The sequence below is a fragment of the Lutjanus erythropterus genome, chromosome 18, assembly GCF_056507025.1.
Source record: "Lutjanus erythropterus isolate fLutEry1 chromosome 18, fLutEry1.hap2, whole genome shotgun sequence".
Lineage (NCBI taxonomy): Eukaryota > Metazoa > Chordata > Actinopteri > Lutjaniformes > Lutjanidae > Lutjanus > Lutjanus erythropterus.
In genome coordinates this window covers 35211973-35356151 of record NC_139334.1, presented here as the reverse complement: position 1 = coordinate 35356151, position 144179 = coordinate 35211973, and the positions used below count along the sequence as shown (strand labels likewise).

Below are 144179 nucleotides of genomic sequence, written 5' to 3'. Positions count from 1 at the left end.
CAAGGTTCACTCACTGTGCAAACACAGTTACACACACACACACACACACACACACACACACACACACACACAGAGAATCAAATCCTCCAGTGTCAGTGCCAATCCCTCTCTGCTGCGCTGCTTCATGAGCTGCAGTGTAAACATGATACTCAGACAGAGGAGCTCGTCGTGATCACTGTCTAATTTGAACCGACACGCCAATTGCTGTGGTCTAACGCTCAAAGCACACAACAATCATTCGACTTAGTTTCTCTTCTAATAATGCATGTCTGCTGCTCGCGTGATATGCCTTCAGAGCACCAGGCACAATCAAGCTAATGTTTTCGTCTTGAGTTACTAATGACTAATAATCATAGGCTAACATAGTGGAAATATTAAGCTCAGCTCCACTCAGCTGGGCCGGGCTGTACGTGCTCCTCTACACACGTCATAAAGATGGTTAATGTAACAAAGTGCAGTTTCAGTGAAAACGTCAAAAGCCTCTGTAGGCTGACACTAGACCAGCTGCTCATTATAGTGGAGCGTTGACCAGTTTAAGAGCCCAGCCCATCCCTTCATCCAAGCAAGCAGCTTATCATGACCCATATTTACATTTATTGTTTGGTGGTGACCTCTAGTGGTCGGAATAATTATGCCGGGAGAAAGGGAGGAAGTAAGGTGACGTAGTATAAAGAGCAAAAGTGTTCGTGGGACAGAGGTCAGCGTGGTTGGGTTAAATACACACAGACTTTGACCCATCAGACCACTGTACATAACCTGTGTGAAACCAAAAGTACGTACGTAAGTTCATTTACGCAACATACTTAACTTACATCACATACTTAAAATATGTACATATGTCCTTCATTGGTTCTCTCCATTGGTCAAATATGTTGCTTTGGGGACAGTCATATACTGATGTCATTTTAGGAGTCACTGTCACATGACTTGTTATGTCATTTAGTTATGAGGACATGTTAAAAGAGCCATATATTTTTCTTAGGAGCTGGTGGAGACCAAAACCAGAGGTTAAAGAGAGTGGATATTACTGACTTGGTCCATAAAACGCTGCTTTTAGAATGGTGTTTGGTTTAACAGTCTGCCCACTGGGAAGACAACTGGGAGCAGAGGATATTTTAACTTAATAATTCACAAAAATTGAGCTTAACTGCCTTCTAATAATGAGCCATGTAAGAGGCACAAAATAACATGTAACAAAGCCAACACCACCCTGTTTTCTACTCGTACGAAGAAGTCGTGCACACTTGGCTTTCAAAATAGACAGTGGTTTCACTTCACCACTATGTAAGTGCTGCCATGTAGTTAAAGTAGGTGTGGGGATAAAAAGAGGCCTTGACTTGAGTCTCAAACATTTGGTAGTGGTAGTCATGTCCCATGAAACAGCTAGAAACAGCTGGAGTGTTTATTGCTTCCGTCATGGACATTGATTAGTCTAGTACCGAAACGTTGCAAATAAATTGTATATTGCAAGTTAGACAGTGTGTGGGAGTATTTTTGCAACTTTTTGGTCTACTTGCCTCTCTCCTCCTTTGTTCTGCATTACATCCCCCTGCCATGCAGCCAGTAGCCCATGAATGTTAGAGAACATGGCCATATCAGGACTGAAGACAGCCTCGGAGACCAAGTCTAACAACAGGGAACAGGCTACAGTACCGTGGTGGTTTTCTTGCCATGTCTGGCTCCAGGTATCCTGTGGCTCAGTCACAGCAAACTGAGCTAACGGCAGCTAGCTATGTTTTTTTTTAATAGTAAGTAAAGCTATCTCTCCATCAGGAGACCCCGCTAACAATCTTGGTACAATATTCCCTGTCAGTTTCAGAGACTGTTTGGTTCCAGTCTGGAATTGTTTACTGAAGCTGAGCAGCCAGAGGAGTTCAGAGGGGAAACCAGAAAATATTTTCTCCATAAAAAAACGATTTAGTTTCACCCAAATCAGTGAATTAAGTTATAGAAACAAGCCGCTCCACTGCATGGATATATTCTCCTTCATATCCATGCTCTCACACAAGCAAGAAAGCGTTTCATTGGACAGAAAATTATTGCAAGATGACATTTTTCATGTTTTTTTCAGGTAATAACAAACTCTAAAATACCACTGATACCCAAGAATACTTATAAAATTAGTTTTTTGTCATTGTCAGGCCAGATCCTGGCATACAGGTATACCACGGGTGCCTAGTTATAGTTAAAAGTGGGATTGCAAGATTAATGCCAGGAAGGAGAGGTATGGCCATGGCCATTTTTTGTCTATAAATCATGACAAAATGTAAAAAAAAATACATATTACTAGTTTGAATTAAACTAAAGCTACCTGTGCTCTCCACACATAAACAATTTCTTAAAACACAAAACTCTAGAAACACAAGATTAAAGGCGTCAAAGGTTGAGAATCTTCTTGTTAATTCGGCATCAATATAATCCATAGAAATAAAGTGTATTTCTATACAAACTTTACATTTGGATCTTGTCAACTAAACTTGTTACCAGCCTCCGTTTGTTAGCTGAGCTATTTTAGTGGGAGAAGACAGTGGGACTGAAACTGTTTCAAAATTAAGATTTTTCTCTAAAATAAGTGCTGTGTAGTGGAAGAGATACACTCCAAATTAAACACAGACTCATAACACTGTTGATTCACTGTTAACCGTGTGTGTGATGGTATTTGGGGAGTTTTTTCAGCTGTTACCAAACTAACTACGTGGTTTGCTGATTCCTGTTTGGTCCTGGTGAACTATTTTTGATTCAAATTAGCTCAAATGTTTAAAAATAGCAAAGTTTTATGATCAAAAAGTGGGAATGCAAAAGCTCCTCTGAGTCTAATAGTGGAGACGCTATGACGTATAAATACGTATGTGATAAAAACACTAAAACAACCACTCTGACTTCATTGGAACTTAAACACCCTTAAAGCAATGTGCATCTCCACTGTGTCCTCCACTGGTGATGGGAAATACAGAAACATGGTCTCATTTTAAGCAGGAACATTCAGGAATATTCTTCCACGAGGCAAAAACTTAAAAGCAGAAGTGTAATTTATTTAAAATTCTACTCACTATTAAAGGATTGCTGCTTTGAGCTCTTTAACAAAAAGCAAAAAGTGTTCTTGGAACAAAAAAACTTTGGATCTCTTTTGATGAAATCTTTTGATATTATTGATGGATTTCTGCTTATAATGGAGGTTTGACATCCGAGAGTCCTTCTCAGATGAACACACTTCATGTGGGAGGAGATCAAATCTCATTTTTCCTCGTCTTTGAATGAAGTGCACAATTAGTCGAAACGCAATGAGGGCGAGATGAAGTGACAGCTTGCAGTCCGCCAAAACGAGGACGGAGCCAACGCCAAAGCTGATATGTTTTTGATATATTATTATCTGTATAATAAGGTTTTTTTTTCTCCAGGACGGTTGACTGATGACTCAAGCGATAACACACACACACTCGCACACACACACCTCTGATGGTGTGAGTATCCCTTTCCATCAGCCAACCTAATATCATACTTTTACACTGTGATTCACCCCCTCTAGTTCAGCTGGGCTCATATCATATTTAAAGTCGCTATGATTGAGTCCCCCCTGTTGATGGCATATTTCTCATTTAGGTTAAATCAAAGAGACGTGGTGTCAGACCTAACCACCGCTCATTACCATCATCGCAGGAGTACAGGGAGCAATTTACCTGTGGAGACGTGGTAATGCTGAATGGAAATAGGCCAAGCAGGAGCTGAAATGATATTTTTAATTATGTAGCACCTCTCACACCGTTCCCATGCTGTTCCCCGAGCCTCCGACGCCCAAACCTCATTTCAATATTTGCGTCTCATCAGATGGAGGGGAAGGGGAAGAGTGTCCGACAGGTGCGGGGGGATCTGTGGCTGAACGTGAAACGCAGCAACCTCCACACAAACAAAACAGCAGCAGTTGCGGAAAGTTGATATTGCGTTGATTATCTGCCTAAGCAGGCGCCGTCTGGTCATTTTCCTATTCGCTAACACTCTCTAAGGCTTCAATCAACAGCTTGATTCTCATTTACTTCTGGTTTGCACTGGTTTTCATTACGGAGGCTGCGGCTGCTGTGAGATCAGGGGCTACCGGCAGCAACAACACAAAATACAATCTCAGGCTTCACAAAGAATAAGAAATGTGAGAAAAAGTTAGTTAAGTTCAGGGTTTGAATTACACAGTGGCTTCTGGGGGAGCCCTGTTTTTGTGCATTGTTTACGTGCATGTGCAAATGTAAGTGCATGATAGCAAAGTCAATTTCAGTGTTACTGTGAAAAACATTCTACTATTACTACCACAGACAGGTAATACTGTCAATATTACTGTCAATGCATAGCCACTGCAGGGGGCTTTTAACTTTTATTTCACAACATTTCAACTGTTGAATCCTTAACCTGTTTCATCACCAGTTATTGTTAATGACTGATAAAAAATTGTGCGGTGGGGTTGTGCACACTTGACCACTGCTAACATAAAGTATCATAAGATCATAGAAACAGCTGTTTTGCCACTTGCATCTCTCTTACACACACTCTCTCTCCTCATTGACTGTCCCTTTACTTCCTGGTCATTTTCCTTCTGTTTGAGAATTGTTATAATCTGCGAGAAATGGGTTTGAGGCCAAATTATATTTACCACAAAAGCATACAGGAACCAAAGATCAGAGAGGAGGTGTCATTTAACTGGAGGAGCTTCAACATTACTTGGCACTGGGTTATTTGAATCAACACCTTAAAGCAGTCATTCCCAGAGATTCAAAGAAAAGGTTGTCATGGTTGACAAACTTTTATAGATTTTTTTTTTTTAATACGATAACCTGGATGACTAGAATCTTCACAAACACATTCCCAGAGATCTCCTTTTATTTGGGTTCTTACAAATCTGCAGTACAGATTTTACAAAGCATTTAAAATATGTATATAATTATACTCATGAGAGTCTGTTAATTCCAAATTACTGCACTTATTTAATCTCATTTAGATTAAAATATCCTATTTTCTTTTCCTGATGAGAGGAAATAAGAACAATAAAAGGCCTGTGAACTACATGCATTTAACATGTGTATGTATTCAATAACACATGTAAAAATGGGCAGACATATTCATTTATGCTCAAATTAAGTGCAGGATGCATTATTACAGGTGACAGAATACAGTGTAACACTGGTGTTAGGCTGAGGGTGAGCACTTGTTCTTCTCAAGTTATTAAAGATACCTCAAATTCTTGAAATGTATATTGCATGTGCACAGTGCACATCAGCTAAATGATGCAGAAATAGGGGAAACTCCTGCAGCAGCTCACATGTTTCATGTGCAAAAAGATGATGACGATCACATCTGGATGTGGTTAGGACTGAGGAAGGCCACCAGTAACTGTCAGCACTAACAGTCCATCAGTATCCAGAACATGGCTGATCTATTTACAGTAGGCACGAAAAAGTGACATTTATTTAGATTCTGGTCTGTGCTCATTTGAAAATCTCCCAGAATGCAACAGAGCTGGAGAACAACAGGACATTGTGAGGTTGAGGGGTGAGGCTGTGTGCTGAGTGACAGACAGTTTAGCACTAACTGGGGACATCAGCTCTGCAGGTCACAGTACAAGAGTTTGTGTTTCAGAGGGGAACAATGCAGGCAGACCCTGACCCCCCCCTCCCATCCTTCAACTCACATATTTATTCACAGTCTCTTTTGTTTTTACAGCGCAGAATAAATGGCTCGTGTGACACAGCGCTAGTCTGCACATTATCAACACAGGCAATAAGTCATCATTAAGCCTGCTCATTCCCACAGAGCAAACCCTCTCAAAGCCCTGCCCTGACCCTCCACCGCTCACAGGCAGCTGACCTGATCTGCAGTCAGCCTACAGGCAGTCACATGATCAGAATCAATACACTGCTCAACTATGTTCAAATGAAAGATAATGCATCTTTATTTTGGTTCTTTTAGAAGTTGACTGAAACAAAATTGTGTCAAAATTCATGGTGTTAACTGAAGTTAGGAGTGTTTTTATAAATATGTCAGTACATAGTTCTGAGTAGGGGTGACATTGCAACATTTTTTTTTACATTTGCCTTAACGAATTAACACTAGAACAGCCAAGGCTGTCATTTTGACTGTTTTCAAATTTATTTGTGTAATAACTTCGTTGAATTAAAAAAGTACAATGCTGCTGGGACCTGACTTTTTCTCAAAGTGTCTGTTTTTCCATTCAAAATGTTTTACAGACAAAGAAAATGTGATCATGTAGTAGATGTGTCATTGAGATTGTGTCTGTGTGTTCACATGCAAGCACTATCACACACGTGTATGTATGCGAGTGTGTGTCTATGTATGTGCACGTGCTAAAAAACTAAAATCTTGTTTTACTTCTATAGAGATATCAGTGCCAGCAGCCAATTTCAAAAGGTCATGCCAGGATAAGGCTGTTTTTAGCGGGGTAACATGAATGCTAACTGCCCAGTCATCTTGCCAGCTATGCTGGCCATCCCGTTAGCAGGACGACACATCTCCGAAAACTTTGGAGCAAATTTTAAACTACGCGCTATCGTGATGAATCGACCACAGATTCTAAGTTTTAATGTCTACATTCTCACATAAAATAATCTTAAAATTACATTCCGTGATACTAAAACAGTTGTATTTTGACACTTGTAACTTAAAGTTGTGGGTCTTCTCCTCTGCCATTGTTGCTATGAAATGCATTCTGGGATATGTGGCTGCCCCAAGTCCACACAAGTCACCACCCGATGCATCCTTGATAAAACGGGCGGGGCAAGAACACATCTGGGTATTTGAATGTACTTGGCGAGATGCGGACTTTTGAATTGGAACAGTTCTTGGACTGAGACTGATGACGTTTCTCAAGTACACAAGAACACAAGTACAGAGAAGAACGCAGATTGAGAAAGGGCTCTAGACATTCAATTAAGCCAATCACAATCAGCCTTGTCAATTTCTACCCAGCAACTGTGAGTGAACATGTATCCACTGTGTGGATGGGCATTTAATGAATGAATGAATGAATTTAACATTAACCAGCTCAAACTTTGATTTTATCAACAGTTAAAAAAGACCACAGTCTAAAATGTCCAAGTTGGACACAGAAAGACACAGACAGAGACAGACAGACAGACAGACTGTTTTTGAACTGTTAATAACTTCACAGTTAGAGCTGCTTCACATGTACTTTTCTCCTAACAGCTTTAGGTCAATCCACCAATCAGACAACAGGACCAGCCTCAGGTTGGTGAAACTGGCCAATCACCTGTATGTTACAGCACAGAGAAATATGAATATTGAAAAGAGCAAAAGAAAGAACGAAAGAAAGAATTTAACCTGAAGCAGCCAAGGTTTGAATTTATGAACAGCTGAAATAGACCACAGTCTAAAATATCAAAATTGGACACAGAAAGACAAGACAGACAGAAGCAGACAGAGTGACAGAGAGAGACAGACAGGCAGGCAGACAGTCATTTTAAACTGTTAATAATTTCAAACCTTGAGCTGCTTCAGGTGTAATTGTCTCTGTATGAAGTTTTAACTGCTAAGAACTCAGGTTGGTGAAATTGGCCAATCACCTGTGAGCAACGGGACAGTCAATTTTAAATACTCCAAAAAGAGGCAAAAGTTAAGACAACGTACCTCTCCAACTCCAGCTGTTTAATGAAACAACGTAATTGCTACAGCTAATAACCGCATGCAGTGAGTGAGAGGACAGGTTGCTGAACATGATGATGCAAATTTTATTTCTGTGGTGTAAAAAATGAAAAGTGTCATCAATGGAATTTTAAATAAAGATTGTCATCAAAAGTTTTTTTAAAAAAAACATCATCAAAGGAATTCCATTCTGTGATGTCATAGTGACATCATTACCAGGGTAAACACAGCCACATCCCGTCTGTAGTGTGTAGTGTGTAGTGTGTGTAATATTTGAAGCAACAGGAGATACCTTTGAACAGGACATATATCACTGTGAGATAAACAACAACTTCAGTACACTAAGTATTTGAAACTAAAGCTAAAAGATGAGTTCCATGGAGGCCCTTATCAAACAGGTGAACATGCTGCAAGCTCAGCTCAAAGCAGAAAGGAACCAGATTGAGTATCTGACCGGACAGGTCGAAAAAGGAAGGAGATGGAGAGAGAAGCACAAATCTCAGCTGCAGAAAGAATTGGTCAAAAGTCAAGAGCTGTACACTCAAAAGGTCCATCTTCAACAACAACTGGAAGAACAGGAGCGCAGGGAGAAGCATTTGATGATTAAGTACCAAGAAAGTCAGACAGAGCTTAAGAAAGTCTATTTAGTCAATAAGGACCTTGTTGACAAACTGGACGAGATGAACACTCAGCGCCAAAAAGCAGAGGATAATTATAAAGAACAGTGTGACCAGACTGACTATCTGACCGGACAGGTCGAAAATGAAGGGAAATGGAGAAAGAAGCACAAATCTCAGGTGCAGAGAGCATTGGTCAAAATTATAAAGCTGTACGGTGAAAAGGTTCATCTTCACCAACAACTGGAAGAACTGCAGATACAGTTGTCTGAACAGCAGCGCAGGGAGGAGGATTTGGTGTGTAAGGACCAAGAAAATCAGACAGAGCTTGAGAATCTCTCTCTTGCCAATGAGGCCCTTGTTAAAAAACTGGACGAGATGAACACTCAGCGCCAAAAAGCAGAGGATAAGTATAAAGATCAGTGTGACCAGACTGACTATCTGATCGGACAGCTCAATGTTGAAAGGAAATGTAGACAGAAGCATAAAGCTCGGTTGCAGAAAGAATTAGACAAAAGTCAAGAGCTGTATGGTGAAAAGGTTCATCTTCAACAACAACTGGAAGAACTGCAGATACAGTTGTCTGAACAGCAGCGCAGGGAGGAGGATTTGATGTGTGAGGACCAGAAAAATAAGATAGAGCTTGAAAATCTCTCTCTTGCCAATGAGGCCCTTGTTAAAAAACTGGAAGAGATGAACACTCAGCACCAAAAAGCAGAGGAGAGGAATGCTGAGCTCTCCACCAACCTGGAAAAACAGAACTATGACTATGGACAACTGCAGTACCAGATGGAGTGTTTGACTAAAGACCTCCACATGGAAAGGGATTGTAGAGAGAAGCAGGAAGCTCTGTTGCAGAAAGAATATGTCAAAAGTCAAGAGCTGTGTACTCTAAAGGTTCATCTTCAACAACAACTGGAAGAAATGCAGACACAGTTGTCTGAACAGAAGAGCCGTGAGGAGTACATGGTGCACAAGCAGCAAGAAAATCAGGAAGAGCTCGAGGACCTGAAGCAACAGATATGCCAACTCCAGGCTACGCAAGAAGACAATCAGACCCTCCGCACAGAATCGGATCAGCTCATCAAAGACCTTAAGCTACAGATATGCCAACTCCAGGCTACGCAAGAAGACAATCAGACCCTCCGCACAGAATCGGATCAGCTCATCAAAGACCTTAAGCTACAGATATGCCAGCTCCAGGCTACAGAAAAAGACAGTCAAACCTTCCACACAGAATCTGAGCAGCTCACTGAAGAGCTGAACGAGCAGGTTTGTCAGCATGAGAAGGACGAGTCCTCTGCTGTGTCACAGGATCCAGAACTCATTCAAGGGGAGTCGTCCTGTATTTCACAAGAACCAGGACTTGTGGAAGAGACTGAAGTCAGTCAGGAGCAGGCTGCAGAGAAGAAGAAAAGTCCATCCTTCTGGAAAAGAACTCGCCACTTCCTCGGATTAAGAAAAAGAAACAAGGATAGAAACAAGTCCACATCCAAATTATGTACCAAATAAACATCCCCATAATATGACCCCCCACCCCCCCCCCCACCCCCTCTCCAAACAACAACTTTAATTCAAAAGGTATGCAGGCACCAGGTAGGAGAGTTTGCAGACCACCAGCCCTCTGCAGTAGAAGGCTGGGGGTTTGCATGTTCTCCTCGTGTCTGTGTGGGTTCTCTCCGGGTGCTCCGGCTTCCTCCCACAGTCCATCACCATCATTCTCTCATATTGCCATTGACAGTTTATTCGTTCTTTTCATTGACAGTGTTTTTGTTTTGTCTTGTCTATTTTGGTTTGCTAAAAATGTTGAAAAAAAAATAAATAAATAAAAAAAACCAAGTAACTCTGCCAAAGTGTCTCTTTTGGGTCACTTTGCCGGTCCCAAGCCCGGATAAAGGAGGAGGGCTGGTTAGAGCGAGCAATTCCACCCCACATAACAGTCTTTTTTATTAAACTTCATATTCTAATATTTAACATTACAGGACAAAAGAGACTTACATGGGTCTCCCTGTAGCTCAGTTGGTAGAGCGTGTGCACTACTGAGGCTGTCAGTCCTCTGCAGCGGCTGCTGGTTCGACTCCTGCCTGCAGCCCATTGGCTGTGTGTCATCCTCTCTCTAATCCCTTTCCTGTCATGTCTTCAGCTGTCCTATCACAATAAAGACAAAAAATAATCTCTGATTTATGTAATGTGGGTCTAGACAAAGCATTTAATTCATTTATTAGTTATATATTTCAGTTATTTTGAGGAGTGATGGCCTATTTCAGTAGCAAAGTTAAAAAACAAACCAAGAATAAACAGAAGAAAGTTCATTTGTAGTTCTAAACATATATAAGGTGTTTTTACTCACTTTTTGTCTCTCCCACAACATTATTCCTTCTCCTACAGCATCAATTACAATTACATGCAAAATGTCAATTATGCAAATTAGACCATGACATCATTTAGCGACTTTTAGGACATCTAATGGCTACTTTCCTTACTGAGGAGTTGGCAACACTGCTCTTAAGTTAATTATTGGCCTAGCAAGGTTGTTTATGAGCGATATAGATTATAAACTGAGGGAAGACGTTAAAAATGAAAAGTAACTGAGCTGTATGTTCATAAAATCACCAGATGAATCTGTATAATGCATAAATCTAACATAGTGTCACAGCGGCACAAACTGTGCGTCACACTGTCATGTTAACTGCTGTTTGTGGAAGCAGATTCATTTTTCCTGTTTGCTGCAGGTCCACTTTGAATTGACATGGTATATAATCCACTCACTAAAATAAAGATGAAGAAACTACAACTCAGAACACTGATTAGAAAATTCATCATCATATATCACAGAAAATCTTAAATCAGTTACACTCATTTTACGTTGGTTTGACCAAAAACGTATGTGATCTCCACGTCTCTGTCATAGGAGACAGTGTCAGACTGACAGCGCCATGTTTAAATCTGCTGTATGTATATTGAAATAGTTGTTTTCTTCTTTTTTTCAGTCAAATGCAGATTTTAAAGCAGTGCTGACTGAGGGGTCAAAGGTCACAGACATTGAATGTCACCTCTTACATGCAGTGATTTCTCTGAATTCTCTAAATCTCTTAATGATATTATAGATTCGACATGGTGAGATCTCTAACTTCCTGTCCCGTTTTAAATATAAAATAAAAACATGTAAATAAATGTGTCATTACAATAACTATTACCTTCATAGTTATCAATAATTTATTCACTTCAACCTGTTATGTATTGGTTTAAGTTCTATCTGAAATATTTGACCTGGTCTCACAACCTGACTGTGATCAGTTGTACCACCTGACAGTAATGACAGGAAATATGATGAATTATTGCATTTTTATTTCAAACACATAAAAGTGTTGTTGTTTTTAAGTCAACAATCTCTAATGAAGTAAGTTTACTAGGAAGTTCATACATTTATGATCAAATAACATTTCAGTGTTTTTACATCAGCTGTACCACCTGACATCACAAGAGTTTCAGTCGCCTACAAGAGCTGCATGATGTGGCACAAAAGTCACAATACAATTATTTTGACTGAATTAGTGGAAATGATGAGTTTTCATGTTCACTGAAAAAAAAGTGATGATGTGATATTTATTGAGGTGTGAACCAAACAAACATGTTTTCTTTGACCTGGAGAAGATTTTTAGCTCAGATCATCTCTGCAGCTCTACACTACCTCATTATAACACTGATTTTTCACACATTTTTACTTTTTCAAAAATTGTGATTTGGTTCTGGTTCTGCAATTTGGATTTTGCACTTGACCATATTGTGATTTTATTGTGATTGTGATTAATTGTGCAGCTCTACTACTCTGCGACCGGCACGACTTTTCCTACAATCTGATGTACAATTTGTGTATGTAGAGTGAACACTGTGGCCGTGGGCGTGGGTTTAAGAGAAAATTTCTAGATGATTTTACAGCTCCTCTCCACTCTAGCTCTAACGACCGCACGCAATACACACCCATTATAAAGTCTGAAACAGACTGAAAATCTCCCACAACGAAAAATGTGATTTCATTAAAACTGTTGTAGTTATGAAAATGTTGTTTACTGTGAATAAAGGTCACAGTCTGGTGACTTTTCTACGTTAAAGTATGGTGAAGCCACATGGTGTCAAACATTTTTTGTAATTTTTTAAAGATTTTCTTGGAAACAGTTTAGCGAATTGTTTACAAAAGTCATAGCACACTTGTCCTGAATTTTCCACACGTTTTGATGTGCTTTTTGTGTACGTGCTCCCAACGGTATAATACGAGGAGTCAGAGGTGTTTAGTTGCACAGTTGAGAAGAGGAATCCTTCCTCTGAACCTTGAAGTTGGTGGATTTAAAAACATCCAGGAGGATGACGGGTTATGTGACACGTGTGATTTAGGAGAAGTTGAGAATGAATTGCATTTTCTTTTGTATTGTCCTTTTTATGATGAGTTAAGAAAACCTATATTCCATGAAATGTCTATTCAAAATCCAGAAATGTTCTGGTGCTCTGATGATGTCACAATGGAATGGTTGTTTAATTTTACTGCGTATAAGTTGGCCAGTTTTGTTTCTAAAGCTTGGACAAAATGTCAGGAAAGGTTATTTAATTAACATTAATTGTGAGCTATGTTGTGTTTTTGATTTGTTTTGTTTTTTGTTTGTTTTTTCTGGTTTCTGGTATGTTTGTCTAAATAATGGTGTCTTGTAAGCCTGTTTGGGCTGGGCACTTGCTGGTGCATGACACAATAATAAAAATTCATTCATTCACACACACACACACTCAACTTCAACACACAAAAGTGTAATGCTCACTATTTTCTGCTATTTATTTTATGAAGTGTACCTTTTTGTTTTTGGTTGTAATCATTACAAGATACTTTGACAATAATGTCTTGTACATTCATGCCAATAAAGCTTTTTGAATTGAATAGAATTTAAGAAAAAAGTGTCATCAATGGAATTTTAAATAAAGATTGTCATCAAAAGATTTAAAAAAAAAAAAAAAACATCATCAAAGGAATTCCATTCTGTGATGTCATAGTGACATCATTACCAGGGTAAATACAGCCACATCCCTTCTGTAGTGTGTAGTGTGTAGTGTGTGTAGTATTTGAAGCAACAGGAGATACCTTTGAACAGGACATATATCACTGTGAGATAAACAACAACTTCAGTACACTAAGTATTTGAAACTAAAGCTAAAAGATGAGTTCCATGGAGGCCCTTATCAAACAGGTGAACATGCTGCAAGCTCAGCTCGAAGCACAAGACAATCATCATGAACAAATGTGGGACCAGATTGAGTATCTGACCGGACAGCTCGAAAATGAAAGGCAACGGAGAGAGAGGCAGAAATCTCAGCTGCAGAGAGCATTGGTCAGAATTCGAAAGCTTTACACTCGAAAGGTCCATCTTCAACAACAACTGGAAGAACTGCAGTTCTGGCAGGAGTATTTGGTGATTAAGCACCAAGAAAATCTGGACGAGATGAACGGACAGCTCAATGTTGAAAGGAAACGTAAGAAGAAGCATAAAGCTCGGTTGCAGAAAGAATTGGTCAAAAGTCAAGAGCTGTATGGTGAAAAGGTTCATCTTCAACAACAACTGGAAGAAATGCAGATAAAATTGTCTGAACAGCAGCGCAGGGAGAAGTATTTGGTGTGTAAGGACCAGAAAAATAAGATAGAGCTTGAGAACGTGTATTTTGCCAATCGGATCCTTGTTAAAAAACTGGAAGAGATGAACCCTCAGCACCAAAAAGCAGAGGAGAGGAATGCTGAGCTCTCCACCAACCTGGAAAAACAGAACTATGACTATGGACAACTGCAGTACCAGATGGAGTGTTTGACTAAAGACCTCCACATGGAAAGGGATTGTAGAGAGAAGCAGGAAGCTCTGTTGCAGAAAGAATATGTCAAAAGTCAAGAGCTGTGTACTCTAAAGGTTCATCTTCAACAACAACTGGAAGAAATGCAGACACAGTTGTCTGAACAGAAGAGCCGTGAGGAGTACATGGTGCACAAGCAGCAAGAAAATCAGGAAGAGCTCGAGGACCTGAAGCAACAGATATGCCAACTCCAGGCTACGCAAGAAGACAATCAGACCCTCCGCACAGAATCGGATCAGCTCATCAAAGACCTTAAGCTACAGATATGCCAGCTCCAGGCTACAGAAAAAGACAGTCAAACCTTCCACACAGAATCTGAGCAGCTCACTGAAGAGCTGAACGAGCAGGTTTGTCAGCATGAGAAGGACGAGTCCTCTGCTGTGTCACAGGATCCAGAACTCATTCAAGGGGAGTCGTCCTGTATTTCACAAGAACCAGGACTTGTGGAAGAGACTGAAGTCAGTCAGGAGCAGGCTGCAGAGAAGAAGAAAAGTCCATCCTTCTGGAAAAGAACTCGCCACTTCCTCGGATTAAGAAAAAGAAACAAGGATAGGAACAAGTCCACATCCAAATTATGTCCCAAATAAACATCCCCATAATATGACCCCCCCCCCCCACCCCCCCCCACCCCAAACAACAAATTTAATTCAAAAGGTATGCAGGCACCAGGTAGGAGAGTTTGCAGACCACCAGCCCTCTGCAGTAGAAGGCTGGGGGTTTGCATGTTCTCCTCGTGTCTGTGTGGGTTCTCTCCGGGTGCTCCGGCTTCCTCCCACAGTCCATCACCATCATTTTCTCATATTGCCATTGACAGTTTATTCGTTCTTTTCATTGACAGTTCTTTTTTGTTTTGTCGTGTCTATTTTGGTTTGCTGAAAATGTTGAAAAAAAAAATAAAATAAAAAAAACCAAGTAACTCTGCCAAAGTGTCTCTTTTGGGTCACTTTGCCGGTCCCAAGCCCGGATAAAGGAGGAGGGCTGGTTAGAGCGAGCAATTCCACCCCACATAACAGTCTTTTTTAATAAACTTGATATTCTAATATTTAACATTACAGGACAAAAGAGACTTACATGGGTCTCCCTGTAGCTCAGTTGGTAGAGCGTGTGCACTACTGAGGCTGTCAGTCCTCTGCAGCGGCTGCTGGTTCGACTCCTGCCTGCAGCCCATTGGCTGTGTGTCATCCTCTCTCTAATCCCTTTCCTGTCATGTCTTCAGCTGTCCTATCACAATAAAGACAAAAAATAATCTTTGATTTATGTAATGTGGGTCTAGACAAAGCATTTAATTCATTTATTAGTTATATATTTCAGTTATTTTGAGGAGTGATGGCCTATTTCAGTAGCAAAGTTAAAAAACAAACCAAGAATCAACAGAAGAAAGTTCATTTGTAGTTCTAAACATATATAAGGTGTTTTTACTCACTTTTTGTCTCTCCCACGATATTATTCCTTCTCCTACAGCATCAATTACAATTACATGCAAAATGTCAATTATGCAAATTAGGCCATGACATCATTTAGCGACTTCTAGCGACTTTTAGGACATCTAATGGCTACTTTCCTTACTGAGGAGTTGGCAACACTGCTCTTAAGTTAATTATTGCCCTAGCAAGGTTGTTTATGAGCAATATATATTATAAACTGAGGGAAGACGTTAAAAATGAAAAGTAACTGAGCTGCATGTTCGTAAAATCACCAGATGAATCCGTATAATGCATAAATCTAACATAGTGTCACAGCGGCACAAACTGCGCGTCACACTGTCATGTTAACTGCTGTTTGGGGAAGCAGATTCATTTTTCCTGTTTGCTGCAGGTCCACTTTGAATTTACATGGTATATAATCCACTCACTAAAATAAAGATGAAGAAACTACAACTCAGAACACTGATTAGAAAATTCATCATCATTTATCACAGAAAATCTTAAATCAGTTACACTCATTTTACGTTGGTTTGGCCAAAAACATATGTGATCTCCACGTCTCTGTCATAGGAGACAGTGTCAGACTGACAGCGTCATGTTTAAATCTGCTGTATGTATATTGAAATAGTTGTTTTCTTCTTTTTTTCAGTCAAATGCAGATTTTAAAGCAGTGCTGACTGAGGGGTCAAAGGTCACAGACATTGAATGTCACCTCTTACATGCAGTGATTTCTCTGAATTCTCTAAATCTCTTAATGATATTATAGATTTGACATGGTGAGATCTCTAACTTCCTGTCCTGTTTTAAATATAAAATAAAACATGTAAATAAATGTGTCATTACAATAACTATTAACATCATAGTTATCAATAATTTATTCACTTCAACCTGTTATGTATTGGTTTAAGTTCTATCTGAAATATTTGACCTGGTCTCACAACCTGACTGTGATCAGTTGAACCACCTGACAGTAATGACAGGAAATATGATGAATTATTGCATTTTTATTTCAAACACATAAAAGTGTTGTTGTTTTTAAGTCAACAATCTCTGATGAAGTAAGTTTACTAGGAAGTTCATACATTTATGATCAAATAACATTTCAGTGTTTTTACATCAGCTGTACCACCTGACATCACAAGAGTTTCAGTCGCCTACAAGAGCTGCATGATGTGGCACAAAAGTCACAATACAATTATTTTGACTGAATTAGTGGAAATGATGAGTTTTCATGTTCACTGAAAAAAAGTGATGATGTGATATTTATTGAGATGTGAACCAAACAAACATGTTTTCTTTGACCTGGAGAAGATTTTTAGCTCAGATCATCTCTGCAGCTCTACACTACCTCATTATAACACTGATTTATCACACATTTTTACTTTTTCAAAAAACTGTGATTTGGTTCTGGTTCTGCAATTTGGATTTTGCACTTGACCATATTGTGATTTTATTTTGATTTTATTGTGATTGTGATTAATTGTGCAGCTCTACTACCTACCAGTTGAAAGTAAGTATTTGGAGCAGCAGTCTTCTGTTTCCTGTTCAACCTCTTTTCCTCACTATTAAAATATGACTGTTACAGTTATGACACCCCGACATTTGACAACATACAAATTACTGGATACATTTTTTTCAATCATCTCCACAGATTTACCACTATGAGTCTTGTATTTTTTATTTTTTTTTAAAGGTTTCAAACATAAAATCATGTCACAGTATTTTATTTTAACTAACTATCATTAAAATATCATTTGTAATAGTTTTCTCTTACGGTTGCACCACCTGACATTTTGGGGGTTTGAGATGTTAAAACATAAAATATATTATTTGAATATTCTGATTTTTTTTTAACTTAGCACTTGGACACAAAAGTCTGTCTGCTGTGTCTGCTGTGTCACTGACCCTGATTTAAATGCAGGGGTGGAAGTAACTAATTACAAATACTCAAATTTGGAAAATTAAACTAAGACTTAAAATGAGAAAAAAAAGACAAGAAACAGAGAGGAAAACTGTGCTTTGTATCATATCAATTATAAGTGATTAATAATCATTTTCAACTATGATTTAAGGAAAATGCACAAAATTTGTAACTTTTTCTAGAGGTGACTGACATCAACATTTAGAAATAACTAACACTCTGAGTAGTTTTTGTGACAAATACTTTGTACTTTCACTGTACTTAAATATGTATGTAACACCTGTACTTTTGCTTGTAATTGAGTGATATTTTAGCAGTGTAACAGTACTTGTACTTGAGTACAGACTGTCAGTACTCTCTCCACCTCTGTATAATTGAAATAAGTGATCAAGACAGCAGTAGAGCAGAAACTCCTCTGTTCTGTGAGCTAAAATGATGTTTCTGACAGTTGACTGTGGGACTTGGAGAGATATTTGACTTCTGTAACGGTAGTTTCCTAAAAGAACAGGCTGCCTCACAGCGAGGTAAAGTGCTGAAGATATTATAATAATAAATAACATTTTTTTCAGGTGGCTAAAATCTGTTTTATTGCTGACTCTGTCCACATCAGGACTCTGTTTAGCCTCTGTGCTGGTGTCCCTCACTGCTTCTACGAAGTGTGGTGTACTGAACACCATCTACTGTAGGAAACACACTGACTGTGGATCAGTCGCTCAGACAACCACACAAGGGCACAAAACCACACAACGCACCAAAAAATACATTTAAAAATTTCAAAAGCAAAATAATAATCCACAGACCTTGTTGTAGGCAGTTTCATGTAAGACCTACTCATTCCTAGTATTAACTGGGTCCTGATTTTTGGAGAGACACACTGGTTTTTAATTTTTCTAATCTACTTTTTGGTGCTTTAAGGACCACAATCCGAGTGCCATTCAGTCCCATTATGTTGGAGAGAAGGCAGACATCTCTACAGCTGATATCTCTCACAAAAAATATTTGGATGGATAAACAGCACTACGGACCAGAGGGAAGAAAAGTATTTTTGACTGTGGATGAACTGTCCCTTTAAGAGTTGCTATTCACTTGGGTTTTGAATTTTACAGGCAGATGTCCCCCCAGTGGTCCACTGTCAGAGAACACGTTGGTGCAGCAGCTTCTTACATCTTCTTAGTGACGGGGGGACTCTGTCTTCTGTTGTCGTCTCCCGTCTGGCTGTAATGCACCCCTTGGGTGACAAGAATCCCTTTCCCGGGCACTTTTAACTCTTCACTTTGGGTGTTGGACTTCAAAATTCAGTGAGGCTGATAAGGATCGAACACACTACCTCCAGCTCCCAAACAGTCTTCTTACAACCTGAGCTGTTGTATCAGGTAAAGAACCTCTCGTTCTCAGAGGTTTTCACTTTTTTCTTTGGACTTTGGCCTTCAAAAGTCATTGAGTCTTGTGTGGATCGAACCCACAACCTTCAACTCCCAGACCATCCTCTTAAAACATAAGCTATCTGATTGCACAGAGCAACTCTGGTTCTCATGGGTCTTCACTCTTTTCTATGGACTGCATCCTTCCAAAGTCATTGTGGGCAATAAGAATCAAACCCACGATCTTAAATTCTTAAGCCATCCTTTTACTACCTGAGCTACTGGAAAAGATGCTCATACCTTTGTTGGTGTCTAATAGGAGTCTGGACGACCACATTGCTTTGCTTGTAACAATTGTGTTTTCTTTTCCAACAGACACTTTCAGACTGAGCTTACACCTTGAGTTTCAATTGTAGTTGTATTTCTTGGCCAAAATACTCAAAAGAAAACTTCAGAAAAAAGAAAAAGAAAATCTCAGGGCAGGTGATCTTAGATTTGATCCTCCAACCTCAAGTATCTGATGCCGCTTATCTTGTTGAACTATTCCTGCTGACAATTCTTTTTCTCAATATGCCAACAGTGGTGTTCATACCTGTGGTCATGAGTTTGAGCTATTTGGAAACCAAGTGTTGGTGTCTCTACAGACAAAGCTGTATTGAATCATTTGAATGAACAACCACACTGATAGGAGATGATACTGATGCTCTGCAAGATCATGTTGAAGCTTTCAGGTCCTCCACCCCTCAACAGGAAGTGTTTTAGCATGAGGCAGAATGAGGAATTGAACCATCAACCTTAGGACAACAGACAATGGAAACTAACCCCTAGACTAATGCAATCATACCACCCACCCCCCTCGACCAGAATTGACTTAACTGTGGTAGACTTGGTAGACTGAGTATACTTGATATGGCTGATGTTCATAAATGAGCAGGTGCTCCTACCCAGTATACTCAGTCTACCAAGTCTACCACAGTCATGTCAATTTCATGTCAGCAGAAGTCTGCAGAGTCTCCACTAGTAGCACCAAGTCTACCACAGTTAAGTCAGTTCTGTCTGAAGGAGGTGGGTGGAGTGGTTGGATTAGCTTGGAGGCTAGTCTCCAGGGTTTTGGTGTCCCAACGTTGATGGTTCAATAACCCCATTCTGACCCATAGTTCTATAGTCCTAATATATTAGGACTATTCCCACATATGCTCTATAAACAAGCCATTAAGAGTGTAGGCATAGTATATTTTTGAGATATGAATGTGATACACTGACAGGCTGAACAGCAGCAGTTCATAAACAACCTGTAAGATGCTCAAAAATGACTTTAAAGAACTTTGTTGGTTTAAATATGTAAAGTGAAACAATCCTGTTGTTAACTGGTTGATCATCATTCAGGTAAGTGGTTGCAGATGAATGTTGATCTTCTTGGTTTAAGAACAATCATCTCCACATACACTGTGAATCAGAGCAGCCTGTAGGGGGCGTTGCTCTGCTGGTGTCTTTCAAGACAATAACACATGTCCTCAAGCAGGATTCAAACCAACACTGATCACACAACTTCAGTCTTAGCCTCTTAGCCTCCTGAGCTGATCTCTGTGCAGCAAGTTCAGCTTGTTTGGGATTCTTTTAGAGTTGTTGAAGAAAGTTCTGGTTTCAAAAGTTTCTGTCAGGATTCAGGTTTGAACTCTGAACCTTGACATCCTGCATCCAATACAGAACTGAGTGAGCTAATGACTTTGTCATGAATCAACCCAGCATGTCAACAAGTCCACTTTGCACTAAGATGTCCTGTCTGAATGCTTTTCTGTCTTCACTTTGGGTGCTGGACTTCAAAATTCACTGAGCCTCATAAGAATGAAACCTAAGACAGTCCACTGTGATTCTGAACAGGCAGTTGACCTCTGTTTCTTAGAGCTTTTCACTCTTTCCATTGAACACAGGCCTAAAAAAAACAAGGATTGAATCTGGTTCCTCAGAACTTAAAGCAGTGATCTAACTTCCTGAGCCAATGAATCAGAGACATGAAATCTCTTTATTAGAGCTTTTCACTCTTTCCTGTTGCACCAGGATTCAACAGTAAGTCAAAGAGTGAACCAGGGTCCTCAGACTTGAAAGTAGTGATCTATCTAGCTGGATAGATGAACCAATTAATCACAGATACCCCGAGCCTCTTTCTGAGACCCTTTCAGTCTTGCTGTTGAGGCCTGAAAAATAACCCGAGGATCAAACCTGGGTCTTCATAAATTCCAAGCACTGATCTAACTTGAGAAGCCAATGAATCAGAGAATCCTACAAAAGAAGCTACAGCCTCCCAAAATATAGACATCCAATAGATTTTTATAACTTTTATTAAATGTTTGATCTGTGAATAAATTGATAGCCTTAAAAATAAAGTGTAACAGCATGAAATGAAAGGACATGATGCACCCAACAAAGAAAAATACTTTAGTTTTCTACATTTTTGTGTCCTGCATTCAATCAAATGGAAATATTCTATTTTTCTGCAGATGTGGTCTCACATATTTAGTATCTCTGCAAACCTTTGATCAGCAGTATAATTGATGATCAAATTCAGTGGGTTTGATCAAAGTTTGTCTGCACAGGATGAGTTAGAAACAGCTGATCTATCAGTGGGACAGTGGCTTCATTTGATTTTCTATTGTTGAGTGCACACTGAGATTCCTCTGACAGAGTTTCAGACTGCTGAGCTCTGGTGTACAGAAACCTGTTTACGTCCAGGAGATGGGAAAAAAAATCCAGATTATTTTCCATGTTTCTCATGGATTGAATTGTGGGTGCAGGTGTACGTCTGTATCTATGTTCATACAATATTATGTTAAAGTATACATGGATATGCAATAATACTGTGTCATGATGAAACTGGTGATTTACACTCCTACTCTTTATACCTCATTAAATCATGACAGAAATCTGAAATCTGACAGAAATCTAGGAACATTTTTACAAAAAATATATATATTTTCATTCAATCATTTTTTTGTCTTGCTGATTTTTATTTCACATATAATCATCAGCTTCTTCCAAAAATAAACAATTGCTTTAGCTGTCCCATTGTAACATCACGTGTGAAAAGCAAGCAAGCTTTTTTTCTTTTAGTGTAGCAAAAAATAGTTTTGGAAAAAACTTCAAAATGGCAGAAAAAAGGTCAAGACACAAACGGATGTGACTTCTTTGGATAGATGAGGCTCCTAGACATTTTTCCATTGCAGAAATCTCTTCTCACACTTACCAAAGAGGAGCTAAATTAACTTTAGCATATTCAATCAATGACATTATATTCTGTTCACCCTGATATTTTTTAACTTCTTTTATGAGTAAGAAGTGAAAATGAGTTGAAAAAAGTTGTCCATTGACTGTGTCCATAGAAACACTGATGAATGCAGCCATGAAGGTTTGGTTTTCTTTGATTTGGAAGAGAAAGATCACGCACCCTGGTGAAGAAGTTTGGCTGTAAAAGCCAGAATTTGTTGGACTGTGGCACATTCTGCTGCGGACGACTCGACAAGACAGAAACGAAGCAAAAGACATAACATGAAACAGCATTAAAGACGAAAAGATATGACAAAAATGTTGTAACAAGACAAAAACAATGTAAAAGACAACTGTCTGACAACTGACATAAAAGGTGTATCAAAACAAAAATGATGTTAAACAGAAAACAAGATGAAAATGACTTAAAAGACAAAAGTAAAAAACAAGGTAACATGACACATTAAGCCGAAAAGGACATAACTTGACAAGAAAAAAACACAATGTACTAGATGTAACAAGACAAAAATGTCAAAGACATCAGATGGAAACAACATAAAAGGTGAGGTTCAGTTTGCTTTGCACAGGAACAGTCAGTAAAAATGTCCAGTTGAATCAGGACTTGTACTTTTCCCAGTCTTGTTTTATACCAGTACAGAACGCGTGGACTTTTACCAACTCTGAATATCTTTGACACTGTTGTGGTTCCAGCTAACAGAAGCTATTTAAAATGACTGATTTAGCAAGTTGAAAGTTGAAATATGTCCACTTCCACTACATGTCTTCATGAAATATGGACACATCGTCAGTGAAATGAACAGCTGGATATTCAAACATGGAAATAATAATAGTAGATAGCTGTGGATAAATGCCAAATGAGCATTACTGGCTGCTTTGAGGAGTCTGATTGAAAAATGAGTTGACTGTAAGCCTTTAGTTTCATCCAGACCGAAACCCGATCGTCTCGGTGAAGCTGCTCCCCGACTGATCCTGCTGTTCGGGTCCCCGGGGCCCACTAAAGCTGCTGTCCCGCTTACACCGCTGCGGCGCGCAGTCAGCAGGCGCCTCGGACAGAGCCAATATAGTGGGTGCTGCTGACGAAGCTCAGAGGCAGCAGCCTGCAGGAGCTGAGCGCTTGATGGGCAGGCTGGACTCATACGGAGCTGAAGGAGTGAAAACAGCTCTCTGTGAGCACTACAGCATGTCAGGAGGACAGGGATTAAAGTGTCACCGGGAAGACAACGTACGTCTAATACAGCTCGACCGTCATCTGGCCGTTTTCTGACAGTTTCAGTTCACTGGAAAGTACGACTGTTTCATTAAATGTTGTCCAGGTTTGATGTTAAAAGATAATACTGCTTTATTACAGCTGGGCTCTGGAGCTTCAAAGTGTATTTTTGACCCTGGAGAGACTTCAACAGAACTATCTTAACTCATGGTTCACTTATTTTCATGTTCAGGAGTATTTAACTTAATTTCAACTTCTGGTGGCCTGACAGATAAGTTAGTAGAGCGCTGCTTCATGTACTGAGGTTGTGGGTCCTCTGCAGTGGTCCTGGGTTCAGCTCCCAAGACCACTGCACTTCCCCATCATATCTTCAGCTGTCCTGTCACAAGGGCATAAGCCCTAGGAAGCCAGTTTTTACCAATGTGATTTTAAAAAACATAATGCAAGTCCTTATAATGATTCTTGAAATAATGACTTAGTATTGCAAAATCATTAGAAACTTTCTCAAAATAATGACAAAGCATCCCCCAAAAAACAACTGGGTTTCACAAAACAATGAGAAATCTCACAATAATGTCATAGTATAGTAAAATTTAAACTGGATTTTGCAAAATAATGAAATATCTCAAAATAATTACAATGACGAGTATTTCAATATAAAAATATGGGTTTCATAAAGGGAGAAATTATCTCATAATAATCTCATAAAATAATTACTTTGTATTGCAAAATTTGAAACTTTGTCAAAATAACTTAATTCTCAGAATGACAAGAATATAATGACCTAGTATTGCAAAAATTATGCAAATACAAAATAATTTAAAACTGTCAAAATGGAACGATAAGGTTAAAGGCTTCAGAACAAGCTAATAAGAGGACCTTGACCTTACCTTCATACGTTCAACCGTACTGACACTAAACTCATCAAGTTCACACAGGTCAGAAACAAAGCCAGGCTGCTCTGACTTATTCAGACAAGAAAACGAAGGACGACTATGACATAATTACTGCTGAGGAACCCTGGCAGCCTGGGGGCTTCGCTGCAGACCATCAACTGCAGTGTCCCCTGTCCACTGCAAGTCTCATCTCCCTACACATAAAAATAATTCTTTTCGAAACTGTCCGTTGTAAACATCCGTCAGTTTACAGACCCACTTGCTTCAGACTTGACTGTACTCACCACAGTCAGTCTTCACAGGTGAAACCTGATTTGTCTCAGTGACACAATCAGGACATACACAGTATTAAACAGGTGGTTTTAATGTTGTGTCTGATTGGTGTCGACGTTACAGACCTGACACTCTCAGTGTCGCTACAAATTTCTCACATCAATGTTATGTTCATGTTACGTGTATAACATTGTTACATTTGACATTTGTAACACTGATGTGAAAAATCAGCAGAGACGGGAAGTAACAGATATATTGTTACTTTAGTAAGTATTTGTTACTTGAGTATTTATTTTTCTGACAACTTTTTACTTTTACTCTACATTTAAACCCAAATATCTGTACACTCCACTCCTTACATTTTCAAAACAGGCTCGTTTCTTTAGTTTGAATGCATTTGAGGGGAAGTAAGATGATGTAAGAAGGTGACAACTACGTGACAACATAACAATTCACAGGACAAAAATTACATAAAAGAGAGGATGAAGATGATATGACAATAAATACAAGTTAATACATAACAAGACAAAAATAATGTAAGACGCAACAACACGAAAACGGTGTAATAAGACAAAAACAACGTAAATAATGTAGTAAGACAAAAAAGACATTAAAGACATAAGATGAAAACGACAATAAAGGCATAACAAGACAAAAACGACATTAAAGATGAAACAAGACGAAAATGACAAACACAGAACAAAACAAAAACAACATTAAAGACAGAATTAGACAAAAATGATATTAATGACTGAACTAGACAAAACATTAAGAACATACAACGAAAATGACATTAAAGACGTATCAAGACAAAAACGACAACAAAGACAGAGCAAGACGTAAACAACATAAAGGATGTAGAAAGATGAAAACGATATTAAAGATGAATCTAGATGAAAAACGACAGCGATAAAAGACGCCATAGGCAAAACAAGATGAAAATGACCTAAAAGACATAACAAACCAGAGAGGGAGGCTGGACCACTGAGAAAAGGTGAGTTTTGTTTACCTTTGTACCAAAACAGTGGGTAGAAATGGCTTCTGAGGACAACTTTTTAGTTTTATACTATTTCACTTTACTGCGGTCAAGTTGAATCAGTACTTCTACCAGTCTTTTTTTTGTTTTACACAAATATTCGTACTTAACGTATATAATGTGTGTACTTTTGCCACCTCTGGAAATGAGTAACCTTGGTAAAACACAGCTAACATTAGCATTAGCTCACCTACCAACATCAGTGAACATCTGGCTTGACAAGAAGCTAACACTGTATGAAGTGTGGTGGACAGGTGTGTGTTTGTAAGGCAGAAACAGATCTCACACACACACAGGCCTCTGTCATCATCACACATCAACCAAACATTCAAAGAAGCCCACAGGACTAAAGGTAAATGACCATACCATTACTTTTATTGTAGATATACTGGGCTACAATTATAAAAAAAAAAAGAAAAAAAAACTCAAACAAAAAGAAATTAAAGGTATTTGTGATCCAATAAGGTGCAGACCGCAAACCACTGCAGCACGGTATTACAGTATGAGTGAGGAGTTCAATTTCTATTCCAATGTCCCTTAAACATTTGCTGCAGTTGTGATGGCCCATAATTCCCCATACTGATAACAGTTCATCGTTCGATCCGTTTAGCTCCACTCTGCTGGTGTTCTGCTGCTCTGAGACCTGTGTGACCCCACCCACCCCCCCTCCTACCCACAAATAAAAACAGTCACCGTCGGTGCTCTGCTGGCTTTATGAGACCAAGATCTTGCTGCCAAGAGTTCTCTCCCTGCCCCGCGTTCACCGTTAGTCGAAGGCATTTCACTTCTCTGTTATCACATTTGTCCGTGGACCTTAAAGGAAAAATCCACACGAAACGCTAATACTGTAGGAAAACATACTGGCTATCTGGTTTTCTTTCTTGGTGGTGGATTTTTTTTTCCAGTTCCTGTGAACACCTGGCTGTCACATCCAGATCCAGTTCTGATAAAAATGTAAAGGCACTCCAAGGACTTTTGAATCACTGTGAATGTAATCAGGATCAAAGCCCGCACCGTCTGCTTCCTACAATTTGCTTTTATTAACAAAAGAGAAATCTCCTTGTCTGTATTAGCCTGACGTCAGTTTTTTCCATATCTTCATAAGTAGCTAAGGCCCCCTACCATCTAGTAGTGGTGGAAAGTAACCAAGCACAAATTTACAAGTCAAATTTAGAGGTAGTTGTACTTGACGTAAGTATTTCCATTTTATGACATCAGGGAGATTTTGTACATTTGACACCACTACATTCATCTGACAAGTGTAGTTACTTTTCAGGTTAAGATCTGACAGAAAAAAAACATTTGACAAACTTATAAAATACACCACAATGTTTAAGACTGCTTATTAATGTTTTTTGCTTGTGACCCATTGTAAGTGTCTGATCATGGTTCACATGTCTATGAGTGGTTAGAATTCACCCTCAAAACTGATCCAATATTTGACAAAAGCACCACAGATTAGAAATAAAATTAATTATCAGTATCCTTGTCCCTTTAATTATCTGATAACCCCAAATTTATCCTGTGACCCTTTGGAGGGGCCGACCCTTAATTTGGGAACCAGTGGACTAAGTATATACAGTAGAATAATATATGAGACAAGGAGAAACAAGTTACCACTAATCAAGTTCTGATAGTTGAAGAACTTTCCTGGTAATACTTTTCTTCTTGTACTAAAGCAGGGTTTTGACTGTTGGATTTTTATTTGTACTGGAGTTCTCTTCTGCTGGTATGACGTTAGTTTTAGTACTTAGATGTAATCTGGTGAGTTTGCTCTGTGACCGAGAGTTTTGGGAGACGGTGATGCAGGATACAAGAACGTGTTGAATGTTGAAAATAAATGGAGAATAAAGTTGAAATACCATTTCAAAAATTAATTAAGTCCAGATCGTATTTCAACTTATGAAAAAGAAGAAAATAAGTACATTTCCTTATATCTGGTACTAATATTGAAAATGTGCCCCTATTTGCAGAATTTTGACTTTGACTTTTTGCAAAACAAAACAAAATTAAAAAAAAGAGCTCCTCCCAAAAGATGTGTACCTGGACAGTCTGCAGTCTGAAGTTCTCACCGTCACAACAAAATGGAGGTACACAGATGTCCAAACAGAGCCTATGGCTCCACCCTCTGATGACCAAATGTACATCACATGCAACCTTTCATTTTGTGCACAATGCAGCTTCAATTAAATTTGAGTGGAGTACAAGGCTGTCCTGTTGCACAGATTTTAATCTAAACCCATTGTTAATGAATTGAATTTTAAATAGGAACAATTTAGAAAAAAAAAGTGACAGCCCCAGTTCACAGGAATTCACAGACTGGTGTAAAAGCAGGCATGTTAAAGACAAGTGTGAACACCGTTATTGTTGTTGTGTTCTCTGGAACAAGTTTGAGTGGGTTTTTCCTTTAAGTTCCCTAATAAAGGGCTGGGGGAGGTTTGTCTTGTATTCCAAACTAACACACCGCAGGAGTAGAAAAGAGGCTGGGAGCACGTGTCCGTATCAAAGTAGTCAGAAGAGAATTAAACCAAGTGTCAGTTCATCATTCCAGTCATGATTGGACGTGGTAGTTTGACTTACAATTCGCTTCCAAACGTGTTTAAGGCAGGACGTCGGCGGACACGACGTCCAGACATTTTTAGGCCCAAATTGCAGAGAATCTTTTTTTTTCTTACAGTGTATTTGTCAAGATGATGACTTGCAGGCACATTTTGTCTCCCCTCCCGTAGCCCCTTATTCATTTTTTTTAAATAGGTTTGTATAATACCAGCAATTGAAACAGCAGCAAAGCCTGAACCACAAGTTAGTCCTCTTTAACATTACGGCATCATATATACACTTCTTTTTTTTTTTTCCTCCATCTTTCACTCCCTTTCACACTCTGACATGAGGTAAAGTATGGCGCCCAAGTGCAATGCTCAATTGTGCTACATGTACAAAAAAGAAACGAAAAAAAATAAAATAAAATAAGAGAGTACAAGAAAACATAGTCCGCTCTGAACAACACAGGACTAGCTCAACTTCAGCACTCCCACACACACCTCCCTCCTCAATTAAACAAAAAAAAGAAAGAAAGAAAAACATACAAGGTTGTTGGATATTGATGCCATGTGCGGCTGATGAGATTATTTGTGATCCTTGTTTTTATCAGTCACAGACAAAAATAGAGTGGGCATGGCACCGTATGAGTCAGTTCACATTCTTTTTTAGTAATCTCCCCCTCTCACCTCACGGAGACTTACAGATAATTAGTGTGTTGAGCCAAAGGAGAAGTTTAAATGGCTGTGTGTGTGTGTGTGTGTGTGTGTACTACAGACTGAGGTGTTGGAAGTAGGGTTGTTCCGACACCGGTGAATCTAAACACCGATCCGATATCGCTGAAAACGGGACAGTGCTACTTCACAGCAGCGTCCCATACACCAATTTTTTTTTTCTTAACCTGAGCCAGACCATACAGGCTTAGTAGTATACAGCTGTTAAAAATAATAATGCTAATATTATTTTTAATGCACTGGTATCGGATCGGCACTTGGTATCCGCCAATATGAAGTTCAGATATCAGAATCGGTAAGAAACAAAATGGTATCGGAACACGTGTGTGACCAGAGAGCCAGATACACTAAATCCTAAATCTGACAACAACATCTCTCTAAGAGGGAAATGAAAAAACACAGCCCAGATTGAAGGGTTTACGTAGGTAGAGTCGGGGGGTCAGACGCCTGCTCGAGAGGTAATGACAGGTTGCACTCTTTTTAAACAGTGGCGGATCGTACAGAGATGTACTTAAGTTTCATGGTGTAACTGAATTCACATTGGTTGACAGGAGAACCGAAGGATTTCACAAATTCACACTGTGTTCACAAAGTATTCACAAGGTTGTCTGCGGGATGTGAGAAGTATGGCACCCAACGACAGGTCTGAGACAGGTTTAGCTGTTGGTAGACGACAGAAGTAAAGATCAGTCCCAGCAAACAGCGGATTTAAATCTGCTCTGTTCCTGAATTTGAATCTACTCAACAGAATTAAAATCAGCATCTTGTACTTGAATGGAGAGCTTGAGTTTCACATGTAGGCTGGCCAAAAACTGAACTACTATGCGCACTTTTAACTTCAAGTCTCAAGTTAAGTCGAGTCATAATTCTTGTTTCAGCTTGTTCATACTATCTATTACCGTAACAATTCATTTTCAGGACGGGATTTGGAACAACTCAAAACTCGAGACTGTCCAGAATTATTCAGGACGTCTGGTCACTCTAATGTGCAGCCTTCAAGCACAATGTAAACTGAAATATATTCAAGGCCTGAGAATTCAATTTAGCTCTACAAGTAAATAATGCAGGTGTCGCCTTAAGGCCCCAGCATATCCACTTTATATTGTGCTTTAAAGGATAACTTTGGTAATTCTCCAACCTGAACCCTATTTTTCTATTTTTATTTCAGTGAGACGATTTTTGAGACTGGTCCAGTGTTGAGGGAGACCACTGCAGCCAGCAGAAGCAAAACTAAGCTGCAGTGTAATCCCCGCGGGCAGCTGTGTACCATCAAAGTACGTCCAATGAAAGTGCTCGTTTTTGCCACAGACGGGCTCAGATTGTTATTCTGTCTGACAACATTGTGGGGAGGATTTATTATTTCCACCAAAACCAGAGTTCGTGATTGTTGGAAGAGTGGAAAGACGAGCCGAGATGGTTGTTGGTGAGTTTCTTTTTGAGTGCGAATGGTGCAAGTGTTACAAGAAAACTGCAGTTTCTGCAGATGGAGTCTGGTGGCTTTGAGGGCAGCAATAAAACAGCAGTTTCTGGTTAAAAGAAACGTGTCCAACTCTGCAGGGATCCTTTCCATAATGTTGTCAGACACTTGGAATAATGATCTGAGCCTGTCAGTGGCACAAACAAGCACTTTGGAGGACATACATCAACAGTTTGCAGTTGTTTGTAAGGATTACACTGCAGCCTGTTTTGCAGCTGAGGGCTGCAGCTTTGAAAATGTTGTTCCATTAGTCACTTAGACACAAAAACGTGGGAAAAGAAGGTCCAGGTTGAAAAATACCAAAGTTACTCTCAAGTTTTACAAAACAAATGTACAAATGATCGACTACTACACAGTGAACCCCGGACTCTGGATGTTCAGAGGTTCTGAGGGCCATGGTTGATGATCCAGCTTTCAACAAAGCAGCAGTTTTTGGGGCCTATTGGGAGTTCAGCTGCTGCTGGGTCAGTTCAGTTTAATTTTTTTTTTTTCATGGGTCCTAACATGCCTGGGTGGGTTTAACAGGTTACTTGAGTACATTAATATTTATATACATTGTAGAGTAGATTTACTTTAGCAGTTCATTGCTGCAACGCCAGCAAAAGAAAAAGGGATCAGTAACACGTTATAAGTTTACTGTTGTAACAAGATGTTTTTAACAGGATTATAACACACTAATGAACCATGTTATAGTGAAAGTTTTCTTGTAATAAGAATATACTGTTCATATTGTTAGAACATGAAATATGTTGTATGTACAAGTCACGTTATAACGGGAAATGTTTTATGTCATAACAAGACAAACAATATAGTTTTAACAGGAAAAGTTTCTTTTTATAACATGGTTCATTTGTATGTTATAACAATCTCAAAATACTTTGTTACATCAACATGTTTTTTTGGGTTATAACGTGATAGTGATCCTTTTTGTTGTTCTGGAGTGGCAGCAGCTCTCTGGTTTACAATCTGTAGCTGAAAACACATTTTTTTACTCATTAACATTTGCTTGTAGCTTTACTTCCACTTTCTAAGTAAACAAAAAATCACAAAAAATCAATTACAATTTTATATACAAACTCAAATGTGGATTAATTCTCCTTTTTGATTGAATTTAAATCCAGTCTCTGCTGATGCTGATCTCCCACAGAGAAGGCACTGAGTTTTGATTTGTTTTCAGGACATGAGACACAAAATACTGTGAGGGAATGTCGACTCAGTGAAACAGATATCTGTGTGTTGTATACTGCATATGTGACTGTTCTCACAGTAAAAAGACAACAGTATGCGTTATTGTCAGAGAGTTGCTGAATTGAAATGCAGTTTTTGTCCAGAACTGAGCACTGAGTGCACCGTTCTTGAGGTAGAAGCACCTGTGGGTGGGATTGATTTCAGATACTAACGCAGTTTAGGAACCACACGGGTATATGTCTCTTCCAACCCCTATTCATCGAGATAGTTTTGAAGAAGTTAGTCAAGTATTCCCCCTCTGCCTTTGCTTTGAAGTAAATGTCAGAGAAATCCAAAGTTTAAGAGTGCAATCTGATTACCTCTACAAGCATTCACCCATCTCATCAATCAATCAATCAATCCTCTGTTTGTTTTTACCCAGAATTCAAAAACAGATTCTCAACTGATGAAATTAATAGCTAACGAAAGAGGGGAAAAAAAAGTTAGGCTTATGTGCAGAGAATACACTTCCTGCCTGCCCGCCCCCTCCAAAATAAATCATCAAGTGTCAACCTCAAGTAAGGGAGGGGGAGAAGACGACAACGCAGCTCTCCTCTACAGCTTGATGGCTGACGAACGGGACAACCAAATCAAACAGATTTCCAATAATTAAAAATAAAAAGGTCAAATAAAGAGGTATTATAGTTACAGTGCAAAAAAGATGAGAAATTCAAGCTTAATACAAAAAACATAGCACCAAACAAAAAAGAAAAAAAGAAAAGAAAATGCATGCAATTAACTGAGGTATTCAAGTGAAAAAGGGCTTATTGATGAGAAAAAAAAAAAAAAAAAAGACATTTAGCGAGAAGCAAAATTTGTCGGAACAGAAAACACGAAAAAAAAAAAAGGCTGGTATCCTTATCCCTAGGAATTGACTTCAACCTCATAGTGTCACATCTGTTATAGCTTTGGTAGGTACGGGATGTGAGGAACACTAGTGTGTTGAAATGAATTGGCCTTTTTCACAAAGACTGTATTTGAAAAGATTCTGTGTGTCTTAACACGAGTATCCAATTTGTAGAAAAGTCTGCAGCATACTGAATGTGTGATATGTCTTTCTCTTCTTATTTATATCAAAACTGGATGATTCGCTCTGCGGAAAGACATTATAGTGCGCAAGAATGACTCATTAAATTCCATCCATTCTTGGTATCAAAACATGTTAAACCAAATCATCAAGATAATGCCATAAACATCTAATCTCGCTCTCACACACTCTAGATATATCCATAGATTTAGAACATTTATAGAAGCCATCCAGTTGTCATGGTTTATACATAAGCTACAAGAACATGCAACCTCAAGTGCGGTTAAAAACTAGTTTAAATTACAGTAACTGGGAATGTTGAAATTCCTATCCGTTTCGCAGGATATGAGGGTGAGCCTTAGGATCTAAGGCCAAGAATATCATTCATGTATTTTATTATTTTTATATATATTTATATTTTTTGCTACGTATATGATTTTGGTGTCAATGTGACCACACAATTCTCAAAGTAACAGACCCTAATGGAATAAGTGCAAAAATGATTAAGAATACCATTTCAAGACAGATTTCAGACAGAAGTGCCACCAGGTTTTTGCTCCAGTGGTATCTGTTAGCCATGTCTGCCGTTAGCGTTTTAAAAACCGCTTTAAAACTGACTGGCACTAGTGCACAGGCTGAGGAGTTTAGCGTTTTTTTTTTTTTTTGTTTTTTTTAACTTCCTACTACATACTTTGATTTACACCTTTGATTGAACTATGTACAGTCTAATACTACACAATAAGCATAAGCCTCATCTCACTGACGTGGAGGTTAACCAAAACAACAAAAATCAAAAACAGTGAGGAATAGACATTGCGACCTGACCTTTTTTTTTTTAAACACTTTGCTAAACGTTAATAAAGCACTCATGTGATTACACAAAGCAGAGAGGGAAAGTAAAGATTGTGTTTGCGCAAAAAAAAGGGAAAAAAAAAAAGGTACAAGATCCGTTGTGAAATCTGTTGTGAGATCAGTCTGCTTCTTTTGTTGCGTCTCCACACAGTGTTCCCTGGCTGCCTTGGTTGTGCCATCGCAGGCTGAAAATACAGGGCTAGCGTCACGCTGTGTTGGGAAGCTGACGCTGCTGCTTTTTCTCCGTTAGCGTCAATAGCTTAGGTGCTAATGCTGAGCTCAGTTGTTTTGGACCTGAGGTTGATTGGCTTTGAGGCTGCGCAGAGCTCGTCGCGCTGCCGCCGACTTGGCGATCCGGTAGCTGCGGCCAACTCCTTTAAACTTGCCCTTACCGACGACCTCCACCGTCACCCGGACCTTCCCGTCGTAGGTTCTCTCTGCAGGGCTGCACACAGAAGAAAAGGAACAGGGTTTCAGATTGGACATAGCCTTCACTCTCTTATAGCAGCCTTTATTTACATCTTCAGCAGAGAGGCCAGGCCTTTATTTGAAACAGGCTAATATTTGAGACACACCTTCAGTCCTAATTTCCTCTTTTCCCCATATTATCAGTCACTCCAGGAAAAAGTTAAGGTTTTTCAACCCAGATGTATTCTTAATGACAGTTTTCTGAAAATGATATTGCCAAAATAGCAAATTCAGACCTCCTATATCATGATACATATTGTCCTGCCTGATTCCTTCCAGTACAAGTTACAAAACTGAACACCTGCCTATTCCATATGAGAAATGTAATGTAGGTGCTGATGTTGTACCTGAACTTGGCAGTTTCTGGTTCCATCTCGAGCAGCTCCCTCACAGGAGAGCGTGGCACATTGGCAGAGAATTTCTCTGTAAGTGATGAGGGGGATGGAGGGTTACGAGGTAAAAAAAAAAAAAAGTGGCATTATAAACATCCTCACACCTTCAATTCTTCAACATGTCAACACAAGTGGCAAAATTTCTGTCTGTTTGGGATCACTCAAGTTCCCTGCATGAACTGCTCAACAATCATGGCTGAAAAGAAATCAGAAATGTGCTTCCACTCTTCCTCACCTATAAGTGGCCTCATCATTGGATAATACACTTGCCACACCGTCTCCAATGACATCCTGCTGTCCATGTAAATTGCTCCAGCTAGCGACTCGAAGATGTCCCCCATGGCCTTAGGGACCTCGATGTCCTCCTCCTTCTCCTCGTCTTCTTCAGAGCGTCGCAGCTGGAAACAAAAACACATCCAACTGTCAGTTGACGCCATCAGAGTGCATGCTTTGGGCTGGGCGATATGGACAAAAACAAACAGCTCATTTTGAGTAAAATAATCAGGTTCTGGTTATATCAAGTAGCCACACAGAACGGTTACATGCTGACAGGTACTACTGTTACACAAGGTGTCCCAAGCCCAGGGACAGGGTCAATCGGGTACAAGGCGAGGTCAAGTTTACTCCCAGCTAGACAGTGAAAATAGTCCCCCCTTTTCTATTCATTCAATCAATAAGCAATTCAGAGTCAAACTGGACACCAAAGAATCAGAATCGAATCAGGATTCCCAACGATTTCCACCCCTACACTGTGGTAGCCACCATCACTGTGGGCACTGTTGCAAATTAAAGGTAATTAAAAGCAATATCAATTTTCTGATTTTTCATGATTTTTGCAATTATGTGATGACATACCTTTATCTGTCAGCTATTTTTGTCACTTGATTAACCAGTAACAGAAAACTGTTTCTTGCACTTTTATGTGAAGAAAGTTTCTGCATTGATTAGACAATGTACAATATTCAATGTTCAATATTATAAAATTGAATTGAAAATGATTAGTCAATTAATTTGTGTAGTCAATCAAAAGAACATTAACTGCCAATGGGGCTCAACAATTTTGAAAAGATATATAATTGGAATTATTTTGACTGATACTGCAATTGTGATATTAGAGGGAATATTTTTTTTTAAATCATATTTCAGGCAAAAATGTCAAATGCTTTTTCTTTGTCAGTTATGACAGCAAATCTTGGAATGTTGGTTATAAAAAAAAGTGATTTTAAGATGAGACTGTAGGCTCTAAGAAATTGTGACAAGCATTTTTTAAAACGTTTTATCAATGAAAACAATTGTTACTTGCAGCCATACGTGAGCATACAAACGTGAGCTGCTACTGGCTGCTGCTGGCATTAAAACAAGAGTTACAAACTTTAGAGTCAAAAACAGCATGCACATCCAAAATTGATGAATACTGGGTGCTGGACAGTAGGAACAGGTACAAAAATCAAACAATAGGTCCGCATACCAGAAACTGCTCCTTGAGATATTTTTAATAGTATCACCACATGTGCCCTTCATCAGACATGTCTTGTCTGATGAAGGGCTGGTGCCCAAAACGTCACGTGTGGTGATACTATTAAAAATATCTCAAGGAGCAGTTTCTGGTGTGCGGACCTATTGTTTGATTTTTAAAACAAAAGTTATCAGCCTAACTATGGTTCCATTTCTTCTGAATAAGCATCAGATTTATCTTTGGCTGAACGTCACAGTCTAGACAGTCTGGTTTTGTAAGCATTTTTAAAAAGTATCAAACGTGAGACTACACTCACAGTCTAACTGTTAATGTACTGACACTACATGTAACAGTTTAAAGCATGCTACATTAACAGCTTCATTGTGTTATTCTTAAGTCTCATTTGATGAATAGTGAGCAGTGGAGTGGTACCACATTACTGCGGCGCATTTTTTCATTTCTTTCAGCTGTATTTTTTCAGTATGTTGGATGTGTATGTGCCTTCTGTCCCAAGGCAGAGACGTACCTCTCAGGCAGAATGAGAGGAGATCTGGTGCCAAGATAGCCATTTCCAGGCAAATTAAATCCAACTGCATTTTCTCTTCAGTACTGAAATCATTGGAATATGAAACAGATTCATAGAAGCTGACAGCCTTGTTATTCAGGCTGATCTTTTTGAATGCTGACTATTATTTTAGAGGGGGGAAAAACTGCAATGGCAGAGATTAGGTTTCTTCCTGCAGGACTTTGTTGTTCAGCACTGATGCTCGCTGTGTTTGTGGTAGAAACTGGACTCACCTCGGAGTCCATGCCTTGCATTTCGTTCTTCTCCAACTGAAACTGCACGAAGTCATCGATGACATGGAAAAGTTCGGGCGAGATGGCCTTGAAGTACTTGTGGTAGTCGTACTTAACGGCCAGAGAGGCAAAGATGGTGTTGTTGACGAGTGCTGAGCGCAGGTCGGTCAGCACGCCGGGAGAGTGCTGCCGCGGGTCTTCATAAAGGTGCTTTGTTATGAGGTAGTCTAGAATTGCATCACCAAGGAACTCCAGCCGCTGGTAACAATCTTTGGAGACAAGGAAATAAATAACAGTCAGAAATGGCTCAAATGACCCACCAAAAAGCAGCGTAAACTGTGAACAGAACAGTCCTGATAAGGTGGAGTCTGACCTGTGATGGTGTTGTAATGGTAGGAAGCGTGGGTGAAGGCTTGCAGGAGGTAAGCCTTGTTCTGAAAGGTGTAGCTGATCTTTCTTTCAAAGTTCTCGAAGCCAGAGATGAGGTGGTTGAGAGTCCGCTCTGCGTCTGGATGGTCCAGCATGCAGCGGGGCGGGATCTTCAGCCAGCCATAGCACAGGTCGATGCCTGTGGTCTGACGGCTCACCACCGCCGTTCCTGTCAAGGTCCCTCTCTCCAACGGTAAGACCTGTCATCATCAGAAACAACTCTTAATATCTCTGGAAACCCTGCTGAGAGTGTCGGTATACATTGTTCTGGAGGAGCACCTTGCGTGGTCTGGCTCCTGCACACACATATATTTGTAACACCCTATGAGTCTTATCGCTACTTGAGATCATCTGGCAGAGCCAAGACCACACAAGATAAAATTTTCTTTGCTCACAGTGGTCTGGAAAGGCTCAACAGGCATTTTTTGGACAGATGTGAACTCCAAGCCTGTTATTGGTCTTTGTTTTCAATTTTCAAACTAAAAGTCCAAGCAGTTGTTAACTAAACGCCTTATTTTACACATTGTGATCCAAGTCTTAATAGTTGTTCAGAGGCTTTAGGAGTTCTAAGTCAGCCAGCTGTTCCCTGATTGGTCCAACTTGCAGCTGCCAGGCTGAACTGATTCTAGCTTCAGTAATAGCATTTCCTTATGGACAAACAAGAGGCTGCGTGCCTGACACTCTGAAACTTTGTGCAAATGTAGGTGGGCAATAATGTCTCCTCCATGGCTGGCTGCTTCGTTTAAGTTCATTACCTTAAAGCTGCTATCAATATTTTCAAATAACTACAGATCACATGTTCACTCAGGGGTATCATATGCAACTGGACTTAGGTTTTTGACGACATCTAGACTCTCTCAAGAGACTTCTTCAGTTCTAACAGCCTCATAAGTCACATACCTCTCAAGGTGTTAACAATCCCACCTGGATCTCCCCACTAGTCAGTCAGAAGTGACGAAGTCTCTTTGATGAGAGGTGAAATGTCTTTAAGAACCTAAGCAAGTCCAGTTGCTTTTGCTAACCCTTACCATGATCTGGATAACTGACAATCTTCATAAACATACAGATCACATGATAACACAGATAGTTCAACCTTTTTTTTTTATTCATGAGTAGCCTGGGAACCTGATGAATCTGCTAAGCTCATGTTTTCATTTGCTCTGGCAGATACATCAGCCCCCTCCTTCTATTCATACAGAATTGGACCAATCACAACAGGAGTGGCACTGATCCAGGTTTTCACAAGTTACATTGTTCTGATTGGTTGCAGGTCTATCCAACGGTGTCCAATCAGCAGGGTCCACCCGGTGCAACGCCTCAGGCTCACGAAACTCAAAACAAACTATCAAATCCACTATTTTTCACCTACGATGTTTTCAGAATCATATCTTAGTGTATCATTTAGCTTTAAGATGAAAAAGATTGTGGTGAAGCACTGCTACGTCACATGTTTCGTTGCTCTGACTGGCTGTAGGTCTATCTTATAGTGTCCAGAGGCATTTTGGTTGTTGATAACACTCTTTGGAAATTATAAATGAAATGAGAGGTTTCAGGCTAATTCACAATTGTGAATTAGTTAGGTGATGCCAGGCTAATGAAGTGGTCAACGTTAAAGATTACATTTGCTAAATAAAAGTTGGTTTGGTATTGTATGTATGGTCATTTTTATTATTTTATTAATTACATACAGTGAGGCCGATATCTTTCAGGGTTTCCACCGGTGTATTGCAAGGCCAGCAACCTATCAGGTCTAAGTATCTGGGATTTAAACTTAAAGGTGTTATTCAAGTAGCAAACTTCTTTAAAGAATAACTCAGTGCGTACTTTGTAAACAAGTGTTAAGTTAAGACAGAGAGAGAGTGTGTGCGCCATTATAGCTGTGAACGTAGCACTGCAGTGTGTGTACACAGTTTAGGCAATTTGTCAGTGAATAAATGCTAAAACTCCTCTGAATACAAGCCTCAATCCTGTGTCTTGCTTGTTGATGAAGGGGGACAGCTCCTATGTTAGTAACAATATTTGCCCTTGAAGGAACCTTTAAAAATGGTGCTCTGTTTCTAGAAGCCAACATAACCCTACCTGCTGGGCCAATAAGTTTAGCACAAGACAGGGTCTTGAGGGTGGAGGAAGCATCCATGGGGATGGCCCTGGTCTGCCCTGCTGCACAGCAGGAGCAGGACAGAAATACATGTAATCACAGCTAGAGAAGTGCCAGTCACGCTATGATTACTGTGACCAAAAAAAAAAAAACACAGTAAACAATATTATGTAATATAATAGTTTTCCTGAAATACTACTATGAGTGCTAAAATGTAGTAAAATGACTCTTGGATTTAATCAACCCTAACAAGCTGAACAAGAATAGTATGATGCAGCTTTGCTCTACTCTTAACATCAAATTAACATCAAATACAGTAAAAATTTCCTTAAAAAGAAGCAGTTTGGTTGTTCAAAGTTTAAGACTGTATATTACTTTAAATGCAGCACAGAGTCAGTGTCTCTTAGATTCTGCACACCCTTTCTTGTTTTCATACATGTTCTGTTTCTTTGAAAGAACAAATACCGAGCCCAGAGCAGAAGCTGACTTGTGAGAAAAGACATTCTTCTACTGCATGGCACAGTTTAACTTGCTTTTGGTACTTTTCTTTGTTTTTCACTGCAGATCGTACTCTTTCAGTGCAAGTGGAGCAGTTGGAAAACAAAAACGGGAATGATTGAGACAGAACAGAGTGGGGAGGTTAACACTCACCTTGAGGCCCAGTGAGCAGAGGAACATCTGGGCAGCTCTCTCTCCACAGCTGGTCAGGTAGCAGCCCAGCAGAGCCTCCACACAGTCAGCGATGCTCTTGTCGGCAATGCACTGCTCCGTGTGCAGGTCGTACGAGATAGACTGCTTTCCGAGCTCGGCGCCGCAATTCTCCTCCGACGGATTCCAAAAACCCACCACGAAGTCGTCCTCCTCTCCGGCCTTGCTGGGATCCAGGTAGCACATGGCGTCCCACGAGCTGTAGTCAAACTCCTCTGCAGAGGGCCCGCTGGGCGCCGGTTCTGATGGGTAGTGAGCTGTGGTAGGGTGGAGAGGCTTCTTCGGGGCCTTCCACTCGTACGGTGACTCCATGGCAGGGGAGGAGCCAGAGGTCGGGGTGAGGGAGGGTGGGAAGCCGCTCAGGGGGAATTTCTTACCAAATGCACCAGATCCCAACAGCATGTTGTCAATGAACTTGATGTGCTCCTTGTAATATTCAAGGTCGTCCTCCATGTTCACTTCATCCTTTGGCTCATCCTTCAGCATCAGGTCACCGTCCTCGTCCACCTCGTCACCCTCTTCGTCGTCATCATCGTAGTCGTTTCCAGACTGCCCATTGGCCAGGAGCTCCTCTTTGGCCTGAAGGATGGAAAAACAGAAGAAGAGCAGAGGTCAAGGACAAAGATTCATTTTAGGTACAGCTGCAACAATTAATCAACTATAATTAAATTAATCACCAACTATATTGATAATCGATTAATGGGTTTGAAATATTTTTTTAAGAAAAAAGTCAAATTTCTGTGATTTCAGCTTTTAAATATGATTATTTACTAATGTCTTTGGGTTCTGGGCACATCAAGGCAATAAAGGACATCATCTTAGGCTTTGGGAAACATTTTTTGTACCATTTTCTGACATGTTATGGAACAAAACTCTCAGATTAATCAGGGATAATCGACTGATTAATCAACAATGAGAATAACCATTAGCTGCAGCCCAAATTTTAGGTATTCTCCATTAAAATGAACCTCCCTGGTGTAGGAGTTTCTATAGGAGTTGCCTACCATACTGTAAACAGGGATGGAAACTGATTTAGATTTTACTGATACCAATGACTGGTCAGATTATTTATTGATTACTGACTGATGATTCCCTGAATGCTTTCAATTTTTGCGTGGAAAAAAAGTGGCTTGCATTGGTTTTCCATTTTGTGTTTTATTATCTCTGAGTAGTGAAAAAACCCTCCATCATGACTCCTCGTGGCAAATTTCCAGAGGCATAGATGCACAAGTTTGATGTCACCGTTTGTCAGGAAAAAAAATGTCAAATCAGTATCAATAAAAGGAAGTGATAAGCTTGGTTGCATACAATTCTGATGAATCAGACATTTGGAACCGGATCTCAGTTCCCATCACTAATTGTTGGTTTGCTGAGTAAACTCAACAAGCATGTTACAAGTTTCAACAGCCCTTAAACATGGTGTGAGGAGACGCTGCCAAACCGAACTCATGACTCAGAGACAAGTCACTTTCTTTAGTTGTGGTTTGGAATCCCTATAAAAATAACATTATAACACAAAAGTTGTGAATTTGTAGAATCAGACACTGCCAATCACTCATAACCTACAAAAGCATCTGTCTGTCTGTCTAAAACAAGATGACTGCAATAATCAAGTCTTTAAATTAAGCATCTTTGTTTTGAATTTTTTTTAAGATGCCGTATACAACATTTATCCTCTAGGTCCCTGTAGAACACCAGCATCTCAGACCAGTCGGTCTGAGCACACACTGCTAACAAAACTCAGATCAAACTGTCAAACTAGGAAGTACTGATTGAATATGGATCAAGATGTTACTAAACTGCCTATTTCTCGCTTAAAATGTTTTCAGAAACATGTTTTGGTCACCGTTTTGTTTTACAATGAGAAAGACTAACCAGAAAGCTGCCATTTTGGATCTCACATCTATAAGAGAACCCCAGATCCCCAAAGATCTCAAGAGAGTGATAATTTTAACCCAGACCTAAACATAACCAGGTGTTTTCTGTCCCAAACATGCACTTGTGGCCATCACGGCTAAACAAAGACGACTGAATAACAACAAACCCACAGGGAACCTGCTCAAGAAGGCATCGCTCCACTTTATTTTTACATTGCAAATAGGTGTTTGCTGACATCTAATGAGGCTGAAGATTGTATTTAGCACCAAGCACAGTCACCAGCAGAGGAATTAGTAATTTAGTTAATTCTGTGAAAGAAAATGTGGTTTTCAGCCTCTCAAATATGGGGAATTCACACTTTTCTTTGTTTATTACCATATTATAATGAATATCTTTCAGTTTTAGACTGATGAGACATTTAAAAACGTCACCCTGGGCATTTTTCACTATTTAATGACATTTTAAACATAGCAATCAGCTTTAGTTTGTTGTTATTTGACAAGATAATAAGATAATAAATAAGGGAATTTGTACAGGGGCAAGTAAAAAAATGATACAGATTTCTGACCCACTTGCCTGACTGGGAAAGTGAAAAAAAATAAATAAATAAATAAAATAAATAAATAAAAATAATACTGAACCCTGATGAGATTTTTAGGTTTTGTCCCTCATTTTAAAATATATCAGTAAATACGCCACACATGAACCCTGAAGCTTTAACCACACAATAAATACAAACATCTCACAGCATCAAATGAAATACTGTCATTAACCAGTCCTTCGTTGAGAGAATAGTTCATTTGCAAAAAACAACAGTAACTATTCTCAAAATGAATAAACCAATTTGATTGATATTACACTAAGGGCACAATATCAAAAAAATTATGAAATTAACAAAATTGAGATCTCTTATCAAAACACCCTGACTCCTGTTTGATTGATTTTCCTTGGAGTGCACAAAAAATGATTTAGGAAAATAAATAAAAACAGAGATATCTGTTTCTGCAAATGAACATTTCAGTATTATTACTAACAGTGACCTGATGCTCTGTATGACACAATCAGTCAGTTGATTAAACTGTTGGAGCAGCAATTATTAATCGATTAGCCAATTATTACATTACTTGCCAATTATTCTGATAATCAATTAATCAGTTTGAGTAATTTATTTAAGGAAAAAAAAAAAAGTCAAAATTTTCTTGATTCCAGCTTCTCAAATGTAAATATTTTCTGGTTTCTTTACTCCTCTCAGACAATAAACTGAATATTTTTGGGTTGTGGGGAAAACAGGACTTTTGAGGACTTTGGGAAACACTGATTAACTTTTTTTTAACCATTTTCTGACATTTTATAGGCATGCAACTATTATTCGATCAAATAATCTATAGATTGACTATGAAATAGTTGTTAGTCCTAAAACCTGTATCGTGTTACTGTATAGAATCATCATATCACCCAGCCCTACTACAGAAGTACTGTTGTGTATGTTCATACTCCTACACCTCATGAAAGGGAATGTCATGAGAGTGTGCACAGTGGTTTATTCCAAAACTGGGTGATGAATGAAACATGCAACTGTTTCATCACATGAACTTGCTGAAATGTTTCTGAACTTTTACTGTTTTAGGTCATCTGCTCTCTCTCTGCAGTACATCTATGTGAATTCTTCCTCATTTTTAATGACCATCAAGCTGCTTTCCTTGTACAAAGTGCTGCATTGTCATCTTCTTAGCGTAGCAGAGTTACATATTTTCACTTTCATGACATTACACGTAGGATGCTGTGGGACTTCAAACCGAAACACAAACATGATGTGCTGCCAAAGAAGGTGGCAGCCTGCCCCCTAGTGGCCTGATAATGTCATATCATCTATAACAGGGAAAGAATGGATGAATGATTTGAAAAAATACATACTGTATTGAGCAGAGATAAATGTCATCTACTGACCTCCTCTGAATCCAGTTTGTCGGTGCTGCTCTTGTCCTGGTTGACCACGTATCCAGGAGGCAGCCAGTTGACGGGGGGGTCGAAGATGGACACCACCATCCTGCTGGGGAGCCCCTTCTTCTTTCCCAGGCGGTACAAGTTACAGTTGCTCACCTGGGACAAATGGATGGTGCAACAGAGGATGAGTCGAGGCCTGTACAAGTTAAATACAACAGGTTTTCTGGTGCTGGGTTGTTATTCATGCACTGTCTGTGTGTAGACACATGGGAGATGAGAAGATTTCAGCTGGTTTACTCAGCTGATTAATGTGCATACCTGGTTACAACAGCATATGCCTGACCACTGACCCGTGTGACCAACTTGTGCTGCTGTGCAACTACATCAATGCATAGAACAGCAAGTGAAACTTAGAAATGAACCTAATTATAGGTTACTGAAAGGGCTACAATGCAGGACAAAGCCAAACAGCCAGTGCCCTGCGTGGCAATAATGCCCCTTCTAAAATTAGCTACCCACACAGCCAGTGTGGCATGCCCTGTTTTGAATTGCCTTGTTCCCTTAAAAGAAAGAATCAACTCGCGTTTCCAAGATTCTACGTGATCATGCTGGTCATCAACAGTAAGGCGAGATTTCTCACTCGCTCACTTTAGCTAACCCACTAACTAAAATATCTGACCATTAACATCATGTGATAAGCACAAGCAGCTAAACAATGTACAGCCTAAGTATTAATACATGTGTGTTTTAAAGTTTACCAGGATAGGCCTGTTGTTACGTAGTGTTAGCTCACTACAAAACACACAGAGTTCATAACTCATTGTGAGATCTGACATGTTGCTACTTGACCAGCACCAAACCAGAGGCAGCAAACCAGATAACAGGAGAAAACCTCACCAAATACCCACACAGACACACATGATAGATGGTGGGTCTGTATTTAAATCAGCATGTAAGTGAATGACCTGGCTTGGGAACCAGAGGGTGGCCAGTTCAAGTCCAGCACAGACCAGCATCACAAGGTGTCAGTTCAACTCACTGGCACTGCTGAAGTGCCCTTGAAAAGCAAAGCACCAAACTAGAGCTGCAGCAAATAACCAAATAATCAATTACAAAATTAATTCCCAATATTTTCATAATCGATTAATCGGTTAGAGTACTTTCTTAGGGGGAAAAAAAGTCATAATTTTCTCATTTCAGCTTCTTAAATGTGAATATTGTCTGGTTTCTTTACTCATTTCTGACAGTAAACTGCAAAGTTTGGGGCTGTGAACAAAACAAGACATTGGAGGATGTTACACTTAGTTTTGGAAAACGATCAACATTTTTCACCATCAGTAATAGAAGTAATTATTGAGAATTTAACTGGCTATAAAAATAATTGTTAGTTGCAGCCCTACACTGAATCCCTAACTAGGCGGGGCAACACTTTAAGTGGCAGCTTTTTCACTCTGATATCTCTCCATTGATGCATGTCTATAGAGCCTGTTCACGCATAAGTGTATAAAAAATAACAGGGAAAACATGGAAATCCCCCATGAGGGATTAATGAAGTGCGCCACCTTCTTCTTCTTCTGCCTCTCTGGTCTCTCTCTGGAGCTGAGGCAACAAAATCCTAAATACAAATTTTGTACAGAAATACAGTTTATGGTGGTCAGGGAGCTCAGCTGGTAGAGCTAGACCCCGTGTACTGAGGCTGTGAGTTCTCTGCAGCGGCCATGGGTTCGTCTCCCCCTTTTGACTTTGCTGCGTGTCATCCCCCAATTCTCTTGCCCCCTTTCTTGTCCTCCCTTCAGCTGTCCTACAAATTAAAGGTAAAAAGCCCCAAAATATATATATTTATATTAAAAAAAAGTTATGGGTTATATTGATGCTGACAAGAGGACTGGTGTCATATGATGCCTTGTGTTTCTAGAGTTGCATATTTTTACAGATATGTAAGGAATTGTTAATATGTCATATTTCTTTAAAGGGAATTTAGTGTAGTATCCTCCCCAGTGAGCTTCAGTTTAATTCAAACTGCTAATATTGTATGTATATTTTTTGTAACTTTTTGTCACCATTAGGCTACAGGGACACTTGGTAAGTGCTAAAATATAATAAGCTTGTCTGACGCTGACTGTGGTTAATAATTGGTTAGGCTAATTATCAGCTAATTGTACTAATACTCTTTTTCCTGCATGCAAAGTAATTACTTCTCGTTATTGAACCAATGATTATGGCCTTCATGCCCTACAGTTTGGTCACAATAAAATTGTAATTTCTTAAGTTATCATATCAGTGGTTATAATGGAGACAAAATTCACTTTGTATGTTTCCAGTCAGCTCCAACAGTATTTTAGTCTGTGCACAGCAATTTAGCAAACATGCAACAATGTCAAAAGTATCTTTTAGAGTGTAGATGTAAATTACAAGGAAGCTCACAATGCAGAGTCCCTACACATTTTCCAATGTCAATTATCAAGCATTTTCAAGATGCATTTCCAAGTGTTTCCAGCAGCTTTGACAAATGACTTATTTAGATGTGCTTCATACACTCAAAATGATTAGGCCCTATTACATTTTCTTCATTACATTCAATCAGATGTTGCTGTGCTCTAAACAAAATAAATTATGTTTTGTGATAGAATTCTACGGATGGGAGACAAATTAAAGGAAAATACAACAAAGTTTCATGCTTAAAAATGTGTCACTTGTGTTTTAGCACACTTAACATCCTATAAAATCTGACTGAGTCAAAATAGAACAATTACTAGAAAAAATAACCTCATAAAATCAATAAAAACCTTGTAATGTTTTCATTCTCCGACTATTTTATTTTTTTTACCTAAGAAGCTAAATATTAAGTCAGAGAGTGGTTTATTTTGAAAGTAATGCAATTACAGTTTCAAGTACTTTATCCAAAATCCAAACACTTTTCTTTAAAGACACCAAAAAGTATTTTCAAGGATTTCCAGCACCTGTAAGAACCCTAACAATGAGTTAGATACAATGAAACAAGCAACCTGTCGATCTGACTATAATTGTCATTTCACTTATGATGCCCCTTCATCTTTACAATAAGTCACGAGCTGCCTCACCTTTTTGCTGCGCATGTAGCTGAGGCGTCCTTCGTGAGCATCGGGGTAGGTACAGAACAGGTACGTGGTGATGGCGTGCTTGAGGAAAGAGTCTCCGAGCATCTCCAGCCGCTCCAGGTTGAAGCCGTCGCTGGCGTTGGATAGGGTCAAGGCCTGCAGGATGAGGCCCGGGTTGGGCCCCAGGCTTTTGGGGGAGTCTCCTGCCTGGGTTCTGTGCTGCGGGACAGCGGCGAGGTCAGGAGAAGGTGCTGCGGGAGCCCGGCTGCAGACTGAGGTAGCTTTATTTGTGTGGTCTGAGGTCCTCCCCGGTGTACATTCATCACTAGGCTGTGGAGGACTGGAGCTGGGCTTCTTCAAGCTGTGAGAGGGCTGCACGGGAACTGAGGTAGTGGTTTGTATTGATTCGGGGCTCTGCAGCCCAGGGGAGCTGGGCTGGGAGCGTTGGCAATTGTCATGTTGGTGAAGGTGCTCATCTTGGTGGCCGTCGTCGTCGCAGTCGGCGACTTGGGCAGTGCCGTTGATTAGGTTCCTCGTGCAGGTGGCTTCTCCGGGCTCGTGGGCCGCGAGGGGGTCCTGCTCGGGCAGGGGAGAGTGGTGACTACTAGGATGTGTCAGGGAACTGGGCTCAGGGGTTACAGTCTCTTGGTGTGTACAGTGACCCTCGCCGTCCTCACCACAGGACTCAGGACAGGAGATGAACGTCTTACTGTCGATAGACCTCTTCCAGCCAAAGTCCAGGTTTGGATACCTGCCACATACAAACACCACCTGTACATTAGAATGCTGGAAAAACACCGTGGAAATCTCAAGAGACTATTTCAAATTAAGCAGTTTTATGCTTGCTTGCTCTATGGTGTCACTTAGGCAGTGACAGAATTCCTACAGGGTTCTTTAAGTTAAATTTAAGACTTTTTAAGACCTTTTTAATACCACGTGATAAAATTTAATGCCAGCTTCACAACCATACTGCCTAAAGTTTTAAATTGAAGATATGCTGGAAAATTGGTTTGGATTGTGCTGCCACTTTAAAAACAGCACTTTTAGGATATTTTTTCATTACTAAATTATTGCTTATTTAAAAAACAAAAACAAAAAGCATAATTTCAGAACAGACCTAATATTTTAAATAGACTTGCACCGATTAATCGGCAATGCTCGGAATCGGGCCGGTTTTCACGTGACCGGCCCTGACCGGTGACCGGCCAGTCAGCGTCACAAATCCGGTTCTGTGCCCATCATTGTCACACACGTTCTGCACGATGGTCACGTCATGCGCGCAGCAGACAAACTGACCGTGACGTCAACACAGCGCTGATAACAGCTACACACTCAGACACACGTCTGCTTGAAGATGGTGTCAGAGACAGATTCCAAGAACAGGATAAAGAAAAGACAGACAGTCTACAACGAGACAGAGCAGCTGACAATGTCGCAAAACAGCCGTAAACTCTCTCGCACTTCAGGCTAATGCTAGCAAGCTAGCAGCAGACTGCTGTTCACAGAGGGACAGTTAAAATCTCACCTCCTGTTCTGGCTGAAGAATAAACAACCTGTGTTGGTGTGTCTCCTCAAACATTTTCTCATCCAGACTTGTTTAACTTCTGTGTTTGTTTTTCTCACGGCAAAGTTTTACTTCAAACTGTTGCACCGCGTTAGTCTCCGGTTTGTTTACATCCGCTTCCACAAAAGATCACGTGAAATCGCGTCCCACGAAATCCCGCGAGATCACGTTCACCCAATTCATAATCTTAATATAAAATTATGATTAGGCTGGTTGTAATCTGGATGATTTTGGAGAAAGTATTAAATGAATATTTAATAGTCAGTGTCTTATTATGAACATATTTAAAAGAAAAGTTGCAAAAATGTTTGTGAATGCTGTCAATTACAGTTCTTAGAAAGACTGAAAATCGGAACCGGCCAAAATCGGAATCGGTAGGTCAGACCCCCCCCCAAAAATCGGAAATCGGAATCGGCTAAGAAAGTTGAAATCGGTGCAAGTCTAATTTTAAATATCACTGATTCACTAATATCTCACTGGAAACAAATCTAAAATGTCGATAAAATACTTCATATTTCTGACATCAAAACACTGAGTGAAGTTTGTAAAGAATGACATTGGTCAATATCTTCAGTCCTCTGTGCTCCTCTGATGAGATTCACTGCTGCAGGTACAGCTGACAGAGAGAGGACAGGCTGCTTTGTCTCATCCTGCATTGAAGTTTACAAGAATTTGTCAAATTTTTGGATTCGTGGAAAACTATAATACGGTCAGGCTACATTCAAACAGCGTTCATTTTAGCCCTTTGGTGACAACTGGCTCAATGTCCTTATCTAAAACAAAGTGGATGGATAAGAGACAGCAGACAGAGTAGCTTGATCTGTTGCTCTGTCTCTGCTTGCTTGTTAAACAGGTGTGTTGACAAAGTATTTGCTGAAGTTTTATGCCACTATTTTACTTTAACTAGCGTTGTTGCCATCAACTAAAGTAGGCTAATCCTGAAATTATGTTTACTTCATTGTCTCTCCACTGTGCTGCCTTCATGTGTCTTTGTGGGTGTTAAGAGCTGCCCTGACACTTAGCAAGTGTGAAGCCACCGCACGATAACACATTACACCAAGTGAGGATGAACTATTTATATGATCCTGTGAAAGAAAGTAAGACATTTGTTAAAAAAAAAAGACTTTTAAGGCAGTAAAAGTTTGGTGCAGGGGCCATTATTCCATTCTTTAAAGAAAGTCCTAGGAAAACTGAGCTTATACTGTGTGTTATGTTGTGTATTGTATGGAGCAGGAACCTGAAGTCAGGAGGGAGGGTCTGGGCTCCCACACCAGCTTCACTGGCTGTCTGGGCTCTGAGCTCCTCAGCGGTCAGGAGGCAGTGGAGGCGGTACAGGATGCTGGGCAGACACACTGCTTTCCTCCACAAGGAGGCAGGGATGGGGTGGATGGCACACAGCTCTGGAACCAGGATCTGACAAACACAAAATGCTGTTATACTGGGAGCTGGTGTGTAGCTGAAACTCATTTCTGTAGTGAAGTTCACATTCACACAGACATCATGCTTAAATTTCGACCAACAGCAGAGCTTTGCATATACAAACCATGATTTGTCTATGTAAAATAGTTAGTCAGTTAGCATTGTTGTGGATAAAAAAGGGTCAAGATATAAAAAAAAGATATAAAAAAGTAACCACTGAAATAAAATATATATAATATTGCTGCAGCTGTATGATCTGCTGAGCCATGTGTTCATTGAGAGGCTGGATTCACTCACTTGTTTACTAAAATCCTGTCACTATCTATAATGCAGGTTCTTAAAATGGTCATGTTCATTTGTCCACTTGTCTGTCTTCCTCACTTTTGTTTCTTTTTCTTAAAAATGTAATATAGTTTGTCATAATTTCTGTTTATACTTCTTTGTGGAGCCTGTGTTTTTTGCCCAAGTCCAACTCAGTGGTCTCAGTGAATCGACTGAAGGGGCTGTGGTTTTCAGCAGCGTGATCAAACAAGCAGCCGGTACCTGTTTGTTCTGCAGACTCTCCCACTTGGCCTTCCTCTTCTCTGCACTGCTGAGTGGCAGGGCTTTGCCCTTCTGGTTCAGGTGCCGAGGGGTTAACAGGTTCAGTCTGAGAGAAAGAAGAAAACAGTCTTAACTTTCTACCCGTCCAAAAACACAACGCGCGTACACAGAGGTATGCTTACCAAGTGCTGTCATGACATTGGGACTGTGTCACACTGTTATTAATTACGAGACAAGATGAAGGTTTAAGGACTCAGACAAAATATTTTAAGAGCTCCATCATGCTCCATTTTCAGTACACATTTTCAAGCTATTTAAATTCAAACATTTTTGCAGTACCTACACCAAAAAACTTTTGAAGCCTTTATCATCACATCTAAATCATTACTATGAATGAAACTGTGAAAAATAAAGTATACAGAATATCTTTATATCCACAGTGATGAATGTGCAGTATACTGTCACTGTGTTTATTTTAGCAACTGTTCATAATTTGATTTGACTGTATATTTTGATTATTTAATGCTTGGTTATTTCCAGATTATGGGCTCAGCCGACCACTTACCTGTCTATGAAACACAAATGCAACAGCAGGATACATTCAATTTACAAAAGGTGTGTATTCAAATTTCAAGCACACTTAACTTTGAAAAAATAATGTTAAAATTAAGCATTTTCCAAAGTTTCAAGACTTTTTGCGAACCTTATTTTAAAGAAGCAGCAGAACCACATATTGCCTGTCCCTTCCTGTATGAAGCCTGGCTGCTCTTCAGCCTGAGCTGACACTGACTTAAGTGACCTCACCTGTGGCAATTTATCAGACTTCATACAGAACCTTCTAAAGGCTTTATACAACATTTTCCCACATATGCAGTAGTACTGAGTAGAAGTACCTTGGAAAATCAGGTCAACTATCACATCCAACTGACAGAAAGTGGACATTAGTTCACAGCTATACTGAACCGTCATGATCCCTGTGCTGCTGACCTGGAGGAGGTGTGGTCGACATCCAGGAGCGGCTGGTTCAGGTTGGACAGGTCCAGGTTGTACTTGGTTTTGTAGTACTCAGCAAAAGTCTCGTACTCTGGTGAAGGAAACTTGCTGAGCGGCGTCAGGTCTGTGTACACATCAGCGACGTAGAAGCGATGAGGCTGGTCGAAGTTACGATACCTGACAGAGGAGTAGTGTGAGGGTCAGTACGGAGCTCAAACCAGTCAGAAGCATTTACACAGTCATGTTGAGAAGCTGCAGTGGTACCTTGGAATGATGACAGCATCCTGGTAGTCCTCGAGCTTGAAGGTGAAGGGATTCTGCTTGGTGTACTGAGTGGTAGGAATGCCAGTGCGGGCCTCAGACTTCTCAATGTCCTCCATGAACTTAAAGTCCATATCTAGTGTGTTCGAGTCCCCAACTGAAGCAGCACAGAGAAGCAACCAATAAATATCAGCATACCTGTGGAAAAACAATCAACTGAGCTGGACTGAGAGCAATTTTACTCACCAACATTCAGAGGTAGAACGCAGTAAGCCGAGTCAGCCAGCGTGGGCTTGAACTCCAGGGCAGGTTTCTCCAGGCGGAGGATGTGAGAGAAGATGTACTGGTGCAGGCGGGTGATGAGGTCGAGCTGGGCGGCGGTGAGCGTGAAGCCGGATTTCTGCAGCTCGATAGAGATGGTCACCTCACCAGAGCGTGTGTACACCGGGAAATGTGGGATCTGGAAAGAAGGAGAGCACCAGTTAGCATCCATAACCAAAGATGAGAGGATGGTGCTTGGGCTGATAAAAGAGTAAAAGAACGACATTAAAAGAGGGAGGTTTTAAGCAGGCGACGTACTCGAGGTATGGGTTTGGCAGTCAGGATGCCGAAGCACCTGGTGGTGTCCTCCGGTGGGTAGAGCTTCCTCCTGCGGAAGTTGAGTTCATCAGGGAGAGGGGTGGTGAGGACCATCCCAATCACATATAGGTAGTATGTCTGCTCCAGGACAGCATAACTGTCCCGCAGACACTCTGGTATCTGGAAAGGGCAAAATCAGGGAGAGAAAATTATGCTTTCATCAATGTTTTCTGTGCAGAAATCCATGTTCAGTTAATCAGCTAAGTCTTTTTCTCAAAATGGTACTGCAGCTGTGCAGTGTGGGTGATGGGCTAACATGAACTTCAGCTTTACAGACTGACAGGATGAGCTGCTTCACAACTCTGACCCCTGAGTCTCAGAGTTTTTGAAGCCCTAAATCATATGCTATGGTGCTAAAACAACCAAACTAATGCTTTGTGGCAGAATTCTACAGCAGAGTGACAAATTAAAGGAAAACACAACACAGTTTCATGTTTCTAAATGGGTCACCTTTCAAGGCTCAAGTGAAGTTGTCCTCATTTTGTCCAAAAGGCAAAAGCAATCAAGTTCTCTGACTTATTCTATTTCTTTAAACAATAAAGTCAGACAGAGATTTATTATGCTAGTAATGCAATTACAGTTTGATGCACTTTATCCTAAATCCCAGCACTTTTCAAATCTTGAAAACACTGCATTAAAATTGTTTTCAAGGATTTCCAGCACCCATAAGAAACCTGTGAATTGGATGAGTATGGATGCTAATTCTGAGCATACAACAGACAGTGAAAGTGAGGGGTACTGAATGAGACTCACGGCTTTAGGGTAGCACTGCCTCCTTTTGGTAGAGCCGGGCCGGCCTGGTACGCTGGTCTCCTCCTCATCATGAAGGTCCAACTCCTCCTCATACTTCACTGTCTCCTTCCCCACTGGCATCAGATGATCATCCAGCTCACCTGAGAAGAAAAATCATCAAGCTAAAACAGGTGCAGGGTATAAGTTTCTAAGTGATGCCCTGAAAAATTTAATTCTGAGTTTACCTATTTTGTGGAGTTTCTCACAGCATAGAAGTGCAACTGCTTTCTCTGCAAGTCTGGTGCAGTTCATGACAGGACCCTGCAAAGACAGAGACACATCAATAAAATAAATAAACCTGGAGAAGTTGTGATAAGATTCATTCTTACCAATTCTCAAGAGGGAGGCTGAGGAAACTATATTGAATTAGTGCTGAAAGTGTTGAAATGTGGAGGAAATTCTAAACATTCATGACACACCTTCTTTGGGGTGAAACCAATTCAGAGATTCCTAAAATGTACATGCTCTTCCTCACCTTAACAGGAACTCGCAGAGGGGAATTGATGGGTAAGTAGAGTGTGGACTGGGAGCGTCCATCCTGTGTCTCCATAGTTTTACACTTTGGTGCTAAGTGGGTGAACGGGTCACTGGGCAGCCGAGCACAATACCTGAGAAAAAAAAAAAAAAAAAAAAGCACACACACTATGAAATGCTATTTGCAAGCTGCTTAATGTCTGTTCCTGGTATTTTCAGCAAGGTAAAAGCAAGGAAACTTTTCTGAAATTTGTTTGTGTGTGAGGACAGAAGAATGACGACTCATGAAATGAAGAAATTAATAAAAAAAAAAAAATGCTTATTACCACAACTAATAGTTGTAAGCTTTTATTCTGGCAGCAGTGGATTAAGCACTTTTGTCAGCAGGTTTGTTAATAGAGACCAAAAATGAAGAAGTTGCATATTTATTGTTCTAAAGAAAGTTTTTACATGCAGTTCTGGTCAAAATAACTGTGCAATTAAAATTTCACATGTATTTCTTTAGTTTGTTCTGTGTATATAATTATTGTGTACTGTTTACAGGTCTGGGATTGAGATAGTAAAAGCTTTCCACCTTCTGAATAGATTCCTCACAAAACACAAATGGAAGACATTTGAGAAGCTTTGGTGATGGCTGTCACACATACTGCAACACATTTCAGAAACACAAGAGCACCAAAATAAATAGTTTCGGAGGCTATAGTCTGGATATTGTATGCACATACAAGCACAAAATTCAAAGCCATAAAGAATGTCCAATACATCTATTTTTTTTTTAACTTTTCAATGCTCTTTTTTTGTCCTTAAAGGACCAGTGTGTAATAATTACAGGAATTTATGTACATAAATGAGATATATTATATATAACTATGTTATATGTTATTATCAATCAACGTAAACTCATAATCTATATGTTCCCGTTACTTTAGAAATAGCCATTTATAGTTACATACTGTCTGGTCGACTTACGAAGATCATCATCCTGCGCCGTCTACAGCAGCGCAGAGCGGACAAACTGCACTAACAGTGAGTCTTGGGAAGCCCATGGCGACCTTACGTAGACGCTGCATCGTAAACACGGAAGTAGTCGGGGAGGATAGACGCGGGTGATTGCTGGCAGACCATTTAGTGTTGTGAACCTTGACTGGCACAGTTTTGACAAATGGAGGATCATACATACACTGTACCAGAACAAAAAGCAGCGGACAGTGAATCCACGTCATCCAAGAAGCGGAGACGCGAAGAAAGTAAACACAAGCATGACAGGAAACGGCAAAAACACGAATCAACATCGGCATAGTGTTTACACGATGGAAAACGCTGATGGAGGAAAAACGTTTTCACAGTGACGCCGAGGTTGCCTGTTTTCTGCTGGACAGGTAATTCATCCTACACACAAAATTGTAGTTTGTTGTGAGATAGCTTTCGCTCGCCATTTTGTCCGCTGATGGCCACCGTACTCTTGGTGAGAGAGGGGCGGTGTCGGGGTAAATCCTCTTAGTTGCAATCTAAGGTTTGAACGCTAGATGCCACTGGAAATCACACACTTCTCCTTTAAACACTGTATGTAACCTAATTGCCAAGAATATTTTTAAAGCTATATAGGCCTACTTGTCTAGTTTTGGCCCTGAAGATTTAAAGACTTTGCAGGAACACCACCCTACCTGTTAATGTGTCCGATGGCTGTATTGATGGTGACTCGGGGACCTCCATCCTCAGATCGAAGAACGTAGGGTGGGAGGATGTTGTCATCGTCCAGTACCTGCTCCACTTCAAACTCACTCACCTCCACTGACTTGGAGCACTTGTTCCTTAAGATCTGCTCAAAAGACAAATGAGATCATCACTACCACCTCATCCTGCTTCGATTTCTACTATTCTCTATTTCTAGTGACATACCTCTTTGATGAGCCACAATCAGAAAGACTAGTAACTTCTAACTTTCTCCTGACATTTATCAACTATCAACTGAACTAAACAAGACACAGAGGACAGGTCACCTTTTCTATGGCCTTGTAGGTGGTGAGATCTTCTTCAAAGGCTTTGGTCCTCTCACTGTCAGCCAGCATGATGTAGTTGGAGACGGGTGCCCGAGCTCTTCCTTTGGACTGGACGTAGGACCTGTACTCTGTGGGCAAGTCAAACCGCACCACCAGGTTACACTTTGGAATATCCACACCTTCCTCCACGATGCTGGTGGCGATCAGCAGGTTGGTTTCATGAGCCCGGAATTTCCGAAGGACCTGTGAGAGAAAGACAGGAGCCAAAAAGGGACATAATTTTACTGAAATTCAAATTTTAGTTCAAAAGGCTAAGCAGCTGTACAGCATTCTATCAAGTACTGTTGTTCCAATCACTTCCAAATCACGACACGTTGTCTATGACAGAATTTAAGACAATTGAGTAAAAAAGGGCCACTGTTTGAAAAAGCTGCAGCTTTACAAAGCTGACTCATACTCGTGAGGACAGTGTGGCTTGTATTAGAGACAGGCCTTTATATTTCGTTTCCTTGTCCTGTTAAAGTTACTGCATTAATGCTAATAAAAACTCAAAACTTCCTCGTTCCATTTCAGATTAAAAGCCCTCTAATGTTGGAGTGGACAAAAACCCTTCATCTCAAATTCTTTTATTGTGAAACATTTGCAGGAAAACTACTTGCAATGTTCCCAGAGAGCACTTGAAATGTAGCTATTGCCATCTTATGAGGTGTTTATATTACTACAAAATATATTTTGGCTGTGACAATAACACACAACCATACTGTGAATTTTTGCTACCTGTATTCTGTGCAATTATCCTTTTTTTAATGTGGCAATATTTATCTATATATTTTCTCCCATGGTATAATTACCTACCATGTGTGTGTTATAACACTTGTGAAATTATTCTATACAAATGCACATAAATGCACAAGTGAAAGGTGTGTATATAGGTTTGTGAGTGTGTGTACATTTTTTAATTCATATTTTTTATTTATATATATTTTATTTTGCATTTCTATTTATCATACTTTTTTCTACCTGTACTGTCTATCCATAAGATGCTGTAATGAGTGAGTGAGAGTGAATTTCTCCGGTCTGTATACCTCTTCTTGTTTCCTGAACTCCACCTCCATCTGCTTGTTCCGCGGCTGGTTCTTGCCGATGCTGTGGCCGGTGATGAAGTTGCTGCTGATGTAAGCCAGCTCGGGGTCCTGCTTCCCCGCCTCTTTGATCAGACTGAGGAAGATACATCACACGTGTTTTACAGACTCACAATTCTTTGTTATAATCAGTGTATTCAAGAGGGTCATGGTTTTTGTTAAGAAAATGACAACAAACAAGAAGCCATTTACTACACATCAAATACGACCGTGTATGAAAGTATAATAAACAGATAATCTGTGTTATTTTTTTAGGTAACAGTGCAGCTTTGACAGCATAATGCAAACAACCATAAAGACGACTGAGGCCTACCGATTGAGGACGACAGCTGTGTAACGCCTCTCTACAAAGATGATCCCACACAGGATGTTGGTGAACGGTGAGGGAAAGTTGGCTTCAGGCCTCTCTTTGGCCTCCACCTCCTCGTCCTCATCTTCATCCTCAGAGTCGCTCCAGGACACATAGTTGTCCTGGTTGCGGTTGTTGTACCATTCCACGCTTTCAAACTGCTGTCGCTCGAAGGGCTTGTACTCATGCAGGATCTCAAGCAGCCGGAGGACCTTCGGGGTGACAAACTTGAGGTCCAGTGAGGCGGGGGAGAAGTGCTCCTCGCAGAGGGCGTGCACTTTGCGCAGGATGGTGTCGGTGAAGAGCAGAAACTTGCGGTTGAGCTCCTCCTGCTCGTGTTTGATGTACTTCTGGAGCTCCCGCACCATGATCCCTGCTGCTTTATCTGCGCACCAGGGTCCCAGCACCTGCAGCACAGCTGAGCAGTCACTCAGGACCTGAAGAGGGCAGAGACAGGGTGGACAGCAGGTTTATAGAAGCTTTCCACTGAAAACTGCCAGAAACAAGTTTGATAAGGGCAGAGTTTGCATGCCAGGAAATCAAAACAATGAGATATAACCAGCTGGTAAGTGCCGGAGACCTGAGAGGAACTGCAGAGTTAAGATAATTCTCTGTGGGTTTGCAACCACAGACTCCTTTCACATTACACATACTTCCCCAAAATGGCACGATATAGTAAATGAAAAGCAACACTGTTATGTTGTCTCATCATGTACTTTTGTCTCAGCAAAAGTCAGTTTCTTACTGTTTGTTTAATTCTTCAGGGTTCAGATATGGTGGAACGGCAAGTAAGGATGTGCATGGTTAATCGACTAAATAATTCAATTTTGCTATAATTTATTACAAGTTAAAATGCTGATTAACTGTTGTGCCTAAAATGTTATGCAGCCACCTGCCACTAGCTGGACTAAAACTGGCAGTTAAAGGAAAGTTTGTATGTGGATATCCAGTCATCACTGATGGCAAATGTAGCCCAGAATGTATATATATTATATTGACCAAGAAAGCTGAGTCTGCTCACAATGCTGAGCTGGTTCTGCCTCCATGAATCAGGATGCATTGCATAAAAAGCACACCTACAGAAAGAATAGTCCTGTTTGTATGCCATATTACAAACCATATTTGAACCTGAAAAAAAAAAGAAAATAATGTGATAAAATAATGGAACAAATAGAAAACCTGTTTGGAGATGAATGTGGGGTCTCGGTCCTCCCTGGCAACAGAAATGTTGCAGTCATTCAGGAAGTGGAGAGCTTCTTCCAGCTCCGCCTGCAGACGGGAGGAGAGACCACTTTTATCCACGTAGGGGCCACAGTCCAGCACCACTTCTCTTGGCTGAGATGCGTATCTGAAATACAACATAGTGCACAGGTTAGACTGCAGCATACACCTATAAAAGTCTTTGTTACAGGCTTACCAGTAGACTGCATTCATTGACTTTCATTCAACAGGTGCTTGAGTTTTCCTTTGTTTGAATGAAGTAAAATCACTGACTGAAACTAACAAAACTCTGGACACATTTAGCCACAGATATAGTTGTTCACCCCTGGTAGAGCTCATACATAATGTCTCGTCATACCTGTCCAGGACCACGAGGTCGGTGGCAGTTTCAGCGTTGCTCTTCAGGATCCTCTCCAGATTCTGGATCTTCTGCTCCAGTTCTGACGGGTCACACTTCCCGTTCAGAATGGAGGCTGTGAGACCCAGGATACGAGGACTGCTTGAGCAGCCCTCAAACAGCTACGCAGACACACAGGAGAGCACGTCAGTCACAAAGCCCTGAGATAACTGTTTGTATACCCTGTTAAAAAAACATGAATCCTAATCTCACCTTCATGATCTCACAGTAGGGGTGGTCTGTGATGGCCAGGTGACAATCATCAAAAACCACCAAGTTGATTTTAGACAACTGTAAGATTTTATTCTTCAGAATGTGCAGGAATATGTGGCAAGTCATGACCAGCACCTGGATGAGAGAAAGATGAGAGTGACAAGAGAATGTTGCTGTCAGCACACAAACTCACTGTATATCAGCATCCACTTGTTGTGGTTGGCTGGTTGGAGAATTTTAACATACTGCCCAGCCACATTGTACACGTGTAAGGACCACCTGGGCCTTTTCTTAAAGCGGCAGTTCAAAAATACATGTTTCTTTTGGCATGAAAAATTATATTAGCAATTCATTGTTTATCAAAATATTCTAATTGTTAAATTATTTTTTTTACAACTTGTCTGGTTGGGTAAGTGAGTTGCCACATTTATTTGCCCGACAACTCTTACTGCTGAGCCCCGGTTGTGCTATTTATCCATCTATACTGTTTTGGTGCGAGTTGCTAAGCAAATGTCTCTTTCCAGAATTCATGACCCAGTAGCTCAGAATGTTCCAGACACCTTGCTGTGATCAGTGTCACATAGGAACAGCTTTCTTTCTGATAGAAAGAAAGTAAAACAAATTTTGTTGGGAAAAAAAAACAAAAACACCAGAATGATGAGCACACCTGATTCTCGATTATCTCTTGAGTCCACTGTTGGTCAGTCCATGCTGAGGTCTCCTCCAAATCTGTGTACTCTCCCACCTGGAGGTCAGAGTGAGTCCTGACTGCAGCTGCTTGCTGAACTACAGACAAAGCTGGACAAAACCACACAGAAAAATACATCAAGTCAAATCACTCCATGCATTTGAATTGAAATGAACAGAGAGACGAGTATAACTTGAATGAACAAAGCTGTCTTCAAAATCTCTTTTATGGCTGCCAAAAGTGTCAGATAAAGCACACAGAAAATTCTGCAGCACATCGTACACAACAGCAGGTACCTGTGTTCACCAGAAAAACAGTCCTCTTCGCATTTTCTTGGTAATGTCCACGGATTTGGTGGGAGAGCTCTTTTGTTAGAAGTACTGCAATAAAGGTCTTCCCTGAGCCAGTATTCAAGCAGACAATAGTATTATGTTCAAGAGCTGCTTCAAGAAGTTCTACCTGTGAAAGAATCAGGACAGTGACATGATGAAGGAAAGTGTCAGCTACAATAAATACAAGAATAGCTCTCAAGCCTGTACATTAAATACAACACGTCAAGGAACTAGTAAACACATCCAAGTGGATGGTACCTGATATTTCCTAGGTGTATAGATGTTATCATGGATAGCCTCCTGCTGCCATGGCAGACCAAAGAAAGGCCCCATGGGTGAAGTGGCAGGGGTGACAAGCTGCAGGCCTGCCATGCTTCAAAGAGGTGGAGGTGAGGGGGCTGGGCTCCTCCAGTCGTCCACTTTATCTCATTTCATCATCCTCTTCTTTTCACGAGTTCACTGGCAGGGGGAAATGAGGATACTGCATTAATGTATTGTAGACAGCAGATACTACAGCTGACACTATGTCTCACTTTTCATTCAGAAAGCTGAAAAAAACACATCAGCAAAGCCAGGGCTGAGAAGAGACACCTGGAACAATGTCATTTAATCAGTGACGTCATCTGGTGCAAAATGTTTTTTAACAGGTTTAAGAGCTACTTTCTTTTACCAGCTGTTTTAGTCGATGTTTTTCAGATCTGAAAAAGAGCCTATTTAGATCTCAACAGCAGCCTGCTGAGAGCTCGAGAACAGCTCATTTAGAGCTTGAGAACAGTTCTTTTAAAGCATGTGAACAGTCCATTCAATGCTCAAAAACAGCTCATTTAAACTCTGGGAGCAGCTTGTTTGGAGGTTGAGAACATCAAGTTCAGAGCTCAAGAACAGCTTGTTTTGAGAGCAGCTTGTTTAGAGCTCCAGAGCAGCTTGTTTAGAGCTTGAGCTGGTCTAGAGCTTGAGACCAAAAGTGCTAAATGCTAAGACTTCGTGAATATGCCAACAAAATTAAAAATGTCTTGGGAAATATACTTACAGGTAATAATTGAGACTTTCTGGATAAGCAGACAACACTTAATCTGGGCTTCATGATAAAATATCTCTTAATCAACTCCTGATGCTCCCCTACATTTAGGTGGAAACAGACCTGAGAAACAAAAGACAGAACATTGTTATAGTTATGCATTTCAGACATATGACAAACCTACATAAGTCTAAATGACGTCTATATAAAAGTAATCTAAATTACAATGAAAAAGCTATTTTTTCTGGAGAAAGCAACATTTGGATTTAGGCTTCTGAAATACCTATAAATAAGAATTTACACCAGAATCTCTGCAAGTTAGTTTGGCTTCCACTGCTTAAGTTACTGCTGTGCTGATTATCATACCGATATATTACTTTCCTACTCAAATGTAAAACCTCATACCTCTACAGAAATTGAAAGTGGCAGGGATTGTGACTAGGTCCTCCAGCTCTGCAAAAAAACAAAGGCAAAGAGCAAAATGAGACTGGTATGATGTTGCAGATGCTGACAAGTAGATTATCTGTCTAACTAGAGTAACACAAAAGTAAACACCAGACCACACGACTCTACTGTGAAGAGTGAACAATGCTAACCTCCACCACAGCTTAATCCACATCCAGCAGTCAGCTTGGTGCAGCAAACACAAGTCTTTACATTAATGGCTCATATTTGCTGATATATTGGTAGGCTACTTTCGGTGATAAAAATGATGCGTGTTGCTGGAGCTTCATTCGAGTGGTTAATTAAATCTAACCTGAAGTGAGTTCTCTGACACATTCAAAGAAACCACACTAGTGTTTAGGGCTGTGGTCAACCAAAAAAAAAAAACTGGTCGATGGTGGAAAAAATGCATGATGTGTCTATGATACGTCTTAATCCAATCGGCCACAGTGACTCTACCTGCAGCCTAAATGGGAGCAGATCAAAACTACACAGGTATGTCTACCAAGGAAGTTACAATATAGAAGCACTCAAACACACACACACTCAATGAGGATCTCAAAGCAGAACTGGCCAGCTTCTGTACATAAACAAAGCTACACGGAGCTCACGCTGCAAGATAACCTTCCACCAGAAGTAACATGAAGAAAGTTACCAACATCCAATCAACCAACTACTCCTCAGTCTTACAATTAGGGCTGGGCGGTATGACATAATTTTCATATCACGTTTTTTTTTAAAAATCATATCGGTTTCACGGTATTTGTTGTTTTTTTTTTTTTTCATGCAACAGTGTTCTTACCCACATTTTCTTCTACTGAGAACAGAATTACTGCAGTTGATTGTCTTTAAATAGCCCATTTTACTGTCACAAGGACTGTATCATGTTTTTTTATGTCCAGACAGGTAAAAGCATGACCCCTTCAAAGTATGGTTACCATCACATGGCAGGGACGACTATACAATGAAACGTCCCCACCCACGCTAGTCGGCACCAGAAATACTAGTCGTTTAAAATATTTAAAAATTAAATATTTGTCAATATTTCATTTATGCATGATGCCAGTTATCTGTTGCCGCACGGCAATAGTCGGGGCTGCGGCGCTGACGGCAGCCCCTCTCGCCCAGCGCGTATGAACCGATCGCCGTGGCAACACCGGATGTTTACATCAGCGAGGTCGGACAGATGAATGTAGACTGTGACAGAATAAGCCGATATATATTCACTCGACTGGAGAAACGTGACCGCATTAAGCACATAAACAGACGTAAACCTGCAGGCGGAGCTGCTGCTGCTGCTACTACTAGCTGCTAACATTAGCCACACTGTGTGTCAGGCTGGCAGCCAACATTAGCTCTGGGTCCTTTACCTGCAGACACTGTGACCCTCTTCGGTCTGAAAATGTGAAGCATTAGCGTATAAGGTTTGTATTGCACAGTGTGAAGTAGTGCGCATTTCAGCGGCATTTAAAGTACGATTTGGCGATTGTAGACCGTGATTAACGTCTTCAAATGGCTCTTAATACACACAGTATTTTTTTCGGACAGTGTTTAACATTATAAATTAATACATTTTGCCTTGTGTTTTTTTAGTGACTATTCTAAATTGAATTTTGCGTCTAATCATCAGAGAAATTAGTTGCCAGGAAGATCCCTGGTACACACGCTCAAGCAAGGATACCTATGGTGTTGGTGTGCAGCAGTGAAATGGGTCCCCGCTGAAACACTTTGCCGCCACGCACGTTCCGGACGTTGTTTGGGCTATTCACCGGTATGGTGGTATATGAAAAATTCATATCATAACGAAAATAAAGACCGGTTTTCGGTACGAACTGGTATACTGCCCAGCCCTACTTACAATATTAGTCCAGTATCACCCCCACTGTTGTGGCCAAGTGGTTCACAAAATAAAGAGCTACAAGTGAAAAATATATGACTCTGATCAACTCTGGACCAACTCTGGATGAAGGGTATGTAACCAGTGGCAACACTTACTGGGGGAGCAGTCCACTTACTGTAGAGACAACTTACTGAACTGAATGACAGCTTGACTGCTGAACAAGTACAGCACTGGGGGTAATATTACCTCACTTTAGTAACCCCATCAGGAGTTGTCTAAAGGGCAACACACACCAGTGTTGCACAGTGTTTGTAAAATCACCAGAATGTTTTGTTTTCTTTGCATTGGCAGGCGTCATCACATCATGACAGCTTGATGTTCAGCACAATCTCAAGACACACCACTCTGCATTAAAAAGCAAAAATTCAACAGATTTGCTCCCCAGATGAGAAACACTACCCTGCAGAGCCCCAGAGCCCTGGCTAGGGATGTCCCGATACAACTTTTTCACTTCCAATACGATACCGATATTGCAGCCTTGAGTACTGGCCGATACCAATATCGATCCGATATGATATCAGCACGAATCATACATACTTTTATTACTTATTTTGTAGTGTAGGAATGTTAGAAAAGGCTTGATCAAGTGACGTTACTCAAACAGAGAACAATAGTCAGCAACCAGAGTCACCTATGAATAGAAGTGCTGGAGCGGAAAATGGACTGCTTATCGGAGCGCTTATATCTGAGATTTTAGATGCCATCCGATAAAATCCAATACTCGTTTTTTGGCTGATATCGGACCGATATCCGATATCAATATCGGATTGAGACAGCCCTAGCCCTGGCAGGTCTAAATGCAGACAAGACAATTACACATTTGCACATTTCTTGACATACACATGTACAAGTTCCAGATCCACTGTCTGTGTGTGTGAAAAGAACCAGGATGAACCTCACAGCTGCAACACAACACTTATTCAACAGCTTCTGGAGACTGCTCAGCTCCACAAGGCAGCCAACCTTGTTAAAGTAATAGTCCACTCTTCTAGTCTTTTACTGAATAAAATTTGTGTATACAGGTGCACAGTGGGGAGGCTGTTACCACTATAATGCAGGGTTTTCTGAAGTATAAACAGAAGATGCAGATTGCACATGCACATTAAATTGACTGAATGTAGGCCAAAGACACAATGAATGAATGAAATCTTTACCAGTACATCATTACTATTGAAAAAAAATCATGAATGAAGCTAGCCAGCAATGCCAATAGATAAAAGCTGACATTATTTATTTAAGGTAGCTAGCTAACTTTGGCTTAATTACATTAAGTTAACCACTGTGAGGGGTTATCAAAAACAACTATCTTATCAATTTAATAGATTTTACATTTGCTGTATCGCAATTTTGGTTTTAAGTTACATATGAGTTTGTCTAGAACTGCCAGAGTTCTCCGGCTCTGCAGGGCAATGATGTTGCCTTGGACTGTATGATATGGTTTAAAAAAATACATATTACAATATTTAGAGTAAAATTGCAATATGTGATACGATTAGTGATCATTTTCACATTACAATTTTCTTTTTTACTGAAACAAAAACTATTAAATTTGTAATTATGTGACATTTGTTGGGCTCTGCACCAGAGAACAATATTTTTTAGGCCCAGTCATCTCTGCAGCACTAGAGTGCTTCAGATTTCCTTTTTCAAAAAAAAATATGATTTGGTTCTGGTTCTGCAATTTGGATATTGCAATACAGCCTGAATATACCCCCAGATAGCCTTAAGATTTTCAAGTAGAACAATTAAACAGTTCATAACCCAACACCTAAACCACTAGAAATAGACTTAAAAAATGGACAGGATGTTAGGTTCTGAATCCTGTTTTAATTGTATGCTCTTCATTTAGCATTCAGAGTGCCCCCCCATAGCCCTATACCATAAAAACAACAGTGAATTCACAATAGCTGCAACCATGTATGTTTATGCATCCATGCATTCACACACACACAAACTCAACCTGTCACTAATGAAAAACGGACGCCGCTTAAGTCCAATTATGCCTATGAGAGATGTTTCATAAGTTCTGAAAGGGGACGTGGCAAAATGGTGCCACTGCCACACAACCCCCTGCTGCCAGCTGGCATGAACAGAATCAGCTGTCCTTTGGCTCACGGCCAACCTTTCCTCAAAATCTTGAGCATTTCTGTTCATGAAGTCATGCGCCTTTCTGCGATAGGCCAGCATAGCCTTGGACAAAATTTGACCATTATTGCTAGTAGTATGAACCAGTGGAAAACCAATAACATACTGTTCTTGTGTCATATGCCAATTAAACATCAGTTACATGACTTGTCAAAGTGGCACACCACTTAAAATCGAGAAATCGAAATTAGTAGTAGAGTAGCACACTTGTAGCTAAAAAGTGTAAAGCAATCTGTCAATAAGAATGAGTATGCCAGTGAGAAATGGTATATGACAATGGAACATGAGTGATATACTGTTTCTGCGTGCCATAATGTAATAGAATACGAGCTGCATAACAAGAATCAACAGTGACATACAATTCAGAATCAACATATAGCAGTTGAACTACACTGGAAAATCATCAACAACTTCTTGATCTGTGTCACTCCAAAAATATCCTCACCTGGCACAAAGACATGATAACTTCTGTCCCTTAATTTCAAATGGCCACACTCTGTGCTTTGTTTCAAAGATTGTTCAGACAGATTTGCATAAGAACTGATCAGTTGGCTTTTTTAACTATATTTATATGTCTTACAAAGGCAGAATTACAAAAACCTAAGTATAGGTCCTAAGTAGACAGACTGCCAGAGCAACAAAAAAGGGTAAGAGAATTCAACTCTTTTTGAAATATGTAAATGGAAATTAAAAAGCAAGAACATTTACAAAGAGATGTGTTGATCTGACAGAGATAAGTAACCTTGATCCCAACATCAGCTTTAAATGACTGAATCTTTCCCACCTGTGAGCTCATATTGATATGACAGTACATCTGCCACTGTCTCACAGTTTTGCTCATGGGCTGCCGCCAGGCAGAGAGAAAACTGTTTGTCAGCCACGTCAAGAACTGCATACATGCAGAACACAGTGTTCAGAACATTCGCCAGAATAAATCATTTTTATTGCATCATATCCCACAGTTATCATTAACTCTATGACCTCAGGCCAGTATGACATTAATTGCTACAACTCTCTGTGCTCAGTACACAGCATCAAACCAGCTAGTGACACACATTCATCTGCCAATTTTACACCATATTAGTTTCCTCTCTAAAAATGTTCTAGGGACTCTAGGGTTGTGGGATGTCTACTAAACTGGTGATGACGATGTCGACAGTGAAAATCCGCAATAAATGATGACGTCGTTGCTGGTTCTAAAAAGATCTTCATTTGAGCTACATGTGCGAGGGACTTAGTTGTGTTTACAAAATTCCCGCAGGACACAGGATACCCTTGGAATGGAAGACAATTTCACTGAAACGTGTGTAACAGAGCTGTAATGATTAATGAATTAACAAGACATTTGAGGATGCCATTTTAGGCTTTGGGAAACACTCATCATTTTCCAACATTTTCTGACCTTTCAAAACAAACAACTATGAATCAAATAATCGAGAAAATAATCAACTCAGAGTAATCATTAGTTGGAGCCCTATTGTGTAACAACGTGTGTGGATTGAGGATTTATGGCAATGGAACAGGACAGGAGTCTTTTTTCTTGGATTGGAACAGGATGAGAATTCTTTTTTTCCACTGTTTTGGAATGGGACAGGACAGAAGTTTTTTCGTGGGATGGGACATGAGTGAAAATTAACTCCTGTGTCACCCTCTACAACCAATATTAGATTTTCATGGATAATGCCAATATTGGGGAGTTAAAAAAACAATCCAATATTGATATATCAAAACATTCAGTCTACTTGTTGATTGTTACATTCAGAATCGCTACAGTTTTTGCTATTAGCTTTTAAAAGCTGGCTTGCTTCATGCTCCAATGATATATATTTTTGTAATTAAATTAATTACATGAATGTGCAACAACTATGGGCTGACCTAATGACTACCAATCCACTAGAAAATCTTTAGTCAGAGGCAGCCCTAGAATAAAACACACACAACTGAACAACTTAAATTAAGAAAAAAATGGTCAAATTATTCATGAAATGCTGTCTAAAAAACTAAAACAAAAATAATCTGCATAAAGTTAAAAAGTACTAGAGAACATAAACACCAGTGTTTCCTAATACTGGTCCTCAGGCCCATCTGCCCTGAATGTTTTAGATGTTTCCCTGCTCCAACACACCTGATGCAAATGACCAGCTTCATCATCAAACCTCTGCTGAAGCCTGATAACGACATGTTCATTTGACTCCCACAGGGGGTGGGTCAGGACCCACAGGTAGGTCACAGAAGATTTTATTTTGGGTCTCCAAGAAATTCTGCAAATGTAAGACTTATATCTGCCATCCACTTTTCATAAAACATGTAAAATTTGCATATTCTTTTACTGACGAGGACAAAAATGTCCACTTGTTTTGTGTCGTTTACAAAATAGGCTAAAATGTCCTATACCATTTTCCAGATGAGAAGAAATAATATCAAGGAGATGGCCTGTTAACTCAACCTAAATACATTTGTCTTTTTAAAAATATTTAACATGGGTATACATTTTCAATAACATGCATCAATATATTATAAAGTGGTGCTAGTGAAATGACTGAAATCCACCTGCATACTCTACAGTACATATGTATCTTCATTTTCCTACCTGACTCACCTCTTGATGCATACACATACACTCATGCTACTCAATGCATTTACTTGCAGTTCCCCTCCCTGATCTTTACCCTTGTTTTATTTATCCATTTAGTAATTCATTTCAGTTTTTCTGAGTATTCTTTGCTCATTATTCCTTTTTATTTGTTTTGTTTTCATCATTTATACTTTTGTCGTATTTCAAAATTAATATTTCATGTGTTTGGTTTGTTTTAATTTGTTGTTTGCCTATAAGCCACATAGACATATCTGTTAAAAAAAAAAAAGAAAAAAGCAGTATGGAGATTCTGAAAATGATTTTATAATTTGTTGGAATTGGAATTAAAAATTGGAATTAAAATTGGAATTAAAAAGTAAAAAAAATTTAGAAAGTAAAAAAAATGGTGCTGAAATGGCAGTAAAAAATGTCAGGAAGTCATTTATGCACAAAGAAATTATCTCAAGATTTCTTTATAAGGCAAACTGTAAACTGAGTGGTGGTGGTTTGTCATTTTAAGAAAGTGGGTCTCCAGTAGAAAAGTTTGGTAAACACTGATCTAAAACATGCAGGGCAGTGGGCCCTGAGGACCAGGAGTGGGAAACACTGGTATATGGGGCTGCACAATTAATTGAGTTAAATTCTCTATATGGCCAATGCAATATCAAAATCACAGAACCAGAACCAAATGGCAATTTTTTTGAAAAAAGAAAAATGTGTGAGAAAACAACATTATAATGAGATACTGTAGTGGTGCATAGATGCCCCTGCCTATAAATCTTGTTCTCAAGATTAAAAAAACATGTCTGTTTGGTACAGACATCAGTAAATATCACATCATCATGATTTTAAGTTTTTTTCTCAGTGAACATGAGAATTGTAATACAAAACTAATCATTTCCACCTATCATATTGCATATCACAATTTCAGTCAAAGTACTTGCAACATGACTTTTTACCAAATCGTGCAGCCCGGACAGAGGTGTACTGGGCAAATATCGAGCCGACAATATCAGACAGCTAATTTATCTGTCTGGCTTTAGTAACAGTTAGTTGAACACTTGAACAGAAGTTACCAACCAAAATAACCAGCAGAAAGCATGCTGAGAAACATTAGCTAGCTAGTTAGCAACTAAGCAGCTCTATTCCTGACAAGCTTGTCCAGACTAGTAAAAGTTAAGTTGAATAAACATGACCAGAAAAGGAAAGTCATTTTATTCATTAATTTTAGAGGCCTGTTTGAAATTACCTGTACACTAAAGAGCAGCAGAGCCTCTGAAGGTCCTTGGCCTCATTACTGGTGGCAAAGTGACGTTAGCTAGCTCATATTAACAGACTGCTGACTGCTAATGGTTCCATATGACTAATTAGCTTATTTACGCTATGTTAGCTTAGCTGGTACAATATTATAAAGACAGACTTGTTACAAATGAAGTGGCTAACTAATGTGTCAGACAGCCTGTTATCGGCTAACACAACGGTACTGACCAAGCACAGACATAACAGCAGTTGAAAGCCTCTGGCAGCGTCCAACAGGGTAACTACCGCTAGCCTGGCATGCTAGCTAATGTTCAACCAAACGGCTCGCGCCTGTCTGTAGGCAGTTTCTGACCGGCTGTTTTAATGGACGGAGGCATGTGCGTGTGTGGTTTATAGAGCTAAACTGAAACACAGCCTCATCCAAAATTTACAGCGTGTTCTGCAACACAACGTGTGGACAGTAAGTGCAGCCACCATGCACCATCACCATGTCAGACAGCTTGGTAGCTACTTAGCTAACAGCTAGCAAGGCCAACACATGCAGAACAGTACCGTTACTCCAGACAGACAAATCACACAGTTGGGTCCATAATCTCACCTGGTGTGTGTTGTTCACTTGATGGTCTCGGCTAAATAGATTTGATATCATTCGTCGGGTGTCCTAACTGCCATTCACTCTAGCTGTCTCGGTTTGGTGGCTACTCGTCCACGGTGGGATCACTTCCTTTCACCTGGGCCTCTGCTACGCCAAAACATTCACGTAAATTGCGTAACTGCCGGCGGCCGCAGTCTAGCACGCCATTCAACTAAAGTGAACCCCTCTTCTGCGTGATGTACGAGAGGACTGGAGGTCTGGACAGTTCAAATGGCAGAATTTAGTTATTTTAGAGCAGCAAAGCAAAATGTAGACCCAGCAGCTCCGCTGATCTTGACCATACGCAAAAATAAACCAGTTACACCAGTTATGAAGCATAAAGTGCAGGAACTGAATTGGTTAATAAAAGTTAGAGTAGAGCTGCAATAATTAATCAAATAATTGATTTGTAATCGACTATTAAATTAATCACCAGCCGATTAATTGGTATGAGTAATTTTTAAAAAGAATATAAAGTAAAAATTATCTAATTTCAGCTTCTTAAATGTGAATATTTTTTGGTTTCTTTACTCCTCTATGACAGTGACCTGGATGTCTGTGTTGTGAGTAAAATAAGACTCTGCAGAGCCACTGCAGTGGAAGACCAGGGGAAATAAAGAGTGAAACAAAGCTGAAAGATTATGACCTATGTGGGGGACATAAGTTCACAGATTCTACCCTGCTGACTTTTATTTAATTAAAATTCAATGTTTTAAACCTTTAACCTTTAATTTTTATTATTGCATAACAAATATGAAAACAAGAATTTTTAGCTTCACACACGACAGCTCTAAGCCTAAATAAGACACAATAATTAGCCCAAATAGCTGTGCATAGTGTAAATAGTAAATTAATGCAAACACTCTGCATGCCTCATTATTTCTCTCACATTCTCATGTATAATGTACACACCAAAAAACCCTACTTAAGAGAAACCACATATTCCTAAATATATTCAAATTGTCTTGTTTTAAGCCAAAAATCTGCCTTTAAGGGTAAGCCAGTTTTGCTTGGCTAGAATTTTTCAAACTAGTTTATAAATCAAGCCACCTAAAGTCTGTAAAAAAAAAAAGCTAAAAATTTCACAAATTTAAGACATACTTACTTAAAATGAGAAATTTGTTCTCTTCATTGAACTGACTTAAATTTACATCCTAATTTAAGCTTTACAGTTAGCAAACAAGGTTATGATAAGACATTTTCTGGAAACAGAATGTTTTGGTTCCTTGATTGAGCTGACTTAAAGAATCTGTACCTTAAACTGAGATTAATAATTAGCAAACAAAAAGCTTAAAATGAGTCACAGTTTCTTCAAAAAGCATGATAAAAACAAGTGACGTCTTAAATGAAGGCACCAGAAGTATTCTTATTTTTAGCATTTTTTTTTATTAAAACAGTTGCTGCTTCAGTGAAAACTACTAACAACATTGAGTCCATCATCCAAGGAGTGAGTTAATGTGTGCGCAACAGACAGAGAGCTAAACTCTGACTCAGACTGACACTTGGTGCCGTATCGTTGCTGAACATATAGTTTTCTGTACATAATTACAGTCATATTTTCATATCTGATGAGGATGATGCTCTCAGGATGTGTCTGAACTAAATGCATCACTGCTTGGTGACTCATTACTTTGTATTTAAATCTGAAAATGTCCTCAGAAACTACTCTGACTTCTGCCCTCTGTCATGCATTTTTCGAATGGCTCATAATGTGTTAATGGGACATACAGTTTGTATTCTGCTGCATGTGTGTTGTGTCAACCAGACCAAATTCTCTTAATAATGTGAAATGTGAAGCAGCAGGTTCTGTTCTCCGCACAGTCTGATGCACTCACACATGTTAACAGTGAATAAAATGGATAAATTCAAATTGATGGAATTTCTTCAAACATGGTACAAAGGACTCAAAGATGAACTGATTAGATTTTAGTGGTCAACCCCAGATGGTTTGTTACACAGAACCATCAGGGAAGCTGTCCATAGAAACTGTTTGGCAGGTGATTGGATGAAGAATCTGTCAGGCCTAACATGGGCTGACATGAACCAATCAGATGAACTCACGAACAAAAGCCAAAGCTGGCTGGAAGAAGAGCACAATGTAAGTGTTGTGCTGTTTTTTGCTATTCTGTCAATGAAGAAATACTCTCTCCAGTACAAATGTAACTAATTCTAACGCAGTATCTATGCTAATCTCTGGTGCTAATGTCTGGTGCAGACACAAACAGATAGCTTTGAGAATGGCAAGATGGATTCTCACGTGATCTTGTGAATCCAGCCGACTTGCAAGGTAACAAAGGTCACGTGACCTCACTAAACACATTTTTGGCCATAACTCAACAATTCAGACACCAGTTATGTCAAAATAACACACAAATAGGGTAAAATGATGACATTTTATATTCAAAAGGTCAAAGGTCAACTTCAATGTGACATCATGTCCTCTGTCCTCCTCCTCTGTAAAAATAGTCTCTCAGTGACCACAGCATGTTTCTACATGGAAATTATTCACTGGAATCACATGTAATGCCTTTTATTAAGTTTCCTCAAAGTTACAGGTCAGTATAGTGGTCAGTTCCATATTAACTCCCTTCAGAGTCTTCATTACAGACATTATATGAGTGTGGACAGACATGGATGTAAACTGTAACTTGACTGGTTGATGGAGACAAACAACTGTTAGACAGTAATTCTATTTTCTGACTGCTCTGTTTTATACGACCACTGACAGCTGACTTCTCACTCTTCTTAACCGACCACTAGAGGCCACAAGTGATCAACAACTGCTTCAGATTGAGTTCTTGTTTCAGTTTGAGACAACATATGTGGAGGTCATGTTAATGTTGGAGGAACTTTGTAAATCTCTGCTGGTTGCATCTGGCAGTTATGGTGACATTGCAGTGGGTGCTTCACCATCCGATGCCTGGTGGAGATCTGCACTCTACTGAGTTCTAAATGTTATATGTCCTCATACAGTGCAATCAATAGACTTACATTCATTTTGGATTAACATATAATACACGACACATACAATACATGATTGTACGAGAATTAATCTTCTTTGTAGCGGCATACAAGATGTGGTGACGGCTGTTTCCAATCGAAATTGTATCTTCTTGTCAATGATGCATTGTCTGGTCAAAATTATTTATTTAGTATTGTTTATTATTAAAGTATTTTTAATACTTGCATCATACAGAAAGGATTTCAAGTGTTTGATTGAAGCTGTTGTGTGGACTTTCATCTGAATCAAATCTGAGTTAAGACATTCATAGTTATCAACAAGGTCAATTATATGAAATGCTAAAAATAGTAAATATTAAACATTAAGTTCTTCTGTAAATATAACATGTACATTTTTAAATAAAAAATACATTTTTTAGTCCACTAGACTCAGGATGTTCAACCAAAGTAGGAAATTTCACTGTGTTTTAATATATATTTCCATATTCGGCTTTCCTCGACTGTTGTTCAGCCTTCCTGGAGCTGTTGACTGTGTTCCATGATGTCCTCTAGATGGCAGCGTTACTACACAGACAGAGTAGTTCCTGATGGAGAGGTGCTGTTCAGTTAGTAGGACTACAGGTGTATCTGGAAATCTGTATAGTTGTTTTACAACTGTGCAACATTCCTTATCAAACTCCACATATTAACCTCACTCATACGCAATCACTGCACCTTCCTGCAGAGCAAAAGAACAGTGACATGTCTGTAGGTTTCAGAGGGGCAAACCAAATACTCTGAACTGGATTTCAGACCATAACAATTGCACACTATATATTTTATGATTTAATATGTTCTTAGAGGATAAAGCCGTAATATATTTACTGAAATAGATCAGAAAACAACCACCATGTGTCATCAGAGATCAATGAAACATGTTAAGCTGAAATACTCCTTTACTTGACATGATGTGCTCCTTTGAAATGTCCATTCTGGACCCAAATAACTGTTTCATATATCTGTTTCACATTAATCAGTTTAAATTAATGCAGAATGTTCACTGAATGAGTTGGTGTCTGTTTATGAGTCATAAGAAGCCATTAATAATCTTGTAGAATGCATAGATATTTATAACTGTTAAATTGAGCAAAATATTAATGGAGTTCCACTCAACTCATGGTCCAGAGTGTGTTATTTCAGAGCAATGGGCTTTTGTTTTCAGGATAACAGACTTAACTTTACATTGACAGACAACAGTGAAGGACTCGTCCTTACAACGTCCTGCAGCCTGCCTGTCTCTAATGTGTCTGAGGAGGAGGAGGCAGTAGGAAACAAATAGCTTCAACCAGATTATACATTTAACACAATTACAACTTATTTAATATACAGTCTACATACATACAGTCAGTTTATAGACACAAATTAAAAGGTCAGGAAAATAATTATTTGGAGCCGTAAGCGTCTTTTGGTTGTGTTCATCTTGTTACATCTTTTACGAAATTTTTGTCTTATGCATTGTTATGTCATTTTCACCTTGTTACATCTTATACATTGTTTTCATATTCTTACATCTTGTTATGCCATTTTTGTCCTGCTACATCTTTTATACCATTTTCATTTTGTTACTTCATAGTCATCTTGGTGCATCTTTTATGCATTATTTATTTTTTTTGTCTCGTTATGTATTGTTATGTTGTTTCATTGTGTTATATCCATTCTGTCTTATGTCTTTTATGTAATCTTTGCCTTTTATGTATTGTTACATAATTTTCATTTTGTTCCTCCTGTTATGTAATTTCTGTTGATATGTTTGTGTGTTGTTGCTACGTCTTTTTGTGTTGGAAAAACACAAATAATCAATACTTCCCCTTAAAACTAAAGTAATGAGCCTGTTTTGAAAATGTAAGAAGTAGAAAGTACAGATGTTTGGCTTAAATTGTACAGAGTAAAAGAAAAAAGTTGTCAGAATAAGAAATACTCCAGTACAGATACCTGAAAAATCCACTTAAGTACAGTAAGAAAATATTTGTACTTAGTTACTTCCCATCTCAGCATTATGTACTTGTGTTTGTTACATTCTGTATATTAATACTAATATACTTACATTAACTCAAACCATGATCTTTTCAAAAACCCACCCGTGTGGTTTTTGTGCCTTTTATTTTGAAAGTCTAACCAGATGTGCACATGCAAAGCTGACAGTGGAGGAGTACCTGCAGCATTTGAAGTGTAGGGCCACATGAGTTAGGAGTAAGAACATGTTGTTGTGGCTTCATCATTACGAGCCACCTCTCTTATGTAACACATAGTCATTTGACCCACTATTCATGTGAAAATATTGATAATGCAGCTTTAAATAATAATAATAAAAAAACTGAATAGCAAAGTGAAAACTCTTATTTAAATGACTTCAAACTTTTCACAGAAAGATCTGCTAATCCCATAAGAAGTAAAAAACCAAACACACAACCAGAGACAAAGGGTTTAAACGTCATTTATTGCACTTGACTGGTGCTGTTGAAACAATTGAGGCTCCAGTACAAAAGCTAACATGCTGTTAGTAGGTCAGTCCTTTCAGAGTTCTGGTGGTGGTGTTGGGAAAGGGGTGGCTGGTCCTGTGGCCATGGTCACTGGAGACACACACACACAGTCTACTGTCCTTGTAAAGACCTTAAACAGCCTTCTCTCTTTATTTAACTGCTCTCCCAGACTCTGAAGGAACACCGCAGTATTTTGGGACCAGCTGGTGACCTTACCCAGTGCATCTTGGGAAATTTAGAACTAAAATCATCTGTGTATTAGAACACTGTGACATATAGAAGTAGGTGTGGCTAGCAAGTATTATATGAAGATGAAGATATTTTTGCAATCCAAAATTGCAAACCAATAGTTTCCCAGCCACTTAAAACAACCCTGGTAAAGTTAAAGGTGCAGTTCACCCCAAAATTTTGTCTCACTTATTATTATTATTTATTATTATAATGGGAACCAGTTTTTCGTGAACAGGTCTGAGATAATGCAAAATGTTCATACTGAAAGCATTAGCAACATGTTGACTATCAGCATTTTTCATTTGTTTTCCTGCTATATCCAGAGACAGAAAGTACACAGGATGTAAAGGGATGTACACATCTGAGGTACTTGAGTATTTACATTTTATGCCACTTTATACTTGGACTCCACAATATATATCTGACACATGTATTTACTAGTTATTCAGTTTTCAGTTCAAGATTTTATACTATAAGAACATATGATAAGCTTATAGACGGCACCATATTGCTGCCAGCCCCCCTCCCCCCAAAAACTGATCAGTAACACATTATAACATGAAAAATTATAACAAGATGCTTTTTACGTTATTACAACATGCAACTTATTTTAATGTTATATTGCAATACTATTATGTTAGCGATAATGGACAGTGAGCAGGTTGTTATTGTGAAATAAATCCTGATAGAATGATGCAGGACTGTGACACGAAGCGCAGGTTGTCTTGAATCATCCTGAAGGGGTTTATTTCACAATAATGTACTGTTCACTGTATATTATCCTGCTTATTACATTGTTACTTACCAAAAATATATATTTGGTACACATTTATGTGACACAAAATATGAATTTTAAAATTACTTTATGTCTTTATTTCACAATAATGACCTGCTCATTGTACATTATCCTGTGTGTTACATAGTTATGTACCAAAAAAAGAATAATTTGACACTAAATATTAATTTTAAAGTTATTTTAGTGATTTAACAATGATTTTATTGTTCCTCTGGAGTCTATGATCAGAACTGTGCCCATAGCAACAGTCTTCATAGCAAGTTATACAAAAATAACAAACTTTAGAATACTGTAATATTTATGTATGTAATATACTGTATTTATCAAAACCATGTAATAAAAAGAAATAACAGGACTTAGAATGTGGTAAGTGGCAAATCAGAATTTAACAAAGCAGTGAAATATAAGAAGTTATAATGTGAAATGTATAATATCATGAAAACATAAATAGTATACTGTTATAACAAGAAAAGTTTTTTGTTATAACATGAAAAAACATCTTGTTCTAACAATAAACTTTTCACATTATAACATGATACTGATAATTTTTTTCTTGTCCAGTGTGGCAGCAACACACTTCCATACTACTCATAAAATACAATGCACTATTTCAAGAAAAACTAAAAACATCTGTTCCCAGAATTCTGGGCCTGACAACAATGCACTGTGTATGTTTCAGATGCCTGTTAGCATGTCCACCAATATTTCCTTTATAATGTCTCATCATGCCTCATGTTGTTTAATTTAAATTACTTAATTTATACTTCAATATTTCACAGAAAAGAAAGATGAGAGAAATGTCAAAAACTGGACATACTTTAGCAATAAAATGCTACATGTTAATGTCATATACAATATAATCACTCAAAGGGACCATTTTAGTGCAAAATATGAACTTTTATTTTAGATTTGTTAGGTACATGTGTGGATAATACTTCTGTACTTTCATAGCTTTTGAATGCAGGACTTTTACTTGACCTTTTCCTGAGGACTTCATCCATCAGTCTCTGAGCCCACTGGCTACCATCTGACGATGACGTAGCCAGTGTTTCAGGGCTTGATAAACAGATATCTGCATTCATATACAGATATCTGTTTACTGAGATTATTCCAACACCGACTAGATCTGATATATCTCCAACTCAAAGAACTAATAAATACAGGGGAGAATGATGAATGCTTTGGAAGTTCCATGTTGACTGTGTGACAATTAAAAATTGGTTAAAAATTACTTGAAAATCTGGGGCCTTATTACAGAACCTTTAAGTCGGAAATCCTTTCTCATCTCAGGATGACATTTCGGATTTCTGGTATCATAGACACCTGTTTCCTGACTGCCTTTAGGAAAACATCCTATCTTGTCTTATCCTATCCTATATAAGTTAGGATGGCATTGACTCTGCTCTAAATTCAAAATAACTGTCAGAAATGGCAGCATCACTGTTGACAATGACAATGCAGATGGGGAACAACAACAACATGCCAAGATGATTAATTCTGAATTTGATTGATGTGATCTGTCTGTTTAAATCCTTATCACGGGTTGATAACTGGCAAGAAAACTTCCCAAATGTTCCCAGAAAGGTGGCGTTTCCTCTCCTACAAGACACAATTAATTATAACTCAGAGCTAAAATTGAACACCCGTCTTTTCTTGGCCATTCACACGCTAGTGCCAAGTGAAGTGAGTCTGCTGTTGTCATGAATACAGACAGTCTGTACTTTTTTAACACAGGGTAAGTACCAATTGAAGAATCGTGTAAAGGACACAGCCATGAGTTCAGGATTTTTCCTACCTTCCTATTTTCATTTTTGGGTGAACTATCCCTTTACTATTTCCCATCATCTAATCACCCTCATGTCAATTGAGGGTCGGGTTTATTTTGTTAGTCCACAAAGCACTGCTGGAGTTTCACAGGAAAACAGTGTTGCAGAATATCCCAAATAATGGAAGTAAATGGTGACCAGTTTTCAAATGGAAAAAAACAAAAGATAAAATGCCTCCATACTCTTCGTCTGGTGTAATCCAAGTCTCCTAAAGTCCTGACATGCTGTCTGAACACCATCACAACACACACCCAGTTCAGACAGCGTGCATGTGAATGTGAATGTGGCCCCAAGCTAAAGATCTACAGTGAAGATTGAGGCTAAAAACATGGTGTAAATACATTTTTTAGTCAACTTTAGTCAATGTTGGGGCTTTAGGAGACTTGAATTACACCAGATGAGCAGTATGGAGGCATTTTATACTTTTATTCTGTTGGGGGTTTTTTTATTTTTGAAAACTGGTCACCATTCACTTCCATTGTTTGGGAGATTCTTTAACACTGTTTTCCTGTGAAGCTCCAGCAGTGTTTTGTGAACTTAAAAACAAAACCCAACCTTCAGTCAGCATGAGGGTGAGGAGATAATGACTGAATTTTAATTTTTTCCATTAAGACAGGACAAGTATTTTCTATAATGAGGCCCCTGCACTTGAAATGCTCAGGAAACAGCAGAAATGGGAACTTCAGGTGGGACTAAATTGTCAGACTACCTTTTCCAAGGTCAAGAAAGTTTCCTGCTTTAAAAAAAGAAGTATTAAACCTTTAGAAAAACATGTCTGTTTTCTCTGTTTGAAGAGTCATATCCTAATGTCTGATTGGGTCACGTTGGTGCATCATTTCCTGTTAGTATAAAATGGCAAAGTGCATTGACTTGTTGTATAGTAGCTGGTAAAACACTACACTATGACAATAAGCCTACAGTCTGTACTGTATGCAGTTAGTAATAGTATGGAATTGGGACACAGCTCTAGTTTCTCACAAGGATAAAAGTACAAAAACACATCCACACACACACTTGAGATGTGACCATGATGCACTGTGCTGTAGGGGTGACCCAGTTGGTTCTGAACAGGAATGAATGGCTTTTTTGCCACCCCTCAGTCAGCAGACGGAGGAGCTGGATTTATTCTTCAGTAAACAGGTTAACAGGTCGGCTGGTGTGGAAGAATGAAGGATATATTCACCTAGTCAAAGTGCTTCACTACAGACACTGTTCAAAAATAACAGATAGAAAGATAGTTCATTGTAAAGCATTCTCTTTCCATTGGCAGGCTTGGACAAGCTCAAGCATAAAACATTTCTTTGTCATAAAACTTTAAAAATCCATTCATACATCTTATGAGCCATAAAATATTACAAATACATATTCTGCCTCAACTATTATACAATATAGAGCCGGGGTGATGCTTTAGTACAAGAGTTACACTACACTTTCTACGTTTTAAAAACAATGTTTCCATTACTGGGCTTGTGGTGAGTTGTGTACTTTCTGTGTGAGCACTTTCAACATTATCTTTGGCAGTTTGTATTCTTGTTCAAAAGTGCAACAGATCTGAAATACCCCTTCATTCATTCATTCAGATTAGTTCTCTTTACAATAGTACAGGTACAGATGCTCAGAAAGTCTGGCTTTATCATATATATTCTTCTTTTCATTGTCCTGCCTCAGCTCGACTATCTCCAGTTTTTATGATCAGCCTGAAGCGCTTTACGTTTTAAAAATCTTCATCTGGGTTAAATGGCTATTCGGATAGGCAACTGTGCATCCATACGTCCATAGTATATATCTCTATCTACAAGTCAGAGTGTGCTGTACAGTCATATAGTCTTACAAGGTCAGCTCTGTCGGCTTTGCACAGCAAGAAACCACAAACTTATATAGTGTCTTTAAAACAGGAGCACATCTGCAGCGGAACATCAGGGCCACTGTTCTGAGACTTCAACAATAACATCGTAATATTTTGAGAAAATCTGGCATAAAATGTTGAGTAGTTGCAGAGAAGTTGCAACTTTGCAAAATAAATCTTAATATTAAGGGATAATGTTGTAATTTAAAAAAAAAAAGTCACAGTATGAAAATTCATCTTGATGGACAAAAGTTACTTACATTGTTTCAGCATATTTATTATATTATGATGATTATGAATTTATTTAATTACTTTCTCAGAGATTTGTAATTCTTCATTTGAAAGGGTGTGCAAAAGACTGACATGATACCATTATAACACTGTCATGACACCTGTCATGAACATGAAGTAGTCTTTATGAATATTTATGACTGCTGTCATTAAGTGTTAAATCTTCTGGATTGACCACATCCAGCAGATGTTAAGACAGTAGCATTCTGAATTAAACACATGGGTTTTTCCAGAGCTGATGACACGAGTGAGAGATCTCGCTTCCTTCCTAATCTCTGCTAAGATCTGCACATGTGCAGTGCCAATTGGCCCGTGAAATGCGGCTTATGTCATCAGCGTCTGGACGGTCAGGGAATTCCCGGTGAACGTGGTCCTGGTTTCGGACAGGGACCAAACACGGCCTCCAAGACTGACAGTGGCTGGACTGACCAGGGGTATAGTACCGAGGTGGTTCTCTTGCAGGGTTTGGCTCCTGACCCCATGTGGCCGAGTCTGCTAATAAGATGGTTAGCTGTACAGCTAACTGAGCTAACTAGCTAACACCAGCTACAGTAAATAGCAGACAGCAAATTCCAACCAAATCTGCAATCAGAGTTATGTCAAATTATGAGGTTTTCCCTTTAATACAGCTTTTTTCTGTACATTGACAACTTCACTCTTAATATATTGTGATTTATTCATGTACAATTACATTTTTAGACTTAAAATATTAGTCCTTCTTAAAATCATTTATTCTTGAAATATTATGACTTTTCATTGTAAAATGACAACTTATGTTGTAATATTATGACCTATGACCTTATATATCATATGACCTTTGACAGCTACAACTATGTTTTACTAACATGATTATTTCACAAAATATTAAAACTTAAAATTACACTACTATGTTTTTTTTGTAGTAAAAAAGGAATTTTATGTTGTAAAATTGCATAACATTGGGCTTTTCTTGAAAGTCTGACATACTTTCATAGTATTATATACATTTTCTCAAAATATTGCAGTTTTTCTCAAAATCTCAGACTTTATATTTCCCCAGCAGTGGTCCTAATATACATTATCAGACAGGTTACTTCAAGCCACATCAAAAGCTAAAAAGCAAAAAACCTAAAAAAGCTTTAGTAGTTTGAAATACACATGTTAAATGCCTTCACTTGATCTGGTGTCAGTCAGTGTGATGAAGAGGAGAGGAGTGGCAGTTGAGCTGTATGTGTGTCTCTGTGTGTGTTTGTGTGATGGTGCGTTAAAGTTGATATATTTGAGAATATTCTCTTTTTTTCCTGTAACTATATATATATATATATATATATATATATATATATATATGTGTGTGTGTGTATGTGTGTGTGTTCAGAGGTTCAGCAGCAGGTTGGGCAGTGTCTTCAGGTCCATCTGTGGCAGCACCCAGAAACAGTAGAGCAGCAGCCACAGCAGCAGCAGCAGATACAGCTCCCAGTGCTCACTCCTACACACACACACACACACACACACACACACGCACACATACACACGCACACATACATACACACACATACATGCGCACACAGGGGGAAAAAGAGAAAAGAGGTCAGAGTAAGGTCAGCAGAGACACAACAAATAAAGAGAGGACTGCCAGCAGCTCTGCAGACATCAGGCTTTGGTTGTTAGTCACAGAGGACAGACAGGAAAGAAAACTTTGAATCGATTCTCATGTTTGTTATATTTATTTGAGCTTGTCTCAGTTTAGGAGTCTGCATTTCAGGACTAAGTCATATCAACTCAACACAAGTTCAACAACTGCATAAATAATGGTGATATCCATAAATGGTTTAGAATCACTCCAATCTTTCCACTGTGTCTGTATGTTGCTTCATCAGTGTGTTGCCTGGGAACCATACTGTTTGGCAGTCACTGAAGAACTACATTACTTGGCGGAAGAATGCTATTTGTTAACAATAAATGATTGCATTTTTTGTAGCTGTTTATTTTATGAAACCTTTTCAGGTATGTAGGAGCCATTCCTGAGAACTGGGAGAACTTTTTACTTTTCATTATGCTGGAAAACACATTTTAAAAGATCAAACTCTTGGCTATTAAACCTTGTAACAGGCCAACCTCTATGTGATTACATTTTTTTATTAAATGTAGACGTCAAGTTGACCAAATGTTCCACTTTTTCATTTCACAGCATAGTCATAGTGAATAGTCATTTTATTTTTTAAAGTGTCTCAGAGTTCTTTTAATGTTAATCAAAATACACATTTCTAAACCATAAGTCTTATTAAGCTTTAAAAGGACTACAGAGCTGACACGTTATGGTTGAGACACATCTGATAGAAATATTATTTAATGAATTGAAATAAGAACATTTACCAGTGCTTGAGCAGTATTTCTGCCTGTTTTAAACCAGGAAGTGACAAGGGGGTCCTGAGAGTATAGCTAATCCTTTTTATGCCTGATTAAATCACGTTTTTATATAAATCTGATGAAGTTTAGAAAATCCTTTTTTAAACCAGGAAGTAGTTTAAAACAGGAAATATTTTCAAATAAAATGACTATAATAGCACAATTTTGTACCCATGTTATCAGTAGGTGTTTAGTTTAGTTTTAGTTTAGTTTCAAAAAATGGAATTAGACTGTTGGTATTAATATCTTTTAAAGTATTATTGTGTAGGACATGATTTTCCCCAATTCTCAATGAGTTACACAATAAACCACATAAGGTCGTGGTTTATAGTGATTTTGGAACAGCTATGGGAAACAAAGTGGACTGCCTGAAACAAACTGCTTTATTAATTATTATTATTTTTTATTATTATTATTAATTATTAATGCTGTTTGTAAATTATGTTCAGTATCTGTTAACAAGACTAATATGCCAACTTTGAAAGAACTTGCAACTATTAGACACATGTAGTTGTGAAAATCCTGTGTAGTACACATGAAAAAAGCAAGAAGAGAAAAGTTCTTACCAAACATCAGAGTCAGAGTCACCGTTGTCAGTTTTTCTGGTTGTTGTAGTCTTATTGTCCTGTAAAGACAAACATTCAGTATACAGTGTGAGGGAGGATATTTCTTCAAAGATAGTAACATATCCACAGAGGAGGAAACAGAGTGTCAAACCAACCGTGGACTCCGTGAGGCGAAGCCCCTTTCTGTGCCGGAGGACTGGAGGGATCTGGATTTCATCTGCTCTGCTGGAACTTTTGGTGTCACTCCTGAAAAGAAAAAAAGAAACACAAGTTTAAGTCTCAACATGAGAGAGAGAATCCTCTAAGATCTTGGGACCTTTTGTAAATAATTCAAGTATGACAAACAAAAGTTATTTTCCTGTTTAAAGCTTAATCTTTACAGCTGCATTAATCAGCTTGGTTTGGCCACAGAACAAGCTCAAAGTCACATGTTTAACATTGTGGACTTATAAAGTTCATATGGCTGACGTGTTAGCAGCTAGCCATTCACACATCCAGCATCCAGCTCTCAGGTGGAGTTGTGTGTCTGGCACCTGTTTTGGAGTCCAGAGGGAAGTAACTGTCTGTAGCTACCTGTGTTCAGGTAGTGTTCAGCGGGTTTACTACTGAAAACAGCTGCCTGCTGCTGGAAATGAGGTTGATGAAAGTGGTGAGAATGAACCAGTCTGGTAAAGCTGCGGCTGTAACACTAAAACAATGAGCTACAAGAGGCTAAAATGCTCAGAGGACCTGAGGGGAACTGGAGAGTTGGTCTCCTTTCTCACAATACAAATACAAATAGTTACTGTTCTTCTCTCCACTAAGGACACATTTTTAAAAAAAACTTTTTTAAAAAAAACTTTTCTTGGCTCATTAGAAACCTTTTTATTTTTAAGAGTTTGCACTGTCACATCCCGAAATTTAAGAAATACGATGAATGATGTGTTGTGATGTGAATAAAATCAAGCAAAACCCTTCCTCAATTTGCAAAAAAAGCCTTTACACTCACTTGAGGTGATAGTGGAGATTACTGCCCTTTTGTGTCAGCCTCTCCTGGTTATCTCAATGAACCAGCTCCTAATAATCACGTAACAGCGCTGGATGGAAACAAGCATTCACTTGCAGTTTCTTTTTAACATTTACTGGAAATTCTGACAACGGTTGCGACACATTTAGCTGGAAACAGCCAATGACATGAATTAACTGACAAGAAGGCATGAAAAAAATACTGGACTCATGATTAAATTTTGTCTTCTCCTTTACGAGAAATGACTGCATCTTTATGCATGCAATCATTTCCTCTGAGTCCCTTGTGTGAGAGCATGAAATTTGATGTTCCCAGGAACAATGAAAACTATTACTGTTAGAGGCAATTACAGAATGTAAGACACAAATCATGTCCTAAGATAAAAACCTTTAAATATTAATACCAACCCTCTAATTCCAATGTTTTGGTTAAAAATGTTTGTTATTTACATACATGAATTACATGTCATTGTCCCAGATGAGAATTCACAAATTCAAACTATTTCAAAATTTTCAAAACTTTCAAAATCCAAACCTGACAGTACCTACTGATGATATAAAAATCAAAACCCCCTCAAAATACAGCTTTGTCCCAATTCTCGGGAAAGAATGAATTACATTGAGGAGTATTTACTGGTGAAAAATGCTGAGCGCAGTATCAAACATGCAGTCTGAAGGATTAGAACTTTAATCCCACAGTTGAACATGAGCAGAATCAGGCTCTCTTGTATTAATTAATCCGACCACATTAAAATGCACAATCCCCGTCCCTTGTCTTCATGCTGCAGTCTCTGCACCCTCATAAGGCCGGTCTTCATTCCCATCAGCAGCCTCCATAGATAACTTTGTTCAGTACATTTAAGGAAATAACTGAGCTAACTGAGAGAGGCCAGGTCAGAGCAGTCCCATCCATTGCCATAACACTGTTTCCTCCAGGGTCCAGTGTGTTTCTCAGTGTGCCAGGGAACCGACTAAGAATAGCAAGCCTACCTCGCAGGCTCTGTGTTTTCCCTCTGCAGCTCAGCCTCGCTGAGATCACTGCTGACTGCTGGAACATCACCGACCCAGAGTCCCCCTGTCTTCTCCCTGGGCAACAAGCAGGGGTCCTGGGAATCAGATGCCTTGTGAGACTCCAGGTTGGTCTTTGTGATCACCTGATAAGAGTGAGAAACAAAGAAAGAGAGCTGTTTTAATGTAGTAACATACAGGAGGGAAAGATGGAGTCAAAGCCCAGTGCATCTTTGCATGTTTTTGTGCCAGTTGCAGGACTCTGGGTGTATGGCCATGGTGTGTGGCTCATAAGTGAGTCCAGAACAAGATATTTCAACAAATACAGAGCAAACTACCAGAAATCAATGCATCTTTAAAAAACAGTCCAGGATGTTGCAGTAACACCTTCTGTTAAGGTTAAATTTTGCATTCAATGCATTTAAAAGGCTTTATAAACACTCAATAAATGTTGAATCATACAAGACAACAAATAACAAGGTTTAGTACAAGTATTATAAGTGGTGGATGTAATGTAGTATTAGTTCAGCATTCATAATGGCAAAGTGCATTATAAGTACATTTAAGACACAGTGCATCTATAAGGCTTTATGAAACTCTTTAGAAACCTTTATAATCACGCATGACAACTTCTAACAAAGTTTATAGTATAGGTTTAAATATTATTAGTGGCTGACTTAATGTATTATAAGTTCAGCATTCATAATGTTGCCAAACTGTTGCCAAAGTGACAACAGTGTTTGTAAGAAGAATCTGAGTTCTGGGTTACATAGCTCATTATAACTACCATGACTCTAGCCAGTTATGAAGACAGAGAACTGCTCTAACATATGAAAATGTCTTATTATCACTAATACGATTTCTAGTAGGCCGATACGGTTGTCACTTTACTTATAGCTCACAAAGTCATGCTACAGTGTATTACTGATGTTTATAAGAGATTAATTCATTTCAGAAATGGAATTTTAGCATAGCATGTAGGGATGCCACAATAACCATCGAAAATCAAATCGAAACAAGCTAAATCAAAATGAAATAAAAGACAGAATCGCAATTTTCCCAGTACTTTTTTCTCTGCACGCTTGCCTACCTGCAGCATTCAGTGTGTGTCTGAAGAAAAAAAACAATACTTAAAGATGACACGGATCTTATTTAACAGGGCATAAAACCAGTGACCTGTTGATCTTTACAAATAATAAAAATAAAAATAAAAAAAAGTGTTAAATTGAGAAAATGGAATCAAATTGCGATCTTAAAATAAAAAAGCAAATTGAATTGTGGACTTAAAGAATTGTGACACCACCCAGGACAAAGCTCCACGATTTTATGAGCTTTAAACAAAGTGTCAACTTGTATAAGCTTATTAGCAATCATATGATGTTTATAACATAATATTCCGTTTTAGAATTAATAAAGCTATGATCCATTAGAGAGCTCTTTACATGTCTTTAGAACTGAATTATAATGTGCTGTGTGGGTCAGGTATTAAGCAGCATGAATGCTGACCTTATACTACATCATGTCCACCACCTGTTATAAGTTGGCATGAATAACTCTAAACATTTATTAAGAGTTTTATACAGCCTTAGAAATGCATTATTATGCCTTATTCATGTGGTTGTAATGCATTAGACTTGACTTTCATAAATTAACTTGTCCAAAACATCCAAGTGTTAAAAAGAAAAAATAATTCTAATGGGCAGATTGCCTTGAAAGTTACTGATGCTCTGTGGAAGATTAAACTTTTTTTCATTCTGGGCACTCTATGAGTTTTCTTGCAGTGCCACCCTAAGACTAACTCTTGAATATTTTATCAGCGATCTAGATGTCTGCTGGATCATTTAAACCTCAACAACCTCCATTTCCTATAACAGAACTGGCTGTGTTTGACAATATTTCTAACTTTCTGACAAGCATGCCCACTTCTTGTAGTGATCGGTCACATGAAGACATGAAAGTAGACAAGATTTAAAGGTCTCACTCGAGCTTTTTTGTCATTCTTCACAAACTAACTGTCAATTTTCATATCACAATTAAGACTGGGAGATAATTCACTTATTTATCATCTTAATCTTTGGCAACAAAGTCCTCATTTAAGGATATTTTATAATTCACATGTCCACATGAATAACAACAAGTTACATTTTCTGTCTTTTAACGAGCGATAACATTGTGACATCTTTAATGGCTGTGAACATTTATTCTTTTGGACTCAAAAATCTTCAAGCAGTATTCACATTTCATTTAAACTAACTCTGATATCCAGTTTTTCCTGTCAATAATTGATAATAATTGAGGACATTTGCATCCTCACACTGACAAGCCTCCAGCTCTCAAAGAACACGAGTGGAATAAAATGGTGTGAGTGTGATGATGAATTTCAGCAGGTTGTCTGGTCATTAGGTGAGATGTGGTGGAAGTGTGAAATGTCACATCGCTTCGTGTTCCTGTTAGACCATTAGAACCACACTTACACACACATACACACACACACAGGCAGAGTGACAGCAGTGTTGTCTAAGATGTCACTTACCCCACACTGAAAAATAAAAGCAGATCTACCCAGCAGACTAAGACGTTATTATTTAGCAGAATAACAGACTGAACTAATTCCAATAATTTGAACTGGTACTCGTTTAATAAAAGCTGCCCAGCGGTTAGAACAGGCACATCCCTCGAGAGCTGCTGGTTCAAATTCCCTGAGCAGCTGAGAAAGCAAGAAGAATGACTCAGTCCAAGAATACAGCTGAGGATGATTCAACCAGCCCCACAGCACATGTAATACTTGGCAACATGTTATTAGAAGGGGTGTGCATAATACTGATATGACACTGTCATAACCATGTCATGAAGAGGGAGTCTTTCTGAATGTCTACAACTGTTGTTAAGAGTCATTTGGTCATAATGTAATTTTTAAAGCAACGTTGATATTGTTTGAGATGTTCTTATGATGATAACGTGACATTAAACAAGGCAAAAATGTCTTTGTTTTGACATTAGCTATCATGAGACCACTATAAGTGTGTCATGAATATTTTCGTTCATCTAAGCTGCAGTGATGCAGTTGGTCAAATGCTTTTATAATTCACTTGCCACAACTAAAGTGGAATATCTTGGAGTCGTCATAAAGGTGTCATTAAATGCTATAAGGTCAGTTTGACAACACAGAACAGTACTGAGGTGATTTACGGAGTAACCTGATGCACAGATAGCGGTTAGCTCATTTACTTGTTGATAAAGTAGGCTAAGAGTCTAGCTGTTTTATTAACAGCCAGCTGACTCAGCCCCAGGTTGCTAGGACCCAAACCTGGCAAGAAAACCACCTCAGTACTGTATTCCCCGTCAAACTGGCCACCATTAGGATTCAGGTCAGGTAGATGCTGCTGATGCTGCATGCATTTCAACATGCCAGTTATGTACTCCGTAGCTAGTTCTATCATAAGCTTTTTCAAAATATGTTTTAATGTCTTCTGGATGCAGTATGAATCTTAAAATCTTAATGATGGCAATTTCTTCTAGGCTCACATGCTGATGTTTGGCAGGTATCTTTTACAATATTCACCTTTTCAGTTTGGTGTGGTGGCATGCGAACATTTGCTAATTACAAAGTATAGCCGACTACAGAGTCCTCAAAAATAAGATAGCTGAGAATGATGGGACTCCCATTAGTTTTGCAAATATTGGTCATAAACCAAAGTATTGGACAAATTGACATTTTGACCTGATGATAGTGCAAGCTGCACAAAGTTTTTTGGAAATCAATCCAAAAGTAATCTAGATATTCAAAACCAAAAATGCCAAAATCATGACGGTGCTAGAAAAAAAGTCATTAGGAAATATTTCAGTCTCGACCAAGGTTCTGGACCATCTGACTTACCAACTAACATTGCCACCACTAGAGCCCTGCAGGTAAAGTGGCCACTAAAAACTCACCTAGAAATGGGCAAAATGCTGAAACTAAACTGAAATACTTGGTGTACATGCAATGAAGCATTGCTGCATGAACTCACATTTACCTTGTCATTCCCTTGTATCAAATCCACTCCATTCCTGAAATCTTCACCCAGCAGGTCGAACGGTTCCTCATCTGGCAGAGCCTCGGAAGCCGGTGCTGGCTGGAGAGCAGACACGCTCAAAACAGACGGCCAACTCTGCATTTCAGTATCAGCTGGCTCTGTGAACATGGGCTCCTCTTTGTCAGGGTAGAACAGATCCATGGGTTCGATGGGGTCAGCAACTAGATCATCTGTAGGAGAATTCCGATCAAAGTCTGTATAAAACAAGTCCATGCTTGAAATCCCTGTCGTACCATTAGGTTTAGGGCTGACAGGACCTGATGTGCTCTGCTGTGTGGTCGCTGTCTCATTGTTGGAAAAGGTGTCAACCAGTTTGTCCTGAGGTCCATCCAGTTGATCAGTTAAATTCATTTCCTGCTTGGTATTCACAGGTTGAGATTTAGTATCTGTGGAAGAGGCCTGGCCTGTCAAGTCCTTCTCAGTGTTATCTGTCTGAGATTTGTGCTGAAGAGACTCACATTCCTGTTTGGATTCACTTTGTTCTGTGGTATCTGATGTCTCTGGCTCACATATGTCTACATTTGATGATTTGCTGACATTCTGTTCATTTGCATCGTCCAAATGCCCACTTTCTGCATCTCTGATCTCTTCAGAAGTTGTTGATTTACCATTTTCTGGAGTCTCAACAGGGTTTTTGTCCTTGTCACTGGAGCCAGAGCTCAGATCACCTGCAGTCTGAGGGATGGTGACATCTGAGTCAGTTTGCTTACTTCCAGTTGCCTCTGCCTGATGTACCTCAGCATCCCCAGCATGATCTTGTCTTTCAGTGTCATGTGTTCCCTCTTCTCCCTGCTCTTCTGGCTCACTGGAAACTGAGATCAGAGGAATATTTATGCCCAAGTTTGGGTCTGAATTTGCTTTTAAGACTCCATCTTGGTTGGTGTGATCTTTGTTTGCTAAGGCATCACGGATCTCTGGGTTAGAGCTTTCTTGCTGACCTTGGGAGTCACTTGCTTTGTCTTGTGTTTCCACAACCCCATCATCCCTTTGTTTTGAAATCTCCTCTTTTGTCTCCTCTGAAGGAGAGTCTGTTTTCTGACATTCAGGCTCCACTTTGACCTCCTCAGAGGTGTTTCTCTCATTCTGACTTTCAGCTTGACCTCTGATTTGTCCTTCATGGTCCTGTGCATCCCCAACTACATCCACAGCTTTCTTTAAACATTCTGGTTCTTTATAACTGGTCTTCTCAACCGTGGTTTGCTTTACAAGTTCTTCAGAATGTTCAGGGGGTGGTTGTTCAGTATTGGAGACGAGTTGGGACTGGTTAGTTTTATCAGTTTCAATGAGATCTTCAACACCAGAGTTGGACAGTCCAGACGAAGGATCTTGCTTGCTGGGTACCTCACCTTTTTGAAGTAGACTTGTATCCATCTGTTTAGAGTCAGTTTCTTTTCTAATCTCAGCTTCTTTGCTACGATCAGTTTCCTTGTTCTTGTGGTTCTCAAGGTTGTCCTCTTTCTCCTTCACTACTTCGTCTTCCTTTTTCTCAGAATGTCCTTGGATTCTGTCCTGGGTGCTCTCCATAGAGCTCAGCGAATAAATCCCTTCATCGATGTATGACTCAGGGGCTCTGTCCTCTATGGACGGGACAAACCCTTCATCAAGAGTAGTGATCTCCACAGGGGTGGCACGGTACACATCCCAGGCTGTTCCACTGTCACACAAAGAACTGTCACTTCGACTCTCACAAAACTTCTCTGGCGTGACCCCAAACTCGCTCTCCACCCAGGAGTCTGGTGAGCTGATGGCCGAGTCGCCGATGACTGACTCGGTGTTTCCAGACTCAGGCGCTGATGACCCAGTGGGCGAGTGGGTGTAAGACAGCTGTGGGGAGTTGGAGGTTGAGTTGATTGATACCTCGCTGCCAGTCTCCTTGGACTCTTCGGCTACACTGCTGATGTCCTCTGTGTGGGGGGAATCTGCCAAGATGTCTTCGCTGGACCACGAGCGAGCTGCAGCCGGCCTGACGCGGGGTGATATGATGCTCCTGTCCTCTGACACAGAGGAAATTAAGATTTTGGGTGTGCGTTGGACACCGTCCCTCTGGAACATATAGGACCTCTCCTTCACTCTGCTTCCATGAGCGCCATTCCTTATGTAGTCAGCGTCACTGTCACGGAAGTTGAGTCGACACATAGAGACACTTCTTTCGATCAGCTGGCAGGACTCCTCCGGCTGAGACAGAAACAAAGACGTTGGTAAAAATCACATTCAGAAATGAGTGTTTCATCAAAAGCTGATGTTAGACACATGTCATCCATGTACTGTAAGAAAAGAATCTCACCTCCTCTATGCCAGGAAAATGCTCCAGGAACTGTGCCACATACGTCATGATTGATTGCTCATCTGGTGCATTGATAGTCACATCTGGGCAAACAAAGAACAATTATCATGGTGTCATTTTACACACAGACTCACAATTAGGCTTCCTCCTACCAGCTATGACTTGTACTTTATTACGCAAGTACTGGCTTACTGAATAAAGCTACTAATACACATATCAAATGCAAATCATGTTTTGTCTCAAGTTAGATGAGCCTGTTTTACTTTTTTTTGCTGCCTCTAGATGCCAAATATTGCACGAGCACTGCAGCTCTATAATGGTCTTGTCAATATTAGATCAATGAAGCCAGCAATGTTACAGAATTTGAAATGGGCCATAGTCTGCTGGAAACCCCTATACACCCTATATAAAACCCAACAAAGTTGTTTTCTATAAACATTTATGATTAAAATGTCATTTACAGACTTAGTAGATGAGATTAATCTTGGTTGCTAAGAGTTGGATGTTTGGCAATTTGAGTTGTTGTCATAATGAGCCATTTAATTGCCAAAAAAACTCGAAATGACTATACTTTTTGCTCTTAGTTGACTTAAAAAGGTGATCTAAAAGTCTAAAAGTTCATGTTTGTGAAGTCCAGAATTTGACCAGGATTGTAACTGCAAGCATCACTGATCCTTGATGCAAGGATAGTTTTATGTTTGTTTGTTTTTTTTATTTTACTTTTTTTAAACTAATAACATACTAGTAAAAAACACCTCAAATATTTTTTTTTCATTCAATGTGCTGCTGATATAAATTATATATGCTAATAAGAGCATAACAATGGAAAGTCTGAAGTCCAAAGTCTGATGAATTTGTGATTTTCTTCTTTATATTAACTAAAAATGAGCTAATTATGCTAATTGCGCAAATTACCAAACATGCAAATCTTACCAACCAAGTTGAATTTCATCCAGCAAGCCTATATATGACCTTTCAATCATAAACGCTCATAGGAAACAACATTACTGGGTCTAAGAAACTTCCAGTAGGAAGTAAGTGTGGCTGCATTCTTCTCATATGGCAAGCAAATACAACTAAGCTAAAGAAACAGAGGCAACAGTCACAAAAGTGACAAAAGGCAAATGGGGCAAAGTTAACCAGGTTCTTTGCTCCCCATTTCCCTTGTTTTCCTTCCTCCAACTCACTCACCCCCACTCTCTAACCCTGACATAATGAACCAAAGCAGTGGAGCTGCAACAATTAGTCCATTAATCAATCAGGTGATCAAAAGAAAATGAATTTCCAACCATTCTGGTTATTGTTCAATTGCTTCTGTTACTTTTCAAGCAAAAGTGTGAAACATTTGCTGGTTCCGGCTCCTAAAATATGAGGATGCGCTGCTTTTCTTTGTCATCTATGATGGCAAATGAAGAGTCTTTGGGTTTTGGACTGTTGACAAAAGAAGTAATTTGAAGATGGCACCTCAGGCTTTATATGATTGATCAGTTAATTGTGAAAATAATCAGCAGACCAGTCGATAATGAAAATAACAGTTGCAGCTCTACAAGGCAATTTAATTAGAAAAGTTAAGTTAATTTAATGAGAAAAAAGTCATAATGTAGCCATAAAATATTAGTTACTGGGGGATGTGTACCTTTTTTGTGAAGAATACCAACTATACATAAACTAGCAACAGGTTGCTGTGGCATGGGAACATTTTTTTTTTTTTTTTTACCTCCAAGCAAGTAATTAAACAGAAAACATTTTGATAATCAACTACTATTACCACTTACCATCTGTGTGTGCATGAGTGAGTGAGTGAGTGAGCGAGTGAGTGATCACTGGAGCTACAGCTTGTCTGCAGCTAATCTTGTGTACTACGGGACCGATAAGCCTAATTTGTTCTGTGCAGATTCATGACTGTATGCTGAAAGACCTCTTCAATTTACAATTTTGGAAAAAGCATTTTAATCACTTTTATGCCTTCATGTTTTTATTGCTGGAGGCATCATATTAAAGTCATCCAAGTCTCAAGAGCACCTTGAGGGAATTTCTTCCAACTTGGCAAAAATGTTCACTTGGAGTCAAGGATGAACTGATTAAATTTTGGTGGTCAAAGGTCAAAGTTGCTGTGACCTCACAGTCATCATGTTCTCTTGAAAGCAATTTTTCAAGAATGTCTTGAGGAAATTTCAAACACTTGGACTAGATTCTGATGGTCAAAGGTCAAAGATTAAGGTCACTATGACCTCACCATGAACTCATTTTTGGCCATAACTCAAAATTTCATATGCTAATTTTGACAAAATTACACACACAAATATCTAATTGGATGAAGGATGAGGTGATGACATTTTATATCCAAAAGGTCACGGGTCAGCATCACTGTGACATCACAATGTTCAACAGTCCTCTGTCCTCCTCTGTAAAAATAGTCTCTAAGTGAAGACAACATGTTTCTACTTGGAAATTATTCACTGGAATCACACATATATTGTGAGAACTTCCATTTTGCCAAAAATACACTTAATAGCTTTCATTAAATTCCTTCGAAGTTACAGGTCAGTATAGTGGTCAGTTCCATATTAAATTCCTTCAGTCTTCACCACAGACATTATATGAGTGTGGACAGACATGCATGTAAACTGTAACTTGACTGGTTGGTGGAGACAAACAACTGTGAGACAGTAATTCTGTTTTTTGACTGCTCTGTTTTATACGACCATTGACAGCTGACTTCTCACTTCTTAACAACTACTTCAGTTAGAAATCCTGTTTCAGCTTGGGACAACTTATGTGGAGGTCATGTTAATGTTGCCGGAGCATGTTGCACCTGGAAGTTGTGGCGGCATTGCAGTAGGTGCTTCGACTTTGGAGTAACCTCTTGTTTTGTTCTTGGTTTCGCTTTTATTAAAATATAGGGAATTCATTACTTCAAGGAAAATACAGTGTTAATTGGGTTACAATGTAGCTATTTTACCCTCAGGCTCCAGCAGGCGTGGGATACCCAGGCTATAGTGGGCTATCCTGAAGGCGTCCTCTAGATTCTCTCTGGCAGTCCTCAGCAGGGCCTTCCTCATGTCCACCAGGCTGCGGTCAATGGATTTAATGACAGCCAGGAAGGCCAGACCACTTGTCCAACTCTTCCCAAAGTCCTGCACTGCCACACCAAACCTACAGCATGACAGGACATGTTCAGACGTCAGGATCGGTCCAGAAAGACCACCGGACAAATTCTAAGAGGCAGACTAAAGTTACAAACCAAAGGGGGCAGGGTCTTAATTGAAAATGGTAGACCACACTCACTTGCGCGTTCGCTTCTGCACCCACTGCAGCAGTTTCTTGATGGCCTTGCTGTGTTCTCGTATGGCCGTGGACGCCGACTGTCTCTCGTCCGACGGCGTGCTGCAGAAGGATGCGTCAGAGTCGGAGCTGGTGGGGATGGACGACAGGCTGGAGGAGGAGGGGTACTGGCTCCTGATGTTCCCAGTCAGCTCCTTAATCTGGTGGAAGATTGTATTCCCCTTTAGTCGACTGTTTTACCTGTTAATTCAGCGGCTGGGTATCAAATTCATCCAGCAGATTATTTACCCAAGTGTAAGAGGCCAATTTTGGACCAAAACTCTCCCAGGTATAAAGTATTATCTGTTCTGGCTTAAAACTCTGTGAAAAGACTACAAACAGGTAAAAAGGCCGAGTTTGTTTCCAGGATTAAATGAATAATGGATACCATGGCAACCATGACACATGATGAAAACATTTCAGCAGATGACCCTCAGAGTTGCGTCAGTCAAAGCTATTAAAACACTCAAGAGGATCTTTCCAGTGCTGAAACCTTTGTCAGAGCCGAGAGATGGAATGAAATGAAATGAATTTACTCAGTTTATTTGTAACGGGCCACCTTTAAAATAAGCCTCAGCTTGAAGACTACAAGTGACGGCCTGTGTAACAAACTAGGGATGTGTATCATGAAGCAGACAAAATTTAGCATTTTCTGGAGCAAACATTTCCCTGAGATTTAAGGTAAAACAAGACTAATTATTTATTTTTATGCAATATCGTAGCACTGAAGGACTACCCTCCATTCTCTGTAATACTTATTTCCCGTTTCAAGCTATAATATGAATAGAAATAAATCAGTGTGTACAAATGAATGAGCTCCTATAAAGGCGGTTGGTAAATTCATCAGTCTGTAGTTATTTGCTGTCCACAGCAAATATTACAGCTGAAGCCCGGACTATGGTCCCAAACACCACAGATGCAGATCTGTTTCTTGTACTTCCTGGAACCCGCTTGGAAAACATGTTCCACATATGCCCAAAAGATCTACACAATTGGCATAGTGGCCATATGGGCAAGTCCACAGCGTCGCAACAAATTTGGAGTACACAAATGTCCGCGCGGAGCCTCTTTGGAAAGTGCAAAGCCACTTTAAGCAACAATCATGTGACAGTGAGGTACCTAAACACAGCCAGAAACCTGAATGGATAAAAGAGCCACTTAAGAGGTCACTTAAATACAAACAGCCTTACAATAGGCATGGGTCAGCCACTGCTATTTTTCAAAGCCATTAGTGACCAAGCTAAGCTCGAGGTATAATGACCATTAGCAACCTTGTAGTTTGGACAGCTTTCCCTCCCGAGTAACATTTTATTGCACAAAATGGAGAGCTCTGGGAACTACCGTGACTGACTCGTACAAGCCCAAGTGGGCTGGCTAGCAAGTTAACGGTTAGCTCGCCAGCTACAGCAGTTCACCACTAGCTTTGTGAGTAGCCACAACTTCATCAAGCTTCTGTGTGAATATCACTTTGACCCTTTTCCACCATATTATCTCTAGTTCTTGAACTGGTTCCAAGCTTCTTGGAACCTTGGTGCTATGGAATCAACCAGTGCTGTTTCTGCCAGTTTTGAGCAAAAACGCTGTAATCAAGGATGCTTCATCAACAGAAGGTGTACCTGCAGAATATGACACGCCCACTTTGCTCAAGGAAAACCCGCTATTTTTTGGTTCCAGCTGGGAACCAACCTCAGTAGGTGGAGTGCACTGCCCATGTGCCAGGGCTGTGGGTTCGACTGCCGCTTGTGGCCCTTTGCTGTGTGTCTCCCCCTTTCCTGTCCTCACTTCAGCTGTCCATTCTAAAATAAAGGCTCAAAAAGTCTCATCATATTGGAGAGAAGGCAGACATCTCTAAAGCTGATACCGCCAAAATTCTGCAACTCACACCAAAACTATCTAGATGGATAAATAGCACCGCAGATAAAAGGAAAATATGTTTTTTTGATTTGGGGGTGAACTGTCCCTTTAACAAAGATGAGAGAAAAATGAAAGCACCTGCAGATGAAAGCTGGTACTGCTACTGCTCCCAAGGTATATGACTGCGAAGTCCACAATTATTTGTGAACATGGCCTCATTCTTTGTTATTAATGAGTAAGAATTCACTAGAAGCTGAAAGAGTCAGTGACAGAGCTAAAATGAAACTTATGGAACTGCTGGATTGTTGGGTTTTAAAGCTCACAGTAGCTGTTACTCGTGGGTTAGTCCAACAGGGATGATTTCATTTGATCAGGACACTCTGCTGAAACTGACCATTAGTTCTGAACACTTTCAAGACCGAACCATCAGAGCAGCTCAGTGTATCCTGCTCATTATAACCATTCATCCAGCTCAGCCCTGGCAGTGTGGACAGCTCCATACAGCGGAATGCCTCCAGACTGAGAGGACAGTGTGTGTGAACTGCAGAGATAATTGTTTCCTCATGGTGTCTGTCCAAGGCATTGAACCGCACTGTGGATTACATAAACTAACCAGCGAGCTGCACTTTGATGGGTCTTTGTGAATGGAAAGTCCACAGGCTGTGAAGTCGTCTCTTTATTCTTACACTTGACCTCATTTTAGCGAAAAGAGGGGTGGAGGAATGGTGGGGAGACGGAAACTCAAAGTACAGACAAGAATGAACGGAGAGGTAGTAAATGAGAGGATAGAGAAAGAAAACTTACCTGAAAGAAGAGGATGATGTTCCAGATGAGTCCCAGGATGATGGAGGAGTTTCCATCAGCGACATCAGCTGCATCGATGCTGACCAGCTTCACCTGAGGACACACATATGTTTATTAACAGTTCAGCCAATCAACTAGCAGCATGTTGACATGTCTCCATGTGGTACTCACGTTTCTCTCCTCCAGGAAAGACAGGACCTTGGCGATGTTGTTGAGTCTGAAAATACGATGGGAGGACTTCTTGAATCCATGAAGCTGGAAAACATTCAGCATGAGACAAAAGTTATTCAGTCATATAAAAACGAACTGCTTATATGTTTATTATACACAGTATTATACAGTTACACCTGTGAAATGAAATGGCATAAAGTGTGAGGTTCTGACCAGTTTGCAGCCAGAGAGCTCCTCCAGCAGGGCCATGAGGATGTGTCCATCCTGGATGTCCCGGAAAAGGTCATGAACCTCAATGGGAGGGTTACACTGAAAATAGAGGGAGAGATGTGAGAATTAGAGCTGCAATGATTAGTTAATTAATCAATTCATCAATTCAGATCAACAGAAATTAATCAGCAATGATTTTGACTGATCTGTTTTTTTTATATTCCACACAGCTCTGTGACGTTCCATCTGTGACGTAGTGTGTCAGAAGCCTGCTTGATTTTGTTGACTTGCTCAGATTTTGTTGATTTGGTCATTTTCCATTGATTTTTGTGTTTCTACCATGAGCAAGTACAGCAGGCTACACAGTTATTTGGTTTCGTGTTTTTGTCTGTTGATACGATCGTGCATCTGCATGGGGTCTTTTATTTTGAAAACTGGCTGGATTCTTTAGGCTGTTTCTGTGTCTGACGTCCTGCCTGGCTCAGTCTGCACTGTGCAGATTGATGGGACATCTGTCAAAAATAGACTTGGCATGTATTTGAAGTGGAGAGCAGTGGAGAGCCACCTCTGAGACGCACTGTGATGCCTCTGGTGGAATCACAAGTATTGCCAAGAATGGCTGTATCAGTTTGATCCCTTCCTGTTGGAGTCAAGACTTTTTAATGTCTTTTTGTGTGTTGGTTTTTAAGCAAAAGCGTAGTGCAGTTTGAACTCCTTAAATGTGGGAATCTGTTTCTATTTCATACAGTTTGACAAAAGTGAATATATTTGGGGGAGTTTTGGCAGATCAATAATGAAAAGTGGAAATGAAAATAAAAAAGGATACCACGATGACAGGTGTATTTTTAAATGTTCTGCCAAAAATGCAGCAGAGGAAGACCAACAAGTGTATCAGTTTACAGTGCAGCCAAACTGTCACATTTTTTAAAGAAAAAAATTCATTTCAGTCATTTTCAGCTGCCTTTAGAGCCACAGACTCTGACTGGCTGTCATATGCTGTATCATGTGAAAGTGGGTGCGGTTTCATCTAAACTGGGTTGCAATAACGATAGACACGACCCGGTCACACCACAAAGTGTACCTCTTTGTGGTAGCAGGTGGTACTACAGGCCTGATAAATTCTCACTGGGGTTGAGTGCCACCATGGCACCAGTCCCAACACAACCTATAAAATATCAGGAAATGGTGAAAAATGTTGATCAGTGTTTCCCAGAGTCCAAGATGACGTCCTCAAATGTCTTGTTTTGTCCACAAACCAAAGGTATTAAAATTATTGTTATAGAGAAGTTAAGAAAGTATAAAATATTTCCATTTAAGAAGCTGGAATCAGAGAATTTTGACTTTTTTTTTCTTAAAAAATTACTCAAACCGATTAATTGATTATCAAAGTAGTTGCAGATTAATGTAATAATTAATCAATTATTAGATTAACTGTTGCAGCTCTACTCACAAGGCTAGTTGGTGAACTGCGGACCATGCACTAGCACCAGTCAGTCACAGTAGTTCTTTAAGATTCCTGTTTTCTTTGCACTGGGGTGTTTTTGTTCTTAGGATGGACATAAAACCCTACCTCTCATCCTAACCTGTAAGCAAATTAAAAAGCTATCTGCACATCTGCTGATGGGAGCATCAGGTATGCAAATAGGTTCTTATGTGTCATGAACTGCGAAAATGCAAAGCTTGGTCAACATTTCCAGCAACATAAAGGGCACAATAGGAGTTAAAAATCAAAAGTGTGCCAACGTTCCTCTCAAACACACCCACATCCAATCAGATCAGCACCATTTTAAATCAACACACTCACGGCTGTGTGCTTTCTGTAAGGACATATATGGAGATGTTCATATTATGAGATCTGAGTGAAATCAAAAGCACTACCAGAGTAAAGTATGCAGATTTATCTTTGATAATCAGTCAGTAAGCCAACATTCAGCCATGTTATCACAACAAGTCATTACTAACTCAGGCATCTGTCAACTTGTCTGGACATGGTGAATGGATGAACAGTGGAGGGAGGGGGGAAGGGGAGGTTGGGGGTAAAGTGACTGGAACTTTCCAAGTTGACAGAAGACAAATGTATGATTGTCATTTATTGGGTCAGAGATTTGATTTGAGGCCAAACAGTGAGTAAGAGAAGAGAGGCTCATTGTGAAAGAAAACAAAAGACTTGATGAGACGCTCGCTCAGACTCTCTGCTCACCCTGACTCACCCTGACTGAGACCGAAACCAGCGAGGAAAGATCAGGAAGATCAGGAGTGAAACACAAACACAGTGTGTCAGTGTAAACAGCGCTGCTGGAGCTCATCTGCTCTGTCTGCATGAACAGGTGGAGCTACAGCAGGCTGGATCCACGACTCTGTCACTGTCTGTCAGTCAGCATGAGGAAGTTACAAGTCCCAAGTCAAAACAGCCAAGTCCTAAGTCATAATCCAAGTCAACTACCGAGTCAAAACAGGTAAGTCCTGAGGCAAGTCTCAAGTAAAGTCCCAAGTCAACTCAAAACAAGCAAGTCCCGACAAGTCCAGACAAGCAAGCCCCAAGTTGAGACCCAAGTCAAAATAAGCAAGTCCCGAGTCAAGTCCCAAATCAAATCCTGAGTCAAAACAGGCAAGTCCCAAATCAATTCCCAAGTCAAATCAAAAAAGGCATATACCAAGTCAAAACAAGCAAGTCCCAAGTCGATACCCAAGTCAAAATAGGCAAGTCCCGAGTCAAGTCCCAAATCAAGTCTCGAGTCAAAACAGGCAAGTCCCAAATCAATTCTCAAGTCAAGTCAAAAAAGGCATGTCCCAAGTCAAAACAAGCAAGTCCCAAGTCAAGAACAAATTCAAAATAGGCAAGTCCCAAGTCAAGTCCTGAGTCAAAACAGGCAAGTCCCAAATCAAGTCCCAAGTCAAGTCAAAAAAGGCAAGTCAAAACAAGCAAGTCCCATGTCAAGACCCAAGTGAAAATAGGCAAGTGCCAAATCAAGTCCCACGTCCTAAACTTTGAGTTACCATACCTTCACCAATATAATACTGTTTTAATACCATTAAATGCCATGTTGAACTGTAATTTGGTCTATAATTTTCAAACTGCACATTCTGCACATTGCAATTCATTGTTTGTTGACTGCTTGTAGTTTACGCAAAGTGATCTTTGGTATCATTTTTTACAACTGGAGCTCAGTAAAGTTAAAGAAGGTTCTTCAATACTTCAAAGTGGATCTTGGGAATTAAGTGTTGACTTGGTGAGAATGAATAGTGTTACTGTTAGCTGATTAGGGAAATTAATTAACTTTTTTAATAACCAACTTTTTAATCTTTGGGCTGATTTGAGTCAAAGTCATGTCAGTCCACACCTCTGGTAAGTAGATTACAACTGAGTGAGGGAAGGAAACAAGGCTACCATCCACTTGTCTGATACTATACTTTTCAGTCAGACCCTCTAATTTTCTAGTAGAGATTAAATGATTAGTCAGTTAATAAATTAGTCAAGCAGCCATCTGTAAACTATTTTTATCACTGTTTTAGTCATTTAGCACCACATATTCTCTGATTCAAGCTTCCCTGCTGCTTCTAAACTGCTTGGTTGGACAAAACAAGACATTTGAAGATTTGAAGACATCATGTTGGCCTCTATAATGAGCATTTCCACTCTTTTCTGACAAAACAATGATTCATCCAGAAAATAAGCAGCTGATTAATGGACAATAGAATACTTGATGGGAGAGGTAAGCAACACTGTGGTCACAGCCTCTCTGTTAAATTATGTTTAAAAGTTTACTTGCTAGCTTAAAGAGGAGGGGCTCAAGTTATATGAGCAACACTGATTATTCAGCCTTCTTTTTCAGAATAAACAAGGATTGCCTCCAAAGATATCCTAGTCTGTATCTGTATTTTAGGAACACAGATATTTAGGTGCTTAAAAAGTCTACTAATGATATATTGGGTAATATTCATTATATTATATAAACACACAAATTTTGATTTTTTTTTCTTAATTTCTTTAATAACTGTGACCAAGAAATCTGATTAGCATTACATTTTTTTCTGCGTAGAAATCAATTTGTTCTGATGGATGAACTATGTACCATGTACATTCTTTGTAAATGTCTTCAGACATATGTTTGTCATTTCCGTACTGCAGTTTCTTTTTCATTTTATGTACTTTATCAGCCCATCTATATATGAAAATAATCTCAGGTAAACTAATATTGGCCAACACATAGGCTGGGCCCTAATTTTATTCATTTGTTTGTTTGTTTGTTTATCCTTTATGATAATGAGTAAGGCGGTCATGCACTACGATAAATGTAACAATAAATACAGAAATAAATGAAAAATTAAATCTTTTGATTCATGTATTTCCTATTTACCTAAAAATAGTATCTATATGATGGTAATAACAGCAGTACTGCTAGTTTATTTTATCACATGTCTGTATTTATTCATGTGTCCCCTTTGGGCCTCCATACTTCTTTTCCCATTCATGGACAGCATTCTCATTGGTTACCTCGGAACATTCTTCTTGTATTTGGCTCTGAGCCCTGAGCAGCAGAGCGGGGAGCCCTCATCCACCCCTCCACCCTGCTCCCCCGAGCCCCCCAGCTATCCATTGTTCCCTCACAGCAGCAATCTGGGTGGTGCTGAGAGCCAAACGACCACCTTGGGTCAGGCGGGCGTGTAACGCTGCCGCTGCTCGCTCAGATTAACACTTTACAGCCTCATCAAAGTTTAATGCTGCACACAGTCAGCAGCTGCACACGGCCACATGTATAATTCAGACTGCGAGCTGCAGAGGCTGCAACCGTTGTTTATGTGCAGCACGTGTCTGAGCCGCAGTGCAAACACATACAGTGAGCGCGGTGGAGCAACCCTGCCTCATGGTGCAGTCTGTGGTGAAGACGGAGCGACTGCTGGTTTTGGGATGGAGCAGCAATAAAAGAAAGAAATGGTCTTGTTCCACCCAGGTTAAGTAAATGAAAGTGGATCTGTAAGAAGTGTGTGTGGAGACCATAATTACTGTTTGTCGTCTTTGTGTGTTTTCTGCAGCCACCGTTTCATCAACAAACCTTCTCTAGATGGAGGTTCATCCAGCGGGTGAAGGTCCTTTTCTGCACCACCTCTCTTTCAACTGCAACATAGAAAGAGAAGAAAACACATCAGGAAACTGAAGTAATCAGAGAGTCTGAAGGAGCAAGTGAGCATGAATCACCTCTCGCCAACGGCAAAGCACCTTATCACCATGGCAAAGAAACACACACAACACACACCTACAAAATCTCTGCTATCTATCCATCTTCACACTCTAAGATTAAACATCCTGACAGAGAAATCCAGTCTGGAACAAAATGATGATTTTAAAGAAATCAGACATCTCAAAACTGTATTTGCACTCTAAAAAGTAGCTGAGCCGACTTAAAATTTTAAGGCAGCACACTGCAATAGATTTTTGAGCCCAAACCCTAAAAGGGATAGTTCACCCAAAAATTAATCAGTCATTATCTACTCACCCTCATGCTCATTGAGGGTTGGGTTTATTTTGTTAGTCTGCAAAACACTGCTGGAGTTTCACAGGAAAACAGAATCTCCCAAACAATGGAAGTGAATGGTGACCAGTTTTCAAATGGAAAAAAAAAACAGAATAAAAGCATAAAATGCCTCCATACTACTCGTCTGGTGTAATCCAAGTCTCCTAAAGTCCCGACATGTTGTCTGCACACGTCACAACACACACCGAGTTCAGACAGTGTGCATGTGCACGTGGCTCCGAGCTCTACAGTGAAGATTCAGGATAAAAACATGGTGTAAATGACATTTTTTTAGTCAACTTGGCATGTTGGGACTTTAGCCCCTCTCCAGTGTCTCAGTGACTTTGGCTAAAAATTATATGGAGATGAAATAAACATTTTAATTTTCATTTATCATAGTTGTTGGTCTATGAAAAAGTTGGGACAACTCAAAATTCCAAGGCAACATGCTGTCATAGATTTTTGAGTTTTGAGCCCAACTCAAACTTTTATCAACTACTGATCTTTTGTTGAATTATTTTTTTTCTTCTTTAGATAAACTTGAATCTTTGAGTTATAGGAACCCACAAAAGTGCATTTAAAAATTATAGAGTAAATTCACTCAAGTGAAAGTGAATCATGGTTAAAATTTTAATATTTTCAATTAAAACTAGGGATGCACCGATACCACTTTTTTTCAGACCGAGTACAAGTACAAGGACTTACATTTGGGTACTTGCCAATACCAGGTACCAATACAAGTACTTAATAATGCCATTAAAGTTACTAACTAAATAAATAACTTTTAGAACTTGTTTTATTTCATTAGATGGTCACTTTTTTTCTTTTCAAGACAGAAAAGAGTTTGAGTTGGTCTCAAAACTCAAAAATCTAATGCAGTACATGATCTTGGGTCGTCTCAGCTATTTTTTTACAGTGTTATATTTGCTAAAAATAAAAATATGCAGCCTACACACCAAATTTTTAAAAAGTTTTAATATTTCAACAACTAAAATGTGTGTCAGAGCCTGTGTCTATGGCTCGGTGCCTTTTCCTCTGAATTTTGCTGGTGGCTCGAGAGAACAGGAGAGGAGAGAATTTAATACTTGCAGCTACAGACAGACTTTTTAAACATTTTGTTGGCCAAAAATGGCTCTTTTGATCGTAAAGGTTGCAGACACCTGGTCCAGACAAACACAGCCCTGAGAGAGATGTCCAATCAGGTACGATAAATAATTGATTACTTTGAAGATATTGCCATGATAAGTGAAACTGTCCTCACACCAGGGCAGGAGTAGAAACTCACTGTCATAACTGTTGTTAAGTGTGCATAACATGATAAAAAATGACCTGACCCATAAATTTTCACAAAAAATTGGAATTACAGTGTTGCTATTAATCATTTATAAAGTTTTCTTAGTAGGACATGATTTGTCCCAGTTCTCAAGAATGAGTGATAAAATCATATATACTGTGTAGGGCTGCACAATTAATCGAAATTTTATTGAAATCGCAATATGGCTTTCTGCAATTTTCAAATCACAGGAGGTGCCATATTTGTTAAAGGCAAAATGTGTGTCAAAATACTTTAAAATCAATGAATGTCGTTAGGCAGAGATTTTGAGATGTTTTTCAATCAAAATAAGAATAATGATGTAATCATATCACAACTGCAAGATCAGTCAAAATATTCACAATCCTTCAGCTGTATACTGTGCATCACATCCCCCTGTTCCAACACAACTTTGGCGACTTTGGTGATGCTCTGACTTTTCATTATCTTTTCTGTTCTTTCCTCTTCTTCTTAGAAGAGGATAAACATTGTGTTTTCTCTGCATCTCAAAGCACAGCTGTCACTACATACAGCAGAGCCTGACAGGGTGGAGGAAGTTTACCCAGTTACAAAGTCTGTTCAGCTGACATAGCTCCAGATCAGTACTAATGTACTGTTCATGAGTCATTATAATCACAGGTCTAAATAACATGATATTTGTCTCTGCTGAAGGAGCTGCTTGGTCCACACTGACTCTGCTGCACCAGACTACAGACACATATGGGGAGGGGGCGGCAACTACAGAGGATGGGAGGAACTCTGGCAGGGGTTACCATGGTAGCATAGTCAGCCGTTATTCATCTTTATGTCCAGTATGGCTCACTGGAGGCACTGGGGCCAACTCTGCATTACACACACCAGCGGTGATAAGCTTTGGCTGCTGGAATCATATTGATTGTTTTTTTCCTCCAGTGGACTCATGATGGGACAGACAGCCCTGCATCACAGCAGAGGACACACATACAGGAGAGGAAGATGTCACTGTAAATCAAGGGGGGGTCAAAGTTGCAGTCCATATGGGTTTGTTGGCTGTAGAGCGGTGATGTGGAGGGCTGAGGCCTGGTTTGTTAATGTGGCCCATTGATGGAGCAGCAGCGTGTCTTCCTGTCTGAGGGAAACGCCTCAAACGCAGAGACTTTCCACTCAGTGTTCTGAGAGAATGCAGGAGCTGGGTTGGTATTCAGGAGGCGTAGCTGAGGCTTTAATGCATGAATCTTTGTCAGAGCACACACAGACACAGGGAGGTGGTGGTGGTGGAGGAGGGGGAGGAGGAGGGAGAGAGGCGAGAGGAGGAAGAGGATGACAAGAAGAGGAGCTGACTGGGGGAAGGAGTGAGAGACAGAGCCTGAGAGGAGATGAGCAAGATGAGAGATTAAATGAAGAGAATGTTCAAGAACACTGATGGCACAAACAATGCGACAAACACACCCACGCAGGACGGGGTCTGATGGACGGTTCCACTTTGGACCTTTAGTTCGCTGAGCTCTTTTGTTGCTCTTTTTAATACTAAAAGAGCAACAGAGGAAATATTTAGTCTATACTGTCACCTCGCCCATTAAAATGACAAGCTGGTGTCTGTACTTGGCCACAGATTGTCTGTGAAAGAAAAGAAGCATCGCTCTGTGACACCACTTTATGACTGCCAGTGGACTATTGCTTCATGCCATATGGGACAGACCTTTTTCAAAATTAAAAATAATGGCCGATCCAACCACTCAGCTCTGTTTTCCCCAGCAGGAAATATGTCTTTTAGAGGAACTCAACAGTTACGAGGACATTTTACTTGGAAAGCTCAGCAAAGAATGTTACTGAGGCTGCACCTAATGATTATTTAAAAAAAAAAAAAAATAATCTAACAGTTATTTTTTTGATTCATCAGTTATTCTAACAATTCATTTCATGATGATCTAATGATTATTTTTACTGTTTGATTAATATAACAATTAATTTATCTAAAATAAATATTAAAAAATGTCTCATTCATATTTCAATATTTTATTTAATAATAATCCTGTAAAATAAACACATAAAGCACCTCAGAATGATGACAATAGTGGAATATTTTACAGTTAGTTAGTTAATTTCCACTTTGTTCAACAGACTCCATGTCAGATGCCTCATCAGAAAATACTGGACCTCAAATTGAAAAGGAGCTGTGATGCATATTAATTTAATAACTAATCACTGTCAACTCTTCACTGAACTGAAAATCAGTATTTTGACTTAAAACTTGAACTGGTTAGGACATGAAGTTATTTCATCAGGTAAGATGATAGTTACCATGGTAACATGGGTCTGATGCCTGAGTCAGCCTGGAGGTTTTTTTTTTTTAGCTTACAAATATGGTCTAAATTGCAATAGATGTATCTCTGAGCAAAATGAATACAAAGTTAAGAAATGAACCATGGTTTGGTTTAACAAACATTTTTGGGGGATGGTGCAGACTGCTCAGGTAGGTTCTACTTGGTAAGCTTTAGGAAAAGGTGGTGGTTTGGGTTAAAATTACTACTTAAAAGAATCTCAATACTGATTGTCACTCTCATACAGGAACTGAACACTGACATCCTGGATAAAAGTCTAGTGTCTGACCAACCCATTCACCCCCGTCCTCCTGCATGTGAACTTTCTCACTTTTTATGCTATGTTAGTCTTTATTCTCTTAAAGTTCTTGATAATTTTCACAAAAAAATATTGTCAATTTCTGTCCATGTACATGAATCTACATTATATTTCACAGAGCGACAGAGAACTGGGGTCAGATTCTTTGCGCATGTACAAACATGGCCAGTGAAGCGGATTCTGATTCTGATTGGACACCTGAGTTCAGGTGCCTCATGCTGCATTCAGGGGCTTCGAAATGTCTTGTTTATTTCTAACTTAAAGAAATACCAATATCATAGTAATGGAGAAGCTGAGTTATGACCTGGCCAGGACATCATCCCCTCTGTGAGACCAGAGTAGGAGACCAACAGTGGAGGGACTACGTTCAATGACTGCTCTCTTGGCCACTTATGTGAAATAAATCAGCAGAGCTTACAATACAGCACATTCATAAGAATACTGTGATGTATCCGAGCCAGTCCGGATACTGTGACCTAATGTTTCATAAAAGTGTCAAACAGTGTGAAGCCGCTGCCGTGCACCCAGCGGTCCGTACCTAACAGGAACCAGAGCTCCACTCTGGATTATGTACCTGGAAAAATGACATCAGCTGACATATTGCACATAATGAGCTTCTTTTAAAGTCACGCTGACTTTTATTTTACAAGTCTGACTCTGTGTTTCCCCGCGGTGACTAATTACGTAATTACTCACAATGCAGGGGCTGTTAATGTAAGATGGAAAATGACAGCGTTGCAAAAACGCAAATAAAGTGCTCGTATGTACTGCAGAGGATCTGGGATCATCATTTTTAACAGCAGAGAAGAAAGCCTGTAAAGCCTGTGATACCGCCTTGTTAGTTTGTTGTTTTGTACACACGTGTATGTGTAAGCATGTACAGTGTGTTCTACCACTGGATAATATGCATGCAGAGTGAAACTCAAACATTCACCACTTTTCCAGTATCTAAGAACATTCTTAAGCAAACAGTATCAGTGTACACAGGTAATGTCTGCTGACTGTATGTTATAATCTGTACATAAAGTATCTTATCAAGTTGTTCCAACATGAGCCTCCAGAACAGCTTCAGTCTGGTGGAAACTGTGGTGGAAAGGAACATAGTATATATACTGGAAATTTCTTGGACGCGCTTTCTGGGAATTCTTATGATTGAAATATCATCTATAGGCCTACTGGATGAACTTCAACTTGGTTACTAAGAGGGCATTTGCATTTTGGGCAGTTTACGTAATTAGCATAATTAGCTCATCACAAGTTAAGATGAAGAAGAAAATCAAAAAATTGTCACAGACGCGAGAACTATATAGTGCATAAAATATAAGAAAGCATTTTGACCACATTGTTATGGCCTTATTAGCAAATTAATAATTGCTAATAATAGCATATCTAACAAAAAAATATTTATTTTACCATTATGTTATTGGTAAAACAAAACAAAACAGCAACAACAATAATAACAATAAACACAACAAACTCATTCAACCTTTATTTAAACTAATTCTTTTCAATGTAAACGAGTAAAACAATAAGATAAAAAGCTCCTAGAGACAAAAAATACCTTAAAACTTACGTAAAAGTGGCAACAAGACATGCTTAACAATAAAAACCACAATAAAATTTTAAGAATAAATGAAAACGTCATTAATCAACTAAAACTGGAAAACCTGGAAGTAAAATGTGATACAGTTGCCCTGAGGAAAGCTTAATATTGTTCTGCATGTTGTTCCACACTGCAGGTACACAATGTGGAAAACTGGATTTTCCACATTCAGTACAAACAGCCAGAACCTGCAGAGTAATCCAAACACTAGACCCGGTTTGGTAAGAACCCAAATTAACAGAAAGCAAACAAACAAAAATTGTATAAAAAATGGTTAAATGATACTTGCAGTTGTAATTCTGGTCATAAACCCTTTTTTTCTTTTGCAGCATGTGGGACTTCTGGATTTCTGGACATCACAAACATCACAACTTTTAGATCACCTTTTTTCAGTTAACTAACAGCTTAATTATAGTCATTTCCATGTTTTTTGGCTGTTAACTGGCTCATTATGATAATTAATCAAACTGCCCAACATGCAGCTCTTAGAAACCAAGTTTAATCTCATCTACTAAACCTATAAATGACATTTTAATCATAAAAGTTCATAGGTAAAGTTCACTGGGTTTTATTTAGGCCACATAGAGGTTTCCAGTAGACAGAGTACCTCGACTCTACTGAACTTTTGTTACATTTTTGACATACTTGACTTGAGTGTTACATTATTCGCTCATTTGTATTTCTACTCCACTACATTTATCTTACAGTTTTAGTTACAAATTACTTTCCAGATTAAGATTACATTACACTGCATAAAACACACACACACAGTGTAATCTTTAGCCCTGGGCTAAGTGTTGACCCTGGGATTATTTAGCCTGTTTTAACACACATTGTTAACCTGGGGTAATGCTGAGCTCAGGGCTATATGATTCACACTGCACTTCTTACAGCCCTGGGTTGAAAGTCTGTTGGAACTTGTCTGTTTATGTTCAGGAATGACTACTCTTCAGTCTTTAACCCTGTTTCACACTGGAACCTATTAGCACCATGCTAAGTCGATTTTTTTCAGGGGTTAGAAACTATTAATCAATTAATCAATCCACAGTGAAACTAATCGTTATTCGCCATCATCTAAATATACCCATAGTGTTGTGAGTCTGAGTGTAACAGTGAGCACTAAAGATGATGAAGTTTACCAGGGTTGTGTTAACAGTTGTAAGGCTGGTGTCAAGCAGTGATTTAGTGATTAGTTCTTGAAAACAGTCTCGTCTGGCTCTCAGCCAGCGACTCTTGAAGTTCAAACACAACAGAGTCAACTCCACTAATCATATTGTGTCTGTGTGCAGGGCTGCCCCGGCCCTTTATGTGAGTCCTGACTGAGTGGAATTTATTAACGGGGCTCCCCTCACCATGAGGACTACCATCGGCCTATTTAATTCATTCAGCATCCACTTTTCACAGCTGGGAACAAGCCAAGACTTGGCACAGTGAGGAGGGGCGGGGCCTGGGAACAGGGCCCATCCTTCTGATGTAATAAGGGACAACTGGATGGTTTCTCTGGAAACTATTCCAGTGACCTTTAGAAAGTCAAAATCATTTCCACAAACCAGACTTTAATGTATGTAGTAGGTACTCTGACCCATACTATGCACTATTTGCTTAAAAAAACAACCAAACCAAAAACATATTTATTATATTCTATATTTATTGGTCTGAATAGATAGTTTAGATTAAAAAGCAAACCATATGATTTGATGCCGTATGGCATATTTCTTCACCACCAGATACGACAGAAAATGCTGATTAACGTATGGTTCATCACAATTCCCAAAAAGTGACGTTATTTCAAGATGTAACATCCGAAACCTTTTAGGAACTCTACTTTCTACCACCTAAATGTGATGTGAATTAATGAGAAAACACATTTACTCGATTTTCCATAACTAAGATGAGACACTGACAAGCAAAAAAAGACTATGATGCAAATGAGACTAAATGTATATATGGAAGAAAGTTGACTACAATTGAATTTGAAAACTTTAACATGTTCTTGTGGCTAGATATTTATTCTGTCTGCTATGCATTTCCATGTTAAAACACATCATGAGGATTACAGAGCAGCAGTTGTTGGGTACAGTGTGTGGGCGTCCTCAAGCGCACCTGCTTTTGTGGTTCATGAACGCAGCCGCCCACACACAGCCTGGTTCTGCTCGAGGTTTCTGTCTGTTGAAAGGGAGTTTTTCCTGAAGCAGTGCTTGCTCTTGGTGGGACTGTTGGGTCTTTGTAAATAATATTATAAAAATTACGGTCGCAGACATTTATGAAAAGTGTCCTGAGATAACTTCTGTCAAGATTTGGCGCTACATGAATAAAACTGACTTGGCTTAACAGTGTAAAGTACCAAAGGTCTAAATAAAGGAGAATATAGGTCAGAAGGTGTGGTGATTGATTAATATGCTCTCAACCAGTCATGTTTGGTTTTTTTTTCAGAGCAATAAAGGTTTTTTTAAGTTTTCAAGTCTTTTAACTTGAGAATGATGGGCTGAATGATGAGTTGATGAGTTCAATCAACTCATAAAGTTTGTAAAGAAGCACGATCAGCATATTGGCAGAGTTCCCAGCATGCATTGTTTTTGACTTAAAAACTCTCATGAGACCTTATTTCTTTATTTCTTTGTTTGACTTTAAGATAAGTCTAAACTTCAAAACTGAGAAAATATGAAAGAAAATCAAATTTGTTTGTAATGTTTGTCAGTGTCGAACATGTTTTCTCGAGGACAACAGAATTAATATCAAGTTTATTTTAATGAAAAAAGTTTAATTGTTTTGAATCATTACAAAATTGCTTTCATTTGTCTTTTTAAATTCAGTCAACTTAATTTGCCTGGACACTGAGTTTTTCAAGTTGAAACAATTTTAGTGTAAAGCATTTCCAGAATAAAATGTTAAATGTTAATAATAAAATGTGTTTCCATCAAGAATTGTTATTTCTGTGAATTTGCTGCAAACATTTATAACATATGCACACAGGATATTGTGCTTTAGCACCTTCTGATTCATGTGCGAGCAGAGTTTGTCTAAGATAAGCCCTCTCAGAGCTGAGTAATTTGCTTGCCATGCAAACAGAGGAGGCTCAGCTGAGCATACCAAACCCACATGTCTGCAGCAGCAGCATGAAGGATGCGTTTAGCATGACGACTCTTTTATGACATTTCTAGATGACAGAGGGAGGAGGACGGGAGGGAGCAAGCAAATATAGTTAAGTGGCAATTAGCTCTAAAGGCTATAAATGAACACACAGCTATTAAATAAAAGACAATGAGTGACTGTTTCATGGTGTGTTGTGGCGTCAGTGTCTCTTTGCTTTATGAATCCCGACCACAGCACACAAGTTAATGGTGTTGTATTCAGAGGGAGGGTTCATGGATATCTGACACACAGCATGCATTTTTTTCAAGAGAGACGAAGAACAAGAAATGTTCATAATCAGACGACCACACAAACATTCACTTTAAAAGCTGCAGAGTATCTGAAACTAGTTATTCCAAGATTACGAACACATGGAATATATAGTTAGTGAAGTTTGCTGCATGTTGCACATGGAGCTGAATTAAACAGTAACTTGCAGGAGTGACATTAATTGGCTCGTCTGACCGAGTGCTGTGATCCCCATGTTGAGGGATTTAATTCTGGTATGTTACATTAGCATTTAACCTTTTGTTTTGTTAAATATGATCACTGTTCTATACGGCTGGAATTCCAGTCTAGTGTAAACTCTTTGCATTCACTTACACCTTCTGATGATGAAAATTTCAACATGCACACTGAGGATGTGCTCGTTTAGTCGACTATATACAATTAAACATCGCCACCCTTGCTAGTCAGCACCAGAAATACTAGCCGGTTAAACTACTGATCAATATTTGAATCATATTTAATGCCAGCTGTAATGCCAAGAGTTATGCAGCTGTCCACCACTAGGCGGGGCAGCAGCCCCCGCAGACAGAAGCTCCTCCTGTCAAACAGGAATGCCGAAATGACCCACGAAACCCCGGATGTTTTTATCAACAAAGTCAGACAGATGACAGCTCTTAAAACCAGTGCAGTTCGTCAGTGATTTAATTTGGATAATGAAAATAAGGTTGAATGTGTCAGACTGAACTGGTATAATCACTGGACAACATGTGACCACATTCAGCACAGACACGGGACATTAACCTGCAAGCAGAGCAGCCGCTGCTGCTGCTAGCACTTCTAACGTTAGCTGTCCTGTGTGTCAGGCTGGCCGTTAACATCAGCTCCGCAGATACTGTGATCCTATTCAGTCTGAAAAGATGATGCATTTAGTGAGTTCCTGTCATGTTTTGTAGGTTCAAGTGTAATGTCACATATTTCAGACTGTTATTAATGGCTTCAAATGGCTCTTAACACACAGTATTTTTCAGACAGCGTTTAACATTATCAATTAATAAACTGTTCTAAATTTCGGCTGCTTTCTGAGCTTTTCCTTACTGTAAGACTAGTTGACTAGTCTAAATTAAAGTTTGCGTTTAATCGGCAGGGAAATTATTCGCCAGGAACATCCCTAATGCAAACCACAGAGGACCTTTTACACACTTGTGGACACTGAAAGGATGCCAACTTTAAAATCTGAGGGGGGTGGGCGTAAAAGATTGCATCTTTTGCACAAAAAATGACATTAAAGTACTGATTAGGAAGAAGATTATTGTTATTTAAGTATTGTGTAAATAATAATGGACCCCACTGCCACATTTTACTGCTGTGCGCTTGAGTTCTTCATGTAAGATTGGCATGAAACCATTTAAGTGCAACGTCATCCTGTAGACCTACAAACAGCAGGTCTGGACTTGTGTGTGCTGATATCGAGCAGGTGACAGGCCGGGCTACCTGAACCACATCTGCAGCTGCTACAGAGGCAGGAGCACAACCATTCAGACTGCAGCAAACACACACAAATGCAGGACAAACACAACAGCAACTATGGTAACCACTACACACTGAGTAAACATTACAACTGCTGTCTGCCAGTTACCACCCACTATTCAAGAGTTTACAACTGAGGTTCACCACCTTTTTTAGAACAGGGTCCGATTTTAAGGACTGGTGTGTCACCAGCCCTGCTAATTATAGCATATCAGACATTTTGTTGATACTTTGTAATAATGGGCATGAAGAGTTATGAAAGAACATTTTAGTCTACAGTCACAACTTTAGTCTCCTGAATCACAAGTTGACACTTACAAGGAGTTCTGGTTTGGATCAAAAATGGTGACACTGCACAGCTGAAAACTCATAAGTTTCCTTTGTAAGCACTTTCTGGTGTGAAGCTGGTAGGTGTACAGCTGAGTCTGATCCAATCATCTTATCAAATTTCTTTTTTTTTCCAATTTCCTCCCTGAATCTTATTAGGTTTACCTTTGGTATTGAATGCACATTTTGGCCTAATGTACTTTAGAACTGCACCGATTGATCGATTGAGTCAATTAATCAAGAAAATAATTGACAGATTAATGTAATGTATGTCCTGATCAGATTAAATGATCAGATATGAGTCAAAGTTGAATGGGGAGACTCTTAATCTGAGGTGATCAGAGGAATTATTCTTATTTTCAGGTGATTAGTCACTGATGAAAATATATTCATGAACATTTGATTCCATTTCTGCCATATTCGACAACGGATCCCCCTAGATTTGACACAGTGACTTTTAAAGATTTAATATTTGAAGCTGGGGACTCAGAATGGAACCAGCTGTCTAAATCCATACTCAATTCACTGCTCTGATTTGCATTAAAGTGGAAAAAAAGTTTCAGCTGCCCCTGAAGTCTTTTCAAGGGGTTTTACTGTTTTCACCTCTGTCACAAAGACAACACCTGTACACAACACCCGATCACTTTCTGTCTCCTCAGAGCCGAGCTCTGTGGAAAAATGATCAACAGCACTTTGGAAATAAGAGAGAAAAAGGAAACATGTTCACTGAACAGGTACATTGAAAGCTACTAGGATGATGTGCATTGCATAGTGATAATATAGTTTGAGTAAAGTTAGCCTAGAGCTTTGCAAGAACATCACAACTACAGCAGGGATCAGACAGCGTGAATTTGTTCATTAATTTAGTCTATAATGAAAACATCATCTTCCCTGGAAAAGTTGTGCCCAATGGCAGACAGATGAAAATGAAACTTACAGGAAATCCAATCTAATCACAGATGGTTTTATAACTCTAACCATTACGCTGTGAAATCAACATTTACTTCATAATGACAAAAAAGAAATTAAGAGTTGGATCCATTGACTGTATATTAAACAGACTGTAATCTTGTTTAATATACCAGCTATGGTTGAAGAGAGTTGTTTTCCCACAGACCCAGGCTGCAGGAGCTCTGCAGGAGCTCTGCAGGAGCTCAGGATGCACGCAACATCATAAACTGACAACAACATGTGAGGACGAGTCCTCCACTCTAAGTTCATCAGCTGTTTATAATTGTCTGTTGTCTGTCGATGTAAAGCTCAGCCTGTTACCCTGAAAACAAAAGTCCACTGTTCTGAAATAACACACTCTGGACCACGAGTTAAGTGTCCACCTGTCTCACTGCAGCCAAACTCCATTAAAATTTTCCTCAATTTAACAGTTATGAACATCTACACTTTCTACAAGATTATTAATGATTTCTTATGTCTCATAAACATACACTTACAGATTTGTTGAACAATTCAGCATTAATATGATGTCTGATTAATGTGAAACAACATACAAAACAGTTATTCTCGTCCAGAATGTAAATTTCAAAGGACACTGCAGCTGTAGCGTTTATGTCAAGTGAAGCAAGTATTTCAACTTAAAGTGTTCCTAGAACTGCAACGATCAATAAATTATTAATCAACATTAAATTAATCACCAACTATTTTGAGAATCGGTTTATCAGTTTGACTTATTTTTAAGGAAAAAAAGTCAATTCTGGTTTCTTTCTAAGAATACATTGAATATCTTTGGTTTGTTAGTAAAACAAGACATCTGAGGACGTCAGTTTAGGCTTTGGGAAACACTGACATTTTTCAACATTTTCTGACATTTTAAAAGCACTACTAACACTATTAACTGATTAACAAAGAAATTAATCTAGTGATTGATTGGCATTTCACGATTTATGACAAAGTGCCAGGCTAGATGTGACAAATGAGATGAGATGCAGAGCGACATACCAGAACAACCCCTGATTTAGACATGGTGACTTCAAATTAATATTAGTGTCAGCTTGTTTTGCTTTAGGCAGCGTCTGTAGCATATAGATGAAGAACTTTCACCACACACTGAGGGAAAGCTCTCTTCCTTCTATACAAGGCCAGACTTCAGGAAGACAAGCAGAAAATGAGTCAGCTGACTATTTTAGATATCATGGTAACTAAATTAATTACACAACAATATGTGCTTTGCACTGTCAGGGGAGAGTTCTATTTTAACATGTTTTTATGTTTTCTATTGCAATTTTTTTTTAATTTAAATTGACCTGGCTCCTTTTATTTTTAGCTATTTCTTACATCCATGTTTGTGAAAGCATTTTTTACAATCAAGTTAAGAAATTACACACTGATTTTATATGTAAGATGAGCTCAGTTTCTTACATATATTATTTTGCTGCCATGAGAGCCTGAAATCCAGCAGAACAGATTTTTACTTTTTCAGTCCAGTGACAGAGCTCACGCTGAGGTCACTCTCTGCACTGTTGGACAAAAAAGGGTGTCTTCCTGCTTCCCATATCATTTCATTTCCCCGGTGCCAATTAGAGCACAGGGACGACTTCTTCCCCTCTGATAAAAGAGTATAAAAGATCGCCTTCAGATGTTCTGGAACCACCTCCGCAGATCCCAAATTCACTTTGAACACAGACTCGGGAGATGAAAGACACCAAGTGATAGATGTTCCCTGGTTGTTGTGTATTTGATGTCCTCTGTGCCTCTGTGCATCATAATCAGACTGTAAGTTTGTGTCTGAATGGAGCCCAGGGTAAAATACAGGAGAGCTCTTGTATTGAAATATTCATGGAGCAGCTCTGACAGGGGCTTCCCTTCAGACTCCAGGGCTGCATCATGCAGAGGTGTTACGTAACTGCAGGGTTCACAGAGAGGCTTTTTCTCCTCCTCTCCTGCATCTCCATCTACCTGTCTGTCATCATTACGTCTCAGGCTGCACGATTGCAATAAAATCAAAATATGGCCAAGTGCAATATCCAAATCACAGAACAAATCACAATCTTTTGAATAAGGTTAAATGTGAGACAGCATTATAATGAGGTACTGTAGGGCTGAAAAGACAACCTGGCATAAAGATCTTTGTTGTCCAGATGAGAGAAAACATGTTTATTTGATATAGAACTCAATAAATTATCACAATTTGAATACCTTTTTTCAGTAAGCATGAAAATTATAATGCAAAATCGCGGCATGTATCACAATTGCAAGAAGAGAAAGGTTGAAAATGAAAATCTTTTCATGTATATAACTGTTAAAGGCAATGGGGATGCATGATATCATTGGCATGTCATCAGTATGTGCAGATAAATGCTTTAAAGGTGTGGTGGTTAGCACTATGGCCTCACAGCAAGAAGGTTGTGGGTTTGAATCCCTTTCTTTGTGATATGTGCATGTTCTCCTTGAGACCCTGCATGGGTCTCCTGCAGGTGCTCCGGTTTCCCCCACCATCAAAAACATGGAGGTCAAGTGTCATAAGTAATTATTGATAATCTTGTAGAAGTAGATGTTTATAACTGTTTATAACTGTTAAATTGAGCAAAATGTTAATGGAGTTTGGCAGCAGTGAGACAGTCAGACACTGAACTCAAAGTCTAGAATGTGTTATTTGAAAGCAGTGGACTGAGCTGATGAACTTAGAGTGGAGGACTCACTGTTGCTTGTTATTATCAGTTTACAAGGTTGTGTGCATCCTGAGCTCCTGCAGAGCTCCTGCAAAGCTCCTGCAGAGCTCCTGCAGCCTGCGTGTCTCTGCTGTGTTTGGGGAGGAGGGGGTGGGGGAAACAACTCACTTCAACCATAGATGGTATATTAAACAGGACTACAACCTATTTAATATACAGTCTATGGCTTCAGCTCATTATCTGGACTGCTGCACTCATTTTTGGACTTGCAAGGGCTACATATTGCTCCTTTAAGACCATGGGTAGATGATGCAAAATGATTAGCCATACTAGCTACTTTAAAAACACATTATGCATCCAATGAGTGGACCAAATGATCACATTAGAGTGACTGCTCATCACTCTTGGAATGACTCAATAAACACATTTCAATAGTTTGTCCTGCCCTGGGGAGTATCTATGTTTTCATACCTTCATATCTTCCAGGGTATACAGTGTATGACCGTGGACAGGTGGAACTGAGGTGGGTGATTTATCTGTATAATTTGATTAATCATCCTATGTGTAAAATGCGGAGCCTACATGATGAAAATCAGTGGGTTCCACTGTGCTCGCTGTGTGTTAACCAGCCAGCTGCGTGCAGATATCAGGCTGATGTCTCGTCACAACATGAATGATGAATTAATACACATTAGTGACTTTTCTGTGTACTGATGAAACTCATCACTGAACTCAATGACTGAGCTCTACTTAACTGAAGCATCTGCAGATCTGTTCTAAACTGTCTTGCACATCAAGTCCTAAAAAGTGTGACGTTTCAATCATGTTTTAGTTTTCCTGCATTTTAAAGAGGAAATGATTTAAACTCGAAGTTGAAAAAAATACTGAGATTTTTTGGCCCAGCTGGAGCTGATAATACTACTGATGGCTCTGTTCCATTTGCAATGTGCCAAAAGATGCCCGTGAGCCCGCATACACAATATCAGAGTCCCAGCACTGCTACACCTGAATGGAATTCGACCATTGTTCAAGTTATCGGTTCTACCTGTTTGACAGGTTAAAATATATGTCATGAGAACCGCTTATCATCCTCTGGGCACAATGAATATCTGGATCAAATGTGGTAATCTGATTCTTAGTTAACTTATCAAAATATCTTCCTCTGCATAAAAGACCAGACAGACCAACTGACACTGCAAGAACAGACGGTTACATGTGACAGTATGTGATTACATAACCTGATGCCAAATAAAAGAGACAGAAAAGTCTCTGGATGGTTAATCAATCATTTACAGAGACTCATCAACTCTGGTTTTCTGCTTTTCTCCCTCAGTTTTCAAGAAGCTCAACAAACGAAGGAACGGTTGACCTCAGCTCAGTGTCTGTGTGTCAGTGATGTGAGCACATGACTGACATCATGATCACCTGTTACAAGGCACCTCTGAAGGCTAATAAAGCCATAAAGAAGAATTTCAGTGGTTAATGTCTACAACTGGAAGATAAACTGTGGGCCAATCACCTTCTGTGCAGCGAGGGTTACTCAGCAAGCTTATCTGGTGGAAAGGGTTAATAAGTCACGTGATGAGAGGAGAAAACTACACAGACATCGGGTTCAAAACATAATTTTAGATATTTCACTGAACATTAGCTTTACATGACAGGCTGGATTAGAGCTGCAACAGTTAGTCAATTATTAATTCATTATTAAATCAATCACCGACTATTCTGATAATCAATTAATCAGTTTGAGTATTTTTTTTAAGAAACAGTAAACTGAGTGTCTTTGAGTTGTGGACAATCTAAGACATTTGAGGACGTCATCTTGAGCTTTGGAAAACATAGAACAACATTCATCACAATTGTGTGACATTTTAGAGGCGAACAACTATTGATCAATTAATTGAGAAAATAACTGACTCACTAATCAACTATGAAAATAATCATTAGTTGTAGCACTAGTCTGGATGTTACTTAATCATTTAAATAAAAAAATTGGATAATGCCATGCGGCATAATAGGGACATGCGTCATTGGTTAACTACACAATTAAACATCTCCACCCTCGCTAGTCAGCACCAGAAATACTAGTCAATTAAATGATTTATCAATAATTAATGTTAATGTTTAATATGTTATATTTGTTGCATTTTAATATGTTGTGATTGTCTATTAACTGTTGTCTCTAAGGCGTTATGCAGCCATCTGCCACTAGTCGGGACTACACTGTAGGTTGTGCAATGTTTGTACTGCACAACGCAAAGTGACACACATTTCACCAGCATTTAAAACACGATTTGGTGATTGTAGACTGTGATTAACAGCTAGAAATGGCTCTTAATGCACACAGTATTTTTTTTCGGATAGTGTTTAACATTAATAGGTTGTGCTCACTTTTAACTGCTTTCAGATTGTTGTCTTACTGTTAGACTAGCCGACGAGCCTAACTTAAATTTTGCGTTTACTCAACAGGGAAATTAGTCACAAGGAACATCCCTGCTATGTGACATAAAGCAACACAATACAGCATAAAGCAACTCGATACAATCCAGCAACACACAGCAAATCAAATCAAACATTTGACATTTTTCGAGGTATTGTATTGAAGTGAGCATGGTGACAACACTCCGAGCTGGACCAGTGTGGATCAGTTACGTCTCAGAGACAGACTTCTCTACAGCCAAGACAGAATGTAGACAGAGTGATCATAATCTCTCTTCCTCTGAATCACCTCTTTGTAGCTTCACAACAGAAACCTGACGTTTTCCTCTAATCTCATCAGCATGTTTGTGTAATCAGTGGTCAGTGACCGGAGGCAGCCGCTGATCCTTGTGTCATTGCCCCCGGACCACACACTCTCTGCTTAGTCACCGCTCACACCGAACGTGCCTCGTTTCTTCAATAACAGCAGCTCCACAAACCAAGCGGGACGATAAAACACACACGTTGAAGATCAACACGCTAAGTGCTGCTCCGCTCACAGAAACATTAGCTCTCTATTGTTGAGAGGATCGACAGGTAGGAGAGCTCGACTAAATGACAAATGAGTTCTGCACAAATAAGCTAAGAGTTAAACAGAAGATAAAAGCTTCTGTTACAGCTGCAGTCTCTCCGAGCAGGTCTGATGAGACAATAATGGAATGCTTTATTGCACTCCATTAGTGTGGGAGGACAGAAAACCATCAGAATATATCATGATTTGCTTTAGAGCGCGTTTAACAACACGTCCACTGTAGCATCCCAGACATGTTTACATATTAGATAACGCTGCGTGAGGAGGAGCAGAGGCCCTCGGTCACTTTCTGTTTCTACTTATCACGTGCATGTTGACAGTCAGAGTGCGTTTACATAAAGCATATACCGCAGGCTGCATGTGCAAATGCTGCTGGGAATGTGTCTTGTTCCAAAGCGTGGCTCATGAGGGTTAAGGATGAAATCTAAAACAGCGGTGGTTCTACAATGGTTTTCACCAACCGGCAGCAGCCGAGGCTGAAAGCTGAAGCCCATGACAAAGAGCCTCAGGCTGTGGTTTTATGGCCAACTAGAAGCTTCAAATAACTCAGAGTGAGACCTCTCAACTTCTCTCTGAAAAGATAAAGTCACCACTTTTGCACAAAACATTGAGCACTCAACAGCTACGGAGCAATGCAGGCATAAAACTGGTTCTTCTACCTGATTCTTAGGAACGTAGCTGGTAAAGGGAATCGGCATGGAACAATCTGCAAAAACATCTAATCTAAAAAATCTGTCCTAAAAAAATGAATTCTGTTTTAAAAAATGGAAAAATGTGCATAGAATTATTACTGTTCATATTTCTATACACAAATTTAAAATTCAGTTTACATATTCTAATTCTTCAGGGCTCAACAATGTCAGTGTTTCCTCTATGTGCACCTAGAAGAATATCATACAAAAGACTACAACAGTGTGGTGATGCAAGTTAATAAGTTAATAATCAATAAATCTCAGTAACTGTATTGAGAATTAAGCTTTTATTATGTTCAATAAAAGTCTGTTTTCCATAATCTTGACAAAGCTCCTGTGGTGAATAAAGGAAATAACAAAAATATGTAGGAGTACCAAAATCATTAGTGTGGAACATGTTGACAAACAAGAATTATGTCAAACTAAGTTGTAAAAACTAGTCTGGATGAAAACCTAATAAAGTTCTGATTGATTTAACTTAAATGAATTTGGTCCATATAACATAACTGACTTAATTCTCAATCCTCAAGCACTGGGTTACTGTAATACATGTTTATTCTCTTAGATGACCTTATCATCTTAACATTAATCTAAGATAATACAACTTCGTAGAACCTAATGACAAAATAAATGTAATTAGAGACTCTGATCACTATGTACTGAGGCCTCGAGAGCCAGCAGGGCCACAGAAGCCTCCCTGCTGGGCACGCTTTGCATGTGCACCACAAAAGTTGGCATATGCAAATAGTGCTTTCTGCAAATGCTTCACCTCCTCTGCTCCGACTCCATCCTAGGGAAAACACTAATCTATCAACTTACAAATGATAAAAAAGAATTTACCACGTTTTTTTCCCAGGGATGATGACGGGAGCAGGTAAGGAGTGAGCCATCTAACTGCTCATCTCTGCTGAGAGCTGCACATGTGCAGTACTGATCAGGAATCACTGATCAGAAAATGATGGCTGGCAAAGATAAAGTTAAAGAGCTGAATGGCAGGTTGGGTGGCATTAAAGGATGTGGTTGAAACTCCAGCTGTGTATTGTGCAGTTTGTTGCAAGTGTGAGAGCAAGGCCAACAGAACAGAGTCATTTTTCAAAGGTACGTCAAGTTTCCAAAAAATTATCAGTGGAGTGCCATAACAAGAGCTGACAGCATCTTCCTTGCATTGAAGCAAAAAAGAGCTGCTGACAAACCCTCCTCCAGGGCCTCAGCGAAACATGAACACTGTGGTTACTCAGGTAATCACAGAACTGATTACCACAGCGCATCATATTTCTAAAAACATGCAGACGGTCACTGTGTACTTCACCAGAAGAATGAGAGACCAGGTTACCTCGCTGACGAGGCTTGTCGAAGGCACTATTTGATCAGAGTCCTGCACAGGTCCAGTTTTACAAACCTGCCCCTGCAGAGCTGAGGACCAGAACTGACCCCACAATGATCTCCAAGTCAAATCCACATATGCCCCACGACCCAACCCGTGATTAAACACGCAGTCATATTGATTAAACGTACAGTCAGTGTTCTTGACTGACGCAGCTCCTTTGCTCCTGCAGCTGTTGTTGATGTTGATGTGCTTCCATAGTGATGATGAGTCCAGCTTGTTGCTATCACAAGCTAACACTTTTTGAAACTTTTTACAAGCAGCGAAGCCACTTACAACTTAACCTCAACAGTCTCTAATTGTACCAAACTCTTCCAAAATGTCTGACTTGCCCTTCAGTCATGAATTGTCCACAATGTGGTATGGCTCAGCTGGCTATTTTAGCTGTCAGCTAGCCTTCATCACTGTCAAATGAAACAGTGGCATCCCATTGTTTGGCAGGATGTGGGATCAAAGTTTGTGTTGCAAACTTTCACAATAAAACCCTGGTGCCTGATTACGCTTGATATTACTGTATTACCAAATATAAATGTTAAAAAATATTGCACAATCATTTTCATTTCTGATTCGTCAAGACAAAAAGCACATTACTATTCTCACTTGCTGCCTGCCTTCAATTAGTTCATTTTTACCTATGCACACACCCGCAAATTTTTTTTTTTACCCATAACAAAATGTTTTTACAGTTCACCAGCCAGGTACCCGACCCAGTGCAGGACTGCATTCTATGGTTCAGTGATTGGATGAATATATTTCCTACCAACGATGAGCTGAATCCATCAGCGGTTGTTTTTTTTTGGCCAATATTTTGGGCAATATTTGTCGTTTTACTTTGCAAATGTAATCGTCTGCAGAGTGACACCCACTACTCTGCAATGCACTCTCATCCAGCAGCACAGGACACACCCAGTTAGACTCTTTTTATGCAGTGAATTAAGGATTTATTTTGACCAAACCAGAGTTGGCAGACTAACAAAGACAGTTTAGGTGAGTTTTATGTGTTTTTCTATCGGGTTTGTGTTTTAAGAGGAATTAATGAGGCTTAATGAGCCAATTAAGCCTGTCTTAGTTGAGTAAAAGAGAGAAACTTGAATTCAGACGGTGTGGAGTTGTACTTCACTGTTTAAAAAGGAAAACAGATGTGAGAATATTTAATTTCTTGACACTTTGTGAGTTTATTTTGTTTATTGGGCACAGTGAACATACTGAGCATACGTAACATAGTGAATTGGTTGCTTGCACACATCTCCCAGCTGAGACAATAGTAGGTGGGAGGAGGGGCAAAGATATCACTGATGGATGGATTGACGATGGTCAGTTGGAAATTTTTAACATATCATTCAACCCTAGTTCATACTTGATAACAGGTTAAACTTTCTGTATTGGGACTAGAGATGCACCGATTGCAATTTTCTTAGCCGATTCCAATTTCCGGTTTTTATAAGGGACTGACCTGCCGATTCCGATTTTCAGTCTTTCTAAGAACTGTAATTGACAGCATTCACAAACATTTTTGCAATTTTTCTTGTAAAAATTAAATGAGATGTTCATAATAAGACACTGACTATGAAATATTCATTAAATACTATTTAAATTTTCTCCAAAGTCCTCCAGGTTACAGCCAGGCCTTATTGTAGTTTTACATTAAGATTATGAATCAGCTCAATGTGATGACTCGTGAAATCCCGCGAGATTTCATTTCAGTCTGTGAACAGTAGCCTGCTGCTGGCTAACATTAGCCTGAAGAGCTACAGAGTTTACGGCTGTTTTGCGACATTGTCAGATGGTCTGTCTCGTTGTAGACTGTCTGTCTTCTCTTTATCCTGTTCTTGTAATCTGTCTCTGACACCAGCTTCAAGCAAGCATGTGTCTGAGTGTGTAGCTGTTATCAGCACTGTGTTGATGTCATGGTCAGTTTGTCTGCTGTGCGCATGACGTGACCATCGTGCAGAACATGTGTGTGACAATGACAGGCACAGAATTGGATATGTGACGCTGACCGGCCGGTCACCAGTCAGGGCTGGTCACGCTGAAAACCGGCTGGTTCCGGTCTCTGGCCAGTCGATCAGTGCATCTCTTAATTGGGACAGAAGTAAGAATTAACTTTGAGAAAGTAGATTTGGTCGGGCTATTGCAAAAAACACAGCTTCAAAATTTGGTTTTGCTGGCTTCAAGTTCAGTTAACAGAAACACATGACTTCAGATACCTGCAGATGATGTCATTGGCTCTGCATCCATGTGTTTCTCCAGCCTGTGACTCAGGGCCAAGAAAATAAACTGAGTATGATGTATCCTCAGAAGGATGACATAACTCTGATGAATATGATTTTGTTTGTTTAAAATGAGGCTAGAATACAAAGACCTTCTGAGCTCCTGCAGACACGTCACACTGAACAGATAACACAAAGTGATGATCCTTCAGATTAAATCAGAGCGAGCCAACTGTTTAACTGACTGAACTGAAGCTCGACACAATACACACCAGCTGATGTCATCCCGCATCAAACATGGTCGGCATTCCAGCAGATTACACAAACCAGCAGCTTCTCAAAGGTACGATTTAACTGATAAGCTCGCACAACACCTGAGGGTAGGCAAAGACTGCAGCTTCGTGACTCAGAACTAAAGCAATGAGTTCACACAGGAGGATGGATTTAGTTAGAAAATAGATAAGATTTCAACAGGTGCGGGAAGGTAAACTGAGCATTATCTGTGCACTTTTAAACCGCTGCTTTTTCCTTTTGAATGCGAGGAAAACATAAGCACTGATGGCATAAAAGCTTTTGTGACCGCGAGGGGAAAACAAAGTGAAACATCAGGAGACGAGCAGGTTGAATCGCTGCAAAATTGAAAAGCAATCCCTGGTGGGTGTATGTTCTTCTGCCACGCTAATACCTGCTCAGTGAGCGCCGCGGGTCAGCCCGAGAGCATCGTCTCTTAGAAACACTGCGTGGTGGTGAGGCACAGGCCTCTCTCTGTCATCGCTGCTGTTAACCCTTTGCAGGCAGCGCTGCTTCAGTGTGGAGTTAGTGCCACACCATTTCTCCTGGCAGCGGAACCACCTGCATCTCATAAAAAAAAAAAAAAAAAAAGCAACCTTCCAGACCAATCATAGACCGGAGACAAAGAGTGAGCTCACCCAGGCTTTACGTAACCCACCAGTAGAGGTTTATCTCACAATATAACGACTGACCTCTTAAAAAGAGACGGGGTATTTTTAGAGGGGGGGAATGGGGCATGGCTTTAGAAAAGGAGCACTTTTCAGACTGGTTTCTGAACACTTCCCACGCATTATGACAAAGGCTTTACAGGGAACTGCTTGGTAAAGACTGTGGGACTGAGCTGAAGCTGCACCAGGCAACAGGAATATATGTCACAATGTATCTACAACAGACAAACAATCATTCTACTACTGGACTTTTTATTCACTTTAACAAACGTTTGGTAACAATATGAGATGTTAAGAGATATCCTGGCTTGGGTTGGGTTCCCAACTTGGTACTTTTAAGGGTAACCACCAAATTCATCGGTACTACCGGGTGCCAGTTCATATTAAATCAATCGGTACCAAATTTCGATACCTAGGAGCACATGTGAGTGAGAGAATAATTAAGAGTACAGAGAAAAAGAGAACGAGAGAGAGCAGTGTTAAGTGACTGAGGTTGATAGTGAGTCAGCGGTCACAAGTGTGGCTAAACTTTTCAAAACTCAACACTGACAACACTCTGCAGTATATGTGATGTGAAAAGTAAGTCTAACAAGCACAGAAAAGTTCACATAAAGGCTACTGAGTGCTCTGTTTTCATAACCAGAAAGCTACAAAAGCAGCAGCCGCAGCTGCAGCTGATGTTAGCATGCCTGCAGCCAGCATCTAAACAGCCTAACTTAACCCTCCATGGACAACAAAAACTTTAAGCGAGGTGTGGACAACTTCACCGACATCTTCAGGTGATTAATCAGGTAGTTGTATAAGCTGTTGTTGGAGATAACTGAGCTGTTTCATAGTCTTGGTTGGCTTGGCTTTTTAACTAGCATCAACCAACAGCCACTGGCTGCATCTTAATCTCCTTATCAACATGCTGTCAGTGCACCACAACAGTGTGTGACATTTATTGGTATGTCCAGAACCTTTGCATGAAACCAGTATTCATGAATTGCAGACTGTCAACAGGGAAATGTTACAGCATGCCAACACAATGGTATTAATGATGACAACAACATAACAGGAAGGATATCACGGGTTTCACCTGCGACACAAACCACAGACAGAAGGTTTGAGAAGGGAGAGGGAGGGACAGAGGGAGGGAGAGAGTAAAGTACTGAAGAAAAGGTATGATTGGTTACTGGTACGGAATTCCAGGTACCGATATCAGTACTGTACAGGTTCAAATGTGAACGGTGCCCAACCAGATTAGAGATAAAAAAAAAAATTATTTCTCAGAGGTTATGTCTTCAATTGTTTATCTTACTAAAAAAAATTAAATTCTCGCAAATTCAACCCTGATGGAATGCTGTCTGAAATACAAGTTTAAAAAACTGTCATCATCCTTTTTTAAATCAATACTCAACAAAAAACAGCACAAAGACAATATATTTATATTTATACATAGGTATATTTTTTTACTCCATCCACTTAAATGCTTATTCTGAATTTGATGCCTGCAACATGTTTCAAACAAGTTGGGACAAGGCAACAACAGAGTGAGAAAGTTGGGGAACACTTTGTTTGGAACACTCCACAGGTAAACAGCTTAATCAAACAAACAGAAAACTTTCACATAGGAGACTGGGCTTCATGTCCCGAGTGAAACCAAAAGTCAATATTGACTTATTTAAAGTTTTAAGTTGCATAACATGTCATCATGACTTATGTCATTTGTGTTACATAACATTACGTACTTGTTTTAACCATGATCTTTTACGAAGTCTAGTCAAGCGGTTTTGTCGCCTAAGCTTGTCAAGAGTTAACTACATGTTTAATGTCACAAGACAAAGTCTGGTCCACCTGTCACTGGTGCTCTCCACTAAGGATGGGTATTATTTCAAAAATTACAATACTAGTACCAATACCAGTACTGTTAAAGTGATACTAATACAAACAGAGTACTTCATTCGATAACTGTTCTTTCCAATACGGTGTCATCTTGACATGCTGAACTGTAAACTCCAAGCAAAACCAAGCAAAACCACATTTCTAGATCTGGGTACAAAAAGAATTGAATGCACATGTTTGCATGCACAATAATTAATTTGAGTTCAATAATTTTAAAAATGTATATGTACTCTTTTTTTGTATTGACATAAATTAATAAAAGGTTCACAAAAAAATGAAAATGAGAATAGTGATGTACAAATTTCATTCACTGTAATATCACAGATCATATTGCAAATGAAATATCAGTCAAAATAATCACTATTGGATATATTTTCAAAATCTTTCAGCCCTAGTTTTCCTGCTAGTATATTTTATGCATCTGTTCTTGTGGATGCAGCTCATGTGGCTCAATCTCTGTTTAGAACATTGTGCGTCCACCTGGAATGAAATGTGCTCTATAAATACAGTTTTGTGAAACGTCGGTACTGGACATGTTGGGGGAAAAAAGAACGGGCTGAGGTAAGTGCATGTTTGCTACCTGGGACTTGCTCGCTTCTTGTCTGTTATCTTAAATTAGCTAACAGCAGGATTAACAGCATGAATGTTATTGTGGGTCCAGCTGCTGGCATCTTTGATTTGGATCTTCTCCAGCTGTGCTCAGAGATGTTGAAAGATATTTTAGGTTTATGTGTATATTTGATATGCAGCGTCCTCCTTGGCTCTCCTCTGTATTCAATTACACACTGAGATATAAATCAAATGCAGACACTGTGTTACTCAGATGACAGCAGGTAAGAGCCCGCAGTTGTTTGTCAGAGTTATGCAACCTGACACATCTGCTTCCTGCTTCACAAGATTTCAGAGGCAGCATACCTGTAGAATACTGAACTGGCTCCTATCTCTGGTTTTGTCAACAAAGTGCTCTCAATTAGCTCACGAGAGATTCTGCTCAGGAATGTGGCGGTGAACGCTTTTAAACTGGCCGTTCACAAACGACCAATCGCTGCAAAGAAGAGCTGAATCACGTCTGGGAGTTGTCAGCTGAAGCGAAGATCACGTTTGGAAGTGAAGAAAAGACGATGCCTTCAGCAGAGTCTCTGTAACACAGTCCCCTCCAGTGCCTTATTGTTGGGTGACACCACTGATGTTTCATCACCTCCTCCACACAGACCAGGTGCTTATTCATCATGCGGCCTGTCAGCCCACACTTCAACACGCCTACACCGACTACAGAGTTTAGATCCCACTCTGACTCTTCAGTTTCAGCTCATCACTTGCTGTGAGAGAGGAGATGTTACAGGATCTCAATATGAAGGTTTCTAAAGCATACAATAGGGTTTTGTTTAAAGTGTTTCTTACGGTGGCCCCGAGAGCTTAACACACTGCAGTTTAAAGGAGAAATCTGTTATATATTTATTGTAATAAATTATAAAATGACTACGATGTGTCATTAGAGATCAAGGAAACAGGTTGAAATACTGTCTTCTCTTGACAGGAACGCTGCAACTGGACTGGAATAACTGTTCTTTATATCTGCATCACATTAATAAGAGTTCAAATTAATGCAGAATTTTCACCAAATTAGTAAGTGTCTGTTTATGAGTCGTAAGAAATCATTATTAATGTTATACAAGGTGTAGATGTTTATAACTGTTAAATTAAGTAAAATGTTAATGGAGTTTGGCAGCAGTGAGACAGACAGCCACTTAATTCGTCATCCAGAGTGTGTTATTTCAGAGCAGTGGGCTTTTGTTTTCAGGATAACAGGCTTGACGTTACATTGACAGACAACTGACAGTTATAATCAGCTGGTCAACTTACAATAGAGGATTTGTCATTGCTTGTTATTGTCAATTTACAATGTTGCCTGCATCCTGCACTCCTGCAGAGCTCCTGCAGCCTGCCTGTCTCATATATTAAACAGGATTATACCCTATTTGATACACAGTCTCTGGCTCCAACTCACTATTTAGACTGCTGTACTCATTTTTGCATGTGCAAAATATTGCTTCTTTAAGAAGACAAATAGATGAAACACAAGCAAGTTAAGAGCACACTGGATAAACTGAAAGAGAAATGAAACAATGAAATAAATAAAGGGATACATCTTGAAAACTATGCAGGATCGTTCTGTATCTTTCAGTCATTACAAAGAACAGAAGATGGGAAATTTGTCATCTAAAAAGCATAATGAATTAAGAACTGTGATTCAATGAGTCCATGGAGCTCCTCTGTTGATTTGACCTCAACCTGCAGAGACAATCTTCCACTAATTAGCCAGAAAGGGAGTTGAAGCAGAGGCTGAAAGAACTCCTTACAGACTTCTGTCTCTCTGCACTGAAACATCAGAGACAAGCAACAGCTACTTTGTCTAAGCAAATAAATATTACATGCAAAGTCTAGTCTGGAACCGGAGGAAGAAAAAGCTTGTGCCGACTGCTGCGTTCCACTGTGGAGACTGGAGAGCTGCTGAGCCTTTAATAACACCTGTTAACAACAGAGGAAATGACAACACTCTTTCTTGAACTGGCTGCAGTCGTCTGAAGTGGTGGGGGTGGGGGCATATTTCTAAGTGATGATGTAATGAGTAAATTGCCCAATCACAATGTTAAATAAGTCAAATGCTTTTCCAGTTTATCATTGGTCGATTTTGTCATGACATCAGCAGCGGTGATGGGTGCTGCGTCGATACTGTGATTCTTTTCGTCCAGTTGAATAAACCGTCATCCTTTGATGGAGGTACTTCTACATCTAGTGCAAGTTTACCAGGAAATCTATAAATGGTGATAAGATTAGCTTTAATCATGTGCACTGATTCAGATTGCCAATAGCCTATGAGCTACTGGCTGACACACTGCAGATACCTTCTTTTTTTGTCTCATGCTGTTGTTACAGCAGTACTGTAAGTCAGTTTAATATTAAGTCAAACACTAGCCTAAATGAGACAAATTTACCAGGCGTCACAGGTGACTTCACTCCCGAGTAGAACATAAGAGACATGATTACATGATTAAAACTGGAGTTGCAAATCAGTGAGTTTTCAACAACAGACTTAAGACTTGCCTGTCCACTGAAATTCTTGGGGCCTTTTAATTTGAAATGGATACAGGAAGTGTTGTGTTAACAGCGTAATATATTTGTGAGCAGATCAAAACAAGGCTTTGTACCTCTGATACTGCTTCCACTTACTGTACTGTCAAATTACAGCTTGCTAGCTACCTCGCTAACATCATAAATATATGTGATAAGCATGAGTGACATGACTGTTATCAGGGACAGGGTTATGTTTTTTTCTGGTTTCTTTACTCTTCTCTGAAATTAAACTGAATATCTCTGTGTTTTGGACAAAACAAGACACTTGGGGACATCAGTTTGGATAGTGATCAACATTTTTCACCATGTCCTGACATTTTATGGACGAAACTACTTATCGATTAATCGAGAAAATAATCAATACATTAACTGATGATGAAAATAATTGTAGTTGCAGTCCTATTAGAGTTATACTGAAAAGGGAAAATGATGGCCTCATTAGGACTAACACATGTTAAGACCAACACCTCCCTTACTGGGCCACTTGGGAGTTTCTTTAATTATCAGAAAACAGCTCTGAAACTGGAGCTGCAGCACCAGCATCCGCCCACAGTGCTGTATTTGAAAGAAATGTAGGAGCATGTAAAATCCTATTTAATTTGCATAACACAGTCTCCTGCCATGGTGCATGTGCAACATGTGCTGCCTCATCACAAATTCTGCTGTTCTCCAGTAAATATCATCCTGAGGGTTTGTGCAGAGAAAGCTTATTCCTGTGAATCAAGCGGACATATGAAACTATTTATAAAAAATTCGCCGCAGCAACGACTCGAGGAGACAATTCAGTAAGACAATAAGAGAAGGGACCTTTGTTGTCACCACCCCCTCTAACTTCCAGAAAACTCACAGCAGAGTTTGTGAAGGCTGGGGCTCCGTGCCATCCAGCCCCGTTCCTGGATGTAGGGGGACTGGGCACACAGTCAAGAACGCCACACTGAGCCCAGTGTGAGCAGCAGAGGCTGTGCTGTCACTGCTGTTTGCAGACAGTCTCGGTCAGACAGCGGAGAGTCAACAGAGCGCAGTGGGAGCAGCCTCTTTGTTTGGCTTGTCTGAACTCTCCTCGACACGCCGCAGTTTGCTCTCCGGCACGGCTGCTTTGTGGGGAATCCTTTGCACATCGTCCTCTCAGGATAGACACAGACATGACTGCTCTCCGGCGCAGGACTGGACATGTACACACTGACACACGGTGGCTGCACACACATTCCCACAGTCTCAGAGAGCAAGAGATACCAACACTCACAGCCTACACACAGACAATCTATCAGTGTCAACTTTGCAAGTGACTTTTGGCCGGAGAGGTATCTACAATGTCCATTATGAATATGTATCCATTCCATCCTTTAAGGAATACCTCCCACATTTTCTCCAATATTTTGGGAAATATGCTTAATTTTTTTTCTTCCTGCGAATGACATGAGGAAAGGGGTATCAGTAGCCATGTTTCCAGGTCAAAATAGGGTTGTAAAAAAAATACTGATTCACTTAAGTATTGCGATTCCAAACACTGTATCGTTATATTATATTCATACCCCTGATGGCTAGATGGCAGTGTTGCTATCGATCTTCACTGTTCTGACTGCATAAAAAAATGATTTTTTAAACTAAAAAATAAGGCTAAAAAGATGAAATATATCACCTTGCTTACAGTATCACAATACACTGAATCTTAACCCCTGTGTTGTGATTCATATCATAATCACCAGATTCTTGTCAATACACAAACGTAGTCTCAAAGGTAACCCTTGATTTGCAAAACACTTATGAAATTTGTGTGCACTTTTTCTTGTACAAACGTTTCATGTTTTATAATATGACAACACTGTGGTTAAGATCTGGGGAGGTTTAGGGACAAAGATCGATCACTTTCGCGAGATCGTTCACAGCTCTGGGGTTCCCTTCCAGACCTGACAAGTTTCCATCAAGTATTTTTATGCACATTTTGAAGCATCACTTAAAAAAGGTTGACGAAAGAAGAAGAAGAAGAAGAAGAAGAAGCAGATGTTTCCACTGTCTGTGTTGACTATCCCATGAGAGTCCCATGAAATATAATCATTTCAACTTGCCAAAAATCCTAAAGACATCTCTCCTTTTTGTTTTTGTTTTATTTCTTCTTCTTTTTTGAGGTCTTTTTGGTGACTGGTGAACTGTTTTTGTTTCCTTGTCTCCTTGTAGCCTGTCCCGCCAACTTCTGACGAAACTACGTTTTGCATAGTTTAACTCCTAAACAGTTGATGGACCCACCAAATTCATGTTTCCTTTTTTATTTTCTTTTTGCAACATTGCAAAAAATTTGCTTCAAGTTTGTGGGATAGTTATGTGGAAACGGCTTACGTCATATTTGTGTGTTAAGTGTGGAGCTAGAGTAGCTGCAGTTAGCATAGCTGAGCATAAAGACTGGAAGCCTGGTACTCCACTTTTGTTGTCTTCTGTATTTGTCGCATTTTGTCAAGATGTCAGCCACTGTGAAGGCCACTTGCTTTTGATCCTAAATCACAGCTTTTACAGTAAGAGGGTGAAACATATTATAGTACCAAAACACCAAGTTTAGAAAGCATACTGCCCCAAAATACAAATAAACACTTCTATTTTGAGAGCTAGCAAGTGCTCATTGTGTGAGCAGGATAATGCAATACTAACAAAAAGTACAGTAATCCCTCTGCCTTATGGGTTATTTTGCAAAGACAGCTTGTTGGGGATTATTTTTTCTCACAAACATTATAAGACAGAGGGCAGGAGCTGGGATCAGGAAAACCCCTGAATATGCACTGGATGATATACACTATGTTCCCTGTTTTTCAAAGGGTCAAGTACAGCATGAACCATGTTGTTATCAGAAATGAACACCTGTCACTCGCAAAGATTAGAAGTGTTCTGTCCCATATTTTGAGGCAGAACGTTCTTTAAATAGAAACTTTGTGTTGGCACCGTTTTTCTGTTACCTTCAAACAAGTAGGAGAAGTTGTAGCTTAGGAACGGCCAAAACACAATCAGGTCCTGCAAGGTCTTATGTTTATCCTGCTCTATTCTGGTCAGATCCTCTTCTATCTAGTTTACTTTTAAAGGGATTCTTGATTCATTTTCCATCTCCATCTTTTCTTCCTCATAGATTTCATGTTTCTGTGAAGGTTGACTTTATAAAGGGCACACAAGCCAGTTGGTATTATGCCAGAAAGCCCAGATGAGGACTGTCAAATTTGAAGCAGCTGAGGATGAGCTATCCTGACCTTTAGTACATGAGAATAAAGCAAGCTTAAGAAAAGATGGTAGATCCTAGAAATTTTAATTTAGACTAATCAACTATTCTAAAAGACGTAGTCAGAAAACAGCCAAAATTCAGGTAATTAATTGATAAACATTGTCTGAAAAAGCTCAAACTAGCACTTCTAGCACTAGCAGGCTGCTAATGTTAGCTGCTACACAGTGCAGGTAAAGTTAACACTGCTAACAGCAACATCAACCTGCTCTCCTTGCAGGTTAGTGTCCACTAGCCTGTATTAAATGTGGTTACACATTGCTCCAGTCAAGTGGCTAATTTATTCTGACACAGCCTACATACAACCTTACTTTTATTTTTGAGATCAGAATGATTTTTCCAACTCACTGGTTATTTTTGCCAAAAATCACTGATCACACACATCTCTACCACACTTACACAGCTCATATAGGCTAGCTTGTTGCAGAATAGTGTAACAAGAATTTGGAGGCATGTGGATGTTCAGTGTAACTAGTTAGACTTGGGTAGGTTGTGAAAAAGTCATGGTTTGTAGTTAAAACAGACCCTTTCACAACATCAAAAAGGCTGTCTGGAAATCACATGGACACACTGTCAAGGTAACAAGAACTAGCCAATCACAACACAGTAGTAACAGCCAAACACAGCACAGAAGGGCAGAACAAGGTGGAACAGTCTTGGGACAAAAATAAAGCAGATTTCTGCATGGAGCCTATGTGTACACCGTCTGATGATGAAATTTACATCACATGGACCCTTGCGGACCCTCACATACTCACAGATATGAAGAGTAGCTCACAATACCAGCTTAAGTCTGTCAAACTGTACATGCACATTTGAAATGCAGGCTTTCTGTTTAACATTTGAAGTAGCCAAACCTAAGCCAAGATAACCCTGATGACATCATCAGCGCCATCTAAAAATAATACACATTCTCCAGTTCTCCCCTACAGTTTTATGCCATGATATAACTGCTGTATGAACTGGCAGAACACAGCACCAGCAAAGTGCATGAGCTCACACCAGAAATGCTAACTGTACACAGAGAGAGAAACCTGCATCCCAATGAGGTGGGAGGCAGTGTGTGTGTGTGTGTGTGTGTGTGTGTGTGTGTGTGTGTGTGGGATGTGTGATGTGGGACCATGCAGCTCAGGGACTCCAGCGCTGTAATGCAGAGGGAGCTGCCTCCCTCTCTCTCTCTCTCTCTCTCTCTCTCTCTCTCTCTCTCCTCGTCTCATCATGTGTTATGTAACCGGCTCCAGGCCATTGTTTTAAAGCGCTAGCTGCTCTTCCAGCTCTCATGCAGCCACTCATCAGACGGCTCCGGCTCATCCGCGAGCGTCACACACAATATGGACGGAAGCGCTGGACTTCTGCATCTTTTCAAGAGGCTGGAGAAAGTCAGGTTTCACAGGAGAAGCTCAGTTTAGAAGCAGGAGGGAACGTGCAGAGCTGGAGGCCTCGTGCAGCTAACATGCAGCGACTGAGGATTTGCAACCTACTCATTAGTGCTCACACTCCTGCAGAGACGGCACAGGTTGTGGTGCTGCTGTGAGTTTATCACATTCTTCTGGGCTTGGCCTGACACACTCGCTCATACTGCCTCTGAACACTCCAACATATCCTGTGCAAAAATGCAAGTCCACTAAAGGTGCTAACTGGAACCATAAAGGTTCTTTCACTTGTCCCCAAGGAGAACCCTTTTTGGTTTCCATTAGAGCCAAGTTCCACTTGGGTCAAGTAATATCCCCTTATGTTGTGTTCTAGGTAGAACTCTCTGAAAGGGATCCATCTGTGCAAGGTTCCACCCAGAACTCCCTATAAGGTTCTAATCAAAACCCTCTTTGGAGATTTTGTATGGAACCTTCTAAAAGTGCCAACAGAAACCTACCGAGAGGATTCTACAAAGAACCTTTTTATATCCCAGTGGTTTTATCTAAAACACACTAAGGAGGTTCTACTGAGAACCTTTTTATTCTCTAAGGGTTTTATCTAGAACACACTCAAGGGGTTCTACCAAGAATCTTTTCATATTCCAAGGGCTTTATCTAGAGTCTAAAACACACTGAGGGGGTTCTACTTAGAACCTTTTTAATATTATAAGGATTTTATCTAGAGAACATTAATGGGGTTCTTCCAAAAACCTTTTCATATTCCAAGGATTTATCTAGAATGTTTTTGTATTCCAAGCATTTTGTCTACAACACTCTTAGGGGGTTCTACAGAGAACCTTGTTACATTCTAAGAGTTTTACCTAGAACACACTCAGGGGGTCTGAACGAGAACCTTTTATAGATCAAGGGTTTTATGTAGGACCCACCCAGGGGGTTCTACTGAGAACCCTTTACATTATGGTACAAAAAACCCTTGATGAACCCCAGATGAAAGAGTTCCATGAAGAACTTTTTCTTCTAAGAAGAGTTCTTCAGATGAAAACTTAAGTTCTTTATGGAACCCTCAGTCTTACAAAGAGCCCTTGACAAACCCTGTCTTCAAAAAAGGGTTCTCCAGAAGCAAATGGTTCTGGGTAGAACACCACTCCTTCAGGAAGAACCCTTTTGGAGTGTAAACAATGACGCACAAAACCTGAGCAGTGCGGTGTGTTCGGTGTTATTTGTGCTCCAAGGAAGAACAGAAAATACAAAAAAGACCCACGTTTTAATAACCCAGGATTATCCAATCATTTGGACAAATTCTGATTTCTCAGTTCTCTCTAATCCTGCTCTTAGACAGAAAAACGGCCTCTTAAGACACTCTTTTGTCTGAATCATTACACAAATTTATGACAAAAATATCTTAAATATTATTAGTTATTAGCGGCACATTCCATCACATTTTTATCTTCCATGTTTTGTCTCCGACTGCTGAGCTGAGACTGTCACAACTCACAGTTTTGTGTTTCCAGGGCAACAGTTGCTCACCAGGTGTAATAAAATACACTGTTCACTGTAATCCACTTCTGTGTTGGTGTTGGCATCGGGGGGGTGGACCACTTTATCCATCTTCATCCAGTGACTATCAAGTTTCAAGACCATCGAGGTGAATAAACCTTCATCACCTACATGTGCAGTTACAGTGATGAGAGGCATCACTCTGATCCTCCATCTGAGGTTGGAGTAGCTTTTTTGAAGTGAGACTATGTGTATTTTGAAAGAATCTTTTTTATTTTACAAATAAAAGGTTGTATGTATTGTATTAAAACACACCTCTGCTCAGCTCAGGTTTTTCGCTGCTACTGTTTAAAGCCTGGATTATACTCCCAAACAGACATATGCAGACAGCTGTGGACACCACAGATGCATAGTAGATCATGTACTTCTGCTGATAAAAGTTTACATTATATGGACTCTAGCAGATGCTCGTACACTTGCAGACACAGAAAGTAACTCCAGCTTTACTTGGTCTGGTATGACCCGTAGCTCAAGGAGGCTAATTTTAGCTAATGTTAGCAACGTTTAGAGAGAGAATGCTAGATAACTGACATTTCTTAGTTACTTTTCTGGCTTTAAAACTTTACTTGTGCCTCTTTTATAATATATTTTAGCATTTAACCTATCATTATTCTGTAAGTCTGACATGAGCTTTAAAACCTCCCATTTCAAAATTTTGATAAATACTGATATTAATACTTGTTTAATACTTAACTATATAAAATGTAACATTTCTGCATTAAAATGTCTAAAAAAGACCCATGGTATATATTTGGTTGAGTTGTGTAGGCCTACTGACACTGTCCCAAATGTTTAAAACCAAGTTCAAACACAGTCTGTGTCACATCCAGTGGATTTACATCCACAATGGTGGTTGTTTAAAAATGAAGACAACAACTCCCATGATCCCACTCTACTTCACAATGTCATCTAATTCTTTAGTTATTGTTTTGATGTGAGAGGCTCCTAGCAGCAGAAATGACATGTTATGAACGGGCTGCTGCAGAGACAAATCACCAAACTCTGCAGTTTCTCTGAGCTCTCCAGAGCGTTTTATCTTCTTTTACCTGACCATTATGTTTCACGTCAGCAGATCCACCATATTAGTTTCAGTCTCACTGTACTCATCAGTTTGGTCTCCAGCAGCAGCAGCCAGCTGTTTTCACTGAAAAGCTCTGACTGTGGACTACCTGCACCAAAGAGCTGAGGACAGTGAAGCATTTAGCAGCTTTAGAGCAACATCATTTTCTCAAGAGTTGGTTGAGACCAAACCAGAGCTAAAGATTCTAAAGACTCAGATTCATCAGGTGGACAGAAACTTGAGGGGTGTCAAGGTTCTCCAAATCCCTCATTCCATATGAATTAGGGTTCCAATTTAAACTTTTTTTTTTAATTTTGCACTGACATTTATGCCATTGTTGACTATTGACTATGACTATTAAGTCTTATTTATAAAGATCAACAGACCACCTCACCATCACTGACAAATCCTTCTTTAAAAAGAAAAAGGTAGGGGTGGAGAGAAAAAAAATACTGGGAGAATTTCAGATTATACCTTTGGATTTGATTCTAAAAACTGAAAGCTCAATTCGATCACTTTTCAACTACTATATTGGAATTGTGACTCTCCTACTGCAAATTAATGATAACGTTACTCTGTGTCCGCTAGATGTGTAAATAGGTTATTTAACGAACAATTAATAAAATTTTATCAAAATCACAACAGGGCTTACAGCACTTTTCAAATTGCAGGAGGCACAATATGTGTTATATGCAAAATGTATGTTGAACTTCAAAATTAAATATCGTGCTGCAGAAATGTCTGTTTTACAGACATAAGAAAACATCTTTGTTTGGTACAGATCCTTGCAAAAACCACACCATAGTGATGTTTTAAATGAAAATGAGAATAATGATGCAAAAATTAGCATTCCTTCAAAAGCATAAATCATCTCGTGATAACAATATCAGTCAAAATATCTGCAATTAGATAGTTTTTCAAACCCATTCAGCCCTATTAGCCATATCTACTTTATAAGACTACATGTCAAATTTAGTGTGATTTTGATTCCGAGTCTTTATTGTGATCACTGATTAGCAGGTTTGTATTTAATACTCCATGTCAGTTCTCTGTTACACTGTTCCTCTAGTATTGTGCAGCTATATATAATCTGAAGTGATTTTTTGCATGTGTCAGTCTAGCTGCTGCCTGTTGCAGGCTTTGGGATGAACTGGGTTAGAGCTGAACAAAGCTTTCATTCTTACACACTCATTAAATCAATTACTTCCACTTTAAAGAGCAATTATTGTTAGTCCGCTCCTCTAATCTTTGGAAAGCCCTGTTTGGCAAACCGGCAACACTAACAGTATATTAGATTTTCCCACATGATTCACAGGTTCACTTCAGTTCAGCACAGAGAGTCAAATCTCAAACTTGATGCTCATTATTTAAGTTGTTAGTATTCCAGTGTGTTCTGCAGTGTGTGCAACAACACATCTGACACAAAACAGCTTCCAACTTATCTATCAATGGTGCATTTTGAGTCACGTCTTTCTACATAAAACAATAAATAATTAAACTTTCAATTTCAGATCCATTTCCCATTTTGAAATGAAATATAAAAAAAAACTCCCTGTAACACAAAACGGAACGTTGTTGAGAAAGAGTGAAGAATGTGATAACACCTGAGCAAGATCTATTTCTGAAAAACTGCCTTTTCAAGGTTCATTTTGCTGTTTTTGGCTCTTGATTGTGTGAATAACTGAGTAAAGGGAAACAATGTGGCGTCTTCCCAGAGACGTCCAGCGACTGCAGTGGGATTTCATGTCTCTTGACTGATCTCATCAACAACATCACAAGTGAACATCAGGGTACTTGTGTAAGTCAAGCTATCAGCAGCAGCAACTTGGGCTTCCTTCAACGTTCAAACCCACTGGAGAGGAGGCAGAGAGAACAGTGTCTACACCCACAGGAGCAGAAAATAGACCAGAGTGTGGTGCAGCTATACAGCAAGGAGGAGCTCATCACTGATCACCAACAACTAGCTGACAGAGCTGGAGAGAGTGCTAAAAAATCTGTACTCATGTACTAGTAAACGTACTGGTGTTAGAAAAATACTGAAGTAAAAGTACAAAGTATTCATCTCAAAAACTACTCAGAGTATTAGCTACGTTTTAACCACTGGTGTTTAATACACTATCAATAGGGAGTTCTGTTTCTCCAAATCTTCAGTGTGAATTACTCCAAACTCCTGCTCTGTTCTGCTCATGCTCTCAGTTTCCTCTCCAAACTAGGGTTGCAAATTTTGTGCATTTTCCTGAACTGATAGTTGAAAACGCTTTCTTTGTTTGTTTGTTTTTTTGTTTTTTTTTTGTAATTTTTTTCTTTTAAGTCGAAGTTTCAGTTTCCTTGTTCAACAAATGGCTCCGCCAGCAAAACAATGTGAAATGAGGTGCAACTGCTGCTATGACAACTCGTTTAATATCCATGAGTACATTTTTAATTAGTTAAGGATCATTAACATCCTCAGTCCAAACCTGTGCTGCTGCTATATTTATCTTGTGTTTCATCTCTATCTCGTGGTTTTCATTGGCCAATTTGTGATCAGGATCTAGGGGTGTCCCGATCCGACATTGATATCGGATATCAGTCTGATATCAGCCAAAAAATGAGTATTGGATTTTATCGGACTGCATCTAAAATCTCAGGTGACTCTGGTTGCTGACTATTGTTCTCTGTTTGAGTAACGTCACTTGATCAAGCCTTTTCTAACATTCCTACACTACAAAATAAGTAATAAAAGTATGTATGATTCGTGCTGATATTGTGTCGGACCGATAATGGTATCGGCCAGTACTCAAGGCTGCAATATCGGTATCGTATCAGAAGTGAAAAAGTTGTATTGGGACATCCCTAATCAGATCGCCTGATTAGCTACTAAAATGCAGAAAGGTTTGGATATTTTTTCAAATTGTACTCAACTATAATTTTGAAAGTGACTAAGTAGATTACACTGTGCAATGCATACTTAAGTGTAAGTAAAAGTACAGACTTAAAAATCTACTCATAAGAGTAGCCCAAAAAAAAAACTACTTAATTATAGTAATTTTTAGTATTGGTAATTAGTTACCCCTGCTAGCTGGTTAGCTCACAAATGTTCTGGTGTGACTTTGGTGAATCTGGACTAACCCATTAAAACACCAAAGTCACACAAAAACAAACTAACCAATTGAGGCAGCAATAAACCACCTCCTGTGGTCTGTGAGATAAAATTATAGATTTCATCCATGGAGTCTGGTTGCTACAAGGAGAGTGGTATTTGTCTTATAAGGCTGAGTACTGAAGCTCGGTTCTAACATGACTGTCTTTCTACACGGCTCTGACAACAGGTGGCACAATGTTAGCTTTCTGTTAGCTAGTAGCTGCTGTAAATATGGTTAAAATGCAGAGAGAATTAAAGCTGAGGTTTGTAGAATATGAATACCAATTCAAAATGTATTGGCGCGGCCCACAGCAGTACATTACTTATCTTCCTCCACCAGTACTTCTGCTGCTTCTCCAAACTGGGGGCATGTCGACCTCCATCTACCTTATAAATCTGTTCTTAACATGTTCTGGATGACAATAAAGTATCCTTACCCTCATAATCTGTTAAATATAAAGAACAAGAGCATGTATGAATAAAGCTTTTAAAGCTGACAGGCTGATACGTGACGCATGTGATGAGGATCTTTCTGAATTAATGATGTCAGGGAGGAGACGAGAAGCCAGAGACCATGAGGCTCATTTTCTGCCGGTCAGTCATCAATGATACGACTGATCATTTCCTCTGCAGTAGTGCTCACAAATTTATTTCCACGGACCAAAGACACTATTCACACGCTTTGCTCTGCACACACAACCTGCACTAGATGAATTAACACTAGAACAGCCGAGGAGATCATTTTGACCGAATTTATATGTGCAATAACTGTTGAATTAAAAAATACAACGCTGCTGCTACCTGACCTTTCCAACAAGTGTTTGTATTTTCATTTAATATAGTTTTTTAAAATTAAATTACACAAAGGCAAAGAAAATGTTATCATTTTGACCTATTTCATCCACAGGTGGTCATACTAAGCACACAGAAATCACCATGGTTATATGATTACTTTTTGCACAGTTGGAGATGCATCTAGGTTGCTTAGCAACTATCACTGTCTCTGTCAATAAAACTTCACAAATGATCTCGATTTCCAATTTCCCGACATTAAAGTACAAATAATTAATTAAATAGACTCAATTAAAAACAAAGTAGGAGAGACCAGGGACGGCTGTAACACTTTTTGTCTCAGCACCTATAACTTACTGAATTTTTGTATTAAAGCTCTCAACTTCTGAAACAAAGTACTCTTACATATTACAAACAGCAATGTTTACAATGGTTGGTTTTATTTTTATGTTTGTCATTTCCCTAAGCTGTGATTATTTTTGTTCTAGGTGACATTTATTATTAGTGTTAAAATAACATGTTTATAATCTTATGAAATATGTTGAACTGTTTCTCACTCTGAATAATTCTAGATGAATGTAAAATTTGATTCAGATCACTGATGGTTATTATCCTACAGAAAAATACTGCTGTGAATATATGCAGTCATTACAGTTTACTACACTGTGTACCATGCATATTGATAAATATATAAATACATTTGACAAAACTTACATTTTTGTGTTACTTCATTTTTAAAAAGATAAACAACACAGGAGAGACAGAATAAATGCATTAATCTCTTAGTCTGGTATTTATCATGAGAGATAATAGAGTGAAAAAGATCACTTATGGTCATTCTGGTATGAAATTGTGGTACTTCTTGTGTTCAATACCTCCGCATATCAGTCCAGCTGTGATTATTGATAGATTATTGTGCGCGAGGTCCTCTGTAATGACCACAGTTATATAGTTCAGACTCTGGCAGAATGTGAATCTGTTTGAGCTCCATCTGTAAAGTTTGGGAGTCTGTCCAAAGTTCCCAAAATGTGAAAGCAAACCCTCCTGAAGTCTCTGAGCAGAGCACACACTCAGTGTGTGTGGAGGCAGTGCGCTGCATGCGTGGCCAGGCCACTCACACACCGCGATCCTCCAGCTCAGTGTTCTCTAACAGCACTAATAATCTCTTTAGAACCCGCTTTGATGTTCTTACCTTGCAGGTTCTGCACTCGCATGTCGCTGATCTGTCCGATAAATTCCTCCCGCTCGAACCAGTCTTCCCACTCGTGTCCAGCCATCTGGAGACGCGGAGAGTCCTGCAGGGACTCCGGGCAGGAGCGCTCTGAAAGCTCCCCCGGGTGGAGGAGGAGGAGGAGGTGGTGGTGGAGGAGGAGAAGCTGCTGCTCCTGCTGCTGCAGCGGGCAGGCGGGTTGTCTATTGTCCGGCCGGCCGACCGGGAGCCATGCAAGCCGCTCCGCAGGCTGAGAGAACGGGACGCTCTCACGCTCTGTGTCCGGACATCGCTGCTGCTACTGCGGGTTTGTTCCGTCACTGCGCCGCGGAGCAGCGATGGAGCTCCGAGAGACGAGTGGAGGGAACAGGAGGAGGAGGAGGAAGGAGCTGCAGTACCTGGTTGGTATTTCCGAGGTGGGATGGAGCTGATCCAGAGCCCGCCCACCTCTCTCTCTCTCTCTCTCTCTCTCTCTCTCTCTCTCTCTCTCTCTCTCTCTCTCTCTCTCTCAAACACAAACACACACACTGAGAGAGAGAGAGGGAATGAAAAAGTAGAAATACACACCACCAGGCAAAAACACAATTACATGCAAGCATTTTCACATTTACTCTTTTCAGTGACTCATCCTACTTTCTGCAGTGTGATTAGAGCTGGATTCAGTCCAAGACAGATTTCCACATCCAACAAAACTGGACTAAATGAACAGAATCTGATGGACTGATCACAGTGCAAACTTCAACATCTATCTTTGGGCTGCATTCCAACCAAAACAAACTGACCGAATACAGCACAAAATTCAACATCTATTTTTGGGCTGCATTTGAACC

General features: G+C 39.5%; 2 protein-coding genes across 3 annotated transcripts; both read right to left on the bottom strand.

Annotated features, from left to right (window-relative positions):
- Nucleotides 1–32393: 32393 nt before the first annotated feature.
- Nucleotides 32394–69820, bottom strand: dicer1 (dicer 1, ribonuclease type III). The gene is made up of 30 exons (XM_084742476.1): nt 69630–69820; nt 61113–61160; nt 60720–60830; nt 59948–60148; nt 59654–59816; nt 59337–59467; nt 58670–58804; nt 58418–58578; nt 58018–58186; nt 56803–57275; nt 56433–56565; nt 55348–55590; nt 55012–55166; nt 53349–53481; nt 53059–53134; nt 52835–52974; nt 52022–52201; nt 51689–51902; nt 51446–51599; nt 51176–51358; nt 50189–50294; nt 49464–49639; nt 46666–47413; nt 43589–43741; nt 39707–40342; nt 36902–37157; nt 36529–36797; nt 34510–34672; nt 34230–34305; nt 32394–33859 (listed from the first exon to the last, which is right to left on the bottom strand). Exons 4-30 carry the CDS (start codon nt 60059–60061, stop codon nt 33694–33696), a joined length of 5706 nt encoding a protein of 1901 aa, XP_084598602.1. The 5' UTR covers nt 60062–60148; nt 60720–60830; nt 61113–61160; nt 69630–69820; the 3' UTR covers nt 32394–33693.
- Nucleotides 69821–81452: 11632 nt separating this feature from the next.
- clmna (calmin a) lies at nt 81453–143711 on the bottom strand. Of its 2 annotated transcripts, XM_084742492.1 has the most exons (13): nt 143332–143711; nt 102877–102938; nt 97826–97921; nt 97613–97696; nt 97442–97534; nt 94748–94944; nt 94422–94615; nt 91460–91542; nt 89116–91350; nt 85082–85245; nt 83242–83332; nt 83087–83145; nt 81453–81600 (listed from the first exon to the last, which is right to left on the bottom strand). In XM_084742492.1, the coding sequence occupies exons 1-13, from the start codon at nt 143414–143416 to the stop codon at nt 81486–81488; spliced, it is 3558 nt and encodes a 1185-aa protein (XP_084598618.1). In that variant the 5' UTR covers nt 143417–143711; the 3' UTR covers nt 81453–81485. The 2 variants fall into 2 exon arrangements, with proteins under 2 accessions (XP_084598618.1, XP_084598617.1); XM_084742491.1 differs by lacking the exons at nt 81453–81600; nt 83087–83145; nt 83242–83332 and having other exon boundaries at nt 84736–85245; nt 89110–91350.
- Between the last annotated feature and the right edge of the window lie 468 nt (nt 143712–144179).

Coding starts and splice junctions, on each gene's coding strand:
- clmna (XM_084742492.1), bottom strand. CDS start 143,416: ATGGCTGGACACGAGTGGGAAGACTGGTTCGAGCGGGAGGAATTTATC. Junction 83,333..85,081: donor GAAAACACAGAGCCTGCGAG/GTAGGCTTGCTA, acceptor TTTTCTTTTCAG/GAGTGACACCAAAAGTTCCA. Junction 83,146..83,241: donor TTCGCCTCACGGAGTCCACG/GTTGGTTTGACA, acceptor TTGTCTTTACAG/GACAATAAGACTACAACAAC.
- dicer1 (XM_084742476.1), bottom strand. CDS start 60,061: ATGGCAGGCCTGCAGCTTGTCACCCCTGCCACTTCACCCATGGGGCCT. Junction 59,468..59,653: donor TGTTTTTCTGGTGAACACAG/GTACCTGCTGTT, acceptor GGTTTTGTCCAG/CTTTGTCTGTAGTTCAGCAA. Junction 53,135..53,348: donor CTCTGCGAGTTCCTGTTAAG/GTGAGGAAGAGC, acceptor CTGTCTTTGCAG/GGTCCTGTCATGAACTGCAC.